Source organism: Esox lucius, chromosome 1 (assembly GCF_011004845.1).
Source record: "Esox lucius isolate fEsoLuc1 chromosome 1, fEsoLuc1.pri, whole genome shotgun sequence".
Lineage (NCBI taxonomy): Eukaryota > Metazoa > Chordata > Actinopteri > Esociformes > Esocidae > Esox > Esox lucius.
In genome coordinates this window covers 23,048,379-23,168,395 of record NC_047569.1, presented here as the reverse complement: position 1 = coordinate 23,168,395, position 120,017 = coordinate 23,048,379, and the positions used below count along the sequence as shown (strand labels likewise).

The 120,017-nt window shown below is 41.7% G+C and overlaps 5 protein-coding genes across 10 annotated transcripts; 3 read left to right on the top strand and 2 right to left on the bottom strand.

The window, feature by feature from the left end:
* The first annotated feature begins 6,166 nt into the window (after positions 1 to 6,166).
* zgc:174895 (purine phosphoribosyltransferase family protein) lies at positions 6,167 to 11,967 on the top strand. 2 transcript variants are annotated; one of them, XM_029119191.2, is made up of 7 exons: positions 6,167 to 6,373; positions 6,530 to 7,821; positions 8,608 to 8,806; positions 9,495 to 9,588; positions 10,199 to 10,345; positions 10,898 to 10,993; positions 11,138 to 11,967. In XM_029119191.2, exons 3-7 carry the CDS (start codon positions 8,684 to 8,686, stop codon positions 11,278 to 11,280), a joined length of 603 nt encoding a protein of 200 aa, XP_028975024.1. In that variant the 5' UTR covers positions 6,167 to 6,373; positions 6,530 to 7,821; positions 8,608 to 8,683; the 3' UTR covers positions 11,281 to 11,967. The 2 variants fall into 2 exon arrangements, with proteins under 2 accessions (XP_028975024.1, XP_028975020.1); XM_029119187.2 differs by lacking the exons at positions 6,167 to 6,373; positions 6,530 to 7,821 and having other exon boundaries at positions 8,434 to 8,806.
* Positions 11,968 to 12,030: 63 nt separating this feature from the next.
* Positions 12,031 to 17,356, bottom strand: rab34a (RAB34, member RAS oncogene family a). Of its 2 annotated transcripts, none has more exons than XM_010895886.3 (11): positions 17,084 to 17,356; positions 16,482 to 16,575; positions 16,029 to 16,120; positions 15,838 to 15,906; positions 15,372 to 15,473; positions 15,222 to 15,286; positions 15,053 to 15,104; positions 14,882 to 14,963; positions 14,060 to 14,150; positions 13,866 to 13,973; positions 12,031 to 13,742 (listed from the first exon to the last, which is right to left on the bottom strand). In XM_010895886.3, exons 2-11 carry the CDS (start codon positions 16,551 to 16,553, stop codon positions 13,678 to 13,680), a joined length of 798 nt encoding a protein of 265 aa, XP_010894188.1. In that variant the 5' UTR covers positions 16,554 to 16,575; positions 17,084 to 17,356; the 3' UTR covers positions 12,031 to 13,677. The 2 variants fall into 2 exon arrangements, with proteins under 2 accessions (XP_010894188.1, XP_010894264.1); XM_010895962.3 differs by having other exon boundaries at positions 15,838 to 15,903.
* A 2,809-nt stretch (positions 17,357 to 20,165) lies between these two features.
* Positions 20,166 to 28,375, bottom strand: tlcd1 (TLC domain containing 1). Of its 3 annotated transcripts, none has more exons than XM_034293734.1 (5): positions 28,358 to 28,375; positions 26,510 to 27,067; positions 23,912 to 23,994; positions 22,570 to 22,652; positions 20,166 to 21,650 (listed from the first exon to the last, which is right to left on the bottom strand). In XM_034293734.1, exons 2-5 carry the CDS (start codon positions 26,713 to 26,715, stop codon positions 21,246 to 21,248), a joined length of 777 nt encoding a protein of 258 aa, XP_034149625.1. In that variant the 5' UTR covers positions 26,716 to 27,067; positions 28,358 to 28,375; the 3' UTR covers positions 20,166 to 21,245. The 3 variants fall into 3 exon arrangements, with proteins under 3 accessions (XP_034149625.1, XP_019908845.1, XP_019908885.1); XM_020053286.2 differs by lacking the exon at positions 28,358 to 28,375 and adding an exon at positions 28,108 to 28,237; XM_020053326.2 differs by lacking the exon at positions 28,358 to 28,375 and adding an exon at positions 27,820 to 27,931.
* Positions 28,376 to 32,765: 4,390 nt separating this feature from the next.
* nek8 (NIMA-related kinase 8) lies at positions 32,766 to 46,575 on the top strand. 2 transcript variants are annotated; one of them, XM_010895297.3, is made up of 15 exons: positions 32,766 to 32,853; positions 34,029 to 34,234; positions 34,515 to 34,747; positions 34,869 to 35,000; positions 35,273 to 35,481; positions 35,757 to 35,839; positions 35,915 to 36,093; positions 37,210 to 37,357; positions 37,898 to 37,974; positions 38,080 to 38,197; positions 38,307 to 38,457; positions 40,127 to 40,290; positions 40,467 to 40,619; positions 44,054 to 44,212; positions 45,548 to 46,575. In XM_010895297.3, exons 1-15 carry the CDS (start codon positions 32,807 to 32,809, stop codon positions 45,574 to 45,576), a joined length of 2,088 nt encoding a protein of 695 aa, XP_010893599.1. In that variant the 5' UTR covers positions 32,766 to 32,806; the 3' UTR covers positions 45,577 to 46,575. The 2 variants fall into 2 exon arrangements, with proteins under 2 accessions (XP_010893599.1, XP_010893685.1); XM_010895383.3 differs by lacking the exon at positions 34,869 to 35,000.
* Positions 46,576 to 48,228: 1,653 nt separating this feature from the next.
* On the top strand, positions 48,229 to 83,861 carry traf4a (tnf receptor-associated factor 4a). Its single transcript, XM_013138890.4, has 7 exons — positions 48,229 to 48,780; positions 71,518 to 71,569; positions 78,540 to 78,644; positions 78,846 to 79,007; positions 79,596 to 79,757; positions 80,742 to 80,897; positions 81,675 to 83,861. Exons 1-7 carry the CDS (start codon positions 48,617 to 48,619, stop codon positions 82,305 to 82,307), a joined length of 1,434 nt encoding a protein of 477 aa, XP_012994344.2. The 5' UTR covers positions 48,229 to 48,616; the 3' UTR covers positions 82,308 to 83,861.
* Positions 83,862 to 120,017: the final 36,156 nt, after the last annotated feature.

The following is a 120,017-nucleotide window of genomic DNA, read 5'->3' as shown; positions in this document are numbered from 1 at the left end:
TTAAGGAGAAGAGGCTTTGTTCTTCCTGACCTCCGATGTAGGCCAATGTGTGTAGTCTATTTGACTATTGATTTGACCCATAAGCTTCTACATCAATTGATATATACTATTTGAAGATCTACTTAGCTCTGGCTGTGTTTAGAGGGACGCCCTAGACCGATTTGATAGATAATCTGTCAGGAGAACGATTAACTTCAAATTGCTTCAAAATGATGCTGTGACCCTTCCCAGAGTCATGGGCATCAAAAATATTTATTCTGAGAACCTAAGAACTCTTTTAGGGTTTGATTAAAAAAGTTTATCACAGTTTGTACTAGTGATTGGTATTATGGAAATGCACTTATATAAGCATTTAGAATGCTGCTAAATCCTAGGCCTAGTCTTCACTCTCTGTGCAATTATGATGTTGCTTGACTCACATTGTTTATAGTTTCAAAAAACATCCTGACAGCTCCAATTGCAAATCGAATTGATACGTTTCTCTTCTAACACCTAGCCGATGCCAAACATTTATCAAATCAGCATTTACAATTACATTTGTTAATTTGGTAATTAGCAGGGGGTCGAGAAACATGTCTGGGTTAGGTAATGATGGAATTCAAGCATGTCATTTGGCTCAAAAACATTGACGTTTCTTCAACCCTTTTAAAAAAATTGAAAGAAACAATGTTTTTCAGCCAGAAAATAATATTCATTTTTGCAGATCACGTAAGGATGTACACTGATGAGCCAAAACATTATGATCACTCACAGGCGAAGCGAATAACATTGATCATCTCCTAAAAAGGGCATATGTAAAGGTCTAGGTTTATTCGATGGTAAGCGATCCATCAGTTTTCATAGTAAACGTGTTGGACAGTGGCGGACTCAGACTTTCTGAGGAGCAGGGGCGAAAACAATTAAAAGGGCACCTGCATGTAGTGGGGCACCAACGCACAGATATCCGGGATGCGTTTATGGTGAAACAAACCCCAGTCATGTCACTGAGAATGAGCTGTTGCAAAGTTGAAGTCAAAGGTTTAAATACACTTAGGTTGAAGTCAGTGAAACCGATTTTTCGACCACTCCAAAGATTTCATGTTAACAAACTATGGTTTTGGCATGTGGATTAGGACATCTTCTTGGTGTATGACACAAGTAATTCTAACAATTGTTTACAGACAGATTATTTCACCTATAATTCACTATGTCACAATTCCAGTGGGTCAGACGTTTCCACACGTAATATTGACTGTGCAGTAGGCTAAGTGCCATGTTTTGTGTCAACTGGAGGTGAACCTCTGAACGTATTTCCAGGACTACCTTCAAACTCAGTGCCCCTTGGCTTGACATCAGAAGAAAATTAAAAGAAATCAGCCAAGACCACAGAAAAGAAATTGTAGACCTCCACAAGTCTGGTTCATCCTGGGGAGCAATTTCCAAATGTCTGAAGGTACCACGTTCATTTGTACAAACAATAGTATGCAAGTATGAACACTATGGGACTATGCAGCAGTAATACCACTCAGGAAGGAGAAACATTCGGTCTCCTGCAGAGGAACGTACTTTGGTGCGAAAAGTGCAAATCAATCCCAGAACAGCAAAGGACCTTGTGAAGAGGCTGGAGGAAACAGGTACAAAATTATCTATATCCACAGTAAAACAAGCCCTATATAAATATAACCTGAAAGGCCGCTCAGCAAGGAAGAAACCACTGCTCCTAAACCACCACAAAAAAGCCAGACGGCGAGTTGCAGCTACACACAGGGACAAATATTGTACTTTTTGGAGAAATTTCCTCTGGTCTGATGTAACAAAAATGTCATTGTTTGGCCCTAATGACCTTTGGTATGTTTGTAAGAAAAAGAAGGAGGCTTTAAAGCCTAAGATCACCATCCCAACAGTGAAGCACAGGGGTGGCTAAGGCATCTATAAACTCCCGACTTCAACTGTATGTTGAGGAGCATAGTCATGGTAAATCTGCTTGATTTGAGTTGGATCCAGTCAACCAGTTAGCATAGAAATGGCTAAGTAAGCTACCTACCAAGGCATCCTCTAGCATATTGTATAACATGGTATACAAGCCAAAAAATTAATAATTAAATAACCAAAAGATTCAGTACACACATGAGCAATGCATCTTTAGAAACCTGCAATCTTTCCGTTTCACATACTTACACATACGGCTATGTAACCAAGCTCACACACAGTAGAAGGATGTGAAGGTTACAGCTCAGACTGCACTAAACCCACTGACCCCTGAATATTCTAAAGGGGGTGTGGCTCAGTGTGTGAGGAATGAGGATTATACCAAAAATAAAGGGGTATTCCACCTAAGAGATGATTCTATCTCCTTTGCACTCTTGTTTGGAACCAATAAACTCATTCAGGCAGTTTTTACATTTGTTTCTCCTCTCTAAAGATACATTTCTCTTCTCCATGCTGACTTTTTAACTTGCATGCTTATGATTCTAAAAACTGTCTGGATGAGTTTATTGGCTCCAAACAGAAATGAAATTGAGGTAGAACCATGCTGCCACTAAAGTGTTTTTTAAAAGGCTATATAGAAAAAGAAAACAGGGGCACCAGGAGGGTATATTCCACCATAGAGGCATCTCATGAGGGCACATTGTCTTGCAGGTAGGAGAGCAAAGAGGCCAATTTTCTAGCATGTAGGGCAGCCTACATGGCACTGCATCACATCTCCACTGGAAGGGCGCCCACTAGGACACTTTACCACATTTCCTCACACATAGGGAAACCCATGAGGACACTGGTTCACATTTCCTCACACATAGGGGAACCCATGAGGACACTGCGTCACATTTCCTCACACATAGGGGAACCCATGAGGACACTGCGTTACATTTCCTCACACATAGGGGAACCCATGAGGACACTGCGTCACATTTCCTCACACATAGGGGAACCCATGAGGACACTGCGTCACATTTCCTCACACATAGGGGAACCCATGAGGACACTGTGTCACATTTCCTCACACATAGGGGAACCCATGAGGACACTGCGTCACATTTCCTCACACATAGGGGAACCCATGAGGACACTGCGTCACATTTCCTCACACATAGGGGAACCCATGAGGACACTGCGTTACATTTCCTCACACATAGGGGAACCCATGAGGACACTGCGTCACATTTCCTCACACATAGGGGAACCCATGAGGACACTGCGTCACATTTCCTCACACATAGGGGAACCCATGAGGACACTGCGTCACATTTCCTCACACATAGGGGAACCCATGAGGACACTGTGTCACATTTCCTCACACATAGGGGAACCCATGAGGACACTGCGTCACATTTCCTCACACATAGGGGAACCCATGAGGACACATCATCACCCAACCCCCCCACCCACCTCACTCATTGCACTGTCAATATCAGGTTACTGTGCTAATCTTTAAGCATTTCAAGATTAATCTTATGTAGGAAATGTACCTTACAAATCCAGTTTACTAAGTGGCCTACATAACATAAACATTATGTAACGGGTTAGATATGCCTTCATAAACCAAAAACAAAGTGACACACATGAAATTCAAACAATGTATTGAACCTGATGTTTTCCAAATTTAAACCAGAGTATTACACAAAAAGAACAAAACAGGTGGCTTGTAAAAAGGAGAAAAAAATCTAAGCAAACAGAAATAATAAAACAATAATTATTCTGACTAGTTCTACAGTTTATGACACAATGGGGAGATGAAGCAGACTAAGGCTATTAGCCACAAGGTTAGCATTACTCCAAGAATTTCCATGTTAGGGTTCAAGTTCTTCAAATTCTCTTCAAGTTCTCTTCACATGGCGCGGCACCTGGCTCTCCCTAGTATCAACTCACAAGTGAGTTTAAAGTTGTTGTGTTCCCAGCCAAAGTGTGCTAAAACAGGGACAAAGTAGAAGCTAATTGACAACAGGTAAAATTAATTGTTCTCTGGCTTATTCACCCGGATGCCGTTCTCTCACAATTACAAAAGTTATGCTTAGCCTCAGCAATGCATTTTTATCCTGAACGCTCTCATTTTCCAACATACAAAACCCACTGACTTTAATAATTAGATACTTAATGTAAAAAGATATTGGGGAGAGAACATCCTCTAATTTATCCTCTTCCTCTCTGGGCATGTCTCCACATGTTAGCACACCTCCTTAAGCTGATATATAGAAGTGGCCATGCCGGTGAACAGACTCAAGCTCCTCTGCATCTTTGACTGTGGACTGTTATTACAGAATGAATACACTGGCTATTCCAAAGGAAAGGGAGAAAGGATGGTACCTTTGTATTATTTCCTTGTATTACATCTTCACAATTATTCTCCAATGTGCAAAACAGTGAATATAAAGAAATAACCCTGAATAAGTAGGTGTGTCAAAACTTTTGACTGGTACTGAATGTATACCTTGATATAAATAATGTATTGTGTAAATTAGTACATATACTGCCGGGTCCTGGCTATGCCCCTAGCCATCTCTGCGCTGCACTGGGGGCCATAGTTGGGACCTGGCTGAGGAGAGGCCTCTAGGCATCTCTTCACAGTTGCTTTTTTGTTTTGAACCCGTGACCAGGGGTGTAGGTTTGATTTAAAATGTGAGGGGGACACAACTCTGCGCCTGGGTCCTGCCTCCCACACCGTGACAGAATAATCCACCACCCAGGGTGGGGGAACTCCTCAGTTGCCCCGATAGAGACACCGAGGAGGACAGCCCATGCCGTCCCTCGCTTGAGGACAAGCCAGCCCCATGGCCAGCCCCGTGGCAACAACGCCAAGGACCCACTGTGAGTCAGCCCCAAAGGTTTTTTGGGGGGGCTAGGGGTCCTTTGCAGGGCACGACTGCCACCACCACAGAAGAGGACGAAGAGGTGCTCCTGTTTCCACATTCTGGGGGCTCAGCGAGGAGCCCCTGAAGCCCAGAGGGCAGGAGGAACCAGAGGCGGTGGAGGAGGAGGAGGATGGTGAGATTCTTTGGCCTTCAAAACGGGGGGATGAGTGACCTCCAGAGGGGTTGAAGTAAGGTGCAGACAAGATGGTGGAGGGCGTGGCTGGACCTGCATCTCCCCCGCCACGAGCCTCCAGTGCCAGTTCCCCAGGAGGGGTTCTACATCGTTGCCCTGTAATTGGGGATCATATTTAAGTTCAGCCTTTTGCCACTCTTTGTGGATTATTGTTTGTGCTATGTGCCTCAGTTTTCGTTTGCAGCTTTATTTTGGTTTCTGTTGATCAGAATTAAAGGAATGTATTTGAACTACAAGTGTGCGTCTGTGTCCTGCCTCCTGCACCGTGACACATACTGTAAAGTTTCTGTAAAGAAACCTATAGCCATCATTTTGTTCAGTTTGATTCCTTCTGGTTTTGTTTTTATCTGATCCAGGCCCTGTTAGATTATGTGAAAGACCATCTGAGGCCCTTGACCTTGACCTAGATGCAATCAGATTCATCCTTGGTAAATTAGTCAGTGTTTTTAAGTAAAACTAATAAAAACTCCATTAATCTGAATCTTGTGCTGGTGTCATTCCCAGGTGAGCCCTCTGGGAATGACACAAAATGTAGGGATAGAACTCTTTTAGTCCTGGAGATCTGCAACAAGGATCATACTCAAACAGAAGCCTAGAGCAGCATTCTGAACTGTTTCCTTGGGTTTTAGAATTTCATTTTCAACTTTCAAATTAGCAAGGGCTTTGTGATTAGCTTGATGAGTAATCATATATGCTATGCCAGTTTAGGCAGAAAGAAACAATACATGCAAAAGTCATAGTAAATGCATTACTTGTCAACTTGAAGCACTGGCTAGTGTACAAAATGTATTAAATGGAATTTAATATTATTAATTACTCATCTTTCAGAGCTATTTGATAAGGGCTTAGTGCAGATAAAAGCAGATCTTATTTGATCCATTGAGCACATTAAACATTTTTGTAATGTAAACTTCCATATTTGTTTTAGAAGTGAGATAATGTGTGAAATCTCCAAACAAACAATTGACAAATTATGTCTTTCATGTTAAAGGGATTTTCTTTTCATGAACTTTTAACTTTGACACTAACTGGAGAAATAATAAGTCACTCAAAGAATGAATAATCCTGAGTTAGGCTCTACTTCTAGAAGAGAACATTAAAAGAACTGTCTTAATTGTGTGATCTTGCACTATTGCCTTCTGAACCTGATATATAGCAGTGGCCAGTGGCCATGCCAGTGAACAGACTCAAACTCCTCTGCATCTTTGACTGTGTGGACTGTTATTACGGAATGAACACATTGGCTATTCCAATGGAAAGGGAGAAAGGATGGTACCTTTCCCTAATGGCACCTAACACCAAGGGACCAACGTATGCTTGGTTGGATCCATCAAGACTCTACTGTAATTCCCAGGTACTAGTGATATACCTTTAGTTTCCTGTTGCAATCGTTTAAAGATTAGAGTTAATGGCTTGTATGAATAGTATTTATCATTTCTGCATGAAGAAATTACATTTTCCCAATGAAAGTACAGTACCAGTCTAATGTTTGGACAATTATTCATTCAAGGGTATTAATAGCCCTTACACAGCCTGGAGGTGTGTTTAGCATTCCTGTCCTGTTGAAAAACGAATGACAGTCCTACTAAGCACAAACTAGATGGGATGGTGGATCGAAGGAAAATGCTGTGGTAGGCATATCAAGATTTAGTGTGTCTTGCATTCTAAATAAATCACAGACAGTGTCACCAGGTAAGCACCCCGACACCATCCCTCCTCTTTCTTGCTTCACAGTGATGACCACACATGCAGAGATCATCCATTCACCCACTCTGTGTCTCACAAAGACACGGCGGCTGGAAACAAAAGTATTCATATTTGGACTCATCAGACTAAAGGACAGATTTCCACGGATCTCATGTCAATTTCTTGTGTGTCTTGGCCCAAGCAAGTCTCTTCTTTAGTATTGGTGTCCTTTGGGAATGGTTTTAAATTGGGGCAATTCAACCATGAATGCCTGATTCACTTAGTCTCCTCTAAAAAGTTGATGTTGAGATGGGTCTGTAACTTCAACTCTGTGAAGCATTTATTTGGGCTGCAATCTGAAATGCAGTTCTTTGCCAATTTCTGAGGCTGATAACTCTAAGGAACTTGTCCTCTGGAGTAGAAGGAACTCTGGGTCTTCCTCTCCTGTACCGGTCCTCATGAGAACCAGTTTAATCCTAGCGCTTGGTTTTTGCAACTGTACTTGAAGAAACTTTCAAAGTTCTTGACATTTTCTGGATTGGTTGACCTTCATGGCTTGGAGTTATGATGGATTGTGTTTTCTCTTTGCTTATTTGAGCTGTTCTTGCCATAATATCAGCTTATACGGTACAGAATTTGCTCTTCAGTATACTAACCCTACCTTGTCACAACACAAATAATTCAACATGGCACACACGTTAATTGAAATGCAAATATGAGATGTATTTTGACCTATTTAAAACTTTTTGGGTTAATAGAAGTCTGTATGTGTAATTTCATAGTATTACATCTTCACTATTATTCTCCAATGTGTAAAATAGTAAACATAATGAAATAACCCTGAAGTAAGCAAGTCCAAACTTTTGGCTTGTACTGTAGGTATACCTTGCAAGAGGGATATATATAATGTATTGTGTGCATTTTCTTACCATGTGCATGCACTGTAATGTTTCTGTAAAGAAACCTATAGCAGGAATGTTGTTCTGTTTGGTTTTTTCTGGTTTTGTTTTTATCTAATCCAGGCCCTGTTAGATTGTGTGAAAGACCTTCTCTGTCCATTCCAGAATGAGACCATTCACCTGGTCACTAGCATACATGCAATGGGATTCGTTCTAGGTAAAAGATAATGTTTTTAAGGAAAACAAATAAAATCTCAATCAATCTAATAGTGTTGCTGTCAATCCCACATATATCCCCTCTGGGCATGACACAAAATATAGAGAGAGAGCATATTTAGGTCCTGTCTGGAGAGCTGCAACAAGGATCACACTCAAAAAGAAGTCTAGAGCAGCATTCCCAACTCTTCCCAACTCTGCCCTAGACATTTAGAAGTTCCTTTTCAACTTTCAAGAGGCACGCCTGATTTAATTAGCAAGGGTTTGATAATTTGTTGACAAATTAAATATGCTATGCCATTTTAGGCAGAAAAGAACAACACATGCAAAAAGTCATAGTAAATGCATTACTTGTCAGCTTGAAGAACTGGCTAGTACAAAAAATATAATTACTGGCTAATACAAAAAATATAATTAGATAATATTAATGACTCAAGTTAGACAGCTATTTAATAAGGGCTTTTTCAGTAATAAAGTAGAACTTATTTGATACATTGAGCACATTAAATATATTTTTAATGTAAATGTTTCATACTTGTTTTATAAGTGAGATGATGTGTGAAATGTACAAATAAAATATTGACAAATGACGTAAGTCTTTCAGGTTAAATAAATTTTCTTTCTATGAACTTTTGACTTTGACACTAACTGGATAATTAATAAGTCACTCAAAAAATTTATAATCCTGAGTTATGCTCTACTTCTAGAAGAGAACATTAAAATAACTGTCTTAACTGTGGGATTTTTTTTTTATCTTGCACTATTGCCTTCTGAACCTGATATATAGCATTGGCCAGTGGCCATGCCAGTGAACAAGACTCAAACTCCTCTGCATCTTTGACTGTGTGGACTGTTATTACGGAATGAACACATTGGCTATTCCAATGGAAAGGGAGAAAGGATGGTACCTTTCCCTAATGGCACCTAACACCAAGGGACCAACGTATGCTTGGTTGGATCCATCAAGACTCTACTGTAATTCCCAGGTACTAGTGATATACCTTTAGTTTCATGTTGCAATCGTTTAAAGATTAGAGTTAATGGCTTGTATGAATAGTATTTATCATTTCTGCATGAAGAAATTATATTTTCCCAATGAAAGTACAGTGCCAGTCTAATGTTTGTGCACACATACTAATTCAAGGGGATTTCTTTACTTTTGACTATTTTTCACATTGTAGAATAACAGTGAAGACATAAAAACTATGAAGTAACACATATGGAATCATGTAGCAACCAAAGAAGTGTTAAACAATTAAAAAAACATATATATTTTAGATACTTCAAATTAGCCACCCGTTGCCTTGATGATAAATTGACTCTGGTGCTGCACTCCATTACGCTCCTTGGTCTAACAGCCCATAGACAGCCTAGCGTTGTGTTATGTGTTATTTTCCTGTTAAAAAACAAATAATAGACCTATTAAGCACAAACTAGACATGCTGGTTGAGTGTACCTCGACTGCTAAATAAATCACAGTGTCACCAGGAAAGTAGGCGTGTCCACCCATTTGAATAGTACTGTAGGTATAACTTGCAAGAGGGATATACAAAATGTATTGTCATTTCTTTTTTTTTTTGCCAAATGCATATACTGTAATGTTCCTGTAAAGAAACATATAGCAGTAATGCTGTTCAGTTTGATTCATTCTGGTTTTGTTTTTATCTAATCCAGGCCCTGTCAGATTGTGTCAAAGACCTTCTCTGTCCATTCCAGAATGAGGCCATTGACCTGGTTGCGGGTGTAGATGCAATGGGATTTATCCTTGGTAAAGGAGTCAATAATGTTTTTAACTTACAAGGAAAAGTTATAAAATCTTAATCAATCAGATCATCTTGTGTTGTCTCCAGACAGGACCTGAATGTGTTCAATACTTAAATTTAGTGTCATTCCCAGGTTTTCTCTGGGAATTATAATACATTCGGGGATAGGACACATTCAGGCCCTGTCTGGAGATCTGAAAGGATTACCTAGGAAGAGAAGCCCACAGCGGCGTTCCCAACTCTTTCCTCGGGCTGCCCTAGACGTTTAGAATTTCCTTTTCAACTCTAAACAGGCATGCATGATTTAATTAGCAAGGGTTTGATTAGTTGACTGATTTAATACGCTACGCCAGTTTTGGCTTAAAAAATCAACAGAAGTCATAGTGGGGGGAACCCAAGGAAAGGATTTAAAACTGTAGATATCATACCATGCAACACACAACGTTGGAAAATCAATTATGTGTGAAAGGAATCTACAATGGGAATGCTGCTGTTACTTCAACCAGGAACATACATCTCTGGGAAAACATTGATAATTGAAATGAAGATTCCCAGAATGTCCTCATCCCATCTGTGCTGTTAGTAAGTAATGTTTTTCATTTTGGTGGCTTTTAGGATCGGCTATAGCCACCACCCTTGGTAAGGGCTTTTTGGCTATTCGCAAAGTAGGACACCTGTGCATACAAACCGAGAGCCAACCTTACACAGACTACTCAGGGAATGAGAAGATGATGGAGATCTGCCAAGATGTGTTAAGGCCAGGTTAGTAATACAACAAACAATATAAGTAGACCATCACAGATCTGGGATGGTTGTTTTCATTGGTCAGTCAGATACCATTCATCGCATCTGGCCAATGAACAGACACCATCCATCTATTGTTTTAAGAGTCCTGTCCATAGAGATGGATAGAGGACACATCCCTTCACGGTTAACATTATGAAATATTTTAAAGCATGGACATTGCAGTTGGCAGATTTCATTTTAATGTAGTCAACTGGGTGGGATTAATTACTTAGTTGGCTGTTCCCATCTGATGACCTGTTTGACATTACACTTTTGTGTTTAAAAAAAATGTGTTTCAATGAATACAACCATGGCATCTACCTGACATAATCACTGATTTTCTGAGACACAATGCCATCTAGTGTTGATACAGACATCAGCTTAGTTTGACCAAACAAGTTTCCCTGCACTGTACTGGCAAACTCCTTTGAAATCGTTCCAATTTCAATTTTCTGAGAATTACAGTTTGTACAGGTATAAAAAACGTATTCCATTGAAAAACTATTTACAGAAATGTCTCCTCTTAAGGGCTCCGAGTGCTGATAGTGGACCAGTGGATAGAGACTGGAGGAACAATAAAGGCTGCTATCAAACTGGTGGAGAGGCAAGGAGCCGTTGTTGTAGGTCAGTGTGATATTAGTATCAAGTGCCAGACAAATCGTCTGTTTTTTATATGCTGAAGGCCTGATATAATTCATCTGATTACTAGTGTTCTCCAGATATTTTCTTGATTGACAAACGTAACTGTAATACAGCTTACTCTTGCAGGTGTTGCCACTGTGGCCATTGAGAACAGTGAGGGAGGAAAATGGATCAAAGAGAAATATAAATATTCTCATTGCATCCCAGAGGAACTGCAAAGTCAAATTGACAAGCAATATCTTGACTCCTTTAAGAGCTTCAACAATTAAGCCCTCAACTTGTTCTATTGATAATTTGTTTAGGAAATCACAATTTAAATATATTCAATGAGTTAGGCCTAATCATGCATGTACACATAAGAGCACCAGACGTTTTCAAAAGTATGTATTCCATGGCAAAGTACCTTTGTTTTCTGGTCCTAAACAGCTATTTTTAGGTTAGGGCAAATAAGATTTTTAGTCCTAAAGATTTGAGTCCCAAAATAAGTATAGGCAAAACTAGAGTGTGACTGACTGAGGATGAGATTACTACATGAATGTTGATAGCTTAAAGATGGAATCAGCAACAGGGGAAATAATGCAACTGTCCACTACTGTAACTTTAGTGAGTTGCTATGGTGTGCAGTACAACTTATGCATCTTCATCTTGTGTTTTTGCAGTACAATCATTTGAGGGAGCACATTTGGTTATTTGCAGTAACTTTTCTGTAATACATCCCAAACAAACAAAGCGTTTAACCACTAAAGATTCCAGTTTTGACAGTGTTAACATTAAGCATTATTTGTCAGCTTGGGGCACTGACAAAAACGTATTAAGCAGAATGTAATACGCCCAACAACTTATTAATGACTCAACTTACAGAGTTATTTTCAGATATTGGGCTTTTTCCAGTTAAAAGTTGATCTTATTTGATTCATTGAGCACATTAAATATATTTGTAATGTAAATGTTTGATATTTGCTTTAGAAGTGAGACAATGTGTGAACATTTACAAATAAACATTTGACCAAAGATGTAAGTCTTTTGTGTTAAAGGGATTTCATTTTATTGAACTTCTGACTTTGACACTAACTGGGAAATTTATAAGTCACTCATGAAATGAATAATCCTCAGTTACACTGTACTTCTAGAACAGAACATTGAAAGAATTGTCTTAACTGTGTGATTGTTTTTTATATTGCATTATTGCCATACATCTTCAAATTCAAAGAAAACCACATTGACCCAGTCACCTTGTTAATCTTTAGTGAAGGTTCTTCTGTTCTAAAGCTGCTTTTTTGTTTTCCCGAAAATGTCTGCTATCACGGATAAACAAATTGGCCTCTGACTCGTTATTTCAGAGCACATTGCTCCAGTTGTCATTTTATTCACACTTGGGTTGTTGGGTGTCTATATTTTTAAGGAGCCGAGGCGTTTTCCTTTCTGACCTCTGATGTAGGCCTATGTGTGTAGCCTATTTGACTTTTGATTTGACCCATAAGCTTCTACATTGATTGTTAAAGGGATAGTCTACCTGAAGATCTACTTATCTATCTAGATGCCTTAGACCAATTTGATTGATCATCTGTCAGTAGAACAATTAACTTGCTTTAAAATGGTGTTGTAACCCTTTCCAGAGTTATGGGCATCAACAGTATTTTTTCTGAGATTTGATGGAAATATGTTCATCACAGTTTGTACCAGTGATTGGAATACAGATAAGCACTTTTAAATGGATTCAAAATGCTGGTAAAGCCTATACCTCAATAGCTCTCTGTGCATTTATGTTGCTTGCCTCACATTGTTTATAGTTTAAAAAACACCCAGACAGCTCCAATGGCAAATCTAAGATGAAATGTAACGTTTCATTTTCTAGCCTATTCCAAACATTCACCAAATCAGCATTTACAATTACATTTGTTATATCTTATAATAATCTGTTGGTCGAAAAACATCCCTGGATTGAGCACCCATCATTTCGCATGGTAACTTCGATTTGGGATGATAATGCAGAATTGTTTATATTCATAATCTTATAATCCTATCTGTCAAATTCCTCATTGTAACGATACTTGTCTTTCTGAGTAGGCTACGCAGCACACCCCTAAACTCTTCCGGTCTTGGCATAACGATGAATATCCATATCACCCGCAAAAGATATCCCTATTCCTGTATAAGAATCCTATGCTGTTTAAAGAGGAATGTTCACAAGTCTTCAACTAACTAGCATAATATTACATTCTAGGATGTCCATGTATGCATTGCAAATTATGCCAAAAAAAGTATACAAACACCAAGGAAATGACCAAATTCTAACGTCTTAACTATCCATATAGGCTATTTAAATACCTCTATGATTGCCCGCAGTCTAAACATTTAGACAACAGTGCAATTACAATATCTTTGAAGAACAAAGAACGCTTAGAATTATACATGGAATGTAATGACACAGAGGAAAGTATACTTGAAACTCTGGACAAGCTAAAATGAGCCAAACACCACAGGAATCCACATCCAACCAAGGAGTGTCGTTTCCACGGCATCAAAAAGTCTGTTAAAGCAAAACTGTCCTGCCTGCCAGATCTCACTGGAAAAACCCATGCCTCTGGAAGTGGTCAAGGGTCCTCGGTTTCTTTTGAGATTTTTTGAGGGGGAGGGGTTACTGTTTTAGTTAGTGGTCATCTTCATTAACAACAGTTTGACTGTTTCTTCTTTGATGTTGCATACACGTTTTTTGAATTGCTGTTAATTTCTGAAAGAAAAAACAGAAACAGAAAAGCACAGCATGGGTTAATACAGTATGCAAATATAGTAATGTTTTAATAGTACATAATGTTTCCATACTTTCCATACAACACAGTCTATTGACACTCACTGACAATGTCCCCAATGTGTCTGGACCCACTCTTCTCTAGCTCTGCAAAGACATTGGCCTCAAATGCCAATGATGCAACACGGAAGAAAAAATCCCTCACATTTTCCCCTGGAACAAGAATAAAAAAGAAAATGGCTGCATCATGTCTTACTGCTACCAGTCAGAAATGTTTTCAAAGTTACTAGGGCGCCTACCTGTCAATGATGACACAGCCCAATACTCTGCTTGAATCTCCTCAGCCAGTTGGATTGCATCCTGTTCAATCTGGGAATACTGAGCCGGAGACTGCAGAAATAAGAGACGGAAATACAAACAAAAGAGATATGTGAAACATACAACTGAAATATACAATATGCCATGCATTTTAAACAGGGTTTTGCAATATAAGGTTTTTACAATCCAGTACAAAGTCTGAAATGAAACTTGTGGATTTTTTTATTTATTTAGCTAATAATAGTGCTAAATCGTATAATATACACTCAAAAGGCATATCATAGTTCTAGAGTGGGATCTCTCTATTGGTTTTGAAATGACAATTTTTTTTACATAAATTGGCATGGTAGGCCATGTGACCAATCAGAGCCCCGTTATTTTTCCTGAGAAATCTTAATTCAGTTGCAGGGATTCCACTCAAGTCAGGATACCTGTGCAGTTTATAGCTGTATGTTTACCAATATATATATTTTTTGGTAATATCAATGTTTGTTTTATAAATGACTGTAACAAATGTTATGAAATGACTGTAACAAATCATGTGTTTTTTTGGAGGGGTTTTGTAGGGGAGGTAATTTTTTCCCCTGCATTCTAGTGTTTAAAGACACCGATATAGTGTTGTTGGCCTCTCTCAATCATATTTGATCATCCCTAAAAGTAAAACATACCACTGGAACCGTGGTTAAGGCTGGAGCAGTAGTTCATTATTGTTAAAGCTGCATCCTCACAACTACAAGTAGTCATTAAAAAAGCGACTGATCAACTGGCTCTGACAATTGTATTTAAAGGCAAGAAATACATACACTCAGGTCTTTCTTCGTGCCAACTAGGAACAGCTGGACTCCAGTGGGATCATTTTCCTTCAGAGCATCTTCAAGCCACTGCCTGTGGATAAGCATAACATATAAACATGTGATATAGCATTTACAGAGCACAAGAACTGTGGAAATACATATTCCTCAAATGTATTTTACCTTGCATGACCCAAGGACGCCACATCATTCACATCAAACACAATGACAATAGCTGGAAAACAGAAATATTTGTTTTACTTTCAAACTTCAACTCATTGGATTTGGCCCTTATTAGGCTGTAATTAGTGAGAAGGAAAGATCACGTTTTTTCAAGAGAAGGTCCCCTTACTCTGAGCCCCTCTGTAGTACGTGGAGGCAATACACTTAAACCTCTCCTGCCCTGCAGTGTCCCACCTGTAATGGAGAATATTTATGGTGAGTGAAGAGACATTGGTTAGGGAACTAATACTGTAGAGCACACCAGTGAGGAGACACTCACAACTGTAAGCTGAAAGGCACTCCCAGCACTTCAAACCGCTCCATCTCAAAGTCAACACCAATGGTTGCCTTGTAGTTCTTGTCAAATGTATCCTTGCAAAACCTAATGATAAAAATTGTAAATTTTTAGAATAGTTGGCTGACAACCTGTACTTAGATACAATCTATTAAAACATAAAACTATGGTATTCAATTTGGGGGTTTTCAGGATAAAAACATATCCTGGTTTGTCCCTGGATCAATCTCAACAAGGAAACAGAAACACGAGGAACACATTTTGGACGGAAAACCCATAGAGCTCAAATGACCCAAAATGGCCAGTAGACCAGTGTTGCTCCTCAGGAGCACTGTGTAGAATTCTGTATCTGATTTTAACAAGACTGCATTTTGAACAATAACACAAGGAGTATGATGCAGGAAAATACACATGCAATACAGTAGTACTGCAGTTTGGAAGCTTTGCTTACCTGTTGATCAGACAGGTTTTTCCCACAGCCAGGTCACCAACCACTATAACTTTGGCAATTTTAAACCTACTGGAGGAGAAGGTGAGACAGACAGAGGGAACAGCCACAATGAAAACACCCTCATCTCCATGTCATGAAAAGGTAGTAGCAGAACCTTTTGAATTTTAAATGCATGTGGCCTCTCTACCCACCCCACGGTGCCAGTGCGCTGCTCCTGGCAGGCAGTCTTCACTTTGGAGTGGAACTCATCTTTTGTGTGCACAGCTGCCCTCTCACTGTAACACTAGATTAGAACATAATGAACGGGCCGTTACAAAATCGGTGGCCAAAACAGAAAGCTGTGAACTAATAGGTACTTTCAGGACAGACATACATTTAGAACATATTGGTGTATATTGGTGCATGCTACATGCACATCTCTCCTGGGAATAACATTTCCATATGAAACCAGACGAATCTGAACTATTTGGTCTGGCAAAATGGGTAGACATTTTCTGTATAGGGGCCATCTCTGCTAGGCCCACTTTCGGTGTGTGCCAACATTTCTCTCCCACTAAGAATGTAGCGGAAATCACGGATACAGAAGAAATCAGCATGCGTCCTAGCACATTCAAATGACTGCTGTTCGTGTGTATAATGCTAACCTGAGGAAGCTGGGCAATAATGCGGTCCCTTCGAACTGGAGGAAGCACACTCATGGACGGTCGGACAGACATTAGGTCAAGATAAAGGTCATCACTGGGGAGAGTGTAGAGACAGTTTAATAGTTTGTTAAGACAGCAGTTATGTGCAATAGTAGCCAGATGCAACATGCGCAATGACAAGCCACTACATGATTAGCCAATGAGTCAGACTGTCCGACGTTGACTGGTCTGAAGATGATCCTGTAAATCTCTATTATAATCCTAGCCTACTGTTCCGTAAATCTGTGCACAAAGCGCTTTAGTATTACTGCTGTAGTGGACTGTTTAGAACGCGTTCATTCTGAAAAAATATTGAGTGGGAAAGATTGATTGGGAAAACAATTATGTTGTTACAATGATGTTGTTGCAATAATCAAAACTCACAATATAAAAAGAATGTCGAGACTCTTTAAGAAAACAGGTTGACATTTTGAAACATGATCTCCCCAATACGCTCAAAACCAAAATATTTTTGACAAAAAAGACAATGAAACGATGGCACAGCCTAATACAATAGCTGCTCGAACGCAGTCCATATACTGGATATAGATAGGCCTACGTACCTTGGCACCGGACTGGATGAGACCGAAGTTTCTTCGCCGAGCAGCGTTAGCCCACACGTTCACTCAACAAAAGAAAATGTTTCGGTAATCAAATAATGTGGTTTCTACAGATTTTAGTCAGACTCTTTCCAAATCAGTTTTACTCCAAATAAACCATACCCATGGACAAAAGTGGAAAATAGCATACTCAGCAACTGATTTTAGTTGTGCTGTTCCCTCAAAACTCAGGTTTTCTCATTAGGAATTTGGGAAATTCGAGTCCGCCTAGCGGCAGATGTCATTGCACAGTGTAACCAAAACAGCTAGAGGGCGGCATAGAGCCAATTAAAATTCTCGAGCCAATGGGTGAGTTACACAGATCAACCAAAACATTATGACCACTGACAGGTGAAGTGAATAACACTGGGAACGTGAGCATCAGAACTGGACCGCGGAGCAATGGACGAAGGTGGTCTGGTCTGATGAATCACGTTTCCTTTTACATCACGTGGATGGCCGGGTGCGTATGCGTCACTTAACGGGAGAACACGTCACCAGGATGCACTATGGGAAAGAGGCAATCTGGCGGAGGCAGTGTAATACTTTGGGCAATGTTCTGCTGGGAAACCTTGGGTCCTGCCATTCATGTGGATGTTACTTTGACATGTACCACCTACCTGAGCATTGTTGCAGACCATGTGCACCCTTTCATGGCAACGGTATTCCCTGATGGCATTGGCTTCTTTCAGCCGGTTAATGAAACCCTGCCATAAAGCAAAAATGGTTCAGGAATGGTTTGAGGAACACAATAACGAGTTCAAGGTGTTGACTTGGCCTCAAGTTCCCCAGATCTCAATCTAATCGAGCATCTGTGGGATGTGCTGGACAAACAGGTCCAATCCCTAGAGGCCCCACCTTGAAATCTACAGGAGCTGAAGGATCTGCTGCTAACGTCTTGGTGTCAGATACCACAGCACACCTTCAGAGGTCTAGTGGAGTCCATGCCTTGACGGGTCAGGGCTGTTTCGGCGGCAAAAAGGGGACCTACACAATATTAGGCAGGTGGTCATAATGTTATGGCTGATCGTGTATGTCCCGGGCATTTTCCGTCTAGGGCAGAGGTCTCAAACTGGTTCCACAGAGGGCAGAGTGTCTGCAGGTTTTCACTCTCACCTTGTACTTAATTGACTAATTAGTTCACCAATTGGTTCGTTTCTACCCCCACCTGGTTGTTTAGGTCTGAACTGGGAACCAATTTAAAGGAAAACCCAAAAACCTGCAGACACATGGCCCTCCGTGGAACCGGTTTGAGACCTCTGGTCTAGGGTGTGTTAGTGTTAATTAGCCTACCTTTGATTTTGAAGACGGGCGTCTGGCAGATTCTAAGCTTTGAGAATGAGGGGACAAATATTTATTTTACCATGTGGAATTTAGTCCCATGAATGTGAAATTCGAAGGGACACATTTTCTACTTTTTGCAGTGTTGTAATTGGGGTAGTAAGTGATTCTAATATGAGGGTGGGAGGCACTACTTCTACTCCCTTACCACCAACATCCTTTTCCTCTGCACTGCGTCTGCCTGGAGTAGCCTACAGCATCATGCATTTGCCACTTAGTTTATGGTCTCAGGATGCTTCTCAAGCACCCCCTCTGGATAGTATCCCTAAGGATCCCAGTACCCTGACTGGGAAGCACAGTTCTAGAGGGTACATTACTGCAGGGATGTACCGTTTGTAACCTTTTACCCAATGCAAAACAGGCCTACTATGGGCACCGCTGATAGATAATGGGGACGGGCGATACCACATATTTTCTTTTCTATTCGATACCAAGTAATACCAGGTGTAGTATACCAATCCCACTACAGGTTCGTGTGAAAGTCTTGTATACATGTAAAGGGGGTATTTTCCTGCATCATACTCCTTGTGTTATTGTTCAAAATGCAGTCTTGTTAAAATCAGATACAGGATTCTACACAGTGCACCTGAGGAGCAACACTAGTAATTGTGTTCACTCCATTTTGTGTGACTGTAACTGCATGTGTTTCTCGGCATGCCTGTGTATAGGCTATACGAGGAGTGGGGGAGGAGGGATTAACTATACTATTTGCTATGTTTTTTATTTTTGTCCACTTTCAAGCATCTGATACCTATTCAGTTTCATGTAACATGTATATTAAAATCAGGTTGTTAAAGGAAGCACCTTGTAACAATATTCTTAAATAAATGTACAAACTGAAATGAACTGACTGAAAACAAGTGTCTTAATTAGGCATGTGTAGTAGGCTAATAAGGACCCAGGTTAAGGATTCACATGAATAAGGGCTCCGGCTTCCCAATAAAACAAGTTAGAAAATTCAGACATACTGTATTATTTTATTAAATTTGTTTGGGCACATTATAACACACTACCTTTTTAAAAACATGCCCAAGATACATGGCCACATTAATGTTATTCAGATTCCATTTGAGACAAGCTCCTCATATTTTCACACGTTAGCATGTCAGGCCATAGGTCTTTTTAGTAACCATAACAAAAGCAAAAGGTTAGAAATAGCTGCCCAATAGAACTGTTTCACTGGAAACCTGCACTATTTGCAGAATATGTTTGAAATATTTTACCTGATCTTATTATGAAATTCAAAGTAAAAAATATACAACTTCTTCCTTAACAAAATCTTTATTTTTTCCCCCTAGATCATGAAATTTAACAGAAAAACACTTTAACAGAAAAAGGCACATTTGCAAAGATACAAATTAAAATCAGAAATGTCATCTGGAATCAAATGCTTCTATGTAGAATGTTTTATATATCTAGTGGTACACTAAAGTAATAAGGCATAAGAGGGAGTGCTACATGGCCAAAAAACCATGTCCAGCTATTCTTAAGTACCAGACATCTTGAGTGCTTGGACCCAGCACTAAGTTGTGATATATTGGTGATATACTACAAACCCCAGAGATGCCTTATTGCTGTTATAAACAGTTTACCAAACAAACAGAACAGTATGCTATCGGATTTCATACCTGTGGCATGGTCTCATATACGACAGCTTTCCACCAATCAGCATTCAGAATTCAAAAAGAATAATTTAGAACAAACATTTTACATTGTAAACCTTTTAATAATTTTGCATTCTTCTTTGAAACAGTTTAGTAAAGCCTGTATGTCTCTACAAACAAAGGCACCATTTAACCTTTATTGTAGATCTACAGAGATTTCTGCCTACACTCTTCTGTCACATCTAGACACACTAGGACTATTTAAGCAAGGTTATTGAGAAAGCATTTTGGTATAGGCACAAATGGGGTTTACCAGGACCCATCCTCCTGACCAGTCGATTTTGGTTTTTTCACTTGGATAAAGGGACACAGTATGTGATTGCTTTAACATCAAGAACATTTAGAACTGGCTGGACATTCACATATTTCAATATTGTAAGAGTTATGGAATCAAGGAACGGTCACAGATGTAGGAGTGCTAGTTAACAATGTACTGCATCTGCATGTGTATATCTGTTCATACCAAGCAGAGGAAATTTAAATAAACCTGTTTCATCTGACAGCTGTTATAGTTGAAATATAGATTGTACTAAAGGCATTAATGATAGCACATTTACTAAATCCCATTAATGAAAATGTTAATAAAGCAAAGTTGTTATGCTACACCTGACAATTTGTATTGCAGGATGTTGAACATGTGGTGCCTGACATCTTTAAAAAAAAAAAATCTACAGTTCCTTTACAACATTGTTAGAACTCATACTCCCTCTGTAAAGAACATTCCCCAAGAATCCAATTCCTTCCATACAATAAAATACATACATGTATTAATTAGCTGTGAGAAGCAAACATGGCACCAAAGCACAGTCTCCTTAAGCTATGTTAGTGTTCTCCCAGTCAGCGGACATGACTAGTTTGGCACTGCTTGGGTGTCTGTGAGGTCCCTTTTCGGCCAGTGGGCCTACTCATCATCAGAGAAGGGACAGCATAGTGGACGTTCCACTGTCCCCACCCTCTCCTGGCCAATTCTCACTACAGCACAAGCCATTGTGGTCAAGAGAGCTGTGTTAATATAGTTAGAATGCCACAGGCTGACAATGCAACTGGATGAGATGGCTTGAATTACACCAAAAAATAAACAAACAAAACATGTCAGTGAAGACAATGTGTCTTTCTTTGGGTCACTCAGTCAGGAACCTTTTGACGTTATTGGTGTGGGTGCCATTTCGTTGCAGGGAAGCTCTGTTTCGGGGGAAGAAGTCGGCACGGAGAAGACGATAGAAGTATACCAGGATCATGATGTTCATGAGGATCATAGTAACCAGGAAGTAGCCTCCCCTCTCCAACCAGGAGTAATTCCGGACAATGTAATATGTGATGTAGAATTGTGCGCTGAGTCGGAAAAAGACATATGTGAAGAGGTTGAGGAACTTGTTGATTTGGTAAAGAGTGGATGACTGCTGTGCTGCTAGCTTCAGCATCAGCCTCAGGTGCAGGGTGACACTGTTTACCTCCACAAACAGAGCTACCACGGCTCCGGACACATATATCTGGGAGTACAAAGCATACAGGAAGCACCAGAGCACCTGAGGAAGACAAGAGGGAGAGGGGTTATATTATACCAATGGTATTGTCTAGCCTTACAGCAGTACAGTAAGGTTGTTGGGATATTGTAATCTTTGCAATAGTAGATGGATTTATTGAATGTCCAAACTGCATCGCTATTTTATCAATCAATCAAATGTATTTATAAAGCCCTTTTTACATCAGCAGTTGTCACAAATTGCTTTTACAAAACACCCGGCCTTAAACCCCAAGGAGCAAACAACAGTAGTATTGAATTTCAGTGGTTAGGAAAAACTCTCTAAGAAGGCCAAAATGTAAAAAGAAACCTAGAGAGGACCCAGGCTCAGAGGGGTGCCCAGTCCTCTTCTGGCTGTGCCGAGTGAACATATTAAGAGTACAAATTGTAATAATTAATAAATGCATGTGAGCTGAGTCCAGAGTCTATTTAAACTCAGTCCAGGTCGGACAAATGACCAGATGGACAAGGATAGTGACAACACAGGGGAGGGGGAGGTGTCAGCACAGTGGCAGCTGAAATCGTCAGGTATCGTCTTGATCTGCAACACAACCAGGAGGACTTTGGGCAGGGACAGCAACATTTTAGGCTATTCATTTCTGGTAAAATACATATTAATTACTAGGAATGTTCAACATGCAAGCCATTCAGTTTTTATGTAATTTTATGCTACTAAACAATTATCTTTGTGGGAATTGACAATTTTCTATTTGAAATAATGAGAGGGAACATATATTGGTGTCTATCTTGGTTCAAAAGGTGCAAAGTAAGATTACACACTTAAAAATCCCTACAGAATTTCCTCCTTTAAAAAGCGCCCTCACACCAGCTCAGTGTATTCTCAAAGTGCCGCTACTCAGAACTCTCTTCTTTACCACTGCTTACCAGCTATGACAAATAACAATGAAAGGTCTGTATCTTACCAGGACATGATGAATTAAGAACTCCCAGGATCCCCTGGCATGTCCAGTCAGGATTATATCACCTGCATCTTGTACAAAGTATCCTGTCAAAAGAGAGGAAACAGCTTTTTGATTTACAACAGATCACATTCCATACCTCATTCTAAATTGGATGCTGTTGTAGATACTGGAAATACGCCTTAGTCAAATAGATGTTTTCACATGGGTCTTTATGGAAGGTGCAATAAAAACATTTCTTAGTATAGGGCTTTAATGTTGAATGTCCAATATTGTCCCCTTTCACTGTATGTCAGTTTAAAATGGTTTCCCTGTGCTTGAAAACAGCCATGTTGGTGAAGGTAATGGCTATTCACACCACACAATTAAATTTTAAATGAACAGCAGTTTTTGCAACATTTTTGCTAGCGGTACATTAAAAAAAGTAAACTTGTGAAAATCAAACCTAGTACCCAATAGAGTTGGCGCTAGATAACTGATAACCTCTTGGGTATTGACAAGTGATTAGAATGATAGGTGCATTTTCTAAAATAATACAAATACCACATAGTGAACTTTATAACAGGCAATTCTGGTCGTTCAAAAAAATATGTGGGAAGCCCATTCTAATGGAAGTAACTGTTGTTTCTGGTTGTCAAGCTGGTTCACAGAGATCTACCGTATACTCATGGTTACAACTCCAGGTGGGATATGGAATAACAACGAACTTCCACCGTTAGTCACAGTTAGGGGATTCAAAATGAATCCCCTAAAACAAAGCCCCAGACGTCTAGAGTTTACAGTGATGTAATGACATCGGGATTCATTTTGTGACCACAATGATCCAAGGGTGTGGCCCATTCCCTATACGAGCCCATTGGGTGGATCTGCATTGTTCATTCTCTAAATCTAGCTGCCACCGAAAGGTAGGACAGTATCCATCTTCCCAAGACCAGCATTTAAATCGGAAAAAGAGGGATCGAGGGGGAACAGGATGGGGAACTGGCTCTCACACCCCACCCCCTCCCTCTGTCTGACGTACAACTTCCTAGTCAGCAGTGTCAGTGTGTTCAACATTAACCGGTTGTCAGGGTTCACTTACAGGGTGAATGTTTTGCACAAAGCCATTCACTTTTTTTTTTCTTCGATCAATGCCAGCCTCAAGCCTTTTTAAAAGATCAACACTGTAAGAACTTTTAATAAGTGAAACCGTGTCAAAATAGAATGTCACACATTTACATAACCCCCACTATCTCATGCCAGTGGCAGTCATTGTTCATAGTTCAAATTCCCAGTTTATCTTTCTTTATATAACCCGTTTACACACAGCTATTCTATCAGCCATCTTAAAGGGGTAGTAACTGACCTGATGAAATGCAGATGAGCATGTAGGCAGGGGCTGTGTAGAAGGAATGAATGTTGGTTGCCATCTCAGGCCACATGATCACACTGGAGAGGAGACATACATGGACATACAAGGTTATGCACAATTGGGTCTGCGTTCCTCTCAATCAGACTAAATCATTCTCTACAGTAGTCGCCTGACTAAGCAAAAACATTATCACTACCTGGTAAGAGATTTTCCTGCTTTTGCAAGAGATGCTAAACGCCATAACAAGGAATGTAGAAAAGTATATGCTAGGACATTCCCTTATTAAAGATACATTCTGGGATTTTTAGACACTGGTTATTAAAGTAGAGGGGAAAATATATATGTCATGCAAAATTACATAAAGCATTAAAGGGGTCATTTGTAAGTACTAACACAAATACAAGAATAAATGACCAGAAGACATTTGCATGTTAATCAGTTTGTATTGACATGTAGTCTAATATTCTTTTTAAAAACTCACAGTACTATCCTCCCCACCCTAAACCACCCTGGACTAGTTAATACTATAGCAGTCTCATTCTGTAAGGGAAGAAAAGGCAAAGGAGAAAAGATGCATTACTTTTAAATTCAGTATTGACATTTTTGAGGCAGGAGTTTACACAGTGCCCCTTTTAATAAAAGGTCACATTCTTTAATTCCTACAGACCCAAAAAAAAAAATCCACTAAAACACTATAAACTTTTTTCCCAAGTCTTCAGGGAGGGTCATGAAAATATTTGGCTGGAGGGAAGGCTATCCATTTTCATTTCAGAACAGACTACCTCCAGGTACCCCCATTTATAAATAGCAGACTGTCCCTCGTGCATCATAGGTGATATTAACCTTAAAAGTGTGCAATCTAAAGCTAAGTCAAGTCATTTTTGATGATGCTGTAAATTGGTTTTGATGGAGATTCCCAAGGGAAACTAGCTAGGCCAAGTGATTAGGGCTGTCTTCTTTGTGTTTGGAGTTGTAATACAGACTTTCCCTGAAGCCACTCCAGAGTTGTCATAGGTGTGGGCTTTGGGTCATTATCATGCTGAAGGATTAATCGTCGCTAGGTCTGTCCTGTGTGGTCTGGATCAGATTTTCTTCAAGGACCTCATTGTATTTTGCTCTGTTTATCCTTCCTTAAATCTTGACCACCACTGTAGCCATGGTATTAGCCAGGTGATGAGCTGTACCTTGGTTTTGCCTATTAACCTAAAAGTTACATTCTTGGCCTCATCAAACCAGACATTCTTTTTATCTCCAATCTAGTGAATGTGCCACATGTTGTCTTCAATAAAGTTCTTGAGACATCTCAAGGAAAATCTAAATCTGAGCTCAAATTTTTAATTGGCAAACATTTCTAAAACCTTATTGAGCTATTGTGTGTAGATTCCCCAGAAATTAGATAGAGGGGTATGAATACAAAATGTACAAGTTTTGTATTAGGTCTACATTTCTTTTAAAGGCAAATGGCAACTGATTACCCTCAGCGGACTGTACAACGTGTTGCAGTTTAGGCTTCTTGTTCATCAATCAATCAATCAATCAAAATGTATTTATAAAGCGCTTTTTACAACAGCAGTTGTCACAAAGTGCTTTACAGAGACACCCGGCCTTAAACCCCAAGGAGCAAACAACAGTAGTGTTGAATTTCAGTGGCTAGGAAAAACTCCCTAAGAAGGTCGAATTTTAGGAAGAAACCTAGAGAGGACCCAGGCTCAGAGGGGTGACCAGTCCTCTTCTGGCTGTGCCGGGTGAGATATTAAGAGTCCAATTGGAATAATAAATACATTTCTCTTGGCTAAATCCAGAGTATATTCGAATTCATCACTTCTAGCAAGCGCTTAGACAGGTGTAGTTAACATGACACGACATGCCATGTCCATACTGTTCCATACTGTTTCTAATAAAGTGGCCGCTATTTGTATATTAATGTATACATGTTTTCTTAGTAAATTCTGATGAGCCATAAGCTCCAGTGTTACCACTGACATCATCAGAACTACCCACATGAAGTTTAACTCCCACTAAGTTAATTTGTTTGCATTTGTGTGTCTACATTGCAACAGCTTACCTATGCACAAAATCACATTTTATTTTGCATTTCCCAAAACTACAGTTCGGCAACATTCTACAAAAATGCTAGAGCAGGATCTAAATCAGGATCTGGTAATAGCATTTCCCACCACTAGAGGATCTGTTTTCAAGAGACACTCCCACTCCAGAGACCCTTGAAAAAGAGGGGAAGGGCTTGGGTGCACATCTGGCTCATTTGCAATGGCCTTTAACACTGATATTTACTAACTACAAAAGGGGAACATTTACTGCCCTAATCAAGCCATTCTAAACTAGGAGCACAAAAATGAACACAGTACTGCAGAGCTTAACAAATACGTATTTACTGAGGAGGCTATGATGTGGGCCGTGAAGCATTCTCAAGTTTCCCCTTATTCCCCAATCTCTTTCTGTGTGTGAGCATGCTCAACCCTCGCTTCTGCCCTGTCCTGACACAGTGACTGTCACTGCTTCACACCCCCTACACACAACATCGTGTGGATCAACTGTGAATGAACAATGGTTTCCCAGTGTAGAGAAACTCACCAAGTCACAGCCCAAGTCCCTGTCAGGAGGGAGTGGACCAGAGACACTGCAAGGTTTCTCCACTTCCAAGAGCGGAAGTCATCCACCGCCACCACTTTGGGCACAGGCAGCTGCTGTAGGAGTCGGTGGGCCACCCGAAACATCAGCGCACACACCAAGACTGACATGCCAGGGTGCCGTTGCAACACAGGAAGCAAGGCCTCCATCTTCTTCGCTCCCCTCACGCCCTTTTTTATATCTTTGTCTGTTTAACGTCTCTTCTGTTTAGCCTGCTCTTCTACACAAACCTTCTCACCCCTCCACAGTCCGTTGGTAAGTATGTGTGAGGGGAGTGTTCTCTTCAGGACCGTCACAACTCCAGGGGTGTGAACTGTGAAGTAGACCGTGGTCCTTTCAGAACTACTCACGAGCGTAGACGCAGCGTTACTCCGGTTTATTACTTCCTGAACCCGGAACAGAGGGAGGGTAGCTGGGGCGTCCTGAAACAGCAATTTCCAATTCCACAGTTCTTCCTTTTCATTTAGTGCGTTGCCGCTCAACCAGACTGTCTGTGTGTCACTAGGAAAAAGGGGAGTATTAGAAAGGGAGTGGTGTGGGTTGTGGCCTGATTCAAGACCAGGGTCATGTTCAGTTGCAAAACGTTCTCTAACGTTGCAGATAAACTTTGCATGAATAGTTTAGAATTCTATGTCTGAGGTGGTCTGAGGCATTATTTCAATTTGACCGTTAAAATCTTATTGAATGCACCTCATGGAATCACGAAACCCAACAAATCACAAATGTCAAACAAGATGGACCTATTGCAAAAAAAATCTGGCACTAGATTATTATTTTTAGCTACTTTGAGGATGTCAACTGTAACAATTTGCCAGCCATAAACCGTATGTACGGATGTTACGGTTTAGTCAGGTTTTCACATATTAAGTATACGAATTAAAATGTGCTTTATTTATTTACTTTTATTTGTATTTTTCGCATCTTTCGGTGTATCTCTGCTGATAGTAGAGTGTATGTCAGAAGTTGTACCGATTATATTCGTACATTATAAAAAAGTATACAAAGTTCCGCCCCATTTGTCATTGCTTTGTTTCATGTATGGTAAGATTAGGCTTTACATTTCCATCATCAACTTCATGAAAAGGCCAACAATTATGACTAAACCGAAAAATGACGACTGTTTTCATAAAAAAGTATATAATTGAACTCCACAGCCATCTTATTTTGACAAGTTGCGTGCCCAATGTTTTGTTATGCATTTTCTAAAATATTGTCTGGCGAGACCATAATGTAAGACGCAACAGTTAGCCTACTTTGTTTTTCCCGTCCTGATGTTCTACTCCAGTAGGCACGCTTGAGGAAGCTATAGTTTTTTATTCTATGACAAAAACATGATAATATAAAATATGTCTAAATCAAAATACGACAATACTTAAATTATGCGGTTTACGTAATCTGAAGATCTACACTTCTAGCCAGATTGGCCGTGTTCGGAAGGATCAAAACGACTCCAGGCGATTGCCAACTGTAATCTACACGATCTGTTTCACGATGGTTCCTTATTCTGATCAGTCAAAATAATCTAAATTGAGTCATGATACCTTGGTGTTGATCCTCTCGATCGTCTGCTAATTCCAATATTACAATTGATATAAATCAAAGAACTGAAATGTGACTACAATTTAAGTTCTAGTGTGCCTACATGGGTAACTATTCAGATGCTCAGTGGGTCAGTATTCCCCTCCCTAAACAATAAAGCCAATGGATATCACACAGGGAATGTCACAGCTTCCACCTGAGATGTGGAACTCCTGCAATTCTTCGTGCCTAAGAAAAGAATCAACCAGTTACCAGCAGTCTTGTTTCTTTGCTGCAATTATTCGTTAATGAAAATCAAGTCGAGGATTATGTGGAACGGCTGGCCTCCGCTGTTTAGTCTCAAATCCACTGGCATGCAATAGGAAACCATAACCACCAGGTGGAAGCAAAACGTCAGTGAGGCATGGTGGGTATAAAGATCTTAGTTTATATACGTTTTGGGAGAAATGTTGACAGAACATGGAATGGTTGAACATGGTCATGGATAAGCTCACAAACCCATTCACATCCGTGTAATTCTGTTTTGTGCTATTTATTATTTTACCTTCATTTAACCAGGCAGGTTGACTGAGAACAAATTATAATTTGCAACAACGACCAAGCCAAAGTCACAACAGTTGCAAGAGAACACATAGTTATGAATCACTATAGTCAATATGTGAGGCAATATATACATACATAATGTGCTTAGCAGATGGATGCAGTGATGAGGGAGCTGCACAGAATTTGTTTTGTGTCAGGTTTAAGAGTCTTGCAGTCATTGGCAGCAGAGAAATAAAAAGTACAGTGCCTTCGAAAAGGATTCAGACCCTTTCTAAATCTAACTGTAGAATTCATTCAAAATTGATTACAATTGTTTTGACATCAATCTGCATGCAATACCTCATAAGGAGAATATTTTCAGAAATTAGTGCCAATTTATAAAGATTTCAAAATGTAAGTATCGCATGTACTTAATTATTCAGACCCTTTGCCGTGACACTCCAAATTGAGCTCATGTGCATCCTGTGTCCTTTGATCATCCTTGAGAACTGAATTGGAGTAAACCTGTGGTGAATTCAAGTGATTGGACATAGTTTAGAAAGGCACACCCCTGTTTACCCCTGAAGCATGCTTGGCAGTGCAATTCAGAGCCAAAACCATGCCATGAACTGGTCAAGTAGGGCCTTGGTCTGGAAGTTGACCAATAACCCAATGGCCACTCTAACAGTGCTTCAGAGTTTCCCTGCAGAGATGGGAGAACCTCACAGAAAGACCATCTCTGCAGCACTCCATCAATCAGGCCTTTGTGGTATTGGCTACATGGAAGCTAATCCTGAGTAAAAAGTATATGACATTCATGGAGTTTGCCAAATGTCACCTGAAGGACCCCACGAGCATGTAAAAAAAGTATCTGTTTTGATAAGACCAAAATCGAACCTTTAGGCCTGATTGCCAGGTGCTCTGTGTCTTGCTTAAACACCTGACTAATACAATCCCTACTGTGAAGCATATTAGTTGGACCCTTTACGCTAAGGGGGTTCTTCTCAGTGGCACATACTGGGAAGGAGGAAAAGACAGGTCCATGAAAAAAACTGAACCTGAGTGCACACAACCTCAGACTGGGACCAAGATTCATCTTTCAGAACGGATACAACCTAAACCACACAGTCAACACAACACTGGATTGCCTTTGGGACAAGTCTATGAATATCCCTGAATGGCCCAGCCAAAGCCTGGACTTGAATCCCATTGAACATCTGTGGGGAGACCTGAAGATTGCAAGTTCACTGACACCCCCATCTAATCTGATACAGCATGACAGGATCTGCAAGTCAAAATGGCAGAATCTGCCCAAATCCAGGTGTGTTACCAAGGACTACTGGGTAATCATACAGTATTCTGTAAGGACTGAAGGTCTTAGTTATATAATGCCTTTGTAAATTTGAGCAGCCATGTAACCTGATGCTTGTGCTAGAGTTTCTTGCTTAATTCTCATCCGCTCCTTGTGTCACAGATTACCCCTCAGCTTTCATACAAGCGTGAGAACTGAATCATTGCTCAGGGCAGATATCATGAAAGGTGCTGCCTGTCCATCAGCCCAGACAATCTACCTCCATAATCTAGGGCTTATCTGTCAAAGGGTGTAGCATCCCAGCTAGTAGAAACTTTCCCTGAACTTCATAAAAAGTTCTCATAATAGTTTCTTTGTCTTTTTCATAGTAATGATCCCATGATTCATGGAATGTTCAGTCCATATACATAATATCAAATCGAACTTAGCCAGGATGTGGTTGCCATGTTCTTATGATTTAAGATACAATTGTTTGGCAGGGGATTATTGCACAGCTGAGGGAGTGAACACTGTTGAGGGTGCTAGGGTTAATTACACAACTTTTATGAACAATGCAGAATCCCATGAGGTTCTATGTTATTTTTGAGTAAGCTGAACTTACAAACATGCCTAATTATGTGAAAGTCAGCAACCTGGCTCTACATGTTTACTGGTATGTGTCCTGCTGACACCTCCACAGAAGAATAATTCAGCCATAGGATCCATGCAGCTCTGTCAATAGCATGAGGCTTCTACAGCTTCAGAGAGAAGGCATGATACAAATGTTTGTCCTCTGGATACCCCAGAGCCATCCTCCATTGGAGCGCATGTGGACAGTGTAGACAGTACCTTGTGTGATTTCTCTAGGCTGACATAATGTTGTGCTGTCAGCCAAGTCATAAATCATGCCCAATATGAGTCCATATGTCACTGGTATGACATCAAATAACATTGTACTGTTCTAATTGCACTGGTAGCTTGTTCTTAACAGCAGTACGGGATCCCTTGGGTTTGTGGTATGTTGTTAAAATATCTTGGCCAAGGGCTGTATCCAGACACTCCGCAAACATCGTGCCCAAGAAAAATCTTTAGCTCTGGTATATTGGTCATAGAAGAAATACAACTCCCTATATATAATCCACTAACTCACAGTCAAATTATAAGGGAATAGTGTGCCATTTGGGAGGGGACCCTAGTGTCACATTCCCTCAATTCGTTGCTTTCTAAGGGTTGGTGAGTGCATTGTAATAAACAAAGAAAATCAAACCCGTTACAGTGATGTGAGGGGAACGAGTGATCGAAAAGCACAACAGAATGGAACTATCTATGTGTATATTAAATTATATAAGACTGAATACCTGTGAAGTCTGTCGGTGCAAATTATAATGTATGCATATTTAGCTGGATCTGATGAACAGAAGGCCTATTAAATTAATAATCTTTAAAATCAATAATTGGCATAGAAAAGGTGTTCAGAGAATGTGAAAAAGTGAGATTAAAGAAACATGAATTGTCGTGTCCTTTGTCACGATAGTGTTATTGGTAGGCTAAAGAAGAAATGTGTTTAGGCTGAAATGTGTTTGTTGACTAAAAGAAATCAACAGAAACTGCTCACTCTGTGAACATACCCACACACACACACTCAGACGAGCCTCACTTCACTCACTGTCACACCACCATGAACACAGTAGATAAGAGCCCTGCACCACGTAGAATGAGAGGAATAGCATTTGTTACCGCCTCCATTAGTGCACAGACGGAAAGCAAAGCTTGGCAGCTGCCTGCTGATCTCAGCCGATGTGAAGGCACTCCATAATTACATGCCGTCTAGACACTGTTACCTGAAGTCCTACCTAGAAGAGAATGTTGTGGGACTTAGCCCTTTGTCCTTTGTCTCTCTCTCTTTCTTACACACACACACACATACATATTTACACACGTTTGTTTTTCTATCCTTGTGGGGACTGTAAATGTTCCCATGTTTCCTTTCCCAGATTTGACACAGTGTTGTTCTGTCTCTAAGGAAGATGTTTAACTTGAATTGCTCCCAGGTAGTTTCTGAAAATAAGATGCTCTTAGTCATGCTAATCTGGTAAAAATAATGGTTAAGCCCGTAATTCCTAAACCTAGAAGTATACCCCAATTCTAATGCTATGCCAAATTGTTTGACAAAGTTTTACCTAAAAACCTAAGCAGGAAGTCAATTTTTTTCTAGGGGGGACCAGGCAGATAAATCTTGGATTATTTGTCAGCTATTATTATCTTTGTGGAAATATTTGGTCCCCATATGTACACACATACTTGGACCACACACACATGTTTTTTTGTCCATGTGGGTACTGGAAACCTAGAAGTCCTTGTTCCCAACCCCAGGCCTAAATCTATGCTGAATTTAAACAGATACCCAGCCCTTGACCTTGCCATAATATTAACCTCTACCTAATTTCATGCCTAAACGTAACCTAGGCCCAACACCTAACCCATAATGCCTAAAAATTGAGGGGTAGTTTCCTGTATAGGACAAAAAATAAATACACATGAAGTTTACATTTACCTTTTTGTTTGGCCAAGACTAGGCTTATTCAGAGACTGACAAACTATGGACTGATTTCCCTTGATTCTTTAAGTACAGGACTTAATCTGTGTCCGTGACACTTTTTTTGTTTAACCCCCCCCCCCCCCCCTCACAAAACCTAAATAAAGTAAAATGATGTGTAATAGCATTCAATAACCGCCAATAATAAAAAGCTTTCGTTGACACAAATTAAAAAGCTCACGAATCAGGGGAAAAAAACTTTCAGCCGTGTGTTTTGTCCCAACTTGTTTCCTGTAGGAGCAGAGGAAGTGTTGCCTGGAGACGTGTGCAGTCGCTGGTGCAGACGGAGGAGATGGAGAAGTATGAGAAAATCAAAGTAGTTGGAAGAGGAGCTTTTGGGTAAACCAAACGTCATTTAATTTAGACTGCTTAGGCGTAGGCATTGTAGTGTTGTTATTACATTGTTTCTAATAATGACGCATCTCTCTTCATGCCAAACGTCGTAGATAGCTACTTAAAAAAGTTCGAATGCAAATTGTTTCAGTCCAAGTGTACAGAATTGGATTGGAAATATGCATGTCCTTGCCCTAATCAATATAGCTGGCTACATAATTATTAACTTATTAGAAGTATGTTTATTAGGAGAAAGTAATGGAAACAAACCTTTACAGGAAATACAACAAAGAAAAATACAATTAAAAAAACTAACTGACGATAGAAGGGGAAAATATACAAAAGAAAATAAATTAGAAAAGAAGAACTACACACTCCGACATAGGAAAGAGCTCCCCTACTCTTATAGACTTTCCCCCTAACAAAAAGTCCTATAATTATAAAAGTAATAAAATATAACAATATACCAAATTTTTGTTTTTTTAGGAAGGTTGTAAAAAAGGCAGCCTCTCCTGTTGCTCGGAGCTTGCATGAAGTAGTTCAGTGTGGCTTGACAGTAGATTGTATAGGTAAATAGGGTGAGATTAGATCAGAGGGGTATCTATGTTCCATGCAATTTAGTGCTTTGTGGACTAGGTAGAGAGTTTCAAGTAAATTATTTGAGGGACAGGAATCCATAGAAGTCAACATGAATCAGGGTGATGTGGCCGGATTCGTTTGTTTCAAGATTTTTTGCAGTGGGCTACTGTTTTAAACAATCAGGTCCCAAGTACTGCAGAAAGGCCTGGATAAAGATTTTTGTGTCATAAGTGGTGCGACATAGTCATAGATGAGCAATGTTCTTCAGGTGAAAGAATGAATGTTACTATTGTGAGCATTAAAAGTAAGCAGGGTAACATAACATTTTAATATGTAATTTAGCATCTAACATTTAACAATCAGCTACCTCAGCTAGCCTAGTCAGAGCAATCACCCTAGGCCTCCTTTGGAACTAAAAGGGTGTGATTATGCACTGTGTTGTCTTGTGTCATCTGTGATGGGTTTATTTGCCCACTGCATAACTTTCGAATACTGGTGAAGCGCACAGATGCGTTTGGCTAGATTTAAAGGGATAGCGTACGCTAAAGCATTCTGTTCCCTACACTACTCATTCTCCATCTTCCTGGTATGTGGTTTGACAGGGTAGTGCACCTGTGTCGCCGGCGCGGTGATGGAGCCTTTGTGATCTTGAAGGAGATCCCAGTAGAGCAGATGTCCCGCGATGAACGCCTCGCAGCGCAGAACGAGTGCCAGGTGCTGAAGTTGCTGAACCACCCTAACATCATAGAGTACTACGAGAACTTCCTGGAGGACAAGGCTCTGATGATCGCTATGGAGTATGCACCAGGTACTTTTCAAACAACATTAGCCCATCCTTGGTTTGCTAGGTGGCTACACGTCTCTCGGCTTCCTGAAGGTCTGATGTATACATACTGTAACATAGGGGTTCAAATATTTGTGGTTGTCAGAGCTTCTCCATTCTAATCTGTAGTCAGTGCTTGTGGGAGGGCTTCAGGAGAGATGTGCAAGTATTGATTCATTGACCCTGCAGTATGTTGCAGAACTCTGAACATGTTTCGGAGCTTGACCTACAGTCTCTGTATTGTTTTCCTGCTTTATTTCTCTAGGTGGAACCCTAGCTGACTACATTCAAAAACGCTGTAACTCCCTGCTGGATGAGGACACCATATTGCATTTCTTTGTCCAGATCCTGCTGGCTCTCTACCATGTGCACAACAAGCTCATCCTACACCGAGACTTAAAGACCCAGAACATTCTGCTTGACAAGCATCAAATGATCGTCAAAATAGGCGACTTTGGAATCTCCAAAATCCTTGTCAGCAAGAGCAAAGCATACACTGTGAGTGTACATGACTTCTTGACTGACTATCCATGAATTGGCCAAATGTGTCCTCAGATTATAAGTTAATGCGTAGCCATGGGGATCCTTTTCAGTGATCTTTTGTTCGATTTATTATCAGGTGGTGGGGACCCCATGCTACATCTCTCCGGAGCTGTGTGAGGGAAAGCCCTATAACCAGAAGAGTGACATCTGGGCTCTGGGCTGTGTGCTCTACGAGCTAGCCAGTCTCAAAAGAGCTTTTGAGGCCGCTGTACGAAAATGTCATCCTCAAATCCACTTTATATTTTGTCATTTTAACTTCATAAACTCTCCTTGCACTTATGAAACACATCCAGAAATAGCATTGAACTTAATCATGCCTCTTATTAGTCTTTGAAACGCTTATCTTTCCATCGGCTTGTAAAATTGATTTCATTTGTCACATGATGGCTAAAACTGACCCAAATGAAAACCCTTAAAGACATCAAGGCATTAGCACAGTTTGATATAACTTATCTGGCACTCCTCTTCCTTCTGGCACAGAACCTACCTGCACTGGTGTTGAAGATCATGAGTGGCACCTTTGCCCCGATCTCAGACCGTTACAGTCCAGAACTCAGGCAGCTCATCCTGAACATGCTAAACCTGGACCCATCCAAACGCCCACAGCTCAATGAGATCATGGCTCACCCTGTCTGCATCAGACCCCTGCTTAACCTCTACACAGATATAGGCAATGTCAAAATGCGCAGGTACTAAATACTGCTAAAGGCTGGCCCAGTTTTATATAGTGTACTGCTGTTTAGTCACATGGAAATACAAGGGAAAATATTAATAAAGACTTTGATATAGTCTCAAACAGTTCACGATAATACAAAAAACATACAATATTGGAATTCCAAGTTAATGTCCATGACAAAGTTACATCAAAACATAATTCTATTGGGTAGACTCATTTTAAGAAAAATTGTCCCATCGATGTTTATAAAATATGTTTATAAAATATAAAACCAATTTTGATTTCCAGGATTGAGAAACCCCTGTCCACGATGCACTCTGGAGCTCATGGCAGATCAGTAGGAAGAATGACTGGCACAAGGTCATTCAGAGGTCAGTAACATTGGACATAGCCAAGGCTGAAGCAGTTATGTACTGATATCTTTATTACCTTCTTTCCTGTGCTAGATGGACTGATGGGAACCGGAAAGCTGCACTCCTTCCCCCTGTCGTCAGTGTACACATGGGGCAGTGGGATCTCCGTGCCCCTACGTCTCCCCATGCTCAACACAGAGGTGCTGCAGGTGGCCCTGGGTCGCACGCAGAAGATGGGAGTCACCAAGTCAGGCCGACTCATCACCTGGGAGGTCAGATTCCTCGTTGTACAAAACGCCATTCGTGGATGCATGCTGCTGAGTTCTGGTGGGATGCAGCATGGTCCAGCTGCTCCAGGTGCCTGTCTGAACAGCCAACTCACACTTGGTGTCACACTTGGGCAAAGAAATGTCAAGACTTTGGGTCTGTTTGTCATTTCCAAACACTTTTAGTTATTGTTTTGTCATTTTAAATTATAGTATAAAGAACAGTATCTGGTTGGTTAAGTTGGTGATGCTGGTGACCAACTTCTGCTGATCAAATTCGTTAGCTGCTAACTGAGCTGGTCCGTTCTGAGATGAGCTAGTCTAGTGGTTTAGCTGGTCAAGCTGGTCTGCAAAATCACTCCCATCATTATATCATATTTTGCAGCGTAAACTAATCAAGTTGATTTTCAGCAGGGTTAATGTCAATTCTGAATTGAGTTGCAGTTTTTTATTCTATTACGTTTTAATTCTTGAATTGAAATTGCTTTTGAATGGCCTCTGCCCCTAAGGCTGTGATTTTAATTATGTCAATTAGTTTTTTTAAACCGGTCCTTTTGGTCCTTATCTTTAATATAACTGCATTTTTAACTTTTTAATAACTTTATAACAATTTTTTTTAAATCAATTATAGTTACTAAATATAAATATCATTAGGTTGAAACATTTCATTTGTAAAATAAATCCCTCTACAAACAATTTAAAATAATTGGTGGTCTGAAAATGTAATAAGATCATGTTGTCTATAATAAATGCATTAAACACTGAAGTATATTAGGGAACCATCGGATGTCTCATTACAAAGAAATTATTCTCCTTTCAGCATGATGAAGCTTACTTTGAGGTGTAACCAATTTCATTCAAAGTTTATTTGTTTTTGAACGATTGTTCAATTATTTTACTACTAATAAAAAAGCTCTTTCTAAATCCAATCAATTAATTGGACTTATTGCACCCATTATATTTCCAGGTTGACCCTGGCAGTCATTCTGAATGCACATTGTGGGTGAATAAAAGTTCAAATTTGTTAGATATCCCCACTCCTGCTGGGGAATTAAACATGACTTTGCAAGCCAGTATTCATCCAGTTTCTGAACATGTCCTGACATTGTGTCGCTCCGTCAGGCTCCGTCAGTAGGATCCGGTGAGTCCACTCTACCTGGTGCAGTAGAGCAGATGCAGCCGCAGTTCATCTCACGCTTCCTGGAGGGCCAGTCCGGAGTGACCATCAAGTCTGTGTCCTGTGGGGATCTCTTTACCACCTGTATGACAGGTACTGGCCACGCTGACCGCTCTGTGTGGGGTCTGTATGGATCCTAGGCAGACGCATATTGCATATTTGTGGCATTCCCAGAGAAGACACAGTGTGTAGTGGGATAAATGGGTAACAGACGATAAGCCGTTATTGTATGCAAATAATATGCAACCAAATACCAAAGATAAGTTCCTAATTTGGATATTAATTTGTCCCAAAACCTTCGGTACACTGAAATAGGGGGACTTTGTATATAAGAAGTTGTCATTTCTAAATGATTAAATCATTATGTTCTTAAATACCCTTATATAATCTATACTTTACTCAAAAAGTCATTGTTTAATAAAAAAATAAATATATATAACCAAAATGTTTACTGTCCCAATAATGAAATATAGTGCCAAAATGACTATGGAGATCACAGTATATTTGGTTAATTCTACATTGTATATTTTGCTTATATAATGCAGCCCTAGATTACTATTTAGTTGTGAGGAAACTATCACACACCAAGCCATTGACTAATAGTCCCTGCCATCTTTTGTTTTCAATTTACAGACCGAGGTATTATTATGACGTTTGGAAGTGGAAGCAATGGCTGTCTTGGACATGGGAATTTTAATGACGTAACACAGGTAAATGTCCATGATTTAGATGTTTGTTGTCATGATTATTGCTGTTGTTCATTTCTGTAGGTGAAAAAGCTTGATACTATTTCTTTGTATGCCTATTATACCCAGCCGAAGATTGTGGAGGCCTTACTCGGATACGAGCTTGTCCAAGTGTCATGTGGCGCTTCCCATGTGCTTGCTGTGACCAATGACAGAGAAGTATTCTCCTGGGGAAGAGGAGACAATGGTAAATGAGCAGATCCGTTTTGTGTCTTTCAGCGGTGCCTTGGGAAGAGCTTGGCATTCTAACTGAATGTTCCCTATGTCTATGCCCTCTGTGTTCCCCTCTGTGGCAGGTCGCCTGGGCCTGGGAACCCAAGACTCCCACAACTCTCCCCAGCAGGTATGTGTGCCGGCTGACTTTGAGGCCCAGAGGGTGCTGTGTGGAGTGGATTGCTCCATGGTTATCAGCACCCAGAACAGCATTCTGGCCTGTGGCAGTAACAGGTAATTATCTCCCCTTAAGCGTTGTTCAAACTACTGGCCCTAATGCTCAATTTAGTTTTTCCTTATTAACTCTGGTTTGGAATACTTACTGTCCAAACTGCAAATGACAATTTGTGTTTAGACAACAGTCATTTGCTGATTTGCCACTCTAGTTGTCATAGTAACTATCTGTGTGTGTGTGTGTGTGATGCAGCGGTGTATTGTTGATGGTGGTGTGATTTTCTCTCTCTGAAAGTTAATGTATCAAGGTGACAACAACAGTGTCTGTCATGTATGTTGCCCGAGGGCTTGGAATGTTTTAAAATCATAGTGTGAATAGAATTTGGCAGCCTTTCAATTGTTATCCACTTAAACCACATTTCTGGGATTTGAATTGTTAAATAATGCATATACTGTATAATGCAACAATATTTTGAGACAATATTTTGAGAAAATAAGTTGTATGTTATGATTATTTTCTACACAATTTACTAGACAATGTTCACACAGATGTTGAATCCTAAGATGGCCATAAGATTATCAACACTTTAAAAGCAGTATTTGTTGGTTAGACAGGCAAAAAATTGGCTCACAGATCTTTTTGGAAAAATCCTTTGTGAGCTATAGTGAATGTAAAAAAAACTAGTCCACATTTAGTTTGACCTTTCCCCTTGAATGTAGCAGCTACGTAGTTAACACATTCCGTCATTGCATGAAAGTACACAGGCCATTCACAGAGGTTACTTTGTTACTGCTAGTGATCCTTTTTCAGGAACAACCTTCCTAAAGCGCTGTACTCATAATAAAGGCGAAACTGCTCAACATTTACACTGCACCAACACCCTGCTTGATTAGACACTAGCATAGCTCTTCATTGATACAGTGTGCACTGTTGTCTTAAACCAAACAATAGGAGTATTTGACTTAGCATTATGTTCTGTGCCAACATTTAGTAAGCAAGCATTTTCTTACAGCGACAAATACTCTGATAGTTAACCCTGCTAGAAGATGCCGTCAGACCTCGGTTCAAATAGTATTTAAAAATAATTTTGAACCTATAGTTTGTGTTTGATTGTGTTAGCTATGTAAAATTGTCAAAACTTCAAACCTGCCCATTTACAACTCCAGATTTTCGAAAGCAAATGCTCATAGTTTTTGAAAGATTTAAAGTCGTATTTGATTCCAGGTCTGAGGGCTGTAGCAAGGCAGAGTGTGGTGCTGATTGGAGACAGCACTGCCTAGATACCTGTGGTTTAGTTACTTCCTGCCCTCTTTCTTACACCACTCAATACTGAACATTTCATTGCCTTACAAACTAAACAGAAACTCCCCATGAACGCTTTCTTACAGAACATGACACGCCATTCATCAACTTTTCCATGTACATTTTAAAACATATAAAGGCAACTTGTCTTGTTTTCTTTTTTTTGAGATTCCCTTTTAATGCAACAAAATAAATACTATTACATTTCTAGAAGAGCAGATTAACTTTTTTTCTTCTATGTTTGTTTACACAGGCAGCACAACACAGAGTGTTGGCCGATATTGGTCTTTAGAACAATCAGATTGCCTCTTGTCCTTGGCCATGTTTAAATGGAAGATCAGAATTGAACTGCCTGTGTAAACACGGCCATTGATAATTTCACTGTAAGCCTACCAAACAATTGCCACAATGATTGTGCTTGGCTAGGTTCAACAAGCTGGGGTTGGATAGGATCAATGCTGAAGAAGAGCCTGCTCCCTCCGACCAGACTGAAGAAGTCCATTCGTTCACTATGGTCCGATCAGCACCACTGAACATGGACAATGTTGTTTACATTGATATTGGAACTGCCCACTCTGTTGCTGTCACAGGTGAAATTCTATATGCAAAACCATTGTGCTTTCTTTAGTAATTCCTGTGCCTATTGCAACTAGAAAAGCAAAGTTCCTAAAAGCTACAATGATGTAAAGTACTGAGACACTAAAACAAACTGTAAAACACAATGACATTTCCTTCACGCATTTAAATTCCGATGTCTTGTGTCCAGATAAAGGTCAGTGTTTCACGCTTGGCAGTAACCAACACGGTCAGCTGGGCTGTAGCTCCCGCCGCACCAGTCGCGTGCCCTACTTGGTGCCAGGCCTACAGGGCATCACCATGGCAGCCTGCGGAGATGCCTTCACTTTGGCAATTGGATCAGGTGAGTCAGGGTCATTGGCAATCCCGAAAAGTAAATATTAAATACTGTAAGGATATTAAATTCATGTAGAATTAATATACATTTTGTGGGTTCAAGCAGCTGCTGCACAAGACTCAGACTTATCTTCTGTATAATTTATAACATAATTCGACAAGTTTGAATGTTCTTCATATCCATACAGTGAACCCAGTTGTTTTATGCCAGATAAGGCTATGGCTGTTTGCACTGATCTGTCTGATAACTTGGATAGCTCAAATTTGTCAAGAATACCTGGAAACAGGTTGTGGATCCAAGCGCAGAGTGCTCTTAAAGTCCAAAACCACAAAGTCAAAGGCCAGGCATAGAAGGTTGGTACATTGTAAGGCAAATATAGTGAAGGCAAAGGTGCAAGAAGGGCTTGGCGAAGAGAGGTTATTTAAACACGAACAAACAAAAATGTCTGGTACACGTGAATAAACTAGAAACTTCTCGTCACCTAGCGCTTCTTGTATTCAATCAGTCACCCAAAACAGGCTCAGTAAGTTGCATGAAACAAACAGTACCTCACAACTGAAGAGGTGAAAACAAATAGAATATATAGGGTGACTGATTGAATACAGGTGGTGACAAACACATGTGTCTAGTATTCAGGTGATGAGAGGTGTGGTCAGGCAGGTCGGGGAGGTGATGAGCTGAAGCTGGGTAGTGACTCAGTAGAGGGTTTGACAAAATTGTAGTTTGGCTAGCACCATTTTTAAATGTTTATACTTCAGCAATCTGTAGTAACCAGATACCTTGTGCTGGTCACACAATTTTGAAAAGCTTTCACCAAAAAGCTAACTAGCTATGGTTGGTTAATGACTGCAGATGAGCTAGCCTACGTTATGAGCTAGCGTTATGAGCTAGCCTGTGTTATGAACTTTGATCTGTTTCCATGAAGCAGCTGCAGTGCCTGTTCTACTGGTTGTAGACTTCCGAATCCACCATTGCTATGCTCAGCTGACCTAACGTTACATTGTTGCAATTGCAGAAAAACATGCTTGCCTGTGCTACAAACTGATTGCTGATGCTGGTGCTTTTGGGGCAGAATGCATACGTCTTCAGATAAACCAAGCAAGCTTGTCAGCTAGCTACAACAGGTTTTCTCAGGTAGCTAGTCAAGTTACATCAGTATTTTGTGTGGCCTCCCTAAGTGTACAACACTGAAGCTATTCAGTATCCACCAGGAGGCCTTGAGCAACTGTAAAGTAGTTCCTCGGCTGAGCTGAGAGACACTGCATACTTCATCAATAGCCTGGGTGTTTCACAAGAGTGGCCTTTATAGAAGAGTGGGAAAAAAAACAACTTGCATCAAATCTTATTTCCCAGAAGGCATGTGGGAGACTGAGACCAAGTGGAAGACCAAAATGTAGCTTTTTGGCCTCAATGCTAAGCACTATGTTTGTCCAAAGCCTGACACCGCGCATCATCCTGGGAAAACCATTCCTACCGTAACGCATAGTGGTGGCAGCATCATATTATGGGGATTCTTCTCTGCGTCAAGACCTGGAAAGCTTTTGAAGATAGAGGGCAAAATGGATTCCACGAAGGGAAATCCTGGAAGAAGTCTCCAAGACATCCCTCCGGTCAATGACCAAACATAAAGCCAAAGCCTCACTGTGGGTGAGTGGCTGAAAAAAAGAAATCTAATTATGATTTCATGTTATTACACAATAAAATGTGGAAAAGTCCAAGGGGGTGAATAATTTTGAGAGCCACTGTATGTTTTCAGTTTTGAATGCCAGATGCTTAATATTCAACTTGGTGTAGGAGCTCCACATTCTACAAAAGACGTCGGTTGAGGGAATGTTACGGAGGACTGACATCATCTGACACAAGACTGTCATTTGAGTAGACAGATGACCCCTATAAACAGTATCTGACGTGAGGCAGTGTAGCCAATGCCAGAGTCATTTAAATAGAGACTTTGGCCAATTTGTAGAATTGTTTAAATTGTTCTGATTCTAGACGAAGACGCATAGCATTGTTTAAATCCTCACAGTGTAATTATGCAGTATGTTAACAGGGAGCTAACATGACTGGCTATGCTCTCTTAATATACATGGCTGTGGTCAAACTTGAATAAGAAGTTGGGACACCAATAGCCTTTCTTATTTGTTGAAAATGCCATTAAAACCATTAAAGAAATTACTATAGAAAAACTCTAGAAAATTATACTGTTAATTGTAATTTAATTATTTTCATTATTTAACAGCCCTAAGATAAGTGAGGTGGATTTCAGCAACATTTAAATATCATTATCAAACTAAGCACTGTATCAGTTGAATAACAACCTCCAAATAATAAGAAAGGATTCTCTAAATGGAAATGTTACACAAACGAATCTCTTGTTAAATAATGAACATAATAATATCATTAAACATAATGATATATAATGATATATATTAAAAAACAAGCCAATTACAACTGAAAATAATTCCTACACCATGATCATTTGTACAATGTATAGGGTAGGTCTCATTGCTAAACTAGATTTCCCTTTGGTTAACAAGGAAATACACTACTGGATTTAAATTGCTGAATCAAACGAAAATACCCAGTAGATGTCACATTTTCAAGAATATTGTTTGCAATTATAACAAAAAATAACCTTAACATCTGTGTGGGGAGCGATAAATCAGCATCCAATTATATTTGCTAATGAGATGCATGGTTGAATAGGTGAATTATGGAAATATTGATAATTTAAACTTACAAAAGCATGTGATGATTATCTAGTGCAATAGGCACTGCTTGTTTACTACAGTGTTTGTAAACAAAGTAATTATTATTTTGATACCAGGGATGGCCAGTCTATACTTTCTTGGGTATGTTTATACATTTCATTGGTTAGATTTCTCCATCACCATAACTGATCAAGCTTTTTCCTCAAAGAGGGGCAGAAAGAAATGCTTTGTTATTGTTTATTATATTGATGATTGCTTCTTGAATGGGAATTTTTTTTGTTTCTGGGGCTTGCGCAGCAAAAAGCCCCAGGTTAGTTCTTTGACATACTTTATTAAGTATAGGCAATAGTATAGAATGTTCAATGGCTCACTTTATTATAAGAGCTTATTGAAACTCTTCCAGTCTGTTTTTGTACTTTCAGAAAAAGCTTTGTTCTGTTATATGTTGTAACCATTGTATATCAGGGTATTGAGTTGTGGAAAATGAGACAATAAATGTTCACATGTGCCAAAGATCAGTTTGACCTCCCACTGGGGGTGACAGGCACTGTCACCTCTACAGGACCCCATTATTTGTCTTTGTTCAAAACTGCTGTCCCAGGGATGGAAGAAAATGCTATGCTGGAATTGCAGGAGAGGTGCAAGAAAAGTGTTGTTGGTTAATGACTGTGGATGACTGAGTCATGGGGTATTTTGAAAAATGTAACTATTATGTCTATCCTTATGTAGAAGGAGAGGTGCTTACTTGGGGAAAGGGGGCCCGTGGACGCCTCGGTAGGAAAGAGGAGGATTCTGGGATTCCGAAAGCAGTCCAGCTCGACGAGAGCCATCCGTTTACGGTGACGTCAGTTGCCTGTTGTCATGGCAACACTCTTCTGGCAGTGAAACGTAATATTTTTCATCATACCTTTTTGTTAAACAAAATTCTGTGAAAGTACACAATCTAGTAGCACTTGGTGGTGAAAGGAAACAGCAGTCACTAATCCCCCAAGAAAGAAAAGACAAACCTGAGACGAGCTCCCTTTGATGATGCTGACAGAGATGTGCATTTTTTTTCTTGGAGAAAAGAATGCCTGAAAGAGACTATTTGTTAAAAGCTTGATAATTAGCTAACTGCACAATGCAGATTTCACCATGGCTTTCTCCCAGTCAGTCCTTTGAGAAGTGACCACCAAGCCCATGTTTGGCTTTTTGTGTGTCTATAGCCTCAGGGTTTTTCAGTAACAGAGGCTCGTTAATGAGGGATAAGGCAATGAGTTGTGCCTTGTTCTCTGAAAGCAGTAAAATGAACAACAGGGGCCTGCCTCCCTGTCATGCTTAGCTCGTTAGCCGTTGGGGAGATGAGCAAGGGTTAGCTGTTGTCTATAAACCTTAATGTGACAAGCCAGCATTTCTGTTAAAAGACATTCTTTGTGCTTTGTCCACAAAACCAGTCTGAGGGTTGGTTAGGTTCTACATCTGTATCTATATATACATTTGACTCACATTTGACTATTAACCTACATTGTATTTGTAGTTCTTGATTTCCGTTTACTTGCATGCAGTTTATGGATCGTAAATCATGTGAATAGTTCCCGAACCTTAAAGAAATTATGTATTCTCCAACCGTGGACAAGCTAGCGATCCTGAAGACATTGAGGTTTTCCCAAACCTCCGAACACCATTTTACCGATACTCTATTGCGCCAAATAGGGAAAAAACTGCTAATTGGGATGCTGACATTTCATATTGACATAAAAAAAACATAAAAAACACAAATATGTATGGCACTTAATTTTGAAGTAGGGGAGAGGTCTGAAATCCTGGAAAGAGTGTCAAGTACAGTCCGGTTCCACATCCTGTGCCACTGACCTGTATAGGGGATAGTAAATGGAAAACCCAACCCAGTAGTGCTCTTAAACCGGTCATTTCACTTCCATGGGGTTTGTCATTGTTATACATGTATGTACATGTACCCAGGGGCTAGTCCAGGTACATTCTGCCCCAATGACAATAAGTAAGTATTAGAAATGTCATTTTTTTTAGCTGTACTGCAACAAATTGTGATTGAAATGATTCTTAACATATTCTGAGAGCTTTTAGAAAACCCAGCCCCCATGTATGTGTACAGTGTGTCGCTGTACACATACATGCAGTGTATTGTGTAACAAGGTATTTCCTTGTCTTTAGTGTGGCTGTAAGTGATACATTGATGGCATCTCTGATTACTCTCCTTGTTTTCAGCTCTGCTTGAGGAGCCCATCCCCAGATGAAACAGCTTTTAAAAAAAACTCCATCAACCATCCACCCCCTCTGGGGCTGTCATGAGACAAACGCGATGTGGTCCTTTGTTGCTCAGTTTGGAGTGCATAGTACTTGTAGCGCAAGGGTAGTGGCTATGATTACTGGAAACACCAATTTGTGAAATGTATGCATACATGACTGTATGTTGCTTTAGATAAAGGCATCTAAGATATGGCATGTATTATGCACTGTTTGTTATACTATACTGTTGTATAGATCAATGAAAACATATACTATTAAAATGGTAAAATAATTTCAATGACATTAGTTGGTTTTGAATATGATGCACCCAAAATACATTTCAATGAATTACACTCCCAAAATAATATACCATGCTGAAATACCACCCTATTTCAAGAATGATTTAGATTCTGGATACATTTTCTTTATACCTCCAAGATGTTTGCTGTGAGAATGTAAGTGGAAATCATTGGAAAGTTGTCATGCAGCAAGGTACTGTCGAAGCTTACCAGCATAGTTAGCATCATTAAACACAGAGACGTCCATACGAGGAAGAATAACTGGTTTGGCAACTGTACTAACCCAGTATTAATTTGGCAAAACAATGTATGAGAAGATGAAAGGCTTCTTGTTTACTACAGTTTACTTTGTTTCTTTAATACTGTTGACTAAAGGAGACCACTTCCATATAATGCAATATTATATATGCAATATTCCATATTTTAAGTGTTCATTTGATTGTACCTTATGACTGGTCTATAATTTGTAAATACAACAATGCTTTCATATGTTTTGAGCCACTTCAATAGCATGTGTCTGACTGCCTTTGTGATGATGCAATGCGGAAGCAACAAGGTTGATGACAACTTATAGCTTTTGAGTAATTTCTTATGGACACAAAATTAGTCTGAATGAGGCCAAGTAATTTTCTTGTCATTTGAAACCACATTATATTATAATACGTTTTTCTTATTAATGATATAAAACTTGAAATGTGTTGAAAGATCCTTCAATATCATGCTTTTTCTTTGCTTAACCACCAGAGGGCGGCTGTTCCTAATTAGTGATTATTGTATGTTCTTAGGGTCAATCAATTCATTTCAGGTTTACCATTTTAAGTATATTTTAATGTGTAATCGAACATTATATGTATGTACAAATTTTTATGTTCTTCTCAAGATGCGAAAGCCAATTCATTTGGAGGTGGCATGGTTTTAATTATGTTTAGATATGATTAATTTAATTAAAGAGACAGCTGAAATAGCTGCCGAATAAATAAAATCAGAAGATGAGATACTATTATCATTGATCTAGATCGCAGAAAAGCCAAAAACGGTTTCCATGAGCAGATAGGGTTATGTTGATTTCACATTCGACTCCAAGAAAAATGGTAGGCGGGGCCATGTACCTAAACAGATGGGAAGAGTCTAAATTACCGTTCTGCTAGCAGCAGGATATGATGCTGGTAGCTCAAAGTTAGATTAATTTTTCTAAAAACAAGCTGTCATTGAAATGCATGGCAATGTGTTTAATTCATTATAAAGCTATTGAATTGTAGTCGAAGGAGAGTTTTATGTTTTTATTTAAGCAAATGCAAATAATAATAATTAAAACCAAATATAAATATAAAACATATAAAAAAAATTTAAAGACCACTGCACCATCTTTCCTTTCCAAAAAAGTCAAAAAGGAAGGTTTTGTGTGAGGAACAGAAGGGTTAAAATTAAGAGACCACTGCAAATTGAAAGCTCACTCAAAACCTTCCTTTTCAACTTTTTTGGAAAGGAAAGAGTAAGGTACAGTGGTCTCTTACAAACATACACACAGCTCCGGAAAAAAATATGTATGTATGCATGTGTGTGTGTGTGTATATATATATATATATATATATATATATAAAATGTTAAGAACAATATTGAAACATACATTGATGACAATGTCCAGACTGGTATGTTAACTATATTGCTTATAATAAAAAATGTAGACTATGTGAAGTGGAACATGACATGAGAAATACTCACTACGTTGTGTAGAATCCATACATAGTGTCACTAAATGGGGTAATGGGGTAAATGGGGTAGATGGTATATCTAACGGCATAATTTGACCCACCCACTCCATTGGCTCCTATGCAGTACATTGCTATCCCATCTATATTGGCCTATTAGGTGATACTATGTATGGATTCTACACAACCTAGCAAGTATTACTAAAATGTCATGTTCCACTTTACATAGCCTACTTTTTGTTGTTGCAAAGTAATCCATAGATCTGTTGACAAGTGTATTGAATTACAGCCAGTGGAGTGAGTGGGTAAAATTGTACTTCTAGTAATACCATCTATATTGCCCCATGAAATTACACTTTATATGGATTCTGCACACCCTGGTATTTCTCTAATGCCATGTTTCACCTCACATAGTGTCTTTTTTTGTTATATGGCAATATATTTAACAAACTGGTCTGCAAACAATTTTTCTTACTTTTTCTATTGATTACTATTTGCATTTGCTAGAAAACACCAAACTTTCTTTGATTACAATTTACTATATTTAGAACAAATTATATACATTGCAATATGGTAACATGGGTGCTTTTATTTTGAAGGTTTTGTCATTACCATACGATTGTGACGTCGACGTTAATGCTGCTGGCAGAATACTTGTAGAGTCGAGAGCATTGTCTACAATCTGTCAGTGTTACCTCTGCTGTGAAGAGGATTACAGAAACGTTTCCTTCATATTTAGACCTAAAGGAAGATTGTCAGAAAACAATATCGCCCGGTTTTTATTCTATAACGTTTGGCTTGTCGACGCTTCCCTTTTTTCCATGCACTCGGTCACCTGGTAGCTGGAGAGACGGCGGAACTGACTCAGTCGACAGCCTGCCTACTCGTCTCGCAAACCTATCTGTCGCTAGTTGGCGAGGGGGACATAAATAGAGAAGAATCACTCTGACGGCAATCAAATAAGAGACAGCGGCTACATCAAACCCTAGATCACCCAGGACGCATCCGAGACGAGTGAGAAAGACATTAATCTGTAGTGTATGTCTACTAATCCTGCAGCAATGCCGGGGTTTGATTATAAGTTTCTGGAAAAACCGAAGAGACGATTTCAGTGTCCTTTATGCAGTAAAGCAATGCGCGAACCCGTTCAAGTTTCTACGTGTGGCCACCGATTTTGTGACACCTGTCTACAAGAATTTTTGAGGTAAGTTGCTAGCGTGTGGCATATTACAGTACATTTAAGGCGGATAGCATGTCGATTGTTATGTTCGCCAACTCAACCATGTTTTATTTAGCTTGGATATGATTGTTAGGCTTAATTACTACATTGAAATGTGTTATGTATTTACACAAGCTTCCTGGAACAAGAAACTTGCAGCACAGTAGGAACTATAATGTCAAGTTTCGGTGGGAGAGTATGTAAACAGATCCTGTAGGTGTGTCCTTTCTTTGGAAGGCCTTTGCACTCACAGGTGAAGCAACTAAGGTAAAAGGGAGTGGTTATTTAAACCCGGCCTTGAAAACGTAATTTCACCAATGTATATTTTTTTAGGAAAATCATTAACTCGATCATTTATTTCAATCAAATATGACTCGCTTATACTCTGGGCATAAGTGAGACATTGATACAATAAATTGAGACTAGTCACTTGGAATGTTCTTTATGCATGAATCTTGCATAAAGTCAGTTTTCTATTTTCATAACCAAATTTCTAGTATGTGAGGACTCGGACTTCAAAGCCCATCTGAAGCTGAAGAGTATTATGATTCCATGCTAGGACGATCTGATCATTCTAATATAAAATAAACCATGTTCCTTATTTTATTACTTATTTTTCCAGTTTATAAAGAGAACTGCATGAACTTTTTAAAAACTTTTTTTAAAGGTCTCATTTGTTATTCGAAGCAGAAGTTTGTATTGCCTCCTCACGCGTGAGGAGAAAAATTAAGAGATCACTGCACCTTTTTCTGAAATATATTTTCAAATGTAAAAATTATTGGGAAAGAGTTTTGTATGCATAATGTTGTTGCTTAAATTCACCTAGCTTCCAAAAGGAGTATTGTCTGCACTTCGCTCCGTTTAAATATTTACTCCAGATATTAAGCAAACCAATGTCATGTGATATGTTAGGAATTATATTCTTAACATTATTTAAATGCTTTTAGTATTACTGTTTGAAATTATATAAACTCAACAGTGCATCTTCAAGATGCACACGCTGAAGTATGTTCCTTTTACATTACAGTAGTATTAGATGTGTGTTTAACAATAATCTGTGAATAGTCATGTAGCGCTCATTCAGCCAAACAGTCAGAAGGCCCCAGCCTGCCTGTCTTCACGCCCTGAGGCTGTGTTCCTGCCTGGCTTGGTTTTGGGTCAGGGGAAGGTGCGGTGATAGGTGCTGGAACTGAGGCGGCCAGGGCTGTCAGTGGCTCTGACTTAGATGGGGATTAGTGAGGTTTCTTTATTGGAGTCATTGTGCTGAGGGACTGGCAGACCTTTCAGTCCTAGGTCATGTCTGATCCCTGTCCCACATGGCACACTAATACCCATTTAGTCCACTACTTTTGACCAGTAGGGGACAGTGTCATATGGTGCCGTTTAGGACAGAGCCTCTTGAGTTCCTCAGGATACCTTCCCCCTCTGCATTTTTTGGCAATCTAGGGATGTGTTGTAAAAGTTATTCCCTAAATAGTTAGCTACATAATAACCAGGTCCCATAAGGAGTTGCTTTATTGAGGGAAAGTTAATCTTACTAAGACTGTTATGTGGTTGTCACCCATGGCTATCTTGAGATTAATTCTTTGGCTTACAGCATCTGTTAAATGACTAAAACGTAGCGGTACGCCTAATCCACTGTACGGTACCTATTACAGTTTGAGGATCACGGGTCAGTATGCTTTCGGTACAGCTAAAATGTTTTGTCAAACATACTGAAAATCAATTTTAAATGTATTTGGCAAAAGATGCAACATCAATCCAGGAAGACTATAAAATGCCTAATGAGAACAGAATCTAAAATAAAAGGCAGTATGTAAACATGGCACAAACTTTGTAATGTAGTCACAAGGGTACCAGGCCTACCTATTTGCTGAAATAGTGCTGAAGCCCTTTATTCTCAACCAGAATACAGGCGTATATCTACGGCCACACACCCATTGCTCATGTAATTTTTCCCGACTAGATAATCTGATGTATTTTTCCTCTTGCTCAGTTGTGCACTGGGTCCTCCGACTCCTCTTTCTATTCTGTTTGGAGCCAGCTACAATAGTCTTTTACAACATTAACAATGTCTACACTGTATTTCTGAACAATTTCATGTAATTTTAATGGACAGAAGATTTTCTTTCGAAAACAAGGACATTCCTAAGTGACCCTAAGCTTTTGAAAGGTAGTGTGTATTATTCCCTCTACGAATCCACAAGTTTTTCAGATGATTCCTCTTCCTGACATTGTCTGGTGGTCATTTAATTGTAGAAAGCTGTTGACTGAACTGGTGCATCATTTTCTCTTTCCATTCTACTATAATCATAAGTCATCACAACCTTGCAAAAACTCAGGAGTAGTCTTTTTTGTGTGTCCATATTCTGTGTCTCTTCAGTTTTTAAAAATAGTAATTGTGGGAGTGGGATGCAGCGAGTAAAGGATTTGGATTCACTTTTCACTACTGGGAGCCATCTCAGACAGGCATGCCTCTGATGAGGTAGATAGAAAGCCGCAGGCAAAAGGCATTGATCAGCAATGATCTCTAGCTCTTCCTCTGTCTGACTCTCTATATGAGCTTGGCATCGCCATACAAGTTATTTGGAGAGCTTGTACGCAGTATTTGTTTTACAAATGGTGCCACGTTTTCAAATAGGTCTGTCAGTACAATCATTACTTATTGATGAGACTTCGGTTGTTGATGTGAAATGGAAAAATAAAAGCTGTATACCTAGCTGTCACAAGAGCTGAGTCTTACTTTACTAACACCGCATTAACATCAGCCTTGTTAGCAGCGTGAAGCTGGGTGGGAGGAAGTCGTGTCCTACCTGGTCTGCATCTCAAATGGCACGCTACTCAGTAAGTGGTGCATAAAACAGACCGATGCACAGTACTCACTGGCCCCTGTTAGCAGTGGAGGAATTCTGGCTAGTGTCTTGGTTTGTCCCTTGTCATTATTAGTCAACTTGGCAAAACTGTGGCGCTGAATGCGGCCAAGAGAGTAGGTCTCTGTTTTCATAACACATCGATTTCTCAGATAAACCCAACAAATGTCACACTTCATCTGATTGTGAATGGGATTTTATTGCATAAACTTTTGGTGACTCAGGTCTGTCCACTCAGTCTTTACTATTCTTCTGTCAGGATCCTGTTGATACAGCTTAGTTAAGACAGGGGGTTTAGGAGATTTGACAGCCACTTTATCGATCTCACATTGAAATGGATAGTGAATTGATTAACCCAGTAAAAAGCCACACATGGAGCCGAGCTCATTGAGTGCATTTCCATTGGATATATGAGCACACTGTGCAAACAAGGACACAGACATTTGAGCACACAGAGATTGCTCTGAATCTGAAGGCCGCCTAGGTAAGTCGACCAACTGTGCCGTTGTGAATTTTGATACATACACTGCACAGCAGCTCCCTTGCCAGTCCCAGTATTAGGTTTTTAGTAAGAGGGAATTGAACACTGAGCTCAACTCTGTCGTTGTCCTCGGGGGCCGTCTGGGTTCAACGCTGTCAGTGTCCTCTGTGCCAATCTGGGTTCAGCACTCTGTCTGTGTCCTCAGGACCCACCTGTATTAAACACTGTCAGTGTCCTCTGTGCCAATCTGGGTTCAGCACTCTGTCTGTGTCCTCAGGACCCACCTGTATTAAACACTGTCAGTGTCCTCTGTGCCAATCTGGGTTCAGCACTCTGTCTGTGTCCTCAGGACCCACCTGTATTAAACACTGTCAGTGGCCTCGGGATCCACCAGTATAGTACACTTTGCCACTGTCCTTGGTGCCCACCTGTATTTAACACTGTCTGTGTCCTTGGGACCCACCTGCATATAAATTCCCTTACAACTGCAGTTTCATAAAAAAACTTCTCATTAATTTACTCCTTTTTTCTGATAGACCTTCTCGTTTTTAGTTAACACATTAAATGAATGATTGGCTGAATCAAGTCCTTTATCTAAAGGATAGCGTGTTAGCATGTGATGCTAATGGTCTGTGTTTCTGTCCAGAGGGTGCGAGAAGGGGGATGGCTGCATGTGTAAGTACAACAGGCTAACCGGCAGCAGCCTGAAGGCTGCCAGGCTCAGTCCTGATGGAGAGTCATGTGGCAGAAGGGACAAGCCCAACTCTGAAGCTCATCCCCACTGCATTCAACTGAGTCCAGTGGCTCATGGGATGCGTTCCAAAATGTCACCTTTGATCAGGTCTCCCAGGGCATAACGACTGTACTGAGTAATGAATTGGGTGGCAAGCCCCTCATCATTGGCCTGGGCAATTAGCTCAATGCCTCGTTAGCAAAGGAGAATAAACACTCAAGCGGTATTGAAAACCAATTCTCCCCATAATATAGTAGACAAGCGGCCTGATGTGCTTGAACACATACATGGGAGCCATTAATCTTTAATGTGTGCGTGCAAGGCAGGTTCACAGACTTCAGTGTGTCGTCTCTTTGGGAATGATGCAGTGCTGTGGCCTGGCCTTGACAGGGGCGGTAATTGGTTTGTTTTGGCCCATAACTACTTCTTCGGCCTCCTTAACACTACAGTAAGCTACTGTGACTTCTGACTTCCTCTGTTGTCCCAATGAGCAACGAACGTTGCCCGTGTTCGCCAAACGATACCCTGTTACCTTTCATAGTGCACTAGGTTTGACAAGGGCCCAAGGGCCCCGGTGAAAGACAACGCTCTTTCTAGGGCACAGGCCAGTTGGGATGTGGCCGTGGGTCTCTCCATGAGGTGTCCATTGCCAGGCCCTGGAGAAACATGTTGGAGTGCTATGAGAGGAGGAGGATGTTTCATTTAAATCTGTCAGCTCGGTCTCTATGAGACTGCGTTGCTCTGTTTTGCTGATGCAGACTGAAGGCCTGTGTCTGCACGGCCTCCCTGGCTCCCACGCAACTAATGAGACTTATGTTCCTCGGATGCTGCGTCACCCGCAGCGTCATCGTTGCCTCAGCCGCCTCCTTCTGCTTCCTCCTTCTCCTCCTCCTCCTCCGCTTGAGAGCGTCTCTTGAGCCAAGGGATTGGGGCTGACTGACATTGGTCTCTTTTAAAGCCAGATGAATTAACTTCTGTCCATTGTCTACAGATTGATGTGGCCATGCAGCATAAAGGCCTATTTGAGGAGGGAGATGGATAGGCTCTTAAAGGACTAAATGAGGTGAAAACTGGCACCCTGCTCTGGTTGTGCCTGGCCCACGCTGGCAAATGTGCGAGGGAAAGGGGTGGCTGACGAAGGCTCTGTGAAGGAGGATACCCAGCCTGTATCAGCCTGTATAGGCCCTCACAGGTGTCCCAAGGCATTTGTCTGTATGTTTTGACAGAAAATAGACTAATACTTCCTCAAATGTGCATGGACTTTCATGTGGTCTATTGTTTCTGCTGATCTTTTACAGTTTAACATATCAGTTACACTTCTACCTGAGACAAATATAGATCTGCGGACATACCAGATTAAGTCCATCATTTAGAATGACACCTTTTGAACTGATTCTCTTACACCCTAGTAGCTAAATATAAACACTGATATAATGGCTTCGCCCCCCCCCCCCCCCTTAATCAATAGTATGCTTGATCTGTATTCTGTTACACATTTAAATATTAGGTTTACTCAGGTAAACTGGCAGATATTGTTCATTTTGCATGACCTCACTATGGTAACAGGCCAACAAGGTTATGTTTTGTCAACTTCAATGGAATACAATTCCTAGAATGGAATGAAAACCACCAGGATATTGTCATTGTCCTGATAAGAGGTTTCTGTTGTGGGTGAAACTGTCGTACAATGTCTGGGTTGTTCTACATGCTTTGCATTTCTGATACTTGCAGTCAAAATATGTGTTCTGTTTTAAAGTATATTTAATGCACGTATATATATATGTGTGTGTGTGTGTGTGTGTGTGTGTGTGTGTGTGTGTGTGTGTGTGTGTGTGTGTGTGTGTGTGTGTGTGTGTGTGTGTGTGTGTGTGTGTGTGTGTGTGTGTGTGTGTGTGTGTGTGTGTGTGTGTGTGTGTGTGTGTGTGTGTGTGTGTGTGTGTGTGTGTGTGTGTGTGTGTGTGTGTGTGTGTGTGTGTGTGTGTGTGTGTGTGTGTGTGTGTGTGTGTGTGTGTGTGTGTGTGTGTGTGTGTGTGTGTGTGTGTGTATATGTATGTATATGTATATATATGTATGTCCCATATATTAAGTTGTCCTCTTTATGACAATCTTCAAATCGGTTTCTTCATGCTACTCTTATCGGTCTACACTTTATAGGGTGATAATGTGAGCAGATTTGCCTGAGTTCAGGAAAGTATTACATAGTCACTGTACATTTATGTCATCATATAATATCCATGCTGAAATCTGAGGAGTCGCCCTTTCCTCCCCCCCCCTCTTTAAGCTCTTGGCCAAACATAAGGCTTACTATTCTCTGGGCCTGTCTGTATAATGCTAGCTGTCCCTTGAGAGCAGTGATATGGAAGTGAGCCAGGGAATTGCGAGGCTGAGGTCATTGTTGGGGGTCTCACGGGAGGACGCCGAGGGGCTTTAGACTTCCAGCTGTGGTGATAGCATTGCTTGGAGAAAGTTCTCCATCCGTTTCAAATAGCTGTACAGTTCCATCACACTGACTTTCACCACACGGACCAGACAGCCCAGCTGTTGTCTAACTGTGAAAACCAGGGGTCATTTGGTTCAGTTTTCTGTTTAAGCTAATGCAAGCAAATGTATGCACTCTTATGCCGGATCAAAATGTCACACCTCTCAAAGAGGAAAAGCACTTAAAGTTCTTAGCAGGACCCCTCCCCCACCCTGTTGAAATGTCTGGCATTTCAAACGTGCTGGCCATATTAACTGTATCAGTGCCATTTTTACCCCTTGACTAAATGACATCTTTATGAATATAGTCACCCTTTTACAAAGGAGGGTTTACAAACAGTGTGTAGGAAGTGGCCCTGGAGCACGTCGGGGACGTGCTGAGACCTGTCCACAGCTATAGGAGGTCTTTTCCCGAGGGGCTCAGCGTCTGGCTTCTCTTTAAGCCAAACAAAGGAAGTAGGCATTCCAGTTATGCAGCGGAGCACCTTGCCCCTCACACAGTGAGCATGCTGGGGCCGATCTGCCAGTCCCGGCCCTCCTGCTGGAGCCTGGCCAGTTGGCAGCCCTCCTCAGCATGGCCCGTGCTTACATGCGCTTGGGTATGCATGAAATGTGAAAGAGCTCAGGGTTCAAGAAATACATGGTACCCGCCCTCGGTTCAGGCTGTACTGTAGACGCTGCCTCTCCGAAGCAGACCGCTTCACTAGCCTGTCCAGGGAGACCCGTCTGGGTGTGAGTGTTGTGGGAACTGTGAAGCGATGAGGACTGTTGGGAGGCGAACGGACAGGCAGATCATCTCAACGATCCATTCAAGGCTACGTGGCGGACAATGATCTGCCTAGCAGGGGCGTGGCCTGTCCCTTCGGTACTGTAGCCGTCACAAACCCATTGTGCTTTTCCCGCCTGGGCGTGGCCACGTCGTCTCCCTGTTGTGCTGACCGACTACCCGCCCCCCCGGTCGCTCGGGGTTCTGTAAGGTTGGCAGCACCTTTACGAGCGAGCGTGCTCGCATGACTCCCGCAGTTAGAAGCTAAGGATGAGCTAATGGCCGGTTTTCATCCTCCTCAGTAGCAAGTCGTGTGACTGTTATTATTGTCAGGTTGTCGTCAGCAGTGGCGCGGCAGCTGACCGCTGGTTGTGATGGCCGAGCGGACACGCAGGTATGTGAGGAATCCGTGTCTGGTCTGTGCGAGGAGTGCAGCTGCCCTCGGGGACCGGAGTGCGGGGAAGGTGCCGGCCCTGCTCCATGTGGCACCTGTCTCAGTGAAAGGCTCCACTATATCGTGGAACAGGTGCTGGCAGGGCAGTTAAGCTCGACACTAAAGCGCGCACGCATCCTGAATTATAGTCATTTATTCAGAGGCCCCATCAGTGTTAAGGCCAGTGCTATTCAATCCTCAGCCCTTACGTCCCGTCCCACCCCTCAACCCTGACCAATCAAAGGGCTGTAGGGAAGACCCCCCCCCCCCCCACCCCACCCCCCTTACTTCCCTCCGGCCCGGAGTCCCTGGATCCCCTGTTCCCCACCATCTAGTCTGTTGTGTGAACTAAAAGCTCAGTGACTCTCGAGTCCACCGCTGTGGCTTCCTGTCTGGGGATGTCCGACCTGCTCTCTCACAGCATGTTTTCCGACGTGTCAACACAGCACAATTGCCCCCCCCCCCCCCGGCACAGAAGGGCTATTGATCCTTTGAACGAAACCGAGCGGCGGATGTGACTAGCTCACGTGCTAAGCCAGATGCATCATTCACTACTGCTCTGTTCGGGATGAGAAAGCATTTGTCTCGTTTCAGCCAGTCTCATTCATTCCTTAATTAATTTTCCATTTCATCCCCCCCCTCCACTTAGCTTTGGTTCTCCGGCGTTCCTTTCACTTGTCATCTGGACGTGTAAATCAATATCCTGTTCGTCTGTGCTGAACAAGGGAAACCTGCTGGATGGTGTGCATCTCCCGCTCTCTGGCTCTGTCACCGGGAGCAGGGACAGACATGCAGATTCCATGTACACAAATAGATACTGGGTCACTGAGCATTGTTTTTGTTAAGGAACATCCACATGGCTGATCCTACCCTCGGTTCTCCTGCATTGCATATCGGTCTCTCTTTCTCGGATTCTCTTTCTCGGATTCACTTTCTCGGATTCTCTTTCTCGGCCTCTCTAATTCCTAAGCCTTTGTCATTCACATCAATGTTGTCACTCCTAGAAACGAGGGCAGTTTAAGGAATGCGAGGTGTTTTGAGTGAAAGGGGCTATGACATCACCCCCGTCTAGAGAGGCAGGAGTGGATTGCAGTTTTAACCGTCTGAATGCTGCTTTCAGATGTGTGTGCTGTTCAAGGAGAAAGACATGGGAAGAAGAGGATTGGTTTTCTCAGTGGCTTGTTTTGGTCCCTGTCTGACTGTATGTAGGCTTCAGATTCAGGCTGATAAGGGAAACTCGTGTCTGTATGTGTGTGTCTGCGTGTGTGACCGCCCGCCCTCGGTCTGCTTACTAAGCCCAGTTTCACACAAAGAGCCTCACCTTCGCTCACTGTTACCATGGCCACAGTCGGCACAGTGCCCTCCAAAACGGCCGCCATCAGTGAGGTGCACGGCTCACAGATAACCGCTTGAAATGAATCGGCGTACCGACCAAAGGAAATGTGCTTCTTCCTCAGTGTCAGATGAATGGAAATGTAGGTAGAGCAGAAAAATACATTCTTAGGTAATGTTGACACTGTTGGAAAGTGGCAAGATATAGTGTCTTTCTGAGCATTTCGAGAGGGGGTTCAGAACATTTGGAGGGGGAAAGTTTGGACAGTTTTGCTGGAGGCGTGCAGGAAGCGTGTGATGCGTGACTCACGGCGGATGAGGAAAGAGAAGGCGCGTGGCCGTGTTCTGTGCCCTCCGCTACCGTAATGACGAGGTGTGTGTACGTCCCTAATGACATCTTATTCCCCGCGTGGTGCACTACTTTAGACACGTGTCTATAGGTGGTGTAGGGAGTAGCATGCCATTGTGGATGGCAGGCTGTGACTCATGCACAGGAAAGTCATATTTGCGGGCGGGTACTGGGAGAATCCACATGGAATCAAATCATTACCTTCTTCACCTCGCATTCCTCCTCAGATCCCCACACCCTGGTACATGTTCCTCACAGACTCGGGGTGGGGGGGGGCACTGATACCATGCTGTCACCTCTCTGCAGGCTAGCCTGTACGTTCATGTATACAAACACACACCTCTGGTTTTATATATAGTTAAACATTAAACCGATTGTAGATTATATGTAAACCCAATTAAGGTCAAGAAATGACAGTGACTTGGGACTTGACCTCGCTGCTTTTCCTTTTTACGTAACTACTGTTTTATCGGCCACAGGTCTTCCGTTCAGGTCACCTGTTCACGCGTCGTGTCGGCCGTGAACTCCTGTAAGGTGACAATAGGGACGCTGCCTGTTTCCATTGTTACCTCCAGAGGTCTAGTCAACCAGCGAAAGGCTTTAACGGTTGTCATGTGTGTTCAGTGTGAGGGGCGGCAGGTGGTATGTTTACTGTGCAGTGCGCACACAGTGAAGGGAAAAGACAAATAACGCACAGCAAATAGCGGCTCCTTGGAAAATGGGTGCTGTAACAAACTAAGCAAAATCGGAGTGGTGGCAAATTAAACACTGCATAGAAGGTATGAACCGCATGCTTACTGTATGTCTCAAACATTTCTCTATCATCTGTTGACAGTAATTAACATTTTATGTCACTTTCTTTGTTAACAACAGGTATCAACTAACAGTGAAATTCTTACTGTCCCGAGTGTGAGATGGTGTGCGGGATACGGGTGGTTTAGGTTCATGTACATGGGTAGGAGTAGCAGCAGATGGCTACTAAACAGCAAAATGAGTAAGTGCTGTTGTTACTTGTGTTAGGTTTAGTAGTAGAGTAGTGATGCATTTGGTGACTCACAATTTGTCAATTGGCTTCCAACCAGCTCTTTGTTCAAAATGGTTAACAATAACCACTTCAACCATGAAGAACTTCCAACTGTCCTAATTTTTTTACCTTAACACTACTAGAATTCTAATACTCACACTGTTTTTTCTGCCTATATACACTGATCAGCCATAACATTATGACCACCTGCCTAATATTGTGTGGGTCCCCCTTTGACGCCAAAACAGCCCTGACCCGTCAAGGCATGGACTCCACTAGTCCTCTGAAGGTGTGCTGTGGTATCTGACACCAAGACGTTAGCAACAGATCCTTCAACTCCTGTAAGTTGCAAGATGGGGCCTCCATGGTTCGGACTGATTTGTCCGGCACATCCCACAGATGGTCAATTGGATTGAGATCCGGGGAATTTGGAGGCCAAGTCAACACCTTGAAATCGTTGTTGTGTTCCTCAAACCATTCCAGAAAAAAAAATTATATGTGGTAGAGGCCCATTCCATCAGGGAATATCGTTTCCATTAAAGGGTGCGCATGGTCTGCAACAATGCTCGGGTAGGTGGTACATGTCAAAGTAACATCCACATGAATGACCGGACCCAAGGGTTCTCCGCAGAAAATTGCCCAAAGCATCACACTGCCTCCGCCGGCTTGCCTTCTTCCCATAGTGCATTCTGGTGCCATGTGTTCTCCAGGTAAGCAACGCACATGCACCCAGCCATCCACGAGATATAAAAGGAAAAGTGATTAATCAGACCAGGCCACCTTCTTCCATTGCTCCGTGGTCCAGTTCTGATGCTCACATGTCCATTGTAGGCACTTTAGGCAGTGGACAGGGGTCAGCATGGGCACCCTGACTGGTCTGAGGCTACGCTGCCCCATACGCATCAAACTGCGATGCATTGTGTGTTCTGACACCTTTCTATCAGTACCAGCATTAACATTTTCAGCAATCTGAGCTATTAGTAGCTCGTCTGTTGGATTGGACCACACAGGCCAGCCTTCGCTCCCCATGGGCATCAAATGAGCCTTGACCGCCCATGACCCTGTCGCCGGTTCACTGCTTTTCCTTCCTTGGACCACTTATGATAGGTACTGACCACTGCAGACTGGGAACACCCCACAAGGGCTTCAGTTTGGGAGACGCTCTGACCCAGTCATCTAGCCATCACAATTTGGCCCTTGTCAAAGCTGCTCAGATCCTTACCCTTGCCCATTTTTCCTGCTTCAAATGTATCCCACCCACTGACAGGTGCCATCATAATCAAATTCAGTGTTATTCACTTTACTTGTCAATGGTCATAATGGTGTGTGGGGTGTGTGATATATGCATATATCATTTATTTTATAAATACCTTGCACTAGTGCCCTGTGTATCCAATTCTCACCCTAAAGTTCCATTTATTTGTGAATGACACATATGGCTGTGTTTAGCATTTATATCTATATTTATTTTCATAGGAATAGCCCAAAAAGAGAATTTTGGTCATTGAAATTTGGTTTCCATTTGGTAGCCTTGTTTGTTCTTATGGCCTGGTGATAGAAGCTATGCATGTTTCTCATGGTTACAGACTTGGATCAATTTTTTTAAAGCCATTAATGTTAATGGCTGTTTGTTGTTATACTAAAATTAACCTTTCTAGTGCCATCTTTGGCCACCGCTACCATAATGCTACATTTTCCATGTCTCTGTACAGACCTTCGCAGATGCTAGCTAATCAAAAGATCTCTAATCCATAAGTCATTATTGGCACTTGGGAGGGCTTATGTGTCCAGCCCACCTGCTGCCCCTCAGCCAGTCTATAGGGGAGAAGCAACATGCAGTTGGTTTGGTAATTCGCCTTTAGCCACCCTTTCCCTTGATTAGGGAAACACTGCTTGTGTTGGTCTGCCATCATGCAAACTGGTAGGCAGACCATAATTCATGTCCGAGTTTATCATGGTCTCAGCTTTTCCATGGCCTCGTGTGACAAAGGAAGTTCATGGAAGATTATAGTAGGACAATTCAGATTGTCGAGAGAAAAGCAGAAAACACAATCTTTCTTTCTCTCCGTTTTGCTTGTGATTCATCTTTACCTTGTGTTTAGAGTGCAGGAACCAGTTACTCTGTTATACGTGCATTATTCCAGTGATGGACGACGCACACATTTATATTTACCCCATTGGGAAGTAGATGGCTTTCCAGGCATCGAAAGGGACTGTGCCTTCCCTGCTCGCCTCAGTGAACGCAGAATAATGGATTTACTAAGTGTGCAAAACCAACAGAAGGACTAAAATATAGCTGTGAGAAGCAATGAGCAGGGTTAACAGGGTGACACAGTGCAAAGGTGTAGTGTGGCTATATTTGAATGTGGCATTTTATTAAAAAAAATTTGTTTTTTTTGCTGTATTGGACAGGAAGTGGGGAAATGTTGCATATATTTCCTAAAAAGCAATGGGCCGGATTTGTTCACATGCTGCAGCTGTACATGTGTTACAGTGATTTTAAGTGATTCACTGAAGCTCAAGTATTTAATAGTCGAGATGCCTTTTTTTTTTTTTTACATTGTTAATGCCAAACTTCACAGGTTCATCATGATAATGTATTTTATTACCCTAAATAGTGTCAAGTTGAAAGGTCACTGTGAAGTGTAGATTTCTTGATGTATCGACATTTCTTTCTATAGCTAATGAATTTAGATGTGATTTTAAAAGGTTTCTTCATTGTGAGAATTTGTTCAGCATGATCAAAGTTTCTAGGTCAAGTGGGGCGGCAGATATTAGATCACCCATTTCACTAAGTATAGACAAAGTGTTTTTACATGTGTTTAGATTCAATGGGTAGTGAACAGTAACATTTTGATATAAGTGATTATATCATTAACATTAAATGACAGCTGATGTACACATTTTCAACTTTACACTCGCATTATGCATGTATCTGGAAGATGAGCCATTTTGGGTGCAGCTTAGCACAACTGCTTATGGCCCTAAGGGTTTAATGGTCTATCAGTGGTATTCTATTTGACCAAGTTAATCTTGACTTCAAGTTTCTATTTCAGTTAGAAAGAAATATACAGATCCGGGCCCACTGCACCTTTTTCTTTCCTTTTCAAAAAAGTTGAAAAGGTATGTTTGGAGTGAGGAACAGAAGCGTTCAATTTGCAGTGGTCTCTTAATTTTAACCCTGTTCCTCACTCAAAACCTTCCTTTTTTTACTTTTTTGGAAAGGGAAGAAAGTGTGTGTGTACACACTTACTACCTAAATAAATGGCCATCGTTTAACTTTCAGGTGCCATAGACTTCCATAGTATTGTATCTTGTGCTTCTCATCACAAGCACTCATGAGGAGGATTACTCTTTGAGGATAGATAGATGCTGATGGAGCCAACTAACTTGCCGTGGGCATATTCCTCATCACTCCCTGTATTAAGTATCACTTGGCGTATAATCACTGCTGGGTTTATAGATATTGACTCAAAGCTTCATAAAGATTGTATTTCATCCAACATTCCTATGCCTGGAGGATAAAAGACGTTCTTCTCCCAGTACCGTAGCAGAGTTTTGTTGTTCTAGTGGGATGTCCTCTGGCAGGGAACGAGGACGTGTCTCCTGATTACATCATACTTCAGTGTTGGTCATATACGCAACTACAGTAATCAGCGAGAAAGTGCCATTCACATCTTTGGCATATTTTCTGTTTGCAGAGGATTGCCTGACTACTCTCTGTCTCTCATGGGTACTGTAGTCTTTATCCCCAACAAAGCCTGTCCCATGAGTTCTCAAGTATACTTCATTTCCAACAAGGAGTCATATCACCTCTGCATTAAATAGCTGATGCTTCCAGCAGCATCTTAACTGATCTCAGCAGTGTGTACGCAGCGGCCCTTTATCCCCCAGGGATAGAATAGTGCTCTTCTGTTTCTCTCATCCCTCGGGATTAACATCAAACCTACACTCCTCTCATCTACCGGATATCCTGATAGTGAATACCTAAGATTTGTGAGGCATTTGGAAGATTAGTCTGAATACCTCCTGTGAGTTTAAAAGGTGGTGGGATTGCCCAGGGTGGGAGGGCTGGGCATTCTCTGTGTTATGCTGTGTCTATAATAAGTTATTATTTTTTTTAATGAGCCTGTCAGTACCCAGACTAGTCATAAGGCAGACTCTGAGGCCCTCTGCCCACTGTCGGTTGGTGTTCTTCAGGATTACTGTGGCGGCACCACAGACCTTCAAAGGGAGTAGGCGTAGCTCATTGCAGAGTATTACAACATTAGACATCTGCCCCCTGAAAGCCAAAATTAGATATCTGCTATCTGTAATTAAAATGTCTCAAATGTGCATTTGTGAGGAAATGCATCTACTGCTGGTGTACTCTGATCCAGTATGTGTATACTGATGATCACGCTTCCGCTCTTCTAGCTCCCTCGTTTATTGTGGGTGTGGCGGCGGCGGCGGTGGTGGGTTTGGGTGAGTCCGATGGTTTGGAGGGTGAAGTGACTGGAGACAGACAGCAGTGACCTGAGTGTGCTGTTTCACACATTTAATATCTTGTGAGAAGCTTTTAACACTTCTCAGGAAGCTAGGGGGCACCTTCTCACATGTGTGCTGTGTCTGAAGCCAGGCTCTTCATAGCCCCCAGGTGATAGCCCTGCCCACCCTGTCTCAAATCACACCCTCTTCCTTATATGGGGCTAAGTGATGCGCTGTTAGAAACGGTCCCATTTAGGATGCAGCTCAAACTGGAGATCAAAGAAAACCCTGTACTTTCATGCCTTCATCAAGGCCCCATTCTGAGACGGATTCTCTTGGGTGCAGCGGAAACACCCTGAGCAGTGATACTGCTGATCGTGTGTGTGTGTGTGTGTGTGTGTGTGTGTGTGTGTGTGTGTGTGTGTGTGTGTGTGTGTGTGTGTGTGTGTGTGTGTGTGTGTGTGTGTGTGTGTGTGTGTGTGTGTGTGTGTGTGTGTGTGTGTGTGTGTGTGTGTGTGTGTGTGTGTGTGTGTGTGTGTGTGTGTGTGTGTGTGTGTGTGTGTGTGTGTGTGTGTGTGTGTGGTGATCCACGGTGTACAGTGCCTTAGCTCAGAGTAGGATTGGTGAGACCACTCAATCTGCGACCCAGATCGGCAGGAGTTGATGAAATTGAACTGATGTCCAGGGAACCCCCTGCATGCCGGCAGCTTAATCCGGTGATGAAATCAGGAGAGGGAAAATAATCTGGGAATGCTTTAAATGAGCTAATTTATATATTGTTTCAGTTTGCTGCCATCCAAGTACTGCGATGTAGCCTAAACACTACAGTTAAATCTGTGAAGCTGTAACAGTATCGCTATAAGCCCTGACATCCAGCCTTGCATGCTGTCTTGCCCTCACAAAGTTGATTCATTCCAAAACCCATGAAGCACATAACCCTGCCAACTGAGCTATAGATCACCAGTCAAGGTCAGCCAGTTCAAGCAAGCTCAAGGAAACCATAAAGTGACCCAGACTATTTCATACTGTTTGGATCCAAATTACTAATACAAAAGTAGGAGGCGGACAAGAAAGGGTTTCATGTACTGAAGTCTGCTGGGAAGTGCTAAGTAGGCAGTTTGTGGGGTACATGAAGACGATGTGGCCCTGGTTTCCCTGATGAAGAGTGTAGTTCTGATGTTAAGGGACTACAGTGGGTGTGGGTGGGGTAGGATGAAGGACTACAGTGGGTGTGGGTGGGGAGGGTGAAGGACTACAGTGGGTGTGGGTGGGGAGGGTGAAGGACTACAGTGGGTGTGGGTGGGGAGGGTGAAGGACTACAGTGGGTGTGGGTGGGGAGGGTGAAGGACTACAGTGGGTGTGGGTAGGAAGGGGTGGGTGAAGGACTACAGTGGGTGTGGGTAGGAAGGGTAGGGTGAAGGACTACAGTGGGTGTGGGTAGGAAGGGTAGGGTGAAGGACTACAGTGGGTGTGGGTAGGGAGGGTGAAGGACTACAGTGGGTGTGGGTAGTCTTTTCAAAGACTTGAGCCCAATTTGCAGATTTCCATCTACCTCTTGCATCCTTTCTCACTCTCTCTCTCTCTTCTTTCTTCCCTTCCCAGTGTTCTCTGTGCACTGGCAGGTGGTTGGGCCCTTTGGGGAGACACACAGTGTTTTCGTTTCTGCTCGCTTCAGAGTTGTGCCACTAGCATTCTGAGTCACAGCATAGCTTAACCATGTGGAGCCGACACTCCTGGAATCAAACAGATGAACCACCCAATGTCCCCCTCTGAACAGTGTGTATTCTCAGGGAACTGCCTGTGGCTCCGAACCAATGTCTGATATCATAAAAGTCAAAGCACTGTCGGCTCCTTTTCTTACAAGGATGTCAGCGAACATGGCGTTACCCTTTTTTGTTGTCAGGTTTTGATGTGGTAGCTTGTTTCCCTAAGCTCTACTCTGGGAAAAGAGCTACTGCCGGTGCATGCAATCCACATCCGCATTCCAAAGCTTGCTTATGGTGATACTGCGATTCTGAAACGCACCGCATCATGTTATTCCCCTGTAACCACTGCCTCACTTAGTGCTGCAGGGGAAGATGACATTTTGCGAACTTTTGATCGTGGCAGAACTGTGTGAATTACCTCACAGATGGCTTGTCTTCACAAATGTCAGCACACTGAGTGCTCGGAGGACTGAAATGTAATGTCGTTACGTAAGCCGGGAGACCTGGTGCGCCCTGTAGTGTCTCCTGTGTTTGAGCATTGTTCTACAGGGCTGTCACGTGACCTGGACCTGCGTATGAAATAGGGCTACACAACATGTCGGTAATAAGGTGCTATTTCAGTGCCCCCATATGCCCCCCCCCCCCCCCCCCCACACACACCTGACTGGGGGAAGCTTAAAGACGTTCCGTGCTTACCAACGCATTTTACGAATCAGAGTGTGGATTGATTTCTGACACACATCCTCCATGAGTGGAATACGGAAGTGATACCTTGTCCTTGGCATAGGCCTATTATTTGTATTGATCGTAAAAGCTGATCTCTCGGGTGTGGTTTCATACTGTCTTGATGCCGTGTCTGTCCGTAGTCCATTTAAACACAGTCGATTCATGGGCTTCTTCTACCCTAGTCAAGGCTTTTCAGCCAAGTGATTAGGGGTTGCTGTCCAAGCGGCATCTCATTCTGTTCAGCGCACCGGGCTTGTATGGGTTGGGTGCATTTGGGTTGCCCGTGCGTTGAAGGGAGAGCTGGTGGAGGCGGAGAGCAGGTGGAGGCGGAGAGCGCCAGGTTAAACTCTGCCAGACAACCACACATTGTCCTTGTAGTAGTAGGCCTGGTCAGCTTTCCTCTGCTCACATCGAGAGTTTCCTATTTTAGCGGAGTCCAACAGTGGAAAGACTCGCGAGTCTTTGTTTCGATTGAGACACAAGTGTCTGTTGTAGACTGCAGAATATTATCTTTACCCTCCCTTGTAGATACTTGATCCAGAGTGGCCAGTTCTAATTACCTCATTGAATTGCCAATTTTCTGGAATAAATGAAAGGCAAAATCGTCGTACGGTTGTGGACGTCCATGACCTCACAGAGCCTGGATTCAAATGTTGTGTAGGCTACAGGCCATTTGGGATGCCCATGTCCGGGTTGTAAAGTGAGTCAGCATTCAAAGGGAGCGTTCTCACTGTATTGGGTTTCCTGGGTAGAAACACCTGCTTCAGCTCTGTCCTCCAGCTCCTCCCTCCAGCTCCTCTAGGGGATCCCTCCATTGAATAATGGCATTGCAGCAACTCCTCAGCAAGAGTCAAAGATTCTCTCGCCAAGCCATTCTGCTTCTTATCTACACTGCCTGGCTAACCAGCAAGTATTTGGTAGTTCATGGACCCTTGGAGCAGAGCGCATTCTCTGGCAAACAACCACGATTGATGTGACCGGCAATGAAACAAGGCTACCCTGTCGTCCGAAGTCCCACTCATCCACCCGCCTATATACACCACCCGCGGGAACGCGGACAATACTGTCGTGTGCATCTTGTGTCTGTGTGTATATGGCATTGTCTTAGATAATAGAGACTCCTAGAGTGGTGTTTCTGGAGCTTGATAGAAGTATACCCCTGGACAGGAGGCTTGTCTGTCAATGGGCCTTCACATTTCTGTTATTGATCCTCATTACTGTTGGAAACTAGTGGCTTAGAACTAGATGTGTGTTATAAGATAGACACAAACATTCACATACACACTCGCACGCGCGCACACACAACAAATCGGTTGGATTTGGGGGATTAAGGGAACTCCTGCTGAGATGAAACAAGATTCCAGTTTTCTTCCGCCATTCCGGGAGCGGTAGCGTAGAATCGGGATGAGCTGGAAGACCGAAAGCCAGGATGCCTAAATAGAGGGAACTGATGGCATTTACAGTCTTGTTTGTGTAGACGAGTTAATCCATTTCACTTGAAGAGCTAAGCTTCCAGAGGAAGAACGCACACCAGGCCTGCTACAGCTACAGCCAGACAACCCTGTCAAGTTTCCTGATGGCATCTTAGAGCTTGAAAATGCTGTAGTCATGAAAGCCACTGTCAAGGGATCTACACTAAACATAGATCATTGCATAAAACAAAACAAGAATTACAAGAGCGGTGCAAATACATAAACTATGTTTTATACTGTATTTCCCACAGGCTTTCTGCAGGCCTACCAAACCTGGGGATTTGTCTTGTTCTTCTCTCTGGTCGTGTGCCTGGCAGGAAGCATATGGATGGTGACGGGGCAGTGTTGTGACTGCTGTCCTCAACATTATCACTGGGCTCAACGGATGGCTGTTTAATCTACTCGCAGGGCCTGCAAGAGGATTTGAGGGCAGGAGAGGGGCAATTAGTGACTAAGGGATAGGCCAGTGGGTTGATGTCGTTGGGGGGGGGGGGGGGGCTGCCCCCGTGCAGGGAAAATGGGAAACGTAGTCTGCGCTGATCACACGCTAACACCCACAATATGGTGATTAGCTTCAGGGCGTCCCCATCCATCCGTCTGCTCTTTCTGTCCAGGGGACTTGAAGGTCTGATGTGGGCCTGGCTTCCCCGCTTCTCCAGCACAACAGCTGTGGAGGATGGGAAGCCATTTAAAATGTTAATGTGGGGATTGTATTAATCACGCTAAGTGGCGGTTACTGAGCTGCTCTCCCCAAACCCAGGGACCGGGTAGCTTGTTGTTACTCGGCCTCCCTGTGTAATGATTGACTTGGCTTGTGAGAACCGTGTTCATGTCGGCCGGTGTTATCTCTGTACTGTAGCGTGCGCATATTTCTGTCCTGTGAAACGGCAACCTTGTTGCGGTGAGACCGTTGGTGTCCGTAATGCCAGCAGTCTGTCAGTCAAGTGGACCCGTTGAAGGTCCCCGCGGGTGGCGGCACTCTTGCCCCCCCCCCCCCCGACACCCTATTGTTTATCTTCTCGCCGCATGGCGCTAAGTGATCGGTCGTCGAAGAGCCACTCGAGCAATCTCCCTCTCCGCCGTAACGAGGCCTTTGAGTGGCCTTAGGAATAGTCGCTCGTGACGTAGCGTGTGGGGAGGACTTGTCTAAAAAGCCTTGTTCTTGCGGCGGCCGCCTCTGCTAATGCGCTGTCACAGTGTGGCAGTAGGGTGCTCCAACGTGCAGCCAGGCCAGTCGGGTTGCATTATGAACAGAGGAGCAAGCGGATGAATGCGTGGCTGCAGGCCGCAGGCTGCGTGGGGAATTGTCCTGACAGCCTGTGACTAGCCTCTTTTCGCCTGTCTGCCTCTGTTTCGGGCCGAGCGGAGGAGCAGGCTGGATGAAGCCTCTAGCTGTACCCTGGTTTCCTGTGTTGCCAAGGTCTCCTCTTTCCAGTCCAAAGAGCCCCTTTCTGTCAGTTTCCGTTCCTGTCTCTTTGTGGGGGAGAGCAGCGCTTTGTTTCTAAGTCAGTTAATGCCGGAACAAAAAGTGAGCGTGGGGGGGGGGGCGTTGACCTCAGGGTCTGTGTGTAATCATAATTGCTGGGCAAACGTAATAAACAGAGAATAAAAGGCGTTTATTTGAATTTTAGGGCTATGTTTTTTTACTTGGAGGCTTGACTGAGAGTCTGAGATCAATATAAAGGACCTTGTCTTGAATCCATCAATAGCCCTGGCTTAGGGGTAGCTTGTAGAGACATGCAGTATGAGGCTACGATATGAGGAGGAAATTATCATCCTAAATAAAGCATTACAGTTTTATTGACTCACCCGTGACAACCAATGTCCTCGTGCCAAAAGCACATCTCCCTCTAGTCTGTTTGGAAGTTGCTTCCCCTTTTTCTGTAGCCTATGAACTGATTAGAATCTTCTTTTCTCTGCAGGTGCCATTAGCTTTCCAACCCCTGTTTCCCTGTCATTCTAGTTTTAATAACTTCGGTGTGATGCGCTACTTTTGCTGGGCCCTGGTAATACCTAGTGGACTATAGAGAATAAGGAGTCGTGAGCAGCCTCGGCTCCATGTCATGCAGCCATACGCTGTGTCTGTGAAAGCAGTTCTGACTCCCGTCGTCCACATAACACCGATGACGCTCTGACCGCAGCCATGAGTCAATTGTTTCACCGTACGAGGTGTCCTGTTGACTGGGCTCTTTCTCCTGCAAATCGATGGACCTTTTTTTTACAGCCCCATTGTCCTTTATTAATTGCTCTCCAGCTCCCCGCTGACACAGTGACCCTAATGGACTGGAATTACTGCTGCCTCGTCATGCATTAACCCTTCTGTCTCTCTGTCATTTACTCTTTCTCACTCAATATTTTGCTTACTCTCTCTCTCTCTCTCTCTCCCCCTCCCTCCCTCCCCCTCCATCATCTGCATTCAGCTCATTCCCCAGCAGACAGACCAGGTGGCCCAGATGGGGGCAAAGTGCAGGGCAATCATGTGTCCCATCACATGGCCCTGGGTCTCTGGTCTGTTAGGTGACATCGCAGCCAACCAGATTACAGGGTTGCATGGTCCACTGAGGTCCGTAAGGAAGTTGCTCCGGGAGCCAAAATGGCAGTAGCAGCTCACTATATAGAGAATTGTATGCAATCTGGTATACATACAGTACGTTGTGGCACCCAGAGATCACTGGCCTCATTTTCCCATTCATCAAGAATGTATTTCAGGCGATGAAGACGTCAATTGAATTTCTACTATTGTTCACCTCAAGGTTGCAGACAGATGGAGCTTCTGGAGCTTGTGTTTATAGCCCAATGTACGCCGGGGTTATTTTTATCCCTTTCTCCCAGCTATGGGCCATGAAACAGGATGCAGATCAATGTTCCAATACCTCTTTGAATGTGGCGACAGCCGATGCCTAGTTGGCTGCGTTCTGATCCTTCCAGTGTGATCCCATGTCGGCACACCGGCACGGGAGGGAGTGGAAGTGAGTCCGTCTCTGGCTGATGGAGCCCCTCAGATCCCTGACCCAGACCCACCACTGACTCCGGGGGGCTCGCGGGCCTACGCCACACGACAGACGCGTCTCCGGGGCTCAGCCCTCGGTGGCCCAAAGGTTGCGCTTTGTGGCACTGACTGACTGGCTTTGCTGTACAGCAGGTCCATCGGGCTCAGCACGAACCCGTCCCGGTGTCTAACTGTCTGCTGGCCTACATTGTCGCGGTGAAGACCTGTCCATTATATCCCAGTGAATGTTTCATGGTATCATCCAGGCTGAAGGCGCACTGCGTTGTTAACAGAGGGCCATCGCCTAGAACCACAGACTTTTAGGGGACGGGGGGTATTTTTGCTGGCGAAACAAGAGAAGGGAGACGGGTTCATCAGCATGGAGTGTTCTGAGGAAGAAGGATGAAAGGAGAGACGGTAGCTGAAAGCACTGAGTAATACCTCTTCACACGCTCAGGTTGTCTTATTCTTACTTTCAAAAATAGCGTTGAAAATGAACAGTGCGTTGACATAAGAGAGAGATGTGAGTGGGGGTCCATAATGTATAATATGTTGACCGATCTGCCCCCCAACTTGTACTTTTTTCCTATCTAGTAATGCAGCTGTAGAATTGTGGGGAAAATCCTTGGAGGGAAGATGAAAGAGAAACTACATAAAAACCTTTAAAAGAAAGTCATGTGGCTGTATTGTGCTGTCTGTTGGGGTGGGTTTGTGAGAGCTGGGGGTGGTGAGTGTCCGTCCTCCTGGAGGAGTCAGAGTCTCAGGTTGGAGCTGGGGCATTGGCCCTGCATGAGGATCTGTTAGGACAGTGGTACCCCATCATGAAAATGGTTTCTGAAACTCTTTTCAGAGGTAAAATGACCATTAATGTTTTCCTTCCTGCTTGTGTCTTACAGTGAGGGAGTCTTCAAGTGCCCTGAAGACCAACTGCCCCTGGATTACGCCAAGGTGAATTCCAAAACCACCCTTTAACCTGTTTAGTTTTTCATATGGTCTGTGATACCCACACCACAACCATGACTAAGTAATTTAACCTGTTTAGTTTTTCATGCAGCCTGTTATGCCCACACCACAACCATAACTAGGTCATTTAAACTTTCTGTTGCTCACAAAACATAGTAAGAACTACATGGTAACTTCCCCATAGTCTGCTGATTATTCATTATGGTTTTGTATTTCGCCTAGTATTGCTTCTTCATTTTAAATGTAGTGCTCACAGAAATAATAATGGGTCCCTGGATATTTTGCATAATTGTGTAGTTATTGATTTTGTATGATATTGTTTGTTTTGCAATTCATATATTTGTTTATTTACCACTCCGTCAACCGCTTTGTGACCTCTGCCCCCTTCAATGTTTATCACTGTGACCATTACACTGGGGCAAGGGACAACGTGGCGTCAGACCGGTACCAACTTATAAATCACTTTTTGGTAAATGCCATCTGCTCACTTTTTAACATCTGCTTCTCTATTAGTTACCTGTGGTAGATATATTACTGGGGTCTGTCCTAAATCCTATTCTGCCTTTCTCATGTCAGTTTGCTGCTGCCAGTGACGGGAATGATTTACAAAAAACCCTTGAGCTCAACACTCTCTCGACTCACATTACTTAGAGTATAAAATATACATAGCTACTATCTGACTTGCAGATGCTGAGTCCCTTATTCCTATCTGTATGTTACAAATTGCAGTTTGTTTTGTATGTAATACATTTGTACTTAAACATCCATTTGCAATAATATAACAACAAAGAAGTTTCCATCACGTGGATCTCCATAGGACCTTCTGTCCATGTCAGGAAATATTCTGCACAAATAGGAAATCCCAATGGGTAATAATCAGAGTGAAAGATCATTACTGTCAGTAGATTGTGTACCGAGATCATCTTTCTCAGAACGAGATTAGTCTAACCGCAATGGCAGTCCGCCATGCTTTCCAAGGTAAGTTTGAGCAAGAATGAGGGTTGGCCTAGATTCAGAAATGTTAGTAAACAGCAATTTTGACGCCTAAGTGTTCTAATAATTCCAAAGGGAATTTCAATTCTATAGAACATGTTGATGTAGATCCTGTCCGGGGGCCACTTGGCGGGAACCATTTGGGGCTTCCCTGCAGCTATGGTGCCATTCAGTCTCAGAGACCCTTTCACTCTTGGAGATGATGTTACCCTCAATGTCCTGCTGTGAAGAGCCAGTCAGCCCTGTGACCTGTCCCAACATTGTCAAGGAAAAATGGAATCACATGTTTGTTAATAAAACCTTTAAGAGAGGTGGGTACATATTCTGCGCAGAGGGGTCGATAGTGAAACAGTGCTAGGCCTAGTTACGTTTCTGTCTAGCTCTTTGAAATGTTTTCGTAGGGCTATGTATTCTCTAGCTGAAATCTGTACTTATTAAATACAACCACAGCCAATTACTTGTTAAATAATAACCCATTACTTGTTAAATAATCACCCATTTATTTTCACATACAATGAATGAACTTTGCACTGGACGAACATAGGTGCCAGAATAATTGGGTCAGTGTTTTAACTTTTAAATGATAGACTATGACTAAATTACTCAATTTTGTCCAACATCTATCTTGCCTACTGGCATCGAACCTCAACCAAAATGTATGTTTGTCCTGGTCCTTGTCTAGCTTAGATGCTAACCCTTACCCGATCAATCATTATCCGACTTTGGAGAGGAGGGAGAGGGAAAAACGCTTAGTTTTATTATTTACTGTTGATAAATAGTCGAACCACCAAGAACATCTAAGTAATGGCAGTTGGGGAAATGGGACATTTGCTGTGTTGCGCTGCTGGTTGCTTACTGTTACAGCATGGGCTGTGTGCTGCCATACTCGCTAGTCAATTTGAAATGTCATTAAACATGTAACATGCCAACATCGGCAGTCCGTTATTGTCTACGGTCTGGTAACATAGCCCCTCCTTTCATCGCTGCCTGAGGGGGCAGGGGATTTACATTTTTTGTTGTTCTGGATCCGACCTGTTTAGTCAGCCGAACCTATTGCTATTGCTTGTGCACCATTTGGGACAGTGCAGGGACAAGCAAGTTCCGACGTCCCTGCCCCGGGTCCACAGAGAAACCAAGCAGCCAAGACGGAGGGCTCCGGGAGCCTGCTAGCCATCCTAGTGTGGGCCGCTAATTGTAATAATGAAGGACCACAGGCTGCTCATTCCCCATGCAATGTCACGGATTTTCAATGCACCAGACTGTTCACTCTACTGTCAGTATGAAGGGTTTTCAGTGTAATACACTAACCATGGAAGACAACGGACAGATATTGTTGCCCAACCGGAGTGTGGCCGGGGAGTTGCAAAAGCAATCTCCTGCCTAACAGCCAGAGTCAAAGGTTACCTTATATTTTTTTTATGTAGTGGATTGCTGGTAATAAGCAGGGTATTGGGTTGATCTGATAGAAAAATGGGCAAAAACCTTCAAGCCACTAATATGGTAGCTCTATTAAACCTCTTATCCCGGCTCGGCAGAAAGAATACCACATCTAAATCGTTTTAATTAAACTTTAGGCTTCTTCCTTTCTTTTCTCTTAAGCATTCAGATTGTAAGGGAAGGGGGTTATGGTGGCAGTTTCTATTCGTAATGAAATAATGCCTCTCTCTCTCAAACTTAATTCCCTCATTGTTCCAGAGTGTGCAGAGAGCGGATAAGACCCTAATTCTGCTATGTGCTTGAGAGAACCCCAAGCTTAACACTTTACAAAGGACCGATGTCCACTAAAAATGTCCACTAAATCGTCATCTCTGTTACTGTACAATCTCACTGGCTATTCATTCTCATTAATTAATACAATTCCCGTACAGTAGGCTTACGTTGCTCATTGGTAAAAACATGAACATGCTAAAGTGTGTTCAGCATTATGAGGCAGTTATTCAGTGAGACTGTGGTGTTGAGGTCAGTTGGGTAACGTTTGCTCTAGTTATGCTGCGCCGCTAACTTCTAGCAAAGGACTGAAGGACACTGAGTCAGGACACAGCGGTACACTGTCACCACCTGTCAGACACTGTTATTTACAAAGACCCTTCACAGCTTTCCAGTCACCTGGAAATTACCCGTGCTGTATGGCCCAAATGGCACACACTTCCCTATACAGTCAACTACTTTTGACCAAAGATCTAGGAGCCCTGGTCAAAAGCAGTGAAGTAAACAGGGAACAAAGGTCCGTTTGGGCCACAGTCCAGTTCCCTGGGTACTACTCACTATCCTGCCCTCCCATGACCACAGCGCAATTGTAATAATGCTCTTTCACTCCGGCAGTGAAAAATGTTTATTAAAACATGGCCTTGCCATCAGGGAGAGGAAGAGGAATGTCAATAATGTAAAGGAAACATGTTCTCCTGTGGGACAGACTGACTCATCCAAAACACAGACAGTCGGCCTGAAGCACAAGTTTGAACTCCAAAGAGCTTTAGTTTCTGATCCTCTGGGACGGTGTTGTTAGAAGACCATTATTGCAGACTCTCAGGCAATGAAAGAGTCCCTGGGTTTCTTTGTCTTCTTGGCTCAGCTCACATGATTTCCAGTAGGAAATAGTATTAGGGTTATCTACTTCAGTCAATCAGCGCTATACATGATTATGCCAGAGTACAGTACATGGCCACTGTTAGAAGCAGTGATGATCTGTAGCACAATACAGGAGATGCATTATTGGTCCACTGGCACAGCTCATCTGTGGTGTAATGGCACACATTCCTGTAGTCCTGAACCAATCATCTTTGGTTCAACTAAGACAAGAAGTTTGTTTCTTCACGATTCCTATGGTGAAAAGTAATTGGGCTTTGGATATATGCCGATAATAGGTCCAAGGTTAACACTGGCTTAGGCAATCAGTGTTACAAATGATCAAGCTGTCATGTGCAACAAAAGACCTATGCTATAGGCACCTTTATTATTGCATGTCAGAGTTTTAACATTCCCCACTATTTTGCACTTACTCTTAGATAATAAGTAATCATGTTTTTAACGTGATAATAAAATACAGATTGTTGGTATCGCCTATTCCCTGATTGTGTTGTTACCGTTGCTCATGTATATTCCTGGGTTACTTTGGCTTCCGTTTCCAAAATAAACAAAACTACTGCTGTACCTGTTGGCCTATCACTTAACACCATTACTCGAACCAACCACAACCAACCATGCCTCCAAAATGGCAATGCAAACCAAACCACAGACCTGAACTGATACACCCTGGCACAGTAAGACATTGTGCCACAGTGCAGGGCTCTCTTAAGGATGTGTTATATTCTACTCATTTGAACAGTAGAGCATAGTTAATGTTATGTACAGTGGATATAAAAAGTATGCACACCCCTGTTAATATGCCAGGTTCTTGTGATGTAAAAGAATGAGACAAAGATAAATCATGACAGAACTTTTTCCACATTTAATGTGACCTATAACGTGAACAATTCAATTGAAAAACAAACTGATATTTTTGAGGGGGAAAAATAAAAAACTCACAATAACCTGGTTGGATAAGTGTGCACACCCTTAAACTAATACTTTGTTGAAGCACCTTTTGATTTTATTACAGCCCTCAGTCTTTTTGAGTAGGAATCTATTAGCAAGGCACATCTTGACGTGGCAATATTTGCCCACTCTTCTGTGCAAAAGCACTCCAAATCTGTCAGAATGCGAGGACATCTCCTGTGCACAGCCCTCTTCAGATCACCCCACAGACGTTCAATTGCATTCAGGTATGTGCTCTGGCTGGGCCATTCCAAAATGTTAATCTTCTTCTGGTGAAGCCATGCTTTTGTGGATTTGGATGTGTGCTTTGGGTTGTTGTCGTGCTTAAAGGTGAACTTCATCTTCAGCTTTCTAACGGACATTTGAAGGTTTTGTGCCAAAATTGTTTGGTATTTGGAAAATTGAGAAATTCCCTCCACCCTGACTAAGACCCCGGTTCCAGCTGAAGAAAAAGAGCCCCAAAGCATGATGCTGGCACCACCATGCTTCACTGTGGGTATGGTGTTCTTTGGGTGATGTGCAGTGTTGATTTTACACCAAACATACTTTTTGGAATTATGGCCAAAAAGTTCAACCTTGGTTTCATCAGACCATAACACATTTTCCCACGTGCTTTTGCCAGAAATTCCTGCAGTTCCTTTAATGTTGCCGTAGGCCTCTTGGAAGCCTCCCTGGCCAGTTTTCTTCTGGTCTTTTCATCAATTTTGGAGGGATGTCCAGTTCTTGGTAATGTCTCTGTTGTGCCATATTTTCTCCACTTGATGATGACTGTCTTCCCTGTGTTCCATGGTATATCTAATGCTTTGGAAAAAAATTTGTACCCTTCTCCTGACTGATATCTTTCAACAATGAGATCCCTCTGATGCTTTGGAAGCTCTCTGTGGACCATGGCTTTTGCTCTGAGATGCAACTAAGAAAACGTACTTTAAATGATGGCAGGTGTGTAATGACTTCTATTTAACATGAGTTTGAATGTGATTGTTTAATTCTGAACACAGCCACATCCCCAGTTATAAGAGAGTGTGCACACTTATGCAACCAGGTTAATGTAAGGTTTTTATTTTTCATGTTTCCCCCTCGAAGATTTCAGTATGTTTTTCAATTGAATTGTTCACATTATAGGTCACATTAAAAGTGGAAAATGTTCTGACATGATGTATCTTTGTCTCATTCTTTTACATAACAAAAAACTGGCATTTTAACAGGGGTGTGTAGAGTTTTTATATCCACTATAGAATGAATCCTCGCTAGTTAAACGACAACACTGAGCTTTCATTTTCAGTGATAAATGCTGCCAAGTCACTTCTAAAATCTGCTTTGGTCCAGTGTATTATTCATGGGACCCTTTTTTATTCCACTGCACATTTGTGTTTTACTATTCACTTTTATAGTTGAAAAAGGGTGCCAAGTCTATAAAAGTGTATGTTAAAGTATGTATGTTAAAACCATGGCATCTTAACGTTTTTAGATTCATAGCCTGTAGTGAAAGTGGCCTTTGTACAACAGTGCAGGACTGTAATTCAGTTAGGTGTTAGGTGTGTGAGTGAGAGAGAGAATCCAGAGGATAGTGTCGTCCAAGGAGCAGATTTGGTTTGATTAGATAAAGAGTCTCATCTTTGATCAGTGACTATGAAGTGTTCTCACTCCTTCTCTCTGAGCTCTTAATTCCATAAACATGTCAGTGTGCTCAGGTGTTTTTCAAGTTAAATAGTTTTTCCTAATTTTCCTGTGTTACTGATTCACCCTCCATGTGAGCCTCATGTCCATGACTAGTCCATTAAACCTCTTTCTGCCGGTCAATCAGGCCTTCTTTGTCTGAGATTGATGGCGCCTTTATATTGACATTTTGGTCATTTAGCTGACGCTCTTACCCCAGAGCAACTTACTTACATGATCGATTTCCAACATTTAGTGCCTTTTGGACTTTAAAAAGGATGAGAGGGGATTAGTTACCCATTTGGAATCTGGGGATGATAAGATGGCCATGATATTCGGTATATTTGGCATTGTGCCATTCCAGTGCTGACTTTCTTTTTTCCTGCTCGGGAAGAAGTCCTGCGTTCCGCTACACGCTCCGCTTTGTTCATGTAATCAGACCGGGGTAACACCCCTACGGTTACCGTAAGTACTGAGAGATCTTTAGTTAACGCATCCAAAAAGCTGTGCTCCACGCAGAGTGACGTGCAGTGTGGGTGTCTGTCTGTGGCCACGTCTCCTCCCCCTTCCTACCACCTCCAGAATTGGTTGCGTAGTTACTCCAGTGTGACCCCCGCCGCTCCGCTTGGTACTCTACATTAACCAGATAGGATGGGGCCCTGCAGCAGACCGATCCTGTCCAGGGATGTCCTGGCACCTCCCTAGTTTACACTTCTTAAACGGAGGATGAGCCAGTATTGATCACATCCTCCCGGTTGTGTTCTGGCTACAGATCTATCCTGACCCGGAACTGGAACAGCAGATCCTGGCCCTGCCCATCCGCTGCATTCACAGTGAGGAGGGCTGTCGTTGGACCGGACAGATGAAGCAGCTCCAGGTCGGTAGCCTGCTTGGCCTTCTGACCTTCTTACCTCATTGAATGTGTTCCCTTGCCTTCACCCACCCATTGGTTCTACTGTCTTCAGTTTGGTCTGCTAGCAGTGACCTGGCCAAATGCAGCGCAGAAGGTGGCTTTCTTTCCCTGTAAGTATGCTGACACGGTCCTGTCTGTCCTTCTCTACCCCCCCCCCCCCCTCAGGGCCACTTTTCCACCTGCGCCTTCAATGTGATCCCCTGCCCCAACCGCTGCTCCCTGAAGCTGACCCGCCGCGACCTTCCCGATCACCTGCAGCACGACTGCCCCAAGCGCAAGGTCAAGTGTGAGTTCTGTGGCAGCGAATTCACCGGGGAGGCCTATGAGGTAAAAAAAAAAAAAAAAAACACGCGGAGACGTACATTTTATCAATGTTTTCTTTATTTACCTCACGGTAAGCCGAGTAGCACTGGGAGGTTAACCTGGTGTTAGCCACATGTTTTCCTGAGTGAATGGCAGTCTTTACAGGGTTCACTCCAGAACGTCAGTGTATGTAGATGGTGCTCTTTTTCAGCGGTGGCGATATATTTATAAATAACACGGCCGTCGCTATGTCTGGAGAGAGCAGAACTGTGAACCTTTCATACTGTATATGTATTTCGACATCCAGGAAAAATAGTGTCTCAGGGTTTCACTCACTAACACCTTTGTTACTTTTAACAGACTGCCCCAAACACAGGCCTGGTTTGTGCCTTCCCACCTCATTACCCAATAATAAATATGGCTCCGGTTTTTGATGGGATGATTATTTGTTCGTTTTCAGGGAAGGGTCATAAAATGACTGCATACCCAGAACTGTTTACTGTATTTGTATCTGGACCAAAATATACTTGACTGAATACTCGCTTGTCGTTTAGTCAGTGGTGATGTGGTCCCTGCTGTGTTGTGACTGGTATGTTCCTTCTCCCTCCACAGAACCACCAGGGCGTCTGTCCCCAGGAGAGTGTGTACTGTGAGAATAAATGTGGCGCTCGTATGATGCGCCGGCTCCTGTCTCAGCATGGTCTCGCTGAGTGTCCCAAACGCACGCAGCCATGCAAGTACTGTGGCAAGGAGTTTGTCTTCGACACCATCCAGGTCAGTCAACGACACCAAAGTGCCCCTCTGATCCAACCAGGCCTGGTACTGGGTGGGTAGAGGAGACTATGGATCTGCGGTGATATGGTTTCTTGATACCCAGCTTGCTAATTCTCACTGAAATTAAAGCTAGACCGTGAAGGAGCATGTGACTCCCCATTTAATTCCAATATGATGGATAACATTTTGACAGTGCACATGTATAACGAACGTTCAGTGCAGCCATCCAAACCTTGTTTAAAGAGCGAAAGCCCCTGCTTTAGGATGTGGTCATCCCTTCAACTCATTACTTCAGGCATTTTATGTCTCACAATGACTTTCATGGGTCGATTTTCTTTCGCATCAAAGTATCTTTCAAGCTGACCAGACTGCTAGTGAAGGTAGTGCCCAAACTCTGAGCTGTGAGAAGTCAAAGGTTTTACTGTTTCAGTTTAATTCCAAGGGTTTCTTATGTGTATCTTCCCCATTTGACTCTGTGATAAAGGAACAGTGCAGTCTCAGTCCTGGATGAAGGAGGCCTCTCAAATTCTCAGGCTTTGTAGAGTGTGGTGGCACTGGGCCCACAGTTGCATGAACACTGGCTTTCATGGGTCCCTTTGCTCCCTGCCAGTTGCTGTGTGCCCGCTGCTGTTTGTGCTGGCAGCGCCCACCTCCGGCAGCACCTGTTTCTGCACACATCCTGTCCTCCGGCCCGGCGGCCGGCCTGCCAGTCACACACGGCTGCCCTCTCAACTGCCCACACTTCATTCACTGTCTTCCTTCCTACAACGCATAGCTCTGATCCCGAATCAAATTGCTCATACATAGGTTAGCTTTGCTAATGGAAACAACAAGTGCTTCATGTTGTTTCCATGATACAGTGAGTTTTTGTTCCCCTCAAGGATCTCCTGAATATTGCATAATCATTGTGTATATCCACATGGGTGATTGTATTGTTTGTTTAAAAAGTCGAATTCACACAAAAGTCCTATTTGTGGCCTACAGAACCACCAGTACCACTGCCCTCGGTTTCCAGTTGCATGTCCAAACCAGTGTGGCACCCCGAACATTGCCCGGGAGGACTTGGCCAATCATGTGAAGGAGAACTGCGGCAGTGCCCTTGTCCTCTGCCCCTTTAAAGATGCCGGCTGCAAACACAGGGTAAGGCTGTCCTGTCTGCATGGATCACATCACTCCACCAGACGTGTGTCCCAAACGGCATCCTGTTCCCTACATTGTGCTCTACCTTTGACCAGAGCCCTCTAGGGAACAGGGAGCCGTTTGGGACATATATTTAGATTTTAACTACTTGCAAGAAGTATTGTATTTTTCATTACTGCCCATTGTTTTACTGACGTCGTTTTTGACAAAGTCCCACTCTCCATCTGGCTTTTTTGTTCATCTTTGTGCAGAACTCCCAGAGTATGAGCAGACGGGCGTCATGCTTTGTGTTGTCAGATTCTGTCCTTCTGTTTGAAATGTGAGCGAGTTTGAAATGCTCAGTGCATAGCAATGCAGATGGTCTGACAAAATGCATAAATGGCTGTCACCCTGACCGAGGAGGCATCATGCCAGACTTACAACCAAGCTTGCAGATGTTCAGTACTGGAAAGACAACAGTGTATGGCAGTGCTCCCTGCAGGGCAGCTGATATAGCAGACACTGCATTCACTTACTGTAAGACGTGAGACAAAACGGTTCTGTGTGCTGTGCATCTGTTAGGGTCGTCTCGCTGCTTAGAGAGTACCTCTTCCTCCACTGTCCAAATGCCCTACTCACAGCATCTCGCCGGTTGTAATCTGCTTGGCGACACCCCCTGACAACGTTCTAACGCATTGAGCCAACCAAAGGCGCCTCGTAGATGGCCCAATCTGCGACATTGTCCTACTTTGAGCTTAACAGACCGGATAGTCTAACCAGTCTCTGCTCTCTCCTCAGTGCCCAAAGCTGGCGATCGGTCGTCACTTGGAGGACACAACCAAGTCCCACTTGACCATGATGTGCAACCTGGTGGGGCGTCAGCGCCAGGAGATTCTGGAACTGCGGAGGGAGATGGAGGAGCTGTCAGTCAGCAACGATGGAGTGCTCATCTGGAAGCTTAGCGATTACTCCCGTAAACTCCAGGAGGCTAAGCTTCGGAACAACCACGAGTTCTTCAGCCCGCCCTTTTACACCCATCGCTATGGCTACAAACTGCAGGTGTCCGCGTTTCTCAACGGTAACGGCAGTGGGGAGGGATCACACCTGTCCATCTATATCCGGGTGCTGCCAGGGGAGTACGACAACCTGCTGGAGTGGCCCTTCTCTTACAAGGTGACCTTCTCTATCCTGGACCAGAGTGACCCATCACTGTCAAAGCCCCAGCACATCACAGAGACCTTCAACCCTGACCCCAACTGGAAGAACTTCCAGAAGCCGTGCAGCACCCGCAACTCACTGGATGAGAGCACCCTGGGCTTTGGCTACCCCAAGTTCATCTCCCACGAAGAGATCAAGAAGAGGAACTACATCAGGGAGAACTCCATCTTCCTCAAGGCTTCCATAGAGATTCCCCAGAAGATCATGGCCTGAGGGAGTTTTTTTGGGGGTGGGGGTGAAAGATAGGCTTAAGACTGATATGACACTTACCTTGTGAACTTTACCACACTTATCATTTAGACCCTGACTCACTGTCCATATCCTTCCAGATACTACTGCAGGACCTGTTAGTCTGCCGGGTTGTGTTGGAGGACTGGACAGGAAGATGCCGCTATATTTAAGTGGAGGAGAATTTTAAGTGATTGGTCTGCAGAAACCATAACTGAATCCTTTCAAAAATGTCTTCTCAATCTGCAACAAAAAGCCTTGGAAATCAACAGTGCCTAGAGAGTTTAAGTTATTTTTATTTTTTTGTAGCTAATTCTGCAGCACAGATGTAAAGATTAAGAAAGGATCGAGGGATGTTCTCGGGGTGGAAGGCTTCCTTAAGCCTTTGCACCTAGAAAGAATGTTTGGCTCTGGTTTGAACCATCCTATTTGACAACAATTAGCCAAAAGAATAGGGCAAAGCTCAGGCTAGTGGAAGAAGCTCATTACACACTCAAGCCCAACTGCCTTTTGTTTACGTGCCCTTACAATGATCCCAGAACAAATGCAAATCTCTCGGTTAGAATATTCTACATTGCCGTTAAGCCTATTGTAAGCAAACAATATAACAGCTGTGAATTAAGGGTATTTCTTGTTATCACTCTTCCGTCACTGTCAACAATTTGTCATTTGGTTCATTCTATATTGCTTAGAATAAGGAGATTACCAGCCCTATACAAAGAGAACTGCAACGATTTGACAAAGGCAGACTTGTAAGCCTCTAAAAGGCTACTTTTGTTGTGTCCTTGAAAGATAGATACAGTAGATGGGTTCCTCAACTTTACTGATCAAAGGTGCTAATGTACTTTCTTTGAATGGGTAGAACCAAATCTAACCCTAAGTCTTGTGAAGAGGCGACACAGTACATGTGCACTTAAGTTTGAAGAAAAAGCCATGAGAACAGGACCTGTTTACATATCTGGGTCTTGGTAGGTAGAGAAAAGACGTGCGGGAAGACATCAACAGAAAAACCTGCGAAACAATGTGATACTACGTGGAACACATTTTTGTACTGTAACCTGTATTCTTGAAATCTTCTCCCCCGACACTGAGGGCTTTTTGCAGTGAAGTAACTGTTAAATGGAACCAAATTCTTTTTATATTTGAAAAATGTGAGCAATTTTTTTTATGTGTTATAGACAGAAAGTAATTGGAGTGAAGTAACTGAACAGAGAGGGCTGTGAATTGAAGTGCATTGTTTTTACTCAACCCAGATGGGCATTGGGGCTGAAAAATGGTTATGCCTTGGTCCCCTCGTGAGAAAGATGTGTGAATTCCTCGGTATAGGCTGCATCTTAATGGTATGGCGCTGTTGGTTACCATGGCCACCAGCAAGCATCTTCAACTCGGCACATGAGCTGACCATAAAGAGCGGCTGAAGAGGAGCAGCCATGTGCAATACATCGGTTATAGGCTCCCATTAGACCAGTAACAACCGCACTAGAGGACTTTGATCATAATATGTGAATAATACTGATGTAAAAAAAAAAAAAAAAAAAATGCAGAAGCACATGTGATTTTTATTCTACATACAAATTCCTGGTTTCTTGCTATAATACCAGCCAATATTTTACAGTGATTTTAGACATGTACACGAAAAAGAAAACATTTTGTAAGATTTATGTATTTTGCAATGTGTTTTATACAACTTTTTGTTGTAGAGTTGGTGTTGAGTTTGGGAATATTAAGGACCTTTTTTTAGTTTCATCTCTTCTGAATTTGAATATTCGTTTGCTTGTTTGTTTTGAATCTCACACATTCTGTCATAAAGTATTTATTTTAAGGAGCCACCCCGTCATTTTTATTGATTAGATAAAAACATTGTTTTAATGTTGATTGATGAGTGCTTCTTAATTTCTCAAAAAAAATAAAATACTATCTATTAAATCTGGCTTCATTATGTTTTAATATGCTCTGTCGTTGTACAGTATGTCTGTGGGTTTGTAATTTATCCCCAGGTTGTTGCTGGCACTACAACTATATGAAGAAATTGACATTAGAAATGGACATTAGACCGGTGGAAATCTGTCCTTTGGTCTGAATTTTATATTTTTGGTTCCAACCATTGTGTCTTTGAGACACTGAGTGGGTGAACGGGTGTTCTCTGCATGTGTGGTATCCACTGTAAAGCATGGAGGATGAGGTGTGATGGTGTGGGGGTGCTTTGCTGGTGACACTCAGTGATTTATTTTAAATTCCAGGACACCTAACCAGCATGGCTACCCCAGCATTCTGCAGCGTTACACCATCCCATCTGGTATCATTTCCTATTCAACAGGACAGTGACCCATAACAAACCTCCAGGCTGTGTAAGTGCTATTTATTTAACACTTTTTTGGTTGCTACATGATTTCATTTGTGTTGTTTCATAGTTGTGATGTCTTTGCTATTATTCTACAATGTGCGCAATATTAAAGCTATAAAAATAACTTGAATGAGTTGGTGTGTTTAAACATTTTACTGGAACTGCATTGGTAACGGAGTTCTCTGCTTCCATCCTAATTTTGACAGTCAGTTTGCTATCACATTGTTCATATTTTACTATTCATATATAATACTTCTGTTTATATCCAGTACAACACTAGATGTCTTTTGGTAGAGAACCTCTTAAACTACAGTCAGGGGTGGGTAGAGTACTGAAAATCTGTACTCAAGTAAAAGTACTGTTAATCATCCTAAAATGTACTCAAGTAAAAGTTGAAGCACCACCTGAAAAAACTACTCAAGAGTAAAAGAGTACTTGGTCAAAAACGTACTTGAGTACTAGTTACATATTATAAAGCCATCGTAACAACAAGGAAACATTATTTACAAAGAAATTACAAATGCAAACTGCATTTTTAATGTTTGAATATGCATTTGTTTTCCAGAGCCCATAGCAATGCAGAATAGAAAAACAAAATAAATTGCAGTAAATAATACTGTATTCCTATTATTAATCTGTGTTGCAACTAAGATTCTTGCAAAGGAAGGCCATCACACATGTTACTGGTAAAAAAAAAATTAATCTTGTGTAGTAATGCTCCGTACATCTTGTCAATCAAATATTTGTTGTTTGTAAGTAAGGTCTTGGGTGGAATTACTGACTGCTTTGCAACTAAGCCACCTGGTTAGCAGCAACTGCTTTCAAATAAAATCTAGCTAGCTAGACTGGGTATTGTTGCTAACGAAAGTGCATGATTAAATAAAATGTAATAGTCAAGCCCAATGAACCACTAAAACAAATATACTAACAAGCTGTGGTGTTATTATATATTGTAGGTTAGCTAGAATATTACATTATCATTAGGATAGATTACATGTCGTTATACTATACTTGTTCAATGACAAAAAAGGTTAATAAAAAAAAAAAGCTATAATAATAGGATTAAGCTGACTAAATAGCGCGAACCGGTTCGCTAACCTTACCTCTATGTGCTTGCGGAGCTATGATGATGAGTTTTTGAAAGCATAAATGGTTGCGTCTTTGGGAATAAAAATACAACATTTCATGATTACTGTGTTGCCTATTTCAATTTTAATCAAGACATGTCGTGCAACTGTGACCAGAGATTGGAATTTCCCTCGTCAACGACCTCCAATTGACAACTTTCTATGTCCGTGTCTGTCAATTAATTAGCTAAGTCTGTGCATTCACTCCGATGCAGATTTAAAGGAGCAGGAGGGAACACCCAAACTCAAACCAAATCACTAAAAAAAAAAATACGAAGAAAATTGTCACGAAAGAGTAGATGAAATGTAACGGAGTAAAGAGTACGATTATAATTTTAAAAAAATACTTGAATAAGAGTAAAGCGTATAGCCCCAGAAAGTAACTAGAAAAGTACTCGTTCCTCTGAAACTGTACTCTTGTACTCATTTGCATTACTTGTAACGCGTTACTACCCACCCCTGACTACAGCCAATGAAGACCCTAAATTCTTACCTAAAAGGGTACCATTTATGTTTAAAAATCCTTCCTTTCTCACTTGCTGTCACTTGAAATCACCTATTTATGAAAATTCTTGCCTAACTGTGTTTTACTTTATTTCCTGCCATGTCAGTACCAACATCTGGATTGGCTTTTCACATTAGAGTTGTCTGAAGAGCTGGCCCATCTGATTGAAACACATAAAGCTCTCTCTTCTCCCCTGGTTGTCTCCTCTCTCACTCTGCTCCGACACCTCCAGAGGGAAGAGAAGAAAGTGGGCAAAGGAAGCGAGGCAGACACGTCCTGCTTTGATGTGTTGCCAGGAGTGTGCTATAGCTGATGAATTTGGAGTTTAGGGAAGAGGGAAATTAGCTTTTGCCTCAAAGTTCTTCAAATGTCCTTCAGAAAGGATACTATTTTTCACTTGTTTTGAGATGAACTTACTGTGTACCCAGGTTGATATGAAAAGGCATTCACTGTTTATTCTGAAAATAGTCTTACATTTCGCTTTAAATGGCACTTTCTTGTTATGGGAAAATTATTCCTGTGACGAAATATGTTTCCCTGCTGTGGGTAATGTATTTAGTGGGATTATTCATCTGTCGAAGGGAGGGGTCCTCCCTGTCTCTCCCTAGGCTAATGGCTTTCCACAGAGAGAGTGGTTTCGTTCAGAGCTCCCATACATAAAGTTAAGCATAATAACCAAAACTCATTCTGACAGCCTCAAACTTTCCTGGCACTGGGAATTTAAACAACAGCCTAACTTGTGCTGCTCTAGGCCTGTGCAGCAGCATGAAAATAGAAACTGTTAATTACACATTGGCTTCACTTTCCCCATAACCAGAGTTAGGGAGAGGCGCAAGTCACGCTTAACATCTTGGAAAGTACTGACTCATCTCTCTCGTGATGTTTTGCCTGGTAAATGACCCCTATAGTAGCCTACACCCAACCTATCACATACCAGTTGTGTTCCCTAGAAGTTGGCTCACTTAGGCTTTGGTCAATGTAAGAACATGAGTGTAGTGTACTGTCAGAGCGGGTTGGGTGAGGTTGAAAAGGGAGGGCCCAACTTAACACAAGCTTTCCTCTACCATAAAACATATAGAAGGGCTATGGTGCTGGTTTGTGTCGTGTAGTCGCCGTTCTTCATGCTGAAGTTAAACAATGACTGGCGGAGTGGGAGGGAAGTGGAATATATTTGCTTGGCTGCGTCCTTCAGCGTTGAGAAAATACGTACAGGACGACTGCTCTCTGGGAACACGTCTGAGCTGAGAGGCTGTGGAGCCAGCCCACCACGGCAGTAGTCCTCTCAGAACTCCCACATATTGGTGCCTTGCTCCTTGCTCCTTGGCTACAAGCAATATGCTTATAAGGTGGTTTTCCAACAGTATTCTATACAGTTCTGTATGTTCTCCCAATCCCAAGTGCTGGGATTGGGGGAACATAGAGGTTTAACAAGTCTTACAAAATGATCAAAGTTCTTTTAAGAACCTTGGGGTACACTGCACAAAGAAATGCATCTATAACTTCATAGGTGGAGAACTACGTAAGTGGAGTTCATCAGGGAATCCCCTCCCCTTAGTTTGCCGGAGTTTTTAAAGGAACCTAATGGACCCACTGTCAATATTTGACAACAGCAGGTGCTGCCATTAACTGAAAAATGCAAAGCTCTTCTCAATTTTAAGTTATGGTGTATTGCTTATATAACCTAAATGATTGTACAGTATTTTGTTTTATGATAATCTCATCTATCTATAAATATTTGTTCAGTTAATTGTGATTTGTTTGGTTATGCTGATTATGAAGGAATTATTACTAATAGTTATAGCCTTCTAAAGGGTTCCTTGAAGAACTTATGGGGTTTCCCTCATAGTTAAATTTAAAGAACACATTAGATCTTCCCGGAATCTTTTATTTCATGTGTGGTCATTTAGCAAAAGTCTTGAGGGGGTGTGGTATACTGCTGGTCTTAAGCACAACACAACACAAGTCCCTGAAAATAGCCCTTAGCTGTGTTACATAGGCAATATACTTCAAGTCCATCGGGTGCCTTATTGTTATTATAAATCCAGTTGCCTATAAAATTAAAACAACAGTGTGTTTTTTGTCATACCTGTGTTCGACTGTCTCATTCACCATGGTTTTCAGCCAAATAGCATCAATTCCACTCTAGCTAAGGAGAGATTCCATGGTCAGAGACCTCCTGAAAGATCAGTTTTACAGAAGGAGTAGTTGTCATCTATGCAACATTGTGAAACAAGGAGAAAGACTAGGAATATTGATTTCTATCCAGCTGCCGCCTTTTACTCAGCATTGCTTCTATGATCACACAGACCGGACAACACAATGTTCAGTGTTAGGAACTATCATGGACATGATAAAGGGCTACGTGCCATGCTAATACTCACCATGGGCAGGCCTTTCCGCTTTCCAGCAGACTTTCTCAGCAGTGTTGTTCTGAAACTCCGTGCGCGAGTGGGTGCTCGCTGTGCTTTGAGTTTAAGGTTGGGGAAAGCTGCCTGTAGATGGTAAATCGTTTAAACCCCCTGTCTGAATGTGGGAGTGGAGAACGGTAGCCTGCAGCCTCTGACGTATTGATCTCTGTAGGCAGACTGTGATATACATCCAGCCAATGGGTGGTTGGCAGGCTCTTTTCTACCTCTCAACAGTTATTGAAGCAGGACTAGAAGCAGTGACCTGAAGCAAAAGGCCATGGACGGGCCCCAAATGACATGCCATTGCCTTTGTAATGCACTACTTTTACCAGAGCCATGTATTACTGTTGGCTCTTTTCTAAAGTAGTGCACTCTATAGGGAATAGGGTGTAATTTGTGATACAGAACAGAGCCTCTCTGATGGCCTTTTCTCTCAGCACTGCTTGCCTGGATGGCTAGATCAATTACTCGCCAACTTTACACATGAGGGTGGGGGCTAGAGAAGGCTGTTGGGTGTGTGCTTTCACTCATACTGTCTTTATCTCAAAAAAATCTGTAATTTGGATTTATATATGCTCAAAGGGGTCAGTAGTTCATTCATGGGTGGAACATGCATTTTGCTCATTGTTATTCTCCTTGAATTTTCCAAATATAGGAGATCTACAATAATAGCCAAAAGAGAAGGATGTGATGGACAAGGATAGGTGGTTGTTTATCACTAAACATGCATGCTTGTTCTCTCAAACTCACACAAAACTGTTATGTCTGAGTTTTTTCTGCCGTTCTTGCCCAAGTTAAAAATGACTAATGTTGTGCTCTTGTCACTTGTCCACTGTACAAACACCACAAGACAACAGATCTGAGAGAGGTCAGGACCTAGGCCACCTGTGAGAGGCCAGGACTTAGGCCACCAGCTTCTAGTCTGCTCAGGGTACTGGGTGGTCAGTGGTGAACCTGCTTGAGGCGTGAAGTACATTGGAAGTAGTGTGGCTCGCTCACTGGCTCCATCCAGATAGGTTACGGCTGTCAGTCTGTGCATGTATGGTGGTCTGAACTAGTATTTATCACCTCTGTGAGAATTCCCCAACAGCTTGGCTTATTTGCATCTGAGCCGTTGACGGGAAAGAAGCCGCCATACAGCCCCGCCTCCGTTTTAGAAAAGACTGGAATACTGAAGGGGGGGGGGGGTTAGGGAGGGAAACTATGTTATATATCCCGATTCCCTTTATATTTCTGAATGCAAACTAGCAGTGTATCTCTGAAAGAGGGAACTAAATATTTGCACGACCAAAAAACAAACAAAAGCAACTTTGTATGCAGGGACATTTATGTCATAAGCCATGCTACAAGAGCTGCATCTCAGAAATTGGATTGATTTCATGATTTATATTGTTTTGTTTATTTGAGAATAATGATTTATTTACACCATAAACAATGAACAGTGCCATTCTGCGCATTCAAAATATTTACCCAGAGAGGTAAATGTATTTACTCCAGATATACAGCTCTGGATAAAATGAATAGACCACTGCACCTTTTTCTTTCATTTCCAAAAAAGTTGAAAAGGAAGGTTTTGAGTTGAGTGTAAATTGAACGCTCTGTTCCTTGTGCAAAACTTTTCTTTTCAACTTTTTTGGAAAGGAAAGAATAGGGTGTGGTGGTCTCTTAATTTTTTCCAGAGCTGTATATCTGGAGAGTACCTGTACCCCATATGTTTATATACTGTATATATATATATATTCCCCGATTTCCAACAGCCCATATACACTAAATACAAAGACAACTCTGTCTTACAATAATTAACAAAGAAACTAAAGCCAAATATAGATAGAAAACTGACTGATATGATCAAGGACACCTCTGTGGAAAGCTACTCTGAGGGAATGTGCATATGTCCAGAGGTAGTGCTAATCAGGGAAGACTGCAATGTTCTTTGTAGAGCACACGTCATCTCAGCGGAGAGAGTTTGTGTCCAAATGGCAACCTATTCCCTAAACTGTACTCCGTTTGTTTCTACCAGTTCCTAGACTCAAGTAATGGTCTATAGGGAATAGGTTTCCATTTGGGACTCTCAAACTTCTTCTCACCAGAGATAGAAAGGCACTAGTGTCGGGCAGAGAGTATATGCAACAGCTTCAGATAGAAGTAGCTCTGTTAAGAATATGACCACCTTAGCAGCTGCTCCATAAAGACCCACTCTGCTTTATGGAGGTTATCCCCATAGCCGTGGGAAGTAGGGGTGCTGCAGCCCCCCAACGCAGTCTCAGCACCCCCTGACAAGATTACATCTTACGAGTGCCATTTCATCGGTGCATTCGATTTCCGTTCAGTCACTTGATGACCCATTATCAGCCCCCCTGCTCAAAACATTAACGCATGGTCATGGTTATCCCGCGTGACATAAATAAAGGACATATAATACTGACTCTATTCATTTTAAATTCAGTATACTGTAGATGAAAAACCGATTGGTTGTTGGATTGATTCAGGCTTATTTCATTTTACTTGGGATGGTTTGCGTTTGTGTTTCTGTGTGTGTGGTGCACTGCATTAGGGAACACAATGAAGCTGGTAGAAAAATAATCTCTGTGAAAAAGTGCTCTCTGTCTAGCATTGTGATTAATGGACAATCTCTCAAGTCTGATGTCTCTTATCTGAGACAGAAAGACGACATCACTTTCTTTTACCTATAGATCCTTGTGTGTTTGTGCTAGCAGGTCAATTTTCATACTGTGTTTATCAGAGTCTTGTGAATCAGAGTATGTAATTTATTAATCTATGTCTTTTTGGCGAAGTAAATGTTACATTCACAGCTGTAAATCAGTGGCAGTTTTCTAAAACATGCATTGTCACAAACGATTGCCATGTTAAACAGTTGGAGCTATAAACTCATAGCTTGTTTGAATCAATGTCTCTAAAACACATGGATGTATTTGATTTTGCTCTATGTTGTCCACAAGCTACTCTATCTACCAAAAGGTTTGATATCATTAAAAGAGGATATGGAAAGTAATTAGTTGCAATAATAGAATACATTCCTTATTAATCAGTGGTTGGATCAAGAAAATTATAATTCATTCTATATAGTCTCTGGAACTAGAACACAACCAAAAGCAAACTGGAAAATGAAAAATCTGGTTAGAAAAACAACAATATAATAGTGACGGATAACAAAATACTCTTTAATTTAACAGTTTTTAGGGGCGATACAAGATAAACAATGCAAAACGTACTTCTGAAAAAAATAATTGCACATCTTTTGGGAAAACTTAATTGGTTCAAATCTGCTTTTATGCATGAACAGGCAATTTTATTATAATTTCAAATAATTATTCATAGTTTTCTCAGGGAAACCAATAAAGGGTCCTACAACTCAATATCACATTGCTAAATGAACAATGAAAAGTTAATTAAACAACAGTTAATGGGGAACAACATGACTTCTACATGAGGACTAGCAACCAAATCTTTCTTTTGGGACACGGTTGTCTAGGGTCATGGCAGTAGGTCAAGAGGTAATAGTGGGATATTTTGGATGCAGGTGAGGATAAAGGGGGAAATTAACTTGTACTGTGAGGATGCATTCATTTCTTTTTATAGAGAGATAGGAAGAAGGGTTGTGTGCATGCATCTCAACTCTCTAATGTTGTGTCTGTTCTCTAATGTTGTGTCTGTTCTCTAATGTTGTGTCTGTTCTCTAATGTTGTGTCTGTTCTCTAATGTTGTGTCTGTTCTCTAATGTTGTGGCTGCACACAGTAATTCACAGCGTGAGACACTTTCTGGAGCAGAATATGTCTGAAAGTAATATGCCCCTTATGTGCTACACAGACCTTAAATGGCTAACGCTGTGCCCTATTTTCCGGCACCAGTCAATATCCCCAAAGTAGTCAAACTGTCATGTCACGATATGTAGAATATTGATGCATCCACCACCAATACTGGTGAATGTGGGAAATAATTTGATGTGTCTGAAGTAGTGAACATTTACTTTTTGGTACATTTCGAGAGAACCTTTTCTCCTGACAACACATGGCACTGAGGCAAATTTGTAGCACAAGCAAGCTCATAAACTTCTTATGAAATTATTAAAGGGCTATTATAATTCCTTAAAGTTCCAGAATGGGACAAAATGGTCATATTGGTCAGCCTGTACTATAACTGGGTCAGCCAATTACCAACTCACACGAGTTTACTACATCTTTGTAGAATTGTCTGTTAAATGCTTTGAATATAGTATGTATGTAATGACTGCAAACCGTTACTTAGAAAGGTCCCAGGGGTGGGTGATGGACATTTTCCATTCCGATAATTTTGACTGCTACTGATGGAATACACGTGGCCCAATACCCTTAATGGGGAAACTTGTCATTTTTTTTTACCTCGTAGCAATTGTTGGATTAAAAATACAAATAATGGAGCCAAACAAAGGGGGAAAAAAATCACATGGGGGACTGTAGTGTGCTACAGCATGGCTGTGTTATGTGATGCCCTTTAAAGGTTTCTCATCCTGCATTTGCTTCTTTGTCTGTAATCTGTGTTTGGGTTTAACCACTGTCATGCCAGAATCCAAAACAGCAGTGGTTGTGCCTGTATGGATGAATCTATTTGGTTGATATTCAGTCATCCTACTGTACACTGAGTTAATCTTGACTCTGGGATTTAGCTCCTAAGTATGTGCTCTGTGGTTCAAAGCTCGCAACCCATAATCTGGCCTTCAGCAGAAGAAAGATCAGCATGTGGCCAAAAAAGAAACAAATACAAATTTTAGACCTTTTCCAATTTAATATAGCAACATAGTAGTAATGAATATTGTTTCGTACATAGCGCACAACTTTTGATGTGGACCCATGGAGGCAGAGGGCTCTGTACATGAACATGATTATGTTATGTCATATTGTTCTTCTTTTAAAAAGCAGTGAATATTTAAGCCCTATCTGACCATGTTTAAAGTGCAAATGTCAGACAACTGATGTTGTTCTGAGTGATGAGATTGGAGAATTGGACTAATCATTGATGTCTTAGCAAAATGTTTGCAACAGAAAATAAATGTAGCAGTTACTAATTGCACAGCACTCTTTCTCCCGCTCTTCTACACTCCATCTCTCAAGCATTTATTCATCCTCCTGAGCCTGTTATCCTGCATACATTAGAGGCTTTAGTTTAATTAGTCAAATTAGGTCAAGTAGACTGACAGGAACAATGTCCGCTCTACAGGTGTCCTTAGTATAACAATATGACCAGCAGAAACAATTGGTGTTTTTCAAGTGAATTTTAATTTTTATATTTTAACCTTCTAAATAATCTACCACAAATACTGTTAAAAACTACAAACCCGATTCCAAAAAAGTTGGGACACTGTACAAATTGTGAGTAAAAAAGGAATGAAATAATTTACAAATCTCAAACTTATATTTAATTCACAATAGAATATAGATAACATATTGAATGTTGAAAGTGAGACATTTTGTAATGTCATGCCAAATATTGGCTCATTTTGGATTTCATGAGAGCTACACATTCCAAAAACATTGGGACAGGTAGCAATAAGAGGCCGGAAAAGTTAAATGTACAGCTGGAGGACCAATTTGCTACTTATTATGTCAATTGGCAACATGATTGGGTATAAAAAGAGCCTCTCAGAGTGGCAGTGTCTCTCAGAAGTCAAGATGGGCAGAGGATCACCAATTCCCCCAATGCTGCGGCGAAGAATAGTGGAGCAATATCAGAAAGGAGTTACTCAGAGAAAAATTGCTAAGAGTTTGAAGTTTTCATCATCTACAGTGCCTAATATCATCCTAAGATTCAGAGAATCTGGAACAATCTCTGTGCGTAAGGGTCAAGGCCGGAAAACCATACTGGATGCCCGTGATCTTCGGGCCCTCAGACGGCACTGCATCACATACAGGAATGATACTGTAATGGAAATCACAACATGGGCTCAGGAATACTTCCAGAAAACATTGTCGGTGAACACAATCCACCATGCCATTCGCTGTTGCCGGCTATAGGTCAAAAAATAAGCTGTATCTTAACAGGATCCAGAAGCTGTGGCAAAGTGGAAAAGTGTTCTGTGGTCAGACGACTCAAAATTTGAAGTTAATTTTGGAAAACTGGGACGCCATGTCAACCCGGACTAAAGAGGACAAGGACAACCCAAGTTGTTATCAGTGCTCAGTTCTGAAGCCTGCATCTGTGATGGTATGGGGTTGCATGCGTGCGTGTGGCATGGGCAGCCTACACATCTGGAAAGGCACCATCAATGCTGACAGTTATATCCAAGTTCTAGAACAACATATGCTCCCATCCAGACTTTGTCTCTTTCAGAGAAGACCTTGCACTTTCCAACATGACAATCCCAGACCACATACTGCATCAATTACAATCAATTACATGGCTGCATAGAAGAAGGATCCGGGTCCTGAAATGGCCAGCCTGCAGTCCAGATCTTTCACCCATAGAAAACAATTTTGGCGCATCATAAAGAGGAAGGTGTGACAAAAAAGACCTAAGACAGTTGAGCAACTAGAAGCCTGTATTAGACAAGAATGTGACAACATTCCTATTCATAAACTTGAGCAACTTGTCTCCTCAGTCCCCAGACGTTTGCAGTCTGTTTATAAAAAGAAGAGGGGATGCCACACAGTGGTAAACATGGCCTTGTCCCAACTTTTTTGGAATCAGGTTTGTACATGCACACATGTAAACACATACAACCACTCATCAACCAACACTATAAAGACAAAGACAACAGCTATAACCCTGTCGATGTTATTGGTGCTGTTGGTCGTGTTTCACCTGCTGTATACAGTATTTTCATGAACACACACATACAGTGTTGAATTTCTTTGTAGCCTATTGAGGAGGAGAGGATCTGTAACTAACTTAACACTAATATGATATGACATTACATCATACACCTGGGACTCTTCTACAGCTGGGAACCAAGCCTGCGGTGGGTGTGACATCATCAGCATGCTCTGAGGGCCACATAACCTGGTATCCAACTCGCCTCCCTCAATTACACTTTCAATTTCATCGGTTTCAGCTGTTCCTGCAGAAATAGGAAGAGATCAATACAATCCCTGCTGAGACTTGAAATGGTTTCAAATTGCTCTCAATAATTAGGAAGAGGAACATTTGATTTTAATTTAGTAATGAGAGAGGAAACTAGAAATACAGAGAAGCATGGAAATCTTGAGCAGATGGTTAGACAAGATGATCCACTAAACATGGCCTACCTGTGCTTTCTGTGCCCCTAGTGGCAACATTGTCAGTGTCACTAGGATCAACATATTTATACAGTCAGTGTCATTAGGAGGAGTGACATATTAATACTGTCAGTGTCATTAAAGTGACAACCTAATACCATCTAAGTGATGTGAATGAACAGTGGAGTAACTATGTCTATATAAAGTAACAACCTACTCCAGCATTGCTTAAGAAATGAGAAGGGATGTATAGTATCTCACAAAAGTGAGTACACCCTTCACGTTTCTGTAAATATTTGATTATATATTTTCATGTGACAACACTGAAGAAATGACACTTTGCTACAATGTAAAGGAGTGAGTGTACAGCTTGTATAACAGTGTAAATTTGCTGTCCCCTCAAAATAACTCAACACACAGCCATTAATGTCTAAACCGCTGGCAACAAAAGTGAATACACCCCTAAGTGAAAATTTCCAAATTGGTCCCAAAGTGTCAATATTTTGTGTGGCCACCATTATTTTCTAGCACTGCCTTAACCCTCTTGGACATGGAGTTCACCAGAGCTTCACATGTTGCCACTGGAATCCTCTTCCACTCCTCCATGATGACATCACGGAGCTGGTGAATGTTAGAGACCTTGCGCTCCTCCACCTTCCGTTTGAGAATGCCCCACAGATGCTCAATAGGGTTTAGGTCTGGAGACATGCTTGCCCAGACCATCACCTTTACCCTCAGCTTCTTTAGCAAGGCAGTGGTCATCTTGGAGGTGTTTGGGATCGTTATCATGTTAGAATACTGCCCTGCGGCCCAGTCTCCGAAGTGAGGGGATCATGCTCTGCTTCAGTATGTCACAGTACATTGCATTCATGGTTCCCTCAATGAACTGTAGCTCCCCAGTGCCGGCAGCACGCATGCAGCCCGAGACCATGACACTCCCACCACCATGCTTGACTGTAGGCAAGACACACTTGTCTTTGTACTCCTCACCTGGTTGCCGCCACACACGCTTGACACCATCTGAACCAAATCAGTTTATCTTGGTCTCATCAGACCACAGGACATGGTTCCAGTAATCCATGTCCTTAGTCTGCTTGTCTCCAGCAAACTGTTTGCAGGCTTTCTTGTGCATCATCTTTAGAAGAGGCTTCCTTCTGGGACGACAGCCATGCAGACCAATTTGATGCAGTGTGCGGTGTATGGTCTGAGTACTGACAGGCTGACCCCCCACCCCTTCAACCTCTGCAACAATGCTGGCATCACTCATACTTCTATTTCCCAAAGACAACTTCTAGACATGACGCTGAGCACGTGCACTCAACCTCTTTGGTCGACCATGGCGAGGCCTGTTCTGAGTGAAACCTGTCCTGGTCTTGGCCACCGTGCTGCAGCTCAGTTTCAGGGTCTTGGCAATCTATTAATAGCCTAGGCCATCTTTATGTAGAGCAACAATTCTTTTTAGATTTTCAGAGAGTTCTTTGCCATGAGGTGCCATGTTGAACTTCCAGTGACCAGTATGAGGGAGTGTGAGGGCGATGACACCAAATTTAATACACCTGCTCCCCATTCACACCTGAGACCTTGTAACACTAAGGAGTCACATGACACCGGGGAGGGAAAATGGCTAAATGGGCTCAATTTGGACATTTTCACTTAGGGGTGTACTCACTTTTGTTGCCAGCGGTTTAGACATTAATGGCTGTGTGTTGTGTTATTTTGAGGGGACAGCAAATGTACACTGTTATACAAGCTGTGAAGGCTAAGGGAGGGGTTACTTTAGGAAATAGTGTTTTCATGTAGACCATGCTGTATTGAAACATGCAGCACTAAAGTGACGAGTCTTCAACAGTTTTCCATAATCTGTGCTGAGGCTCTAAAATCTTTCTCCATGAGCATGAACATCTGCTATATCTCAAATCTGCCTGTCAAACTGTGTTTAATCCTACATTGTACTACTGTCTGAAACCAAGAACATATGTGCAGGATTATGGGTAACATTCTTTTTTAACAGATGATGGATAAAAAATATCCATCTTAACTATATACAATCATATAATGTGGACATAAAAAGGTCACATTGTAAAAAAGGGCTGCTGCCAATTTCATAAAAAGCTTAATCTTCACATGTACATTTTTATTTACACAAGTAAATGTATGTGATAAAAACGTGGTAAAGTACCACCCTAACCATGTGACATTTCATTACCACCCTTAATGAATGTGTTACATAGTTAATTTCCTTTCCTTTGATAATTACAAATCTTTTGCATTCTTACCTCTTAGCATCTCAGCTGCACTCTGTCCTGGTGTTGTTTGTGGCATGATGACCTAGAGAACTTGTTTGTGATGATTCCTCAAGAAAATGTTTGTCCAAACCATTCGACTAAACCACTTAAGGAAGGGGTGAAAGGGAGCACTCCACCCGGATCAGTTTTTCACTCAGAAGACAGTGGTGAGGAATGACTAGCAAAGTCAGGCAGAAGGTAGACCCTTGGTTACAAACAACCAACTCAGCTCTTTGATGGTTGTTGTTGCGCTGTGCATTATGTTTTTTGTCTCGACAAAGAATACGTGGCCCATGAATTGTCTTGCAGAACAGCTCCTTGTTTGCTCAGATTGCCACCTTAAAAATACACCCATGTGCAAAAAATTACTTATATTAAAGCAAAAATGGTGCCATTTGCTATTTATGCCCTTGAAAAGGCAAATCCTTCTCAATCATGGTTTTCATTTTCTTGGGTAAAATAATCACTAGCAATCTAAAACAAAATGATATGCTTATTCTACATACACTATAAAAAAAACTATTCAACTAAATGAAGAATTTCTCATTTTCTTTGGCATTTTTTTCTCATACAGATATGCAATGATTGCTGGGTATGTTGTTGGTAAATCTTGGTTAATTTCCAATGGTAAATCTTTATTTGAACGTGATGACATGATATAGCTAGTTCAGGTGCAAAATCTGAATGTCAGTACTGACAAGTTGAACACATCTGCAAGCCAAGCAAGCAGCAGTCATGCCTTTCAAACACAAAGACTGCAGTAAGAAAAGACTAGAGCAAAATAAACAGGAGGAGTAGGTTGCAAAGCTCCCTAAATTAGATTAATTTGGCTTCTTTTAAAGTCTCCAGCCCACGGTCCACCCACAGTCCCCCCTCCTAGCACTGCTAGGCTAGCAGCAATGCTCAATGCTTTTTCAAGAGGATTTAGGGTATTTGATGAGCTGCCATTTCCCTATTTAACAGGTTGTTATCATTTCAGAGTCAGGTTGCTGGCGAGTGCCTGTTTCTTTGTGTTTTTCAGATCTGGGAAAAGTCATTGTGTGTGCTGCCACATTTTGACCGTCGGTTTACATTACCGTGTGTCTGAGTGCTATCTGATAGCTTTCTCTTTGACCTCTCAACTTTCCCAATACAATAGCCTAAGTAAAATCCAACACATTCAACTGTAAAATCCAACATATTGTTGGTTATATATATATACATTCACCTAAAGGATTATTAGGAACACCTGTTAAATTTCTCATTAATGCAATTATCTAATCAACCAATCACATGGCAGTTGCTTCAATGCATTTAGGGGTGGGGTCCTGGTCAAGACAATCTCCTGAACTCCAAACTGAATGTCAGAATGGGAAAGAAAGGTGATTTAAGCAATTTTGAGCGTGGCATGGTTGTTGGTGCCAGACGGGCCGGTCTGAGTATTTCACAATCTGCTCAGTTACTGGGATTTTCACGCACAACCATTTCTAGGGTTTACAAAGAATGGTGTGAAAAGGGAAAAACATCCAGTATGCGGCAGTCCTGTGGGCGAAAAATGCCTTGTTGATGCTAGAGGTCAGAGGAGAATGGACCGACTGATTCAAGCTGATAGAAGAGCAACTTTGACTGAAATAACCTCTCGTTACAACCGAGGTATGCAGCAAAGCATTTGTGAAGCCACAACACGCACAACCTTGAGGCGGATGGGCTACAACAGCAAAAGACCCCACCGGGTACCACTCATCTCCACTACAAATAGGAAAAAGAGGCTACAATTTGCACAAGCTCAAGACTGGAAGAATGTTGCCTGGTCTGATGAGTCTCGATTTCTGTTGAGACATTCAGATGGTAGAGTCAGAATTTGGCATAAACAGAATGAGAACATGGATCCATCATGCCTTGTTACCACTGTGCAGGCTGCTGGTGGTGGTGTAATGGTGTGGGGGATATTTTCTTGGCACACTTTAGGCCCCTTTGTGCCAATTGGGCATCGTTTAAATGCCACGGCCTACCTGAGCATTGTTTCTGACCATGTCCATCCCTTTAGGACCACCATGTACCCATCCTCTGATGGCTACTTCCAGCAGGATAATGCACCATGTCACAAAGCTTGAATCATTTCAAATTGGTTTCTTGAACATGACAATGAGTTCACTGTACTGAAATGGCACCCACAGTCACCAGATCTCAACCCAATAGAGGGATGTGGTGGAACGGGAACTTCGTGCCCTGGATGTGCATCCCACAAATCTCCATCAACTGCAAGATGCTATCCTATCAATATGGGCCAACATTTCTAAAGAATGCATTCAGCACCTTGTTGAATCAATGCCACGTAGAATGAAGGCAGTTCTGAAGGCAAAGGGGGTCAAACACAGTATTAATATGGGGTTCCTAATAATCCTTTAGGTGAGTGTGTATGTATGTATGTATGTATGTGTTTATATATATATATATGCACCAAATGGTGTTTGTGCTTCATACCTAGTAACTAGCGGGCACTAAGGCCCGTCATAATAGTGTGCACTGGAGCCTGTCATAACTACCCTACGCCAGTGATTCCAGGCGTTAACAAGGATTCCATCTCCTCTGTAACCAGGATGTCAAGCAGGTACACTGCTACATGAGAGAGTCCTCTGAAAAATGTCTGGACTAGAGGCCAATCTGAACAAAAACCAAGCAGTGGTACCTGATCAAACCATTATGCACATTGACTGTGACATGCTGTTTGTAATGGTCACCCAAGAGGAGCTGTCAGTAGACATGGCTCATGTCAAGCCATGAGAACGTCTTGCCTTCTGTTAACGGTTCTGAGCCTACAGTAAAGTGTCTCTGATGACGGATTCAGAAGCCCCTGTGTCAGCCTCCATCTACCTCCACTGTAGTATAGACAGGCTTCAGGCTTGCGCACGTACAGGGTTCATGCCCTTCCACTCCATAACTTCATTTTTGGTGGATCCACTGGCGGCATTTTCAACGACGTTGATCACTCGCTTCAACGGGCATGCGTTGTGTGATGCTGAAGGGCAAGTGTCACCTGACATCCATTCCTCTTGTTTAGGCACATGACCAGGGAAAAGCCTGCGCACGGTCCTGATAGGCTTTACACTGTTATTAAACATGTTTTAGGAACAATACTCTATCTCCTCTCTGCTCTCTAGTTGGTGCACTGCTTACTGTGGAATTTCTTATGTATACTTTTCCGGTCTGGTCACCATCTGGCTTGCTCTGAGCACCCCTGCACTTCCTACTAAATGTCCCATGTTGTTGCACTTATGGCAGACAGCATCCTTGAACTTGCAGTTGTTTGCATAACATGTTCCTCTACATCTGGAAAATCATACTGCTCCTCCATTGATCTCCGCTGCCTCTTTTGTCACCAGATACACCACAACACTTAAACAGTTGGCCCACGGAATGGGTTTTTTCATTGCTCACTGCTATCTCCATCCCTTGAGATATTCCCTTGAAAAGTCTCTCCAATGCTCTCTTGAAAGTCGGTATGGCTCTTCTCTGCAAACTGTGATGAGCACTGTCCTAATTGATGCCACAGATTATTCAGTCACAGGCATATCTGCTAACACACCAGCAGATCCACAGTGATGAAAGAATTGACATAGCAACCAAATGATTTGTTTCTGAAAAAAGGCAATTAAACTTGAACCTCTAGACAATCAATAAGGTCTCAGAAGGAGATGAGTCTGAATGAGAGCAACTAAATCCACAAGAGACTATTTCCATGGTCTCTGTGGAGAAGCCAAATTCCTCATTAGCTTGAATGTTTCAGCCCCACACACACACACTCAGAAATAGAACGCTGTTTAGCCTCATCTGTTATCCCATTTGCTATTTGCCATAACGTTTACATAAATCCCGCCCTCGTTCTCTGCCGTTGTAATGCCAACCTGTCCTTGCCCCTTTACGTACAATGTCCCTGTTTCAATGTTTAATGTCATTAACTTTCACACTAAAAAATACAAACAGGAACAGCTGCACAACACTCCAGTACAAAACAAGAGAAAAGAAAGTCCACCCTATTGCACAGGGTGATGACATTATGGGAAAGGTCACAATCAACACCACTGCCTATGTCAGGTCCTGGCACAACAGGTTGCTGTGCCAGTGAGATACAACCCTCTCCCTCTCTGTTTTGTTGTTACTGCCCTCACCTGTTTCCCTAATCCCTAACCCCTAACAGTACCACTGTTTCTAGTGTATTTTGTCGGTCTTTGTTTGGCGCATGTCATATGCAGCGGTTGTTCTGTTGTTCAGTGTTGCTTTTGTTCTAGTTATGTTATTAAACGTCCTCCGTTCTCCTAATCCGTTCCCCTAAATGTGTCCTGCCTCCTAATCGTTACACCATAACAGTGCTCACCTGACCAGATTACATTACTGTACTGTTAAGTACATTATGCACTGAGGGACAAGGTTTATGTTTAATATCCACACTAAAGAGAGGTCATTATGAGTCAGACTGCTGCTTCCTCCCTGCCAGGGGGAAAGTCAAGTGAGTTTCCCTGTTTTGTAGCAATAGCCAGTTTCAGTTAGCCGGTAGGTGCTGATTTTGACCATTATAACATTGGGGGTGATTGTCTGAGAACAGAACACATCGACTGGGAAAAGGTAGAGCAGTGTGGTTGCCAGGGTGAGCATACACTGTTCTACAAAGCCCACCTCTGATAGGCCAGAGATACAACTGCGGGAATTAAATCCTACCTATTGGAAACAATTGATGTTTTGTTGCCAGGCTAAGCTGTCCCAACACTATGCTGACATTTAGTGGCAGCAATACTGGCCTTCAGGTTTGAAAAGGTGACTTCAAAAACAATACTGGACATTCACACTCATTAGCTCAGGTCTCTTATGAGCAGAGATTTCTGTATCACCCATGTCATAAAAGATTACCTGTTTCATCTTCTTGGAACCAACATTATCTTTTCACTTTTAACACTGTTGACTGTGGAACACTGACTGTTGTATTTCACTTTTATAATTTTGAAGAATATAATTTTTTATCAACTTACATAGAGATATTGGGAAGAATATAGGGATGTGATTTTGTACAGTTATAATTTCTACTAAAATTAAGAAGCTTTTCTTTTCTTTGCTCATGTACTCTAATGATCTGAAATAGTCATACATTTTATTGCGCTGGCATCTGCTGCTCAGCCTCAGATGTTTTCTCTCTCTTGTACTGTTTCGCCATGAGCCTGTGTGAACCGTATGAGGCTCCAGCCCACTTACATCAGTTCACCTCTGCGTCCCAAATCTGGCACCCCAAGAGCTCTGGATGGAAAACCATTCACAACCTCCAAGTTGCCAGTAGCAGAAAGATTAAATTCAGGATATTATTACATGAAAACAATCCAAATAAAGAGTTTGTGTTTGAAGTCACAATACAAAGAACAAACCATTCAGTTAATCCAAATGACTGTGGCAATGTGACTTGTCTTCTAGAAAGAAACAGTTTCTTTCTGAGCTTGGTATCCATCAGCATTTTTCTAGTTGTTTATAACATATCCCCCTTAATTTTGTACATTTCTTTTTTTTTAGGAATATCTATTTTTGCAGGAGAAATACTTGTATCCCCGTCTTATTATGATGAACCGTAGAAAGAGTTTATTTTGGGAAGCTTTATTCTGGGCACAAAGTGTTCAGATGCTCAATATTACACAGCAATGTCACTTTAAAGCACAATTCTTGCCGATATTAGCCGGGAGAGAAAACACCAAAGGTTTTCTCTCTGTCTTTCTCTGGACTCCTCCCCCCAACCTCCCTGTACCCCTACCTCCCCCGTGGTTCATTGCTCACCAAGAAACAGTTGTAGACACAGCCAGACTAGAGTTCCCTATAAAAAAACCTTAGCATTCAGGTCCATATCTTGCCATCACAACAATCGTCAGTACATAAAACAACAATATCTCCCCCTACATGTGATTGGCTTCCTGGTAATGAACAGTTTGGTTTTAATTAATATAGGGGCTGATGGTCCTGCTCTAATACGCAGTGGCACTGCTTCTTGATTCATACATCTCAATCAGCCGGACAGGAATAGTCAGATATGCATAAATAATTTAATTCAACTGGCACACTTGGATTTAATTGTATTACTCTGTTAGGCCATGACAACAACAGGCAGGCAAAAACCTGCCCCTCTGTTGTGCTTATTGTATAACCCTGTTCCCCACAAAGTTGGGACGCTGAGTAAAATGTAAAAAAAACAGAATGCAATGAGATGCAAATAATTTAAATCCTATATTCAATAGAACATAATACAAAGACAACATATCAACATTTTGAAACTGAGACTGTTTCTTGAAAAATGTATGCTCACTTTGAATTTGATGCCAGCAACAAGTTTCAAAAAAGTTGGGACAGAGGCAACAAAAGATTGGAAAAGTTGTGTAATGCTAAAAAACTAAACCTTGTAGAACATCACACAACTAATTAGGTCAATTGACAACAAGTCCGTAACATTAATTGGGTATTAAAAAACATTCCAGAGAGGATGGGGAGGGGTTCACAACTCTGTGAAAGACTGTGTGGGCAAATAGTGCAACTATTTAACAATAATGTTTCTCAACGTAAAATTGCAAAACGTTTGGGGATCTCCTCAGCTACGGTACATAATATCATTAAGAGATTCAGAGAATCCAGATAAATGTCTATATTCAAAGGACAAGGCTGAAAACCAATATTGGATGGCCATGATCTTCGGGCCCTCAGACAGCACTGCATTAAAACGATTATGTAGTGGAACACTTAGGAAAACCATTGTCTTTGAACACAGTACATCATTGCATCCACTAATGCTAGAAACCATGCACCAGGTTATTGTAAGGTTTTTATTTTTCATTTTTCCCCCTCGAAGATTTCAGTTTGTTTTTCAATTGAATTGTTCTCATTATAGGTCACATTAAAAGGGAAAAAAGTTCTGACATGATTTATCTTTGTCTCGTTCTTTTACATCACAAAAGCCTGGCATTTTAACAGGGGTGTGTAGACCGATATATAGTGGATATAAAAGATTTTTAAGCAACATATGCTGCCATCCAGACAACGTCTTTTTCAGGGAAGGCCTTGCTTATTTCATCAAGACGATGCCAAACCACATTCTCCACGTATCACAACAGCATGGCTTCGTATTAAGAGTCCAGGTGCTAAACTGGCCTGCATGCAGTCCAGACCTGTCACCCATTGAAAACATTTGGTGTATTATGAAATGAAAAATACAACAAAGGACACCCTGAACTGTTAGTAGCTGAAATCCTATGCCAGGCAAGAATGGTAATACATTTAACTTTCAAAACTACAGCAATTGGTCTCCTTAGTTCCCAAACACTTGCAGAGTATTGTTAAAAGACGAGATTACACAACAGTGGTAAACATTTCTTCCCCTGTCCCAACTTTTTTGAGACATGTTGCTGGAATCTAATTCCAAATGAGCATGTATTTTTCCAAAAAACAAGAACATTTCTCAGTTTCAACATTTGATATGTTGTCTTTGTACTATTTCCATTTGAATATATAGATACATGACTGCATTCTGTTTTTATTTGCATTTTACAGGGTCCCAATTTTTGGGGGAATTGGAGTTGTGTAAGTAAACCAGTAATATTTGGCCTTAACAAGGGCAGAGAATTAATTTCCAACGGACATACTATCAATTAATAATCTAATCCAAGGCAAGCTTTTCTTTCAGTGGCATTTAGTGTGACAGAGGCTGAACCTCATGCAGTTCCAACTAGTCATCTTTTAGACTTGATTCTTATCTCATTGCTTCATGCATCACCACATTTTCAAAGAGCTCAGTTTTGAATGATTTCATGAACTAATCCGATCTTACCAGTTTTAACTGGCTCAGACATCTAAATAACACGTCACACTGGGAGGTTGAACAGAGAGATACTGTAGTGGGGGCCATGGGGAGTGTGAGGTCAAAGAGAGAGATACTGTAGTGGGGACCATGGGGAGTGTAATGTCGAAGAGAGAGATACTGTAGTGGGGGCCATGGGGAGTGTGGGGTCGAAGCGAGAGATACTGTAGTGGGGGCCATGGGGAGTGGGAGGACGAAGAGAGAGATACTGTAGTGGGGGCCATGGGGAGTGTGAGGTCGAAGAGAGAGATACTGTAGTGGGGGCCATGGGGAGCGGGAGGACGAAGAGAGAGATACTGTAGTGGGGGCCATGGGGAGCGGGAGGACAAAGAGAGAGATACTGTAGTGGGGGCCATGGGGAGTGGGAGGTTGAAGAACTCCATGAATTCCCCAAAGAAGTACCGCCTCCATCTCCCTTCCTCTTTCCTGATTTTTCTCAGATTTCTTCCCCCTGTGATGTTGTGTGAGGAGCACAAGTTCACAAGGAGACAGAGCACATCTGGAGTTGTGGGAACTGGGCCGTTCCCGGCGCCAGCCCTGCTTGGAGCCAGCACACAAGACACATGCGTACACACGTACACACACACACACACACACACAAGTCACTGCTGCTACAGGGGGTGGTGACATTGACTAGTCGTGTAAACATCGTAAATATCCTTATGTGGCACACTACTTTTGACCATGGCCAGGGTTTCTTGGTTTTCCTAATGAGTAGTTTATTACTGTGCATGAAAACTGCCATCTTGGGAGATTTGTCTGAAACACTAGAACTTTTGGTCTCTGTTTCCATTGGGCTTGAAAAGGCAATGAAGGAGAGCTTTACATACATTTACACTCAAGGTTATTTAATAGCTTCTAAAATATACCTGAGCTAGCAAGCTGATATAACCATTTAGAGATGCATTTTTTCTTTATCTTTTTGAGACCAGTCAGACCCAGCTGGTGTTCCAAGCTTTTATAATCCAATCTTGTTCCAAATATGGGTCTGGTTCCAGTCTGCAAGTCTGTTTTAAATTTTAAATGCAGCCATGTGTCTGTAGACTAGGAGAAACCAAAACATCATCCCAAATGTAACCCATTCCCTATGCCGTCAAATAGTTTTGACCAGGACACTAAGGTGATATGTGGATCCAACACCATTGTCTTACTGAATTGACTGTATGAATCATCCTTCCCTTAGAGCTGTGATTACTGCTAATTCACTCTGCTTGCCAAAAATAATATGTTGAAAAGATGACCCTGTAATTAGCTTGGAGGAAATGTTTCTTTCATTTCTTAAAATAACACTGGAAGTTCACAGTATTTGTTATGACACCTATATGTACTCCTGTGTGTTGTTAGTACCCTCACCTGTGTTCCTGATCACTGTCTGTATTTAAGTTCCTCCTTCCCTAGTGATTCTTGTTGGTTTTGGTTTTGGTTTAATTTTGTCACGTCATAGTTGTTCTATAAAAAGTCCTCCATTCTCCTTACACCTGTGTCCTTCCTCATGCCTACAACGTTACAGGAGAGTCATTTAGGGGTTCTTCACATTGAAACTTTGAGGGAACCCTTATAAGTTCCACCATTTAAAAGGTTTATACAAATAAATCCTCATCTAAGCTTTCCTCAAAGAACCATTTGAAGAATCTTTAGGAATATATTTTTGAGTGGGTATTATAGGTTGTTCATGTGCTTCTTTGAGTAACAAATATAAAAATAAAAAAAGCTGTTCACAAGCACACTTCCAAACTGGTCTACATGTTTGAATGACATTTCTAGTATAAATGTTTGACTTGACTACTGTGCTACTCTAGGACTTCAGCCATCCACATTTGAAAGTTATATGTCTTGGTGCCTGTAAAATTTACGGTTTTGGCCATACAGGTGTCAGGGGAACAAAAATATAAATAATGGAAGAAAAAAAATTCATTCCCCATTTAGCCAAATTGTAGATTAATAGCATGATGACCACCTTGACACCCTGCCCACCTTCCTCATATCTCAGGTAGATTGCAATAACTGTCAAGTGGGATATCGACATAATATAGTCAGCCTGACACTTTTACATTTTAGTTAGTGCATTTATTTTGATACCTTTTTGTACTGGCTCAATATGTCAGTTGCATTAGCCAGGCGAAATGACATACTGTAATAGTTTGATTACAGTATGTCAGTGGTCTGTGCTATAGTAATTTGCACTCATTTAGGCCTAGATTTCTGAAGTATTTGATGGTGAAACCTTAGATTGCAATGGGAAGTTAAGAGAAATAGTTTTTTGAAAAATACATAATTTTTTACATCATGTGCCCTGCGTATTTCCTTCAAAATTTATTATTGTAACTTTGCCATAGTAGAACATATAAAAAATATTAATGTTGTTGTTTTTAGTAACTTTACTTATTGCAACGTGTTTCTGAAATGATTGTCCAAGTTTGAATGGTTTGGGTCAGGAGTGCCAGACATACATGCAGCAGAAGGTCCATCTAACCTGTGGGTTAGAAATGAAAATGGACCTACATTCATATTTTTTTTTCTGTGGTAAATGCCAGACAGTCAGGGCGCATTTTCAACTTAAAATAGACATATGTTAACTGCAATAATATTTTCAACTAATTTGTGACACTCTGTCTCCTGCACTCTAGTCGACAGATTGTAAATACAGTGCAGGCAGCCTGTCTTGCATGATGAATAAGAGCACGATTATTTTTAAGTATCATTTGGCAGCCACGCATCAATCATTATGTCACCAGAATAAAAGCTTTACCACTTATTAAAAAGGAGCATCAAGCTGAAAACCATATGCTTTCACCACTATTTCCCTGACATGTTCATTATAACTTATCAAATTAGTAGCCTAATAAAAAGCATTTTTCACCATTATTGTGGGAGAACTAATATTTACACATAAAGGCATACCAAGGCCATTTCTCACATTATTGAATTTACCAACACAAAAAATGTCCCATCACTTCAAACCAACAAAGAAGATCCATTAGAAACTTTAGAGGAAGAATGCATTTCGCGCTAAGAAACAACCACTCAAGCTTCCACAGAAACACAAATCATATTTAAATGGTCTCAAGTATGGCATGATACAAACTATCTAATGCACTATTTTCAACCAAGGCCATGGAGCAACCACTGTGTCTACAGATCCAGCGTAGCGTGTGCCACGCTGGAGCAGAGCAGGCCAGGGAAGTGGGGGGTGGATGGGGACAGGGCAATGAAGCAGGCTGATGGGACACCAGGGAGCCCTCCATCACTAACATGGCTCCCCATCCTGTTGTTCCTCAACACTCCCTCTCTTCTCTCATTGTTTGGGTGTGTCAGATTTCAAGCACATGGAGTCCATTACGTGCGGCGCTAGCAGGGCATCCGCGACAAACCCCTGCCCCTTGACCATGGTCATCTTTGTTTTCTCTGCAAACACCGAGTGGATTGGAAACCTGTTGTTGCAGGACAAGATGTGTTTACTAACCATCAAACCTGTGTAGTAAAAATTGACTAACGGGTTGAGGAATGTTACTGTGGTGTGTCATTTGGAGTAAACATCTGTAATTGATTGCACTTTGTATTTTAACTACTAAAGTATTTTAAATACATTTAGTTGCTTTTTTTATTGAACCTACACACAGACAAAACACTACATGAACTCCTACTAACAATATACTGAATTTTATCTCAATAATCTCCAGCATAATGTACTTTACCAGGTTACTTCATGAGGTCCTTGCTGTTATATGTATTATTGTGGAAAAATCTTTTGTTTAAGTTTAATGGCCTTGTTTATTTGTGATTCCACACAGAATGTAATATTGGGAAAAGGTTTCCAAAACCGAGCCATCGTCTGTGCAGGAAACACTGTGCCATAATACTCACCAACTAGTTACTCAACCCATCAAGCCTCTTACTCAGGCAATAAGAAATCAGAATTCAGAATAAGTATTTGCTGTCAGAAGAGTGAAAAAAAAAGGCTAGTTTATGCCATTTTGGGGGAAAAAGGAGACAATTTCTTGTTTGACTGATCTAGCATTCCATGTCACAGGAAATCCCTTCATCAAATAATCTGAGTCTGAGGTCAGTTAAATTGGCTAAATAAACATCAAGACCAAACCAAAACCACAGCTTGGGCCCAAAGGAAGAGCTTAAAACACCTTGCAATATTTCATTTGTTTGTTTGGTCATAACAGTCAAATCCCATCGGATTCTTTTCCCACAACAGCAATGTTCATCTTACTATGTCCGTTGGCACTGTTCCCTCTTCTTGTCTGCATCCCAAATGCAATCCTATTATAGTAAACTACTTTTGATCAGGGCCATAATGTTCTAGTCAAAAGTGATGCACTACGGTGAAGGGTGCCATTTGGGACCAATGACTCAACTGTAATCAAAATGTCCTCCCCCTCTTCCTGAATGAAGTAGCCATCACCACAGTCAGTCAGTAAAGGAAGGGGAGTTAAGTACTATAACATGTTACTTGTGTACATTACTCATAGATTAATTTCAGATTTGTCCTTGTAGAGGGATAAGTGTGAAGGTGTATCTTACTGTATCCGGTTTGGATTGTTCCCAAGATTCCCTTCCCTTTGAACCTCTTTATGTTCCTGTTTCCTGCGTGTCCTTTGTGGTACACTCTCACCTTGATTAACACATTCCACCTGCATGGACTCACTATTCATCAACAGGTGCTTAGTTAAACATTAAAACAGGGCAAATCAGGGACTTTTTCTCCCTTTCTCACCCTGAGAACTGTGCACTCTGTGTGCATTTCAAATGGCACCCTATTTACACTTGACCGGGTCCTAAGGTAGTATAAAATATGATGGAACATTTGTTGAATTTGGAACACAGACAGTACCGGTAGAAACAGGTTGTCCTTCAACTTTAGAAAAACGTAACATGGTGAAACTGGGTTGAGACAGGAATTCAACAACAGTCAGCTCAAACAACGATAGCACCCGTTCCTCGGGTCTAATAGACAGTGGGCCGGTAGAGGGGCGTGTGACTGGGAGACAGGCTAAAGTGATTCAAGCCCCCCCCAAAAAAGTCTAATAATGCTAGGGTGTCAAACGTCATGCTGGCAGCATGCTGGCCAACACAACCTGGATAAGAAAGGAGTGCTCTTATTGGTGCTGTGAGTTGTTTTACTCCAGTAACATATAAATGGCACCTTGAAGCTCGACGAGGCTCATTAACAGAAGGGAAATGGATGAAGCTTAGAACAGAGGCTTCTAACAAGTTTGCAACTATATTGTCACCCTGTCTGTGTCTGGCTGCTCCTATCTGCCTGCCTGCAAACACTGGCACGACGGAGGACAGTGTGGTGATCGGATCTCACGTGAGAGGCAGACTGTAGACATCTCCTGTTCTGCCCGTTGCAGTGTTGAGCTGTTTTCCCTGGACCACCTACACAGATCTCTGCCTCTCTGACTCCAGCCTTCAACTCTGGATCTGTTCACTGAGTTTATTTTTTTTAACGAAACCAGACAGAGAAGATCTCCATTGAGCCTGATTTTTTCACCCCAGGACCAGGCTTAATCTTTTTCCGCCAAACCAGCCCTGAAAATATAATTGTAGGGTAGGCTTATGCACAGACTGCTCAAACTAGATAATGGGGAGTGATCTCTGTTGTGATGGATGCCTCAGCCTGAATGTTCATAATTGTGCCAGTGCCCAGGAGGGATGTGGATGATTAGGGGACGACTTGCTGCCTGGCTGGCTGTCTTTGTACACACGTTGTGTTTATAAGGCTGTCTTTTCAGGCCATCCCTTCCCCTAACAACGTCCTATGTCACAGTGAAGCGCTATAAGGGTAGAGGAAGACAAAGCCAATGAACCTGGCCAAGAACATCAGGGACTTAGTAATGAATGACTCAGAAGTGACTGTTACCTTTAGTCTGACAAGGAGCTGTGGGTGAGGTGATTGCCCTCCCTCCTTTCACACACATTCTTCTGCAAAAATGAGCATGTAAGAATTTAGCTTTCCGTGTGAGACATACAACAGACACTTGCATTTGTTTTCCATTTTTTGGGTTAATTATTGAGATAAATCTTGAGGTTTGTTTTGTGAAAGTTCCTTTGTTTAATCCAATCCGACTCATGTGTTGTTTGCTGCATGTTTCCCATACCAGCTGCTACTGTGCTGTTCATCGACTGTTAATCGTTCCTTGGACCTCAGGGTGTGTCCACTGTGGTATCCTCCCCGTGTGCAAAGAAACTTGCCATGACCCTGGACAAACACCCTGCGGCTCTCCCCCGACTCCATGGTGGTGACTTCCTCTCGGGCTGCGCAGCATTTGTGGAGTAAGTTCTCTTCTGACCCAGGAAGTGCCGCAGGTACTAATACAGGTACTTCTCGTGTCATGTCTGAACTATTGTGACGCAGTGTTGGTAGGTCTCCGTCCATGAGCCGTCAAACCCTTGCAAACCTCCCAGCACGGTGCAGCCCACCTGCTGTTCATCCTTCCTGAGTTCTTCCATGTCTACCTGCTCTGTGAGTTGTCGAAGCACACGCGCGTTGCGTTTTTTCACATTCCTATTATTATTCCTATTTCGGGGCCTGAGGCGATCTAGTAATCTTAGACGCTGCTACTGGAGCACATACTGGTCCAGCCATGGGTTGGAATCCGGCCCAATCCTATTCGAGCACAGCTCTCTTTCACCTTTCCTCACTGTAGTATGCAAAGAAAACATAAGAACCATAAGGCCTAGAGGGCCCAGACTGACTGTTTTTAACAGTACTTTATGAGTACTTCTTTGTGTCTACTTTTACTTGGTTGTGTTGTTGTCCTACCTAACTACAGCATCTCAAAGTGAACACATTTACAGTTATCTGGATAACAATATCTCTGCTCAGTGTCTGAAATGTAAATGTAAAAATATATCTAGATATAATTAGAAACCGACTTATGCAGGATTTTTGTACCGATTGCAATTTTTGAGTAGAGCGATTTAACAATAATGATTACATCTGCCGATTTCCTAATATTATAGTTGATATAATTTTTCCTGCATGGATTGTGCTTAAAAACAGCCTACAAATATACTTAGAGAGTAGATATCTTAAATTAAAACAAATTATTTATTACATTGAAATAATTAGATAAAATATTAAATAAAATGTTTCACTTTGTCAGTAATTTGTTATTCTGTAACAACTTTAATACAATGGAATGTACTGAATTATAAAAAAATAACATAAGTACAAATAAAATAATGAACACCAGTAAAGCAACAATAAATGAAGAGTCTGCATGTACTTTTACTGATCTCAAATCTCTGTTTAGCTTTACAGTTGTTAGTACTGCCACTGGAGTAGTGGCAGGCTGTAGTATAGGAGCACAGCTTCTCAGCCTTGGCACCTGACAGCCCAAAAAGTATTCTAGAATTACAGTTGTGCTCATAAGTTTGCATACCCTGGCCGAAATGTTAGCATTGATTTTGAAAATATGACTGATCATGCAAAAAAACTGTCTTTTATATAAGGATAGTGATCATATGAAGCCATTTATTATCACATAATAACATGTTTGGCTCATTTTTAAATCATAATGATAACAGAAATCACCCAAATGGCCCTGATCAAAAGTATATATAACCTTGAATGTTTGGCCTTGTTACAGACACACAAGATGAATTTCCCACACCTGTGTATTTTTAAATTGCAATTAGTGTCTGTGTATAAATAATCAATGAGTTTGTTGGTCCCTCTGCATTTGTAGCAACAACTAAACAAGGATCTACCTGTAATGCTGTATTCGCTGTGAGCTGCCTTGCTTCAGCCAACACGACAAAAATGAGATGACACCTCTACAATATATTGTTGTATAGCTACGTTTTTATAAACAGTAGGAACGTTGCCAAATAAGTCTTATAGTCATAATTTAAAAGGCAAATCACAAAATAAACTGGTCTGCTGGTGTTACAATGCTGTTTTCGTCCAAGCTAAACTCCCCATGACAGCTAGCTAGCTAACTAACGTTCGCTCTGTGAAGAAACGACAGTACTTCAAAGTTAAACATGGCTCCTCAATGAACGCTGTGAAACACACAGCAGAGTCCCACAGAGTTAAAGTTAGATAGCTAGCTGTAATGGGAAGGAGGAAATGCAACTGTTGCCTTTTTGAAAACACATACTGTACATCTCAACGTTAATACAAAGGGGGTCCGTAGCAACGCTCTGTTGTTCTCTAAAGAAAAAATGATGCCAGAGCTTGAGGTCATCACCTGATGTAAACGTTTGTGTGCATATTGTGGGACACTGGAGAGCTTTTATTTAAACTCACCTTAAAAGCAGTTAGTCTTCTTCCGTCCCAATGTTGTGGTGATGTCCTTTTGTAGAGTGCAAACTTATATCCAGCGAAAGAGCACCCTCTTCAGAACAAATAATGAATTGCAAACCAATAAATTGGTATCATATCGGTAAAAATATCGCTGATGCAAATATATCGGTTAAACGCTAATATCGGCCGAAAATATCGGTCAACCAATATATATGTCGGGCTCTAGTTATAATGCTAACAGCACCTTGTTTTTATGGTTACCTTAGTCTAGTGAAAACCAAATTATATTTTCTTTATGCAGATTTTAGAATACTTAGATGGAAACCTAGCTATTGTTTAATTTTATTCCTCAATTACTGGAAGCCAGACTTTTAGATTTGCTAAGCCAACTTGAAAAGCAGTATTGTTGAAACTGCGCTATTTTTGAAATCAATAGACAACAGATCTGACATTTGTTTTCAATAGAAAAATAGAGAGAGAATTAGAAAAAGGTGAAGGGAAGATTTCATGTGCTATATTGAAGTCCCTGAGTCTTTCTCCATATAGAGGCCAAACCCAAGGATCAGTTAATTAGCATTTTTATTGATATATAAAGGCTGGATCAACTAAGCAGGATCATATTTATTGCAGAGCTTCTATTACTTTGGGACGAAATGCAATACCTTGACCTTTGTGTTTCTGTCTCTTCCCTATCTCTCTATCATGTTCACTTCCTGCTTGCTCTTCATGTTATCAATGTAGTCATGGTACAATAATCTCTCAGACAGTGGTGCTACATATGAAAGCACTTCTGGGATGATGAAACACATTTCTGAAGTGTGTGTGTGTGTGTGTGTGTGTGAGAGAGAGAGAGTGAGTGAGTTTAATTATTAAGAAACTAATTGTTTGACATTGAAGGTTCAATGGAAAAAATAAACAGTTATGGCACAAAAATGGCTAGTTGAGGAAGAACCCAATAGTGATAGGAAACCTCAAAAGAAGGCCACCAATGTTCTCAGTTACTGCTCGCTGATGAACTCTATAAGTGATGTGTCATGAGGACGTGATATACAGAGCAATAACTGCGTAACTGCCTTGAGAGGGCATACATATGGGGAGCAAGGCCTTCTGCAGACAGTTGAGGAGGAAGGAGTTCAGATGAGGAGGTTGTGACCTGTGTTTACGAGCCTGCTGGTGACAACCGGAATAGTTTAAGATTAGCGGTGACACAGTAACTCCATCAATCCTCTCCTACTGCTTCCTCACACAAACACTGGTACAGATATCCACAGTACCTTCACTAGTTTAGCAACAAACCAGAGGACTCGGCAACACAACCTAGACAACCTCTAACATCATGGTGTCAATGACACCCTCAATGTCTCTAATTGTAACCACTTGTAACACCAACACCCAGCAACAGTCCCCTCAGGAGGGTTTTCTCGTGGTAAAATATTATAGATATTCTTTCTCTCTCTCTCTAAGCCCCACAGGAAACAAACTGGAAGCGTTGTAAAAACAGGGCCTCTCACCACCCACAAAGCTTGCACAGTAAATATACGATCGTGTTTGTACTGAAGGAGCCTCTGTGTCCCCAGTGGCTCTCTTCTCCAAAATTAGTGCACTATATAGTGAATAGAGTGCCCTTTTGGCTGCGTCCCTCAACTGTAACGTGAGCTCCCTATAAAGTTCTTCAGCCTATTGGCTGACTGGTATCAGCTTGCAGATGGACAGAGTTCTCCGTCAACAACGTCCCTCTCCTCCCAGCTCCCACCAGGGAGGGCCCTGACCTTTCACCCCAGCAGGACGTATCCATCCTGTGCAGCTCTCCTGCCCCCAAGCCCCCTGCTGCGGCAACACTGCTGTTTAGACAACATGAGGAACAAAGCTTTGGTCCGGGAGAACGGCCATCTGTCTTCAAAATGTTCCCTTCACACAGGAAATACCTCATATCTTCATCTACCACAGGCCATTTATGTGTTGCTGGACCTGGCCCCACCCACCCACAGAACCTGTATGTCCAGACTCTGGTATTGATTACCCTGACAGCTTTACGACATCTGTCAGATGGTGAATTAGATGAATGTCATGGTGGAGTGATGGCACGGTATTCTCTGTGTAGTACACTGGTTTTGACAAGAGCCCTATGTTAGTGCACAGACATGCAGCAACGGTCACAGGGAAGTGCTGATTCCATCTGGCCCAGGCATGTTGAGGAATAAAATCACATCTAATGGGCTCCTGTAATCTAGCAATGAAATACTGAACATTGTCACGGTGAGGATGGGATAAGGCAGGCAGATAATTCCACATTGAGTCATAATCTAATCCCCATCAGTAATGTATTCAATGGTATCTCAGTAATCCAGGCTTTGTTGTGCAGACGCCGGTTCATACATGCTAAGCATTATGTGAGAATTGCAGGTTTCTCTATAAGAGTTTTAGTTAAGGACAAAATAGTCTATGGAAATGATTAACTAAAAGCAGACATTTGTAATAGACTACCTGTTCACTGTTCAGTTAAACCTATGGTACTTTCCTTTTTTAAGGTACTTTACACTTAAAAAGAGAAGGTTCCCAGAGGATCCATTCAGGGTTCATTATTGAAACTGTGTGGGAACCCTTACAAGGTCCTCAAGGGGAAAATGTGAAAATATGTATTTTTTTAATGTGAACTCCTTTTTATGGTTCCTCCAAGAATCTTTTTGATGAAGAACACCCTTCAACGGTCAACTGCGAAGTGTTCTTCAAAAGGATATTTGAGAAACCATTAAGAATGGGTTCGTTATAGTCCCTATGCCATTTCAATTTGAAAAACCACTGAAAGAGCATCCAGCATACATATTACAAAATACCATTTTAAAGAGTTTCATTGCATCATTCCCTTACTCTCCTCAGTTCCTGCTCTCAATATCCTAAATGGTGACTCCCAATAATCACCTATTGGTGGAACAGACCTCATCACAGAGGACTGCATCACAGTAAGATAGCCTACTCCAGATTGTTCTCCTGTCATTCTCTCTACTTAACAAACCCTCAAATCTTTCAGCTGATTTGTTCCAAATAAAATAGAGCTGTTACATTTTTTATCTCTCGCATGCTCTTGAGCTAACTGAAGCTGAGTTTATGCAATATAACCAGCCACAGGCAGGAGAGAAAGTTAAACTTAAGCAAGCTTTTACACCCTACATTATTATGAAACAAGTAGACTCAGGATCATTTTGTTCTTTGAAATTTCCTTTTGCAAACTATTTATGTCATCAGCTAGCAGTGTTTGTTAATAATTGAATGGGGCATGTTTTGAAAAGGGGGATCAGAACCAGAGCAAGTTCCTTTCTGAACTGATGCACAGAAGCATGCAGGAACACATAAAAGCACTGGTGAGGGTTGTCATTCCCTCATGAATAAACCCCTGGTTCCATCAAACCCAGGGAGTGTTGCTTCATTATAAAAAAGCATGGAAAATATCTTATAGTAATAGCTAGTCCTGTGTTTGCGCGTGTGTGTGTGTGCGTGAGTGAGCACAATGTAGAACCGCATTAAGGTTTAAACACGTACCTGATCAGACTAAAGCAAAAGTCTCACAAAAGTCTCAGAATATATGGGTTAGGGAAAAATTTAATTCTGGGAAAATAATTTGGGGGAAAAATGTCAGGGTTGAATACTGTCAGTGTTACAATGTTTTGTACAGTGTTTGACTCTGGCACCATCTTTACCCAGGTCATAGCTCACCAAACGTACACAAAACATGATTCCATTATCTCAGGATATAGGATATGAATGTTCTGGACACATTTCATGGGAACATTTTAAGAATAATATAAATGTTTCAACAGATTATCAGAACATTTAATCAATATTCCATGGTTGCAATGCTCTTAAAACATAAAAGGTAATTCACTTTTTGAATCAGGTACAAGCATTCTTGCAGATTGTGGATTATCTGAGAACTACATTCAAGATACAGAACTATGTAACATTGGAAAAACAGTAAATGTGTCTTCAAAATGCAGCTGATGACTGTGTGCAAGAAATTATTAATACCTCAGTTCAAGCGGGCGAAAAAGTTAGTCCATCAAAAAGTCAGGGAAGATCAGTAGATGAACACATTTTCTTTGAAGTCACAAAATGTCACAATACAGTATTTCATTTTTGTATACTCATAAAATCCTATATAACCGATCAAATGGAGAAAGATACAAAAAGAAATAAGCACATTATGTGTCGGGTTCATTCATCAATCCAAATGCATGTATTCATTACAAAGCCTGTTTTATTGCTGGCTTGGAAGAAAACACATGAAAAATAAATGTGAACTATCAAAACTTGTTTCACGGGCACCTAATACTACACATCTTACCAAATGTACCATTAACATGGATGGCAAGGATTCAAACTTAAATGTACCCATAACATGGATGCCAAGGATTCAAACTCAAATGTACCCACAACATGGATGCCAAGGATTCAAACTCAAATGTACCCACAACATGGATGCCAAGGACTTTAACTCAAATGTACCCACAACATGGATGCCAAGGACTTTAACTCAAATATACCCATAACATGGATGCCAAGGATTTGAACTCAAAACGTTCCTTGTTCATCCATCTGCTCCACAACATCTGTGTCCGGTATCGGTTAATCAAACAATTTCCATTATACTCCTGAAACACTAGAATCAATACCAGTTTTTGTTGAGTGCACTTTGAACAAAGCTGAGCAAAATTTTATTGCTTCCGTTCTTGGGTCTTTGCCACACTGATCCATCGATAATGTAAACTGAATGAACAGGGGATGAATTCTGGTCCTTGGCACTGCCATATCCTTTGGAAGACATAGAATATCACAAATCCCTATCCGGGTGAGTTTAACTTGTGAAAGGACAATGGATCTGGAAGTATTAGCTTACTAGAAAATTGAGGCACGCCCTCAGTTCAGAATTCAGCCTGTTCAAGTTTATGTGAGTGCTAGGAAACTCTGGTCTTGATAGGCTGAAACCCTTCTGATTTTCATCATTTTTTCTAATCAGGGACTAATTCAGACCTGAGTGTAATGGTTGAAATTTAAGCCAGAAGTGTTTTGCCATCCAGGAGTGAAGTTGCCTACCCCTGGTTTACGCTTTCTATCTAAGATCCAGATATACATTTCTTGAGAATTTATAATGGCATGATAGTGTATTGCACTCTTTCTTAGCACAATTGGTTGGGACAATTTGTTTTATACAAAACTACTGTACATTATTATGCACTTTGTAATCAAGCATGTTGAATATGTCATTTGAAAAGGCTGTGCCGACATACTTATAGTGATTACAGGAATATTCCAAGTCACTCAGGAATGTTCTCTAAAGTTGTGGGAATTTTACTTGCTGTGAAGGACCCTAGCTTTAACCAGGGTTTCTAACACTCAGCAGTGGCACATAAACCTTCCTGGGCTAATTTAAAACACTCAACAGTACTGCAGCCTCAGTACCACCCCAAACATAGTTTTACGTACAGTATCAGCATTTCTTTACCACTTGTGACTTTCCTCCCTATTCTTTCATTTGCTCTGTGAGAGGGCTGTGTCAGAGTTAAGAATGAGCAATGCTTCTTTCGTCTTGACTGGCCCAACAGGCCTGTTGCCCAGGGTTGTCTGACAAGGATGCTCCACACCGGAGTTTGTCAAACCGTCTCGGAGTGGCTGAGGAAATGAGGAACCTTCCTCGGTCTGCA

Excerpts from the sequence above, each read along its gene's own strand:
- zgc:174895 (XM_029119191.2), top strand. The coding sequence starts at position 8,684 with ATGAACACATTGGCTATTCCAATGGAAAGGGAGAAAGGATGGTACCTT. Across the intron at positions 8,807-9,494 it reads GACTCTACTGTAATTCCCAG|GCCCTGTCAGATTGTGTCAA; the intron begins GTACTAGTGATA and ends TATCTAATCCAG. Across the intron at positions 10,994-11,137 it reads GCAAGGAGCCGTTGTTGTAG|GTGTTGCCACTGTGGCCATT; the intron begins GTCAGTGTGATA and ends TTACTCTTGCAG.
- traf4a (XM_013138890.4), top strand. The coding sequence starts at position 48,617 with ATGTCTACTAATCCTGCAGCAATGCCGGGGTTTGATTATAAGTTTCTG. Across the intron at positions 78,645-78,845 it reads GACAGATGAAGCAGCTCCAG|GGCCACTTTTCCACCTGCGC; the intron begins GTCGGTAGCCTG and ends CCCCCCCCTCAG. Across the intron at positions 80,898-81,674 it reads ATGCCGGCTGCAAACACAGG|TGCCCAAAGCTGGCGATCGG; the intron begins GTAAGGCTGTCC and ends CTCTCTCCTCAG.
- rab34a (XM_010895886.3), bottom strand. The coding sequence starts at position 16,553 with ATGTCTGTCCGACCGTCCATGAGTGTGCTTCCTCCAGTTCGAAGGGAC. Across the intron at positions 15,907-16,028 it reads CAGCGCACTGGCACCGTGGG|TAGGTTTAAAATTGCCAAAG; the intron begins GTGGGTAGAGAG and ends CTTCTCCTCCAG. Across the intron at positions 15,105-15,221 it reads GTACTACAGAGGGGCTCAGA|CTATTGTCATTGTGTTTGAT; the intron begins GTAAGGGGACCT and ends TCTGTTTTCCAG.
- tlcd1 (XM_034293734.1), bottom strand. The coding sequence starts at position 26,715 with ATGGAGGCCTTGCTTCCTGTGTTGCAACGGCACCCTGGCATGTCAGTC. Across the intron at positions 23,995-26,509 it reads GGGACTTGGGCTGTGACTTG|TGTGATCATGTGGCCTGAGA; the intron begins GTGAGTTTCTCT and ends TCTCCTCTCCAG. Across the intron at positions 22,653-23,911 it reads GCTCATCTGCATTTCATCAG|GATACTTTGTACAAGATGCA; the intron begins GTCAGTTACTAC and ends CTCTTTTGACAG.
- nek8 (XM_010895297.3), top strand. The coding sequence starts at position 32,807 with ATGGAGAAGTATGAGAAAATCAAAGTAGTTGGAAGAGGAGCTTTTGG. Across the intron at positions 38,198-38,306 it reads CTGGGGAAGAGGAGACAATG|GTCGCCTGGGCCTGGGAACC; the intron begins GTAAATGAGCAG and ends CCTCTGTGGCAG. Across the intron at positions 38,458-40,126 it reads CTGGCCTGTGGCAGTAACAG|GTTCAACAAGCTGGGGTTGG; the intron begins GTAATTATCTCC and ends GTGCTTGGCTAG.